At 61.5% G+C, this 135,868-nt stretch overlaps 6 protein-coding genes across 12 annotated transcripts; 2 read left to right on the top strand and 4 right to left on the bottom strand.

Moving 5' to 3' along the window:
- Window positions 1-23,621: 23,621 nt before the first annotated feature.
- Window positions 23,622-37,356, bottom strand: ZFYVE27 (zinc finger FYVE-type containing 27). 6 transcript variants are annotated; one of them, XM_073354641.2, is made up of 14 exons: window positions 37,264-37,356; window positions 35,788-36,035; window positions 35,616-35,686; window positions 35,023-35,209; window positions 33,288-33,383; window positions 31,451-31,563; window positions 30,473-30,615; window positions 30,232-30,303; window positions 29,843-29,863; window positions 29,492-29,639; window positions 28,762-28,808; window positions 28,459-28,587; window positions 27,648-27,729; window positions 23,622-25,505 (listed from the first exon to the last, which is right to left on the bottom strand). In XM_073354641.2, the coding sequence occupies exons 2-14, from the start codon at window positions 35,982-35,984 to the stop codon at window positions 25,441-25,443; spliced, it is 1,371 nt and encodes a 456-aa protein (XP_073210742.1). In that variant the 5' UTR covers window positions 35,985-36,035; window positions 37,264-37,356; the 3' UTR covers window positions 23,622-25,440. The 6 variants fall into 6 exon arrangements, with proteins under 6 accessions (XP_073210742.1, XP_078710029.1, XP_078710030.1 ...); XM_078853903.1 differs by having other exon boundaries at window positions 35,788-36,032; window positions 37,264-37,355; XM_078853904.1 differs by having other exon boundaries at window positions 35,788-35,985; window positions 37,264-37,355.
- A 20,336-nt stretch (window positions 37,357-57,692) lies between these two features.
- On the bottom strand, window positions 57,693-58,393 carry MARVELD1 (MARVEL domain containing 1). Its single transcript, XM_078853902.1, has one exon. The coding sequence runs from the start codon at window positions 58,297-58,299 to the stop codon at window positions 57,778-57,780; it is 522 nt and encodes a 173-aa protein (XP_078710028.1). The 5' UTR covers window positions 58,300-58,393; the 3' UTR covers window positions 57,693-57,777.
- Window positions 58,394-64,546: 6,153 nt separating this feature from the next.
- On the top strand, window positions 64,547-67,049 carry AVPI1 (arginine vasopressin induced 1). Its single transcript, XM_073354631.2, has 3 exons — window positions 64,547-64,696; window positions 65,462-65,781; window positions 66,306-67,049. The coding sequence occupies exons 1-3, from the start codon at window positions 64,562-64,564 to the stop codon at window positions 66,442-66,444; spliced, it is 594 nt and encodes a 197-aa protein (XP_073210732.2). The 5' UTR covers window positions 64,547-64,561; the 3' UTR covers window positions 66,445-67,049.
- Window positions 67,050-68,197: 1,148 nt separating this feature from the next.
- PI4K2A (phosphatidylinositol 4-kinase type 2 alpha) lies at window positions 68,198-85,105 on the bottom strand. Its single transcript, XM_078853901.1, has 9 exons — window positions 84,671-85,105; window positions 77,511-77,711; window positions 77,166-77,297; window positions 76,483-76,636; window positions 75,545-75,606; window positions 71,014-71,113; window positions 70,539-70,672; window positions 70,049-70,108; window positions 68,198-69,842 (listed from the first exon to the last, which is right to left on the bottom strand). Exons 1-9 carry the CDS (start codon window positions 85,088-85,090, stop codon window positions 69,681-69,683), a joined length of 1,425 nt encoding a protein of 474 aa, XP_078710027.1. The 5' UTR covers window positions 85,091-85,105; the 3' UTR covers window positions 68,198-69,680.
- A 3,057-nt stretch (window positions 85,106-88,162) lies between these two features.
- MORN4 (MORN repeat containing 4) lies at window positions 88,163-102,326 on the top strand. Its single transcript, XM_078853900.1, is given in 6 exon segments — window positions 88,163-88,188; window positions 88,190-88,292; window positions 97,676-97,772; window positions 99,203-99,317; window positions 100,370-100,479; window positions 100,707-102,326. Coding segments are annotated over 6 exon segments (600 nt in total). The 3' UTR covers window positions 100,856-102,326.
- Window positions 102,327-109,649: 7,323 nt separating this feature from the next.
- HOGA1 (4-hydroxy-2-oxoglutarate aldolase 1) lies at window positions 109,650-121,135 on the bottom strand. Of its 2 annotated transcripts, XM_073354619.2 has the most exons (7): window positions 120,826-121,134; window positions 116,794-116,922; window positions 115,797-115,924; window positions 114,129-114,263; window positions 113,059-113,155; window positions 112,444-112,577; window positions 109,650-110,825 (listed from the first exon to the last, which is right to left on the bottom strand). In XM_073354619.2, exons 1-7 carry the CDS (start codon window positions 121,052-121,054, stop codon window positions 110,676-110,678), a joined length of 1,002 nt encoding a protein of 333 aa, XP_073210720.1. In that variant the 5' UTR covers window positions 121,055-121,134; the 3' UTR covers window positions 109,650-110,675. The 2 variants fall into 2 exon arrangements, with proteins under 2 accessions (XP_073210720.1, XP_073210721.1); XM_073354620.2 differs by lacking the exon at window positions 114,129-114,263 and having other exon boundaries at window positions 120,826-121,135.
- Window positions 121,136-135,868: the final 14,733 nt, after the last annotated feature.

The following is a 135,868-nucleotide window of genomic DNA, read 5'->3' as shown; positions in this document are numbered from 1 at the left end:
CAGGCCCCGGCACAAGGTCCCCGCATGGCCTGGCTGGCGGGTGCTGGGGTCGGGACTCGGGGCTCGGGAGCAAAGTCCTAGCCACTGGATTGCCATTGTCTTCTCAGACGCTCCACCTGTGGGACCGAAGGGCCAGAGAGCTGGGCGGGCGCCGGTCACACCTGTGGCTCTGAGCTGCTGCAGAGAACCCCCCTTTCTACCCACTAGGGAGCCCTGCAGCATGTTGGGGAAACTGAGGCACGCACAGGCTTCATCCAAATATTACAAACAATTCCCACTTGGTCACAGCTGGTATCTGTGAGGGCTTCCACCACAGTGCCGGGGCCTGCTGCGTACCCAGGTCACTATGGCAGAGGTGCAGCACCCGCCTGCCTGTCCATCCGTCCCTCCAGGTACATGCATGGCCCCCTTCACTGGCATGTCTCCATGCCCCCCCCCCATGCCTGCCCCCAGCTCAGGTTGGTGCCGTCCACAGGCTGTGGTGTCCTTCGGCCAGTGTGCGGTGCCCACGTCTCGCACCGGGGCTGGCCTCGCAGGTCTGCGCTGGGTGCCTGGAGTTACCCCTGGGCATGACAGTGCAACAGCATCTCTCGCCTGGCGCCTCGGGGTGGGAGCTGTTTACAGCCGCTGCTGTTTGACCAGCGGCCCTGGGAGCCTGGCCTGTGCGGCTTGGCCCAGCCAGTAAAGGACCCAACCCCCTGCTGGCTCCCACACCACTAATGGCTAATAGGCCTTGTGTTCACAAGGGGCTCCACGGACTCGTGTTCCTGCCGTGGGCTGTGTGAGCTTCTTGCCCTGGGGACAGGCTGCTCGCAGAGAGGAGGCTCCCCCAGCATCCTGCCTGGCAGGGAGCAGTTCCAGAGCATCGCCCGGGGACAGGGCGGTACCAGCTTTCACTAGCCCAGCACAGACCTGGAGAAGAGCTCTGGGTACGCGTGAAAGCCTCTCACTCAGCACCAGGGGTTGGCCAATAACCGATATTCCTCACCCACCTGGTCTCGCTAACGTCGACAAAGCGCATCAGCACGTGCTATGCTGGCGTGGGCACCAGAGCCCATCACCCCTGGCACCTGTGGCTCCTGGTGCCAGCGGATACAGCGGCTGCCGTGGAAGCCCAGTGCCTATGGCTGCAGCAGGCTCCTGGCACCCATAGCTGTGACTCATGGCCTGGCACTACGCCAGTCTGTGAATGGATGAGCTGGGAGAACCCTGCCCTTGGCTCCAACCCCAGAGGGACCCTGGGAGAGAAGGCACCAGCTCCTCATGGTTCTTGCACTGCTGTTGTTCAGCGGCTGGGCCCCCTGGGCAGGGAACCTGGACCCTGGGTCAGCGTCACCTGCTCCATATCTCGCCCTTTACCAGCCTGGTCTGCCACAGGAACCGCGCCCAGCACTGCAAGGGCGCCGGGTCCCCGTTAGGCACCTAATTATGCACCCAGGGTTTGAGACATGCCCAGCCCAGTGGGTGAACAGTGCAAAGCTGCCCCCAGCTGTGGGCGCTGACTAGCCTGGCCCCAGAACTCACCCTGGTGTTGCAGACAAACGGGGCTTAGTGCCAGTGACAAGCGTCCCCTGCGGGCTGCGAGCTGCACTGGGGCCTGCGGACACGCGGGAGCCGACAGCAGTGCTCAGGTCTGCAGGAGGCCTCTCGCTGCGGCACCCAGTGATTTATACAATGGGCTTGCCAGCCTGGCGGTCACTGCGGGGTCACAGCTGCCGGCTGCCCAAGGTCTTCGCTGTGCTGCAGGCCTGAGGCTCCTCCACGTGCCAGGGACTGTCACAGAGCTGAGCAAAAACAGGGCAGGGCCTGGACCATGTCTCCTCCCGGCCACACCGGCCAGGGCCATCACCAGCCATGGAGCTGTGCTCACACCATTCACAACGGCGTGCCGCATCGCTGCCTTCATAGAATCATAGAATATCAGGGTTGGAAGGGACCCCAGAAGGTCATCTAGTCCAACCCCCTGCTCGAAGCAGGACCAATCCCCAGTTAAATCATCCCAGCCAGGGCTTTGTCAAGCCTGACCTTAAAAACCTCTAAGGAAGGAGATTCTACCACCTCCCTAGGTAACGCATTCCAGTGTTTCACCACCCTCTTAGTGAAAAAGTTTTTCCTAATATCCAATCTAAACCTCCCCCACTGCAACTTGAGACCATTACTCCTCGTTCTGTCATCTGCTACCATTGAGAACAGTCTAGAGCCATCCTCTTTGGAACCCCCTTTCAAGTAGTTGAAAGCAGCGATCAAATCCCCCCTCATTCTTCTCTTCTGCAGGCTAAACAATCTCAGCTCCCTCAAAAAGAAAAGGAGTACTTGTGGCACCTTAGAGACTAACCAATTTATTTGAGCATGAGCTTTCGTGAGCTACAGCTCACTTCATTGTAGCTCACGAAAGCTTATGCTCAAATAAATTGGTTAGTCTCTAAGGTGCCACAAGTCCTCCTTTTCTTTTTGCGAATACAGACTAACACGGCTGCTACTCTGAAACCTGTCAGCTCCCTCAGCCTCTCCTCATAAGTCATGTGCTCCAGACCCCTAATCATTTTTGTTGCCCTTCGCTGGACTCTCTCCAATTTATCCACATCCTTCTTGAAGTGTGGGGCCCAAAACTGGACACAGTACTCCAGATGAGGCCTCACCAATGTCGAATAGAGGGGAACGATCACGTCCCTCGATCTGCTCGCTATGCCCCTACTTATACATCCCAAAATGCCATTGGCCTTCTTGGCAACAAGGGCACACTGCTGACTCATATCCAGCTTCTCGTCCACGGTCACCCCTAGGTCCTTTTCTGCAGAACAGCTGCCTAGCCATTTAGTCCCTAGTCTGTAGCGGTGCATGGGATTCTTCCGTCCTAAGTGCAGGACTCTGCACTTATCCTTATTGAACCTCATCAGATTTCTTTTGGCCCAATCCTCCAATTTGTCTAGGTCCTTCTGTATCCTATCCCTCCCCTCCAGCGTATCTACCACTCCTCCCAGTTTAGTATCATCCGCAAATTTGCTGAGAGTGCAATCCACACCATCCTCCAGATCATTTATGAAGATATTGAACAAAACCGGCCCCAGGACCGACCCTTGGGGCACTCCAGGTGATACCGGCTGCCAACTAGACATGGAGCCATTGATCACTACCCGTTGAGCCCGACAATCTAGCCAACTTTCTACCCACCTTATGGTGCATTCATCCAGCCCAACCTTCCTTAACTTGCTGACAAGAATACTGTGGGAGACCGTGTCAAAAGCTTTGCTAAAGTCAAGAAACAATACATCCACTGCTTTCCCTTCATCCACAGAACCAGTAATCTCATCATAAAAGGCGATTAGATTAGTCAGGCCCTTGGTGAATCCATGCTGGCTGTTCCTGATCACTTTCCTCTCATGCAAGTGCTTCAGGATTGATTCTTTGAGGACCTGCTCCATGATTTTTCCAGGGACTGAGGTGAGGCTGACTGGCCTGTAGTTCCCAGGATCTTCCTTCTTCTCTTTTTTAAAGATTGGCACTACATTAGCCTTTTTCCAGTCATCCGGGACTTCCCCGGTCCGCCACGAGTTTTCAAAGATAATGGCCAATGGCTCTGCAATCACAGCCGCCAATTCCTTCAGCACTCTCGGATGCAACTCGTCCGGCCCCATGGACTTGTGCACGTCCAGCTTTTCTAAATAGTCCCTAACCGCCTCTATCTCCACAGAGGGCTGGCCATCTCTTCCGCATTTTGTGATGCCCAGCGCAGCAGTCTGGGAGCTGACCTTGTTAGTGAAAACAGAGGCAAAAAAAGCATTGAGTACATTAGCTTTTTCCACATCCTCTGTCACTAGGTTGCCTCCCTCATTCAGTAAGGGGCCCACACATTCCTTGGCTTTCTTCTTGTTGCCAACATACCTGAAGAAACCCTTCTTGTTACTCTTAACATCTCTGGCTAGCTGCAGCTCCAGGTGCGATTTGGCCCTCCTGATAACATTCCTACATGCCCGAGCAATATTTTTATACTCTTCCCTGGTCATATGTCCAACCTTACACTTCTTGTAAGCTTCTTTTTTATGTTTAAGATCCGCTAGGATTTCACCATTAAGCCAAGCTGGTCGCCTGCCATATTTACTATTCTTTCGACTCATCGGGATGGTTTGTCCCTGTAACCTCAACAGGGATTCCTTGAAATACAGCCAGCTCTCCTTGTTCCTTCAGCCTTGTTCCCCCCCACCCCCACCAGCGCTGCAAAGCCAGGACCCCTGTGTATAGCCTGGACCCCGCAGCTCCCTCAGGGGTCTCTGGGGTGAGGAGGCAGAAGCCCTGCTCTTTCCTTGGTCGCAGAGCAGACCCATCCCACCCGCTCCAGCCTGCTCTCTGCTCCCCCATGGAGGGCGTGCTCTGCCCTGGGCTGGCACAGAGCTGCGTGTCGTGGGGCTGGTGCTGCAAATCCAACCGTTTCATGGCTTCCACGGCCTGGGTCTGATCAATCCAAAGCAGCTCAGTGCGGTCAATGGGGTAATGCTGGGTAGCCCCGCTCAGGATTCCTGCTACGAGCGAGTGACACCAGTTGGGACCCTCAGAACAACCAAGGGCCCAGAGACCGCTCAGCTGAGCTCCCCACAGACAGAGCACGCCGGGGCGACCAGCACCTATGGAGCATCCCCCCGCCCCCCATGCCTCCACCAGCATCTGCCGGGGGGAACTGCCCCAGCTTGGCAACAGGGTCTGGCAACCCCCAAGGCTGGAGCATTCAGACGGGCCTGGACAGGCCCAAGCCTGGCGTGTGACTAGAACCCAGCAAGCAGAGGAGTGTAAGGCCTGGCAGGGCAGCATGGGTGGCCCCCAAAGGCCCTGTGAGTGGGGGAAACAACCCCCTAGGAGGCATTAGCCCCTCCCACCCAAAGACACTGAGATAACATCGGGGAGGGGCAGCTGCTGGGAGGGAGAGGGGCTCACAGGGCCCCCCAGCACAGAGCTCTCCAACCTACCTCCCCCACCCCCCTCGCACCCAGCCCTACAGTGTCAAAGCACCTGACAGGGCTCCCCTCAGGTCACCCAGGGAGCCAAGCAGAGCCCCCAGCCCACCGGCCTCCCACAAGGCCACACAAGCTGCCCTGGGGTGGGGTGAAGGATTTCAGTGAACACCCCCATGGTGCTGGCACCTCTCCCACTCCAGCCTGCCCCAGGCCGTGCCTTTGCCATGCTGTGCCCCCCTCCACAGGCATGGTGCTGCGGGCGGTTTGTGCGGGGGGCAGGGGCAGGGATCTGGTTCCTCTCCGTGTCTAGCTGCTGCAGCCAGGCTTCGGCCACCCCGCACTCTCTGTGCACGGTGCTGCCACCCGCCCGGAGCCAGGGCCGGACCCAACTCCCTGTGCCCAGATGGGCGCCCCTGGTAGCACTGGGCCCTGAGTCCCAGAGCCCGGCCCCTGCCCTGCAGCCCAGAGTGGGGCTTGCAGGGGGGGACAAGCCCCCAGACCCCCACACTCATCCCCCAGCAGCCCGGTGGACTGACAGACCCAGTGCCCCCCGGGGTCGGGGCCCCACGACCCCAGCTCCTGCCTCTCCTCCTGTCATCCCCCACGTCAGCAGTAGGCCACCTCCCCATGTGTTGCCATAGCGATGCTGCCTTTGACTGTATGAATAAAGCCCCCCCCCATGGGAGCCAGGAGATCAGCTGCCTCCAGCCCCCCCGGGGCTCGGCCCCCCAGGGGCAGGGAAGGTGGCTCGTGACTAGGCTGGGAAAGCACCAGTCTGGGTCTGCGGACGCTGCCTGTCTGTGCCCAGCCAGCGCTGCCCAGGGTGGCCTAGTCTGCCCCTCGGCCCTGCTGGCCTCCCACAGGGCCCTGAAGGGTTTGGGGACCAGGGGAGGGGGCCGGGTCTGTGGCCAGGTTCAGCCCTGGCACAAAGACCCCACCCCGCCCCCACTGCTTGAGCTTAGCACCACCCCAAACCGGCAGGGGAACGTCACCCCAACCCGCAGGGCTGGGCGCGTGGGCTGCCCCCTGCCTAAGGGCGCCCTGCCTGCCTGGCAGCACCAACGCCAGCTGCAGCACCCCAGAACCAGGCGTGTGCCCTGTGGGCACGGCCGAGCCCGCAGCCAGCACAGCACATGAATGGGCAGGGGCTGAGGCAGGGTAGCCCAGCGTCCCCCAGCCAGAGCCAGCACAGACCCCTCAAACAGCCGCACAGCCGCTGGGCGCCCCCTCAGTCACACCAGGCTGGGCGGGCGCCAGGGAGAGGAGCATCGGCCCGGGGCCCCAGGGAGTGGGCGCGACATTTGTGTGTGGCAGGAGGATTTCCTCTCTCCCACCTGCAGCCACTTCCTACGCGAGGCCCCATCTCAGGCTGGCTCTGGGCGAGCGGCCCCCTCCGCCACGCACCCAGACTCCGGGGCCGCGGCACGGCGAGTGGCTGGTGCCTGGGTAGGAATGCCGGGGGGCAAGGAAACCTGCTCCTCTGGCACGGGGCAAGAGCCCCCGCCTGAGCAGTGTGAAGCAAACTGGGCACTGAGCCTCTGCCAAGGCAATCTCGGTGCGGCCCCCTGGGTCTGCCCCACACCAGCGCCCAGCGCCCCCAGAGAACTCCTGGGTCTGCCCCACCCAGGGCCAGAGGCCCCGTAGAGCCCCCACGGCCTGCCCCACACTGTGCCAGGTGGGCGGCATGCTGCACTGGGGGGCAGGCAGGGGCATGCTCACTGACCCCCCCGACCTTGCCCCCCGAAGCTCTGCCGTAAACGTCACTGATGCTCTGAAACGGCAGCCCCTGCCCAGGCTGGCATGTTGCTTTGCTGCAGCTCCTTGGCACGGGCAGCGAGGTGCCACCACGCTGGGGGCTTGGCCCTTCGGCTCCAGCCGCAGCAGCTGAGAGCTGCTATTTTTACCGGCCTGGAAGTGGAGGCAGCTCGTTTCCCAGCGCGGCTGCAGGAGCTGTAATTACTCTCCCAGCTGGGTCCCTTCCCTCCGCACGGTGAGCTGGGGCCAGACCTGCCTGGCCTAGAGATGCCCCTGCCCCCCTGTGAGCCACTGTCCGGCCCATCAGCCCATGTACAGCCCACGTTGCTTCGCACGTCCCCCCTGTCGTCTTTTCTCAAGACTAAGCAGGTTTTAGCCTTTTCTCACAGAGCAGCATTTCTAAACCTTTGAGCAGTTCTGTTGCTCACCTCTGGGGTCTCCCCCATTTGTCCACATCTTTCCTAATGTGTGGGGCCCAGAATCGGACACAGTATCCAGCTGAGGCCTCACCAGTGCTGAGTAGAGCAGGACAATTACCGCCCGTGTCTTACATATGACGCGCTTGTGAACACACCGCAGGATGGTATTAGACTTTTTTGCAACTGTGTCACATTGTGACTCATATTCAATTTGTGAGTTACTCTGACCCCAGCTCCTTGGCAGCTGTGTGAGACCTCGCCAGCTGCTCTCCAGTGTGTACTTGAGCATTTGATTTTTCCTTCCTAAGTGAAGCACTTTGCACTTGTCTTTATGGAATTTCATCTTGTTGATTCGAGGTCAATTCTCCAATTTGTCAAGGTCACTTTGAATTCTGATCCTGTCCTCCAAAGTGCCTACGACCCCTCCCAGCTTGGTGTCATCTGCAAATTTTATAAGCATTCTCTCCAATCCATTTTCCAAATCCCTGACAAAAATATTGCATAGGATCAGACCCAGGACTGACCCCCGCTGGACCCCGTCAGGTATATCTCCTAGCCCCCAGTGTGACAGTGAACCATTGATCACGGTCTTTGAACCAGGTGTACTTTATAGTCATTTCATTCAGACCCGATTTCCTAGTTTGCTTATGTGAATGTCAGGTGGGACTGCGTCAAAAGCCCCACTAAAATCAAGGTGTATCACGTCTACCACTTTCCCCTTTCCCCGTTCCAGTAGGACAGTGACACTGGCAATGAAGGAAATCAGGTTGGTTTGGCATGACCCTGAATACACTGAAATATTCGTTAGTCTGTTCTTCCCCTTTTTTGGCTTGTGTTCCTTCCCCGGGTTCTTAATATTAACTGTGTTGAGTCACCATTAACGTCTTAAATGAAGACAGAGGCTAGAGAGGCATTAAACACATGTTCTTTCTTGATGTTATTAACTTTCCTTTCCCACTAAATAGAGGGCCTAGACTTTCCTTTGTCTTTCTCTCACTTCCAATGTATTTAAATAACCTCTCTCTCCCTTGCCAGGGCCACAGGGGGAGGGGCTGAGAGCAGCGAGTGGGGGCGTGGCCTCGGTGGGAAGAGGCGGGGGCAGGGGGCTAGCCTCCCCGAGGGGAAGCTTTGCCTGCCACAGCTGCTGCCCCTGTTCAGAGCAGTTCCAGAGCACCAGGACTGACTCCATGATCTTCACTAATGATCTGGAGGATGGTGTGGATTGCACCCTCAGCAAGTCTGCAGATGACACTAAGCTGGGGGGAGAGGTAGATACGCTGGAGGGTAGGGATAGGGTCCAGAGTGACCTAGACAAATTGGAGCATTGGTCTAAAAGAAATCTGATGAGGTTCAACAAGGACAAGTGCAGAGTCCTGCACTTAGGACGGAAGAATCCCATGCACCGCTACAGGCTAGGGACCGAATGGCTCTAGCAGGACCTAGGGGTTACAGTGGATGAGAAGCTGGATATGAGTCAACAGTGTGCCCTTGTTGCCAAGAAGGCCAATGGCATTTTGGGATGTATATGCAGGGGCATTGCCAGCAGATCGAGGGACGTGATCGTTCCCCTCTCTTCGACATTGGTGAGGCCTCATCTGGAGTACTGTGTCCAGTTTTGGGCCCCACACTACAAGAAGGATGTGAAAAAATTGGAAAGAGTCCAGCGGAGGGCAACAAAAATGATTAGGGGACTGGAACACATGACTTATGAGGAGAGGCTGAGGGAACTGGGATTGTTTAGTCTGCAGAAGAGAAGAATGAGGGGGGATTTGATAGCTGCTTTCAACTACCTGAAAGGGAGTTCCAAAGAGGATGGATCTAGACTGTTCTCAGTGGTAGCAGATGACAGAACGAGGAGTAATGGTCTCAAGTTGCAGTGGGGGAGGTTTAGGTTGGATATTAGGAAAGCTTTTTCACTAGGAGGGTGGTGAAACACTGGAATGCGTTGCCTAGGGAGGTGGTGGAATCTCCTTCCTTAGAAGTTTTTAAGGTCAGGCTTGACAAAGCCCTGGCTGGGATGATTTAGTTGGGGATTGGTCCTGCTTTGAGCAGGGGGTTGAACTAGATGACCTCCTGAGGTCCCTTCCAGCCCTGATATTCTATGATTCTATGCTTGGCAGCTCTTCACATGGGCCGGTCTGATAGTTGCTGATGGTTGGCCCTACTGGATCAACAGCTTCTAGTTTCCCTGGCACGGCTTCCCTGTGCTTGGGCAATTCTGTTTCCAGTGGCCTTTGCCTCCACATCATCTGCACAAGTCAGCTGGGCTGGGATCCACGCGGGAGCAGCCCCGCATCCGACCCATGGGACGCTGGAGAATAGCTGGCACATGGGCCTCCTCCGATTTTTCAGCAATTCATTAGCAATCGTTCCTTGCAAAGCTGCCTTGGATAGGAAGGAGTCACCCTGGGGCTGGCAACAGGGGTGCTGGAACAAGGGGACAAGGGGCCACGGCCCTCCCACTTTTCACCACGGGGCCTGGCTCCCAGCCCCTCCTCTTGCCCCTGAAGCCCAGCCCAGGTGAGAGCAGCCCAGGGAGCCCAGGGAGATATGCAGAGTCGCGGACCCTCCACCTGCCTGGGGTGAGGAGACCCGAGAGCAGCCCCTGGCCCATGTCCCTACCCCCAGGGTCCCGCAACAGGCAGCTGTGGAGACCTGCAGACCTTCCACCTGCCCTGGGCGGGGCCCAAGGGGGCGGGGACAGGGCCAGGAGGTGGCAGGGCCTCATGCCCCCCCCCACACACACACACACTTTTAGGAAGACTCCGTCACCCCTGGCTGGGAATTAACAGCTGATCCCTTTAAGGAAACTCCAATTTCTGCTCCCACATTTGTGACTCTGTCTTGTCGGAGCCACAGCTTTCCTCAGCCCGTCAGGCTCCTTCTCCAGCAGGTGAGGGACTCCCCATCAAACAATTTACAAACTGGCTCTTCACACAGGCCTCTCTCAGGGCTTGTGTCACAGACCCACAGGAGCGGAGCTGGGCCCCAGCTTTGGAACAGTCTCTGGAGGACCCCTTCAGGGGGCCAGACCCCCAGGGATCTCACTCTTCCTCCAGGGTGGCCACGCGACCCACCCCTTCCTGAGACTGAACCTTCAGAGAACCACAGACATGTGGGGCTGGAAGGGACCTCGCTAGGTCAGCTACTCCAGCCCCCCCCGAGGCAGGACTCAGTATTACCTAGACCAGCCCTGGCAGGTGTGTGTCCATCCTGCTCTTAAACACCTCCAATGACAGGGACGCCACAACCCCCTGGGCAACTTATCCCAGGGCTTAACCACCCTGACAGGAAGTTTTTCCTAGTGTCCAACCTAAACCGCCCTGGCTGCAATTTGAGCCCGTTGCGGCTTGTCCTGGCCTCAGGAGAACAACGTGGCACCCTCCTCTTTGTAACAACCATTTACAGACTAGAAAACTGCTTGGCACCATGAGCCCGGCTGCCCCAGGGACTTGCCCAGTCTGCAGGGAGTGAGGCCCCTCTCCCAGCGTGTGCAGCGACCCAGCAGCGCTTTCAAAGCAGGCGGGTTATTAGTCCCCGGGACATGACAGCAGCACGGGAATCCTTTGGTAGCTAGGTGAAGCCCAGTCCATTCTGGGCAGCCCAGATCAGGCTCTGTGCGTCTCCGGCTGATCCTTAGGCAGTTCCCAGGTGAGAGCCCAGGCTCCTTCTCCCCCTCCTCTACCCCCGACCCGACCTCACCGTCCTTTGTTCCCTGGGGTCTCCGCTCAGCTCCCTCCTTGCTGAGAGGTGGAGAAATCCTCCTCCCTCCCAGTGTTGGCTGCTAGTGTGCTGAAGTGAGGGTTCTCTTGGTTGGTTTTGTTAATGGTTTGCATGCCAAGGGGGTGGGACTCAGTGTCCCTGGGTGTTACTGGTTTAACGAGGGGATGGGAGAGGGGGTTTGTTGGGACACAGGACCGGCGAGGAACTTGGGACCCTTGCCAATGGCCTGGAGAATGAAGACCCCAGCGACTGGCGACCTGGGGACCCAGAGGCCCAGCTCAGGAGTCACCTCCGGGTCTGGCCAGAGGGAGGACAATAGGCTGCGGAGAGAGGACCCCGTGACCTGACCAGCCGGTTCCAGCCAGAGGGGACAAAGGACAGAAGAGGGGAGAGGGGGCCCAGGCAACCCTCTTTACCTGGAGAAAAGACAATGGATAGAGGCAGGATTTGGGGCCGGTGATAGCAGATGACCAGCTGGGAAGCTGGGGGGCTCGGGACTGGAGAGGGGGAGCAGGCAGAGCCCCCCTGGATGCAGGGGAGACTGGGATGTGCTGTGCTGAGGGGGGCCAGGCCTGAGGCTCTGAGAGTTTCCTGGGCTGTGTTCGGACTCTCAATAAACCCTCCTGTTTTATGCTAGCTGAGAGTCGCTCCGGTCTAGAGAACAGGGGGCATTATTCCCTCTGGGGGTGGAGGCCCCGGGGGTCCCGAGCGAGGGGACTCCCTGAGGGGGCCCACGCCGAAAGACAGGCAGGCTAAGGCTCAGAGAGGTGCGGCTCCAGGAGGCGGAGGGGCTTAACCCCGAGAGAGAGTGGACCCCTGAGAAGGGCTGTCTCACTGAAGGGGGTTCCTGTGAGCCCTTGACAGCTAGGCATCAGTGTCCTGGCAATTGGGGCTTTCCATTGTCTTCCTGGATTTTCCAGCCATCTGGGTTGGCCTTGGCCAGTCCCCTGTAACAATCCATTCCAGCCACTCAGACAGCTGAGAACCTGCTTTGGCATCACCAGCCACAGCCCTGCTAGGCGCTGGGCTGCTGTCTCAGCCCTTCGCTCCTTACCCGCACCTGCCATGTGCTCACAGCCGCCCCGCACGCAGGGTGCTGCTCAGCCAAAGGCTGCTGCAGGACTTCGGGGAACTCTGCAAGTACCAGCTCCCAGCGTCCACGGGCAGGAGCCAGGCGCCCGTCACCAACTCCCACCCCTCGGCACAGCCGCACGCCAGACAGCAGTGCAGAGCCCCGGAGGAGCAGGGCTGCCCAGCTTGAGAGCGAGGCACGACTCCCGTGCCCGTTGCCCAGCTGGACTGGCCCTGGCCCAATGGGCTGCAGGAAGGCATTTACCTGCAGTTATGGCTTTTGACCATCAGAGGCCGCTGTGGCACCTGCTGAGCTGGCAGTCCTGAACCCCGCCGTCCCCCCAGCCGGAGGAAAAGCCCCCCCAGCAGGGCAAGCAGCCCTGGGCTCCCTCCACCCCCACCAGAACCAGTGGTCCAGCCATGGGACACAACCTGAGCCCTTTCACCAAGGGCCAGGGAGCCCCAGCAGGCCCCAGCGTTGCCTGGCTGGGCAGCACCCCCCGCCTCCCACAGGCCAAGTGTGGGGCTTGGGAGCAGGCCCACCAGTGCCCCCCAGGGGTACCCAGCGCCGCCCCACCAGCCTCTGTGGGCTCATACATTGCACCTAAGATCATGGCAGGTCGGGTGTGTTTGAGTCCCCTGGCACCAAGGCCTGGGCAGGGGGGCTCCTGGGGCCCACTGTGGCTAGGCAGGGTGGGTTAGTGCACTGGGCTGGGACCCAGGAGTGCGGGTCCAGTTCCCTTCCCTGGCAGGAGGCCCCAAACCCAGACGTGCCACGCCCAGGGTTTGGCAATGAGCACAGTGCACGGAGGGAGCAGCTCCGGGGAGCCCTCTGCAGAGGAGCCTGTTCCAGAGCCACGTAGGGCTCGCCCTGCCCACCCAGCACATCGCCCCATCCCCCGACACAGCTTCACGGGCCGCGTCCCCCCACCCCAATACAGCCAGGGCACGACCCACCAGACACGGGCAGAGCCAGAGCGTGCAATCCCCTGCCAGCTCCAACACGGCCCACACGAGAGTAAGTCCCCCCACCCCAACACAGCCAGGGCACGACCCACCAGACACGGGCAGGGCCAGAGCACGTCCCCCCCGACATGGCCAGAAAGCATGTCCCCACACACACAGCCAGGGCCAGAGCATGTCCCCTGCCCCAACACGGACAGGGCCAATGCATGTGTCCCCCCCGACATGGCCGGGGCCAGAGTATGCAAACCCCCCGCTCCAGCACGGCCTGCACGGTCCCCCAGAACGCGGAGCCAGGCGGGGGGCTGGGCAGTGCCAGGTGCTTGGGACGTGCCTGAGGGGGAGGGGAGCCGGCAGTACCTGGTGAGGGTCCTGGGGCACCAGCAGCAGAAGTGGCAGCCCCCATCGCCAGTCCCACCGCTCTGGGGCAGGCCCCTCTCCTGCCTCCATGGGCTGGCCAGCCCCACGCAGCCGAATGACAGGCACAGGTGCCAGCTGGGCTGCAGGCCAGGAGCGACTTCCCCTGCACTCCTGTCCCAGGACGGGGGGCTGCCAGGGATCCCCCGCCGGTTTCCTTGCCCTCCTGTCCCTTCCAACCCACCTGCCCCCTGGGCCAGGGACAGCAGCGCCCCTCCCACACCCCAAGGGGCCCATATACAGGGGGTGAGACAGAGAGGGCTGGAGTGTGGGGGGAGGGGCTGGAGGGGGCAGGGTGTGCAGGGGAAGGGGGGCTGCAGGGGATAAAATTAAAGCGGGGAAGAGAGAAAACTGCACAGGCCAGACTCGGGGGATGGGCTGAAGTTGGTGCATAGAGCTGGGAGCCAGGACTCCTGGGTTCTCTCTCCGGGTATGACTCTGCCTTACCAGAGGCCCCTTCCCACTGGGGGAGAGCACCTGCTTGCCCACGGGTGCTGGGTTATTAGCGGAGGCAGGGGGGCTCAGCCTGTGGGAAACGCCACTCCAGGAGCACAGGGGCCTGGGCCCAGCCCCGGGAGCCCCAGAGAGCTGCAGGGCAGCAGCAGTGCTGGGGGGCAGGGGGCCTGGAGCTGGGCATTCCCCTCAGGGCAGTGAAGGGGCAGGCCCTTCCCTACCCCAGGCCAGGGTCCCCTGGGGGCCCCGAGTGCAGGGCTGTGTGGGGTCTGGGGGCAGCTAAGGGAGCCAGGGGCCAGCCCTGCCCCCCAGCCGCCAGCCCTCCCTGCCAGGTGGTGACTCAGTGGCTCTAATGGAGGCGTGCTGACAGACGGGGGTCACAGGCCAGCTGGCAGGTAGCCCTCTGCTCACAGGGCCTTTCATCTCCTGTCCCGGGCTCAGGGCAGGGAGGGGCTCATGGGGGTAGTGCATTGGCCTGCTCCCAGCTCCCTGGGGAGGGGGACTCGGCCTGGGCCCAGCCCTGGGAAAGGGACCCCTTGGCCCTGCAGGGGGGTGGAATCCCCAGTCCCAGAGCTCCCTGCACAACCCCCCCTCCCACCCCACACACACCCCAGTCAAGGCACACAGGTCTCAGGGCCCCGTCATGGGACCCAGGCTCTGGCGTCCACTGACAGCCAGTCCCTCAGGGAGGAGGGACAAAGCTCCCCGCCTGCCCCCCAAGGTTAACCTGCTCCTGGGGGGAACCCCAGCCCGGTGCCTCGGCCCCAGAGCTCAGCCCTTGAGTGCAACGTCTGGCCCTGTCGGATCCAGGCTGCTGAGAGCTGTGACAATCTGCCCCAGCTGGGCTCTGCCCCATGGGGCATCCGTCTGGGGGGAGGCCTAGAGCCAGGCGCTGGAGTCTCCCTTCCCCAGGTGCCCACCTACGGCCCGTGTGGGAGCGCCGCAGAGGGGGCGTGCGGGCGGAGGCTGGCTGGAAGCTGGCGGCCCGGAGGCAGCAGCCTGGCTGACGCAGCCCCAGTAACTCATTGGTGTCTGCTCCAGAAGAGCTCTGGGGGCCAGGCGGACAGCCCCGGCTGAGCACAGCGCCTCCTAGGGAGGAGAGAGACGCTGCCGGGGGAGCTCTGCGGAGACTCCCTCACACACGTGCAAACCCTCCCAGCTACAGCCCGGCCCACGGAGGAAACCGGGGCAGGAGCAACCAGTGGCCCAGATGACCAGGCACCGGTCAAGTGGGGCACACATTCAGCACAGGGGACCCGCCCCGCCTCATTACGGTGCCAGGATCCCAGCTGGGGGCTGGCCCTGCAGCCCCTCAGACGGCAAATGAGGACAGGGGGCCCCGTGCAGCCATCTCAGCTCAGGGGAGTGGGCTCAGCCGCTGCAGCGCTGGGAGCGTCGGACACAGAGCCGGTGCTGCCGCAGACGTCTTGGAAGCCGGTGAATTTGCCAGGTGATACAGCGGGCACGGTCGCCCTGGCCAAAGGCAGCATGCACCAAAGGTTGGTCAGGCTCCCCGTGCCCGACGCCCTGAGTCACTGACGCCAGGCACAGAGGTCCCACAACCAAGCGGCAGCCAGTGCTTTGCCCCGGGCAAGGGGTGACGCACGCGCACAGGGCAGGCCAGGCCCAGAACAGAGCAATACCCGTGCTAGCTGAGGAGCCCTCCCTCCTTGCTGAGTGGTTAGTGGGACAAAGCCTGTGCCCATGGGAAGGGACTGCTCAGCGAGGAAAGCAGGATCAGGCCCAGACAAGCAGGTAGGCAACAGACAAAGAGATTGGAAAACAGGATGGGAGCCCTGAGGGGCATAGAGGCAGGAGTAAGGAAAGCAGTAAGTAAGTCCAGGCATGGGGATTTCAGATCCCTGGGGCAATACTTGGAACCCTGAAATCTTGAGTTGATGAAGGTGTCATTCTGGGAGATAAGCCAGTGATTTAAGGAAAGAGAGTGAGAAGTTAACTCTGCAAATTCTGGAGGGAATTAAACAGTTGAACATTGTGAAAATGTTAAAAAGGCAAGATGTTATAGAAAGAGAATTCTTGGCTTCTTTGCAGCCATTCTGAAGGAAAAATGGCCCTTTTCCAAAGGAATGCCTGTAAATAATCCAGGCAAAGAGACAATCGGATTGCAATCATTTGACTATGGACAATTTAGTCAAATTTGGTAAAAGAACAGAAGGGGTTTCTGTTGGAACATAACTGCCCCAAATGTATAAAGGGAATGTAATCTATGTACAGCTATGTATCCATAGAGCAGTGTAAGGGATGTTAAGGAAAAAAGAATATGTGTATGTGTCTGTACATAGATATGTATGGATCTATCTGTGTGTACAGTATAACTATATTGTGAAAATACACGAGGTTCTAAGGACCTACACCAACACACCTGGTTTGTAAAACTCTTGTTTTGTAGGTTTAAGATAAATTGGTTTTGGTTTCAATAATGCCACTAAAAATCCATTTGAGTCTTTAATTCAAAGTTGCGGAACTGACAGACCTTTCTGCCAAATACGGGTTATCGTTGTTGCTTTGGACTTTGGCCTTTAACCCTTAAGAGGAACCCCAATGCTTTACAAAGTTTAATTTGTTCTTAAATAAAGACCAAAGTCATGGCTGCAGCAGGGCAGTCAAAACCAGGCTTTTTGAAGAGAAGAAAGATTCTTCGGGAAGAGATTCTGGATCTTTTTTGTTTGTTTGTAAAATAACAGGAAATTAAAAAAAAAAGACAGCACCCCACTGAAGCAACAACAGGGGTGAGGTGCACAAAACGATAAGAAGCAGTGTCAGAAACACTGAGCCTTAGGTGGCCCGGAGTAATCAGACTGTGACTTTAATAAAGTTACTTGAAAACTCTGAACACAAAGAAACAGGGACACCTGAGGTAAAAACTGATCTGGCTAATAGCATGTTATAGAAGCTACACTATGGAAGGAATGTGCATTTTTCCCAGGACATGTGCAGTGTATCTTGGAGAAGGGGTAAAAGAAATGCAAACAAAACTTGCTACTTAATTAAAATCCTATTAGGGCTCCAAAAGGGAGCCACCATAGGTTGTGTTTTCCTTTTCAGATCTCTGTGTGTTTTGGAAGCAGAAGCTGAAAGTGAAAAGAAATCAAAACTCTGGTGGAAGTTGATTGTGTCCCTTCTAAGACAAAAAGAAAAGGAGGACTTGTGGCACCTTAGAGACTAACCAATTTATTTGAGCATAAGCTTTCGTGAGCTACAGCTGAGCTCTGCTGATGGCTTTGGATCCCAAAGCAAGACAGGAAGCCTCTGTGCTGATGCAAATTGCCTAACTGGTAGAGGAAGGAAAGAACTGCCCATAAATGGCAGCACAAAGGAGCCACAGAGAAAGGACATACCTGGTCAGCAAACAAACTACAGTAACTCCTCACTTAACGTCCTCCCGCCTAACGTTGATTCAAAGTTACGTCGCTGCTCAATTAGGGAACATGCTCGTTTAAAGTTGTGCAATGCTCCTGTCACGGCGTCCCCAGGCGATGCTCTGGAACTGCTCCCTACGAAGCCAGGCAGGACTCTGGGGAAGTCTCCTTTCTGGGAGCAGCCTGTCTGCAGGACACACAGCTCACACAGCTTCCACCATCCTGGGTCTGACCTTGGAGCATTCAGCATCCTCTGCCCCTCCGTGCGCTTCCCACGGCCAGTCCGCTCAGGCGGGGTCCTGGGGAAGCCAGAGGGTCCTGTCCCCCAACTCCGCAGTCAGACGGGACTCTCAGCCAGCCAGTAAAACAGAGGTTTATTAGATGGCAGGAACATGGTCTAACACAGAGCTTGTAGCTGCAGAGAACAGGACCCCTCAGCCAGGTCCATCTTGGGGGCAGGGAGGTGTGACAAAGTGGGAATGTTCTTTATGCTTTCTCTGAATACTGTGTGGGTGCCTCAGTGAATTTGTGCGGGGGGTGGAGGGTGAGAAAACCTGGATTTGTGCTGGAAATGGCCCACCTGTTGATCACTTTAGATAAGCTATTACCAGCAGGACAGTGGGGTGGGAGGAGGTATTGTTTCATGATTTCTGTGTGTATATAAAGTCTGCTGCAGTTTCCACGGTAAACATCTGATGAAGTGAGCTGTAGCTCACGAAAGCTCATGCTCAAATAAATTGGTTAGTCTCTAAGGTGCCACAAGTCCTCCTTTTCTTTTTGCGAATACAGACTAACACGGCTGTTCCTCTGAAATCAGTTTCCCCTAGGCATTTCTTAAGTATCTAGGTGGTGGGATAAGGGGGTGTGATTGTTGCAGAGCCCGAGAGGGTCAGTGTGATGATGTCTGCACAGAGAATGGCCGACACCCTGTCTCCTGGCCACTGATGGCCTGGGTCCCTCCCCTGCAAAGGTGCCTGACTGAAGGGGTTGGAGAACAAAGAGATCAGGTGGCCTCCGGACCGGGAAAGACACAAAGGCCGGAGGAGGGGCTGGAGAGTTTCAGTTTGGAGCTGGCTGGGGAAATGGAGGGAGGCCCAGATGCGGCTCTGGCCTCCCTGCCCCCCAAGGTTGGTTAAAGTACAGCTAAAACAGGCCCCACAGAGAGGCAGCTCCCCCAGAGTCCTGACTGGCTTCATAGGGAGCAATTCCAGAGCATCGCCCGGGGACTCTGTGACAGGAGGCCAGAGCCCCATCTGGGCCTCCCTCCATTTCCGCAGCCACCAGGTAACGTGGGGGGGAAAGGCCACCCCGCCGCCAGGTAACAGGGAGGACACACTGCCTTGCCACCAGGTAACGGGGGAGACAGGTCACCCCACCACCAGGTAACGGGGGGGGGACAGGTCACCCCACCACCAGGTAACGGGGGGGGGACAGGTCACCCCGCCGCCAGGTAACAGGGGGGACACACTGCCCTGCCGCCAGGTAACGGGGGAGACAGGTCACCCCACCACCAGGTAACGGGGGGGGACAGGTCACCCCACCGCCAGGTAACGGGGGGGACAGGTCACCCCGCCGCCAGGTAACAGGGGGGACACACTGTCCTGCCGCCAGGTAACGGGGGGGACAGGTCACCCCGCCGCCAGGTAAAGGGGTGGGACAGCGGGAAGGGCTGGGTCGCGGAGCATCTGTCCGCAGTGCCAACGTCACCCGCTCGGCCCTGATACCCACGGCTCCGAGCCCCGTCGGTGGGCTGAATGCCCGGCAGACCCTGCCCGGGGCCAAGCAGGGCTGCTGCAGAGCCCCTGGTGCCCCCCATGCGGGGCTGCGCTGGGGAGACAGGCGGATGGGAAGGGGGCAGCAGTGACCCTGCCATGGTCCCTGGGGCAGAGGGGTTGAACCGGCTCAGCCTGGGGCTTTGGCTCCGTTCCCGCAGCCGCACGGGCTCCCCGGGGCAGATACGTCAGCCCAGCCCCTCTGCCCACCTTGGCAGCAGCATCCCCTCCTGCTGCCAGCCTGACTCCCCATGCTCTGCCCTGGGGGGTCGCTGACAGCTGGGCACACGGTGGGATCACAGTCACATGGGGGGGCCTGTGCCAGGCCTCTCACCTCCCCATCCCCACAGCGTCCAGGGTCTGCCCGCAGTGCGAGATGGAGCACAAGGCGGAGGGCATGATGGAGCAGATGTGACTAGTGACTTCAGTGAGTGGGGTGGGGAGAAGGGGGCTCCCGGGGTGTCCCCCCCTCGGATCGGCCTGGGTAGGCCTTGTCCCAGGGGAGGGAAGGCTGGATAAGGGGAGCTGGGCAGTGGGTGGGGGGAGCGGGTAGGGGGAGGCTGAGCAGTGGGGCTGGGAAGGGACTGGGGGGGCTGGGCAGTGGGGAGTGGGGGGGCAGGAGGGGGCTGGGCCGGGGGGGATGGATCGGGGGGGCAGGGGGAGTGGGGTCCAGGGGGCTGGGCAGTGGGGAGTGGGTCCAGGGGGGCACAAGGGGGCTGGATCAGGAGGCCCGGGGGGGCTGGATCGGGGGGCAGGGGGGAGTGGGGCCGGGTGGGGCTGGGCAGTGGGGAGCGGAGCCAGGGGAGCCGGATCGGGGGGCCGGGGGGAGCAGGCCGGAGGGGCTGTAGGCGCCCCGGGCAGTCCGGGGGCAGCTCCGAGCCGGCCCCGCTCCCCCTGCAGTGCTGAAGACGCAGCTCCGGGAGCTGCGGGCGGAGGGCGGCGAGCGCCGAAGAAGAAGCTGCTGAAGCGGGGCCCCCTGCAGCTCCCCGGCGCCCGGCGCTGCACATGCGGAACGCGGCCGCCTGCCCCTGCCCGCAGCTGGCCGACCCGCGCCGCCCCTTCCTGGTGCTGAGCGGGCGGCTGCTGGGGGCCCTGTACTGCTGGGAGCGGGGAAACCGGGAGATGCGCTTCGCCCTCAAGTTCATGTTCTCCTACCCCTGCCCGCCGCGCTACGCCCCGCTCCCCAGGGCCGAGCAGCGCTAGGGGCCTGGGAACCCCCCCTGCCTGCCGGGCACCCCGGGGACTCCGCCCCATCTGCCTGCAGGCCACCCTCTGCCCGCCGGGCACCCCCGGGACTTCCCCTGCCAGGCACCCCTGGGAATCCTCCCCCCGCTAGGCCCCACTGGGAACCCCCCCCTGCCTGCCGGGCACCCCCAGGGACTCCGCCCCATCTGCCTGCAGGCCACCCTCTGCCCGCCGGGCACCCCCGGGACTTCCCCTGCCAGGCACCCCTGGGAACCCTCCCCCCGCTAGGCCCCACTGGGAACCCCCCCTGCCTGCCGGGCACCCCCAGGGACTCCGCCCCATCTGCCTGCAGGCCACCCTCTGCCCGCCGGGCACCCCCGGGACTTCCCCTGCCAGGCGCCCCTGGGAACCCTCCCCCCGCTAGGCCCCACTGGGAACCCCCCCTGCCTGCCGGGCACCCCGGGGACTCCGCCCCATCTGCCTGCAGGCCACCCTCTGCCCGCCAGGCACCCCCGGGACTTCCCCTGCCAGGGACCCCTGGGAATCCTCCCCCCGCTAGGCCCCACTGGGAACCCCTCCTGCCTGCCGGGCACCCCCGGGGACTCCGCCCCATCTGCCTGCAGGCCACCCTCTGCCCGCCGGGCACCCCCGGGACTTCCCCTGCCAGGCACCCCTGGGAACCCTCCCCCTGCTAGGCCCCACTGGGAACCCCCCCTGCCTGCCGGGCACCCCGGGGACTCCGCCCCATCTGCCTGCAGGCCACCCTCTGCCCGCCGGGCACCCACGGGACTTCCCCTGCCAGGGACCCCTGGGAATCCTCCCCCCGCTAGGCCCCACTGGGAACCCCTCCTGCCTGCCGGGCACCCCCGGGAACACCCCCCCCCCCCCACTAGGTCCCCCTGGGAACCCCTCCTGCCTGCCAGGCATCCCCGGGACCCTCCCCCCCGCCTGCCGGGCACCCCGCAGACACCCCACCCACCTGCCAGAGACCCCCCCAGGGCTCCCCTCTGCTGGGCACCCCTGGGACCCCCACAACTCCCGCCTCCCTGCTGGACACCTGCCCCCTGTGCTACCCCCTGGTCTATGGGGCCAAGCTGCACTGAGGGGCACTCCATGTTTTTGTCAGGCCCAGCGGGTGGCAAACCCCGGGCAGTCGGGCCCCCCCATCCCAGCCTGCGAGTTCTGGTGTGTCGGGCAGGTTAACCCGGGTGCCAGGTCCCTCCTGTCCCTCCTGCACAGTGGGGTGGCCCCGGGGGAGGGGGGAATTCAGGCTCCGGCCCCTCCACTTGCTCCTGTCTGCCCCCTCCTGCTCAGCAGATGATTGGCAGCCAGCCCCAGGGCCACCAGGACAGCAGCCCTGGACAGCCCCATGGGTGCTGAGCACCCCTTAGTTCTTCTTCATGGGTGCTTGAGCCCCTGAGCACCCACAGAGTTGGCCCCATCCCCCAGCAAGGCCCCAGCAGGGGACCCCATGGCTACAGGAGGGCACAAGGCCTGGCCAGCAAAGGCTCGGCTCCCTGCTCTGCAGCCGTCTGCCCTGCAGGCACCACAATGCCCCGTGCCCAATGGCCCTGCCCCTCCAAGCCGGAGAGACGCGGCAGGCCCCGAGCACCGGGGACACGGGCAGAGGGTGCTGCCAAGGCAGCTCCCACACTGGGCACCTGGCTGCTGGCAGGGTGGGGGCAGATCTCTGTGCTCCGTGTCACGGTCCTGGCCGAGGGGCACCCAAGGATCCTGCCAACACCCAGCATCACACAGCAACTGTGGCCTGGCCCTAGCACAGCCCGGCTGCCCCCGCACGCAGTGCCAAAGCTGCCCGGCCCGTGCACAGCCAGGCCTGGCATCCCAGGTGGGCACTGCAGGGGGAAGGGGCAGATGCCACACGCCAGGCCAGGAAACACCGGCTGAGTCCAGGGACACGACCACCTGGGGGGCTGTGGCAGGAGCTGGGGGCTGACCCACGCAGCCACCCCCAGCCCTGTCTCCCTCACACGTTGGCTCCAATGAACAGGCAGGTGGGGGCCACAGGCCAGACCTAGAACTCTGCTCCCGCTTGGCGCTGTGGCCACCTGCCCCCGGAAACGCTGGCCCCATCAGCATCCACTGGCCCATGCCAAGGCTTGTGCAGGTCCCCATGGCACAGACACCCCCACTGGGGACCAGGCCAAGGCCCCGCAGCCCGAGCTGCCCCCTTTGCCCCACCCCTGCATCGGCCGCTCTGGCCAGGACTCCAGCAACACCTTCTCCGGGCACCCTGCAGGAGCATCAATGCAGCCAGGTGCCCCCTCCCCAGCTCCAGGGGTTACGCCCTGCACAGAGCTGGGCACTTTGCTGTACACGAGGCGCCCCGGGGAGGGAGCACGGCTCCAGCAGGTCACAGGAAGCAGCAAGGCGGGGGCTGGCAGGCTGAGAGGGACGTTGGCTGGGCTGGAGATTGACCTGTGCTGGGGCTACAGCCAAGCCTGTGAACTAGGGCCTGGGGCACACCAGGCTTGGGGGTAGCAGGGCACAGAACAAGGCTAATGAATGCACCAGTTTGGGAGGGAACAGTCTGGGAATTTTTCATGTTTTGTAGGAATATTGTGTGCCTCAGTTTCCCCTACGTGCTGCATGGGTAACTAGGTGTGGGGGGAAGGTTGGTTGCTCTTTGCAGAGAGCCAGGTGTGACTGACCCTGGGCTGTCTGGGCCCCATGTCCACGGACAGTCCCAGAAGACAATGGCCACCGAATTGCCCAGACATTTGGCACCTAGCAAGAAACACCCATGTACCCCCCACACCGGAAGCCAGCTGGGTGTGACCAGCTGGAGAAGAAAGGGCGGGGGCAGGTGGGGTTAAGCGGGGGCTGCTGGAGGCAGAGGGAGGAGCTCTTCTGGGCTGGGACTACAGAGGGGCCGCGAGCTCTGGGCCCTGGGCCGGACCCAGCTGGGCCAGGCTGTAACTTCCTGCTCTCGGTGCTAACGGAGGCCGGGCTACGCCTGTTCCAGCCCCTCCTAGCCCCTGCGGTCACCCGCTGCCTGAGTCCCTGCCGTGCAAGGAACCTGGGGGTGCCTGGCTCCCCTTGGGGCGTCTCCCTGCTAGACCCGGGGGGCTGCAGGCAGAGACCTCAGGATTCAGCCCTCACCCCCAGCTCCAAGCTGGCAGAAGTGGGAGGGGAGGCTCCTCTCCTGCAGAGCTTGCAAAGCCCCCTCCCCACCACAGCACCCTAGGAGCCGGCCCTTGCCCTCCGGCCAGAGACATGGGTGCTAGGGGAAGACCCCCCCCCCAGCCGGCACCAGCACCGCTCAGCTCTGCACAAGCCCCCTCGCCTGGCAAGGAGACGGCAGCCCAGCCCCCCATGACTAATAACCAGGGCTCCGAGCAAGCCCCTGGGCCCAGAAAACACAGATTTGGGGTTTGCAGAGAATCTGGACTTTTCACCTTTTGTGAGAGAATAAAAACATTCTGCAGCACCCCCGTATCCGAGCCTGCCGGATCCGGCCGAGGGTGCCCACCTGGGGCCAGGGCAACACGCACAGCGAGTCAGCGAAACGGCAGAGAAATGCAGAGTCACGTTTATTGGGGGGGTTATCATGGAAAACTAGGCTCCCTGGTCCTAACAGCACAGTCCTCCTCAGAGCTCCCCCGCCTTCACCCAGGGACAGGGGGCTGGAGGCACAGAGCAGGGACCTGCCCAGGGGGCCGAGGCCACTGGGACAGGTGGTTTCTCACTGGTGCCAACTCAGCCAGGGAGAGTCACATCATTTACCAACCGGTGCAAGAGAAGCAGAGGGGAAGCTGCTGTTGTGTAAACAGAGGAGCCACGTTCACACCACACCCTCCCCAGGACTCATATCGGGTACCGGGCCCAGGCCATGGGGCCAGAAAGTTAATAAACCCAAACTGGAGAGTCAGACACTGGGCCTAAGTGGTGGAGAAAGAGGGGGAAGGGCTAGACTATCCCACCCTCCCTTGTGAGTCCTTAAGGACAGGGGGAGGGGGAATAGGCAGAACAGAAGCCGAAGGGAGCTTCACGCTGACAGCCCCCCATCCCCAGTCTCCTGGGACCCGGCCGTGGTCACCCTGCTCCTGAGCAGCCCAGGGCAGAGAGGGGGACACCCTGGCACAGCAGCAGCAACCACCCCAGCTAGCCCCTCTGCCCCCCCCCCCAGGTCTCCTCTCGCTCCAGCTACGCCTGGCACCCCAAGGAAGGGCCCCTGGGCTGCCAGCCTGGCCAGGCATGAAGCGCTCTCCTTGCTCCCGTTCCTTTGGTGCCGGTTCAGGGCGTTTGCCATGGGACAAAGCAGGTGGAGGTCTCCACGCAGCAGCCCCACCTTTTAACCCTGCTTCACGTGACCTGCACGTGGCAGATGCTGCCCTAGGGCCAGGCTGGAGCCTGCTGCCAGCGGCTCACGGGGCAGCAGGGAGCCCCCCCCCCACCCCAGCAGAACAGGTGCCGGCTACCCCAGCAGGGCGTGTGCAGCCCAGGGGGCCTGCAGGGGCCCCACGATCCCTCACAGGGGGACACAGGAGCCAGCTCCAGCTACACACACAGTAATGCCCACATATGCAGGGGTCAGCGCAGAACGGGCAGTGGGCCTCGCCCTGCCTGCGAGACCCTTGCTCTGCCCTGGCCCTGTATTGCTTCCAGCCCTCACTCACAGCAACCCCCTTGCTGAGAGAGGAGCCCCCCAGGGCCATGGGGGGGTGAAGCCTTTGCCCGGATTCCGTGGGGCAGGGCGGCAGCAGAGCAGGGGGGTGCTGTGGGCCCAGGTGACAGGAGCAGAACCAGAGCAGGGGGGTGCTGTGGCCCCAGGTGATGGGAGCGGAACCAGCAGCCCAGCATGCAGAGTGCGAGCCAAGAGCCACCCCACGCCAGGCCCTCTACTCCCCCTGCCCTCCCCCCATGGCCCATTCCAGCCACCCACTGTACTCCGCCCAGCCCAGCCCAGCACAGCCTGGCTCCTGCCTGCTTCCATCTGCCTGCAGGCGGGGAGGAAGCCCAGCCCAGTGGGGCGAGGAGGGTCTGCTCCGACCCCAGGGGCAGGCTGTGGGGGACTTAGCTAGCAGAGGGCACTGTGCATATGGTTACCCCTCTGGCTTGGCAGGTCAGGGTGACTGTCAGGGGTTTGCAAAGGCCCCTGAGGCACTGCCCCAGAGCAGAGAGGAGGGGTGGCTGGCCTCAGTCCCCTGCCCCAGTCAGGACCCCACAGCAAAGCTCCAGGGAACAGAGCAGTGGGGCCCATGCAGCCACCCAGTGCCATGGGCTGGGCAGTGCCAGGGCAGGCGGGGGGGACTCAGCAACGCAGGGTCCTGGTGCTCTCCTGCCCAGAGCAGCAGGGACAGGCAGCCGGAGACGCCCCTGCTGGGGGCTCCGCTCACTTGACGAGAACCTGGTTACACAACGAGCAAACGAACACTGTCTCCCTCTGGGCATCTGGGGCTGGAAGGAAAGGAGCTGTCAGAGATCCACTCCATTGCCCCCCCCAGAAACCCAACCCCCATCACCCTTCTCAAAGACCCCCATCACCATCCAACAACCCCCAACACCAACCCCCATTCCCCATCACTGCACCCCCCACATCCCATCACTTCCATCCCCCCCAGAGACCCTCCCCATCATTCCCAGCTAGCAGAGACCTGTCCCCTCCCCAGCTTGCCCGGGATCGGCTGCACCATGGCCCCCAGTAGAGCCCCTCCCACACCAGAGAGCAAAGGGAGAGGAGCCAGCAATCGCCGCTGCCCGGTGTCCGGTTTTGTCAAAAAGAGACCGTGGCAGCTGACCAGGCTGGTAGGAGTCTGGTCGGGGCGCAGCGGGGTTCAGGGAGGCTCCCTGCCAGCCCTGGCTCCGCACGGCTCCCAGAAGCCGCCGGGATGTCTGGCCCCTAGGCGTAGGGGCAGCCACCATGGCTCCACATACGCCCCCAGCCCCGAGCACCAGCTCCGCAGCTCCCATTGGTCGGGAACCGTGGCCAATGGGAACTGCGGGGACAGTGCCTGCGGGGACAGGCAGCATGTACTGCGCCTAGGGGCTGCAGGGACCTGGCGGCTGCTTTCAGGAGCGGCACGGAGCCAGGGAGCTTCCCTTCCGCCGCCTGGGAGCTGCACCCCGCACCCCTGCCCCAGGTTGGAACCCCCTCCAGCACGCCAAACCCCTCCGCCCCAGCCGAAGCCTGCAGCCCCTCCAGCACCCCAACCCCCTGCCCCCTCCTGCACCCCAAACCTCTCATCCCCCAGCTCCACCCCAGAGCCTGCAGCCCCAGCTGGAGCCCTCACCCTTCCTGCACCCCAACCCCGAGCCAGCCCAGTGAAAGCAAGTGGGAGTGGGGGAGAGCAAGCGATGGAGGGAGGGGGCTGGAGGGGGGGCGCCACAAAGGGGCAGGGCAGGGGTGGGGCAAGGGAGCTGGTTTTCTGCAGTTAGAAAGTTGGTATCCCTACTTGAGTGCCGATGCACTGCTGCCACCCCACTGCCTGGGTGAGGCCAGGGCTGGAGTCGCCAGGAGCCCCCCCCACAGTGCCCTGCCCCCCTCCCCACAGCGCCCCCTGCTGGAGTCGCCGGGAGCCCCCCCCAGCCAGTGCCCTGCCCCCCTCCCCACAGCGCCCCCTGCTGGAGTCGCCAGGAGGCCCCCCCAGCCAGTGCCCTGCCCCCCTCCCCACAGCGCCCCCTGCTGGAGTCGCCGGGAGGCCCCCCTCCCCACAGCGCCCCCTGCTGGAGTCGCCGGGAGGCCCCCCTCCCCACAGCGCCCCACCCCCCTCCCCACAGCGCCCCCTGCTGGAGTCACCGGGAGCCCCCCCAGCCAGTGCCCTGCCCCCCTCCCCACAGCGCCCCCTGCTGGGACAGGCTAGGGCTGGAGTCACTGGGAGGCCCCCCCCAGCCAGTGCCCTGCCCCCCTCCCCACAGCGCCCCCTGCTGGGACAGGCCAGGGCTGGAGTCGCCGGGAGGCCCCCCCAGCCAGTGCCCTGCCCCCCTCCCCACAGCGCCCCCTGCTGGAGTCACCGGGAGCCCCCCCCAGCCAGTGCCCTGCCCCCCTCCCCACAGCGCCCCCTGCTGGGACAGGCCAGGGCTGGAGTCGCCGGGAGGCCCCCCCAGCCAATGCCCTGCCCCCCTCCCCACAGCGCCCCCTGCTGGAGTCACCGGGAGCCCCCCCCAGCCAGTGCCCTGCCCCCCTCCCCACAGCGCCCCCTGCTGGGACAGGCCAGGGCTGGAGTCGCCGGGAGGCCCCCCAGCCAGTGCCCTGCCCCCCTCCCCACAGCGCCCCCTGCTGGAGTCACCGGGAGCCCCCCCCAGCCAGTGCCCTGCCCCCCTCCCCACAGCGCCCCCTGCTGGGACAGGCCAGGGTTGGAGTCGCTGGGAGGCCCCCCCCAGCCAGTGCCCTGCCCCCCTCCCCACAGCGCCCCCTGCTGGGACAGGCCAGGGCTGGAGTCACCGGGAGCCCCCCCAGCCAGTGCCCTGCCCCCCTCCCCACAGCGCCCCCTGCTGGAGTCGCTGGGAGCCCCCCCCAGCCAGTGCCCTGCCCCCCTCCCCACAGCGCCCCCTGCTGGGACAGGCCAGGGCTGGAGAGGCCCCCCACCTGCACCCGCTCACCTGTGGCTCCCATGGAGGATTTGGGGACTTTGTAGGAGCAGCAGCGGGAGCAGAAGCTGTTGCCGCAGTTACTGCAGCTCCGCTGGGGAGAGAGACGCCGGTCAGTGTGCAGCCCCCCCCCGGGGAAAGGCAGGCGATTGCCTGTCGGGGGCAGGGCAGGGGTTGCTGGAGGCCGTCCCGGGGGGCTGTGACCCAAGGACCTGCTGAGGGCACCCGGGCTACGGAGATCACCTGGCTCTGGCACCCACCTCGAGTGCCAAGGAAGGTCCCGCAGGGCCGAGCTGCCTGCAGGCTAACCGCTGTCCCTCGGGCAGAGACGCGGCAGGAGGGGGGACGCGCCCCTCTGGCTGGGCACGGCCCTATGGTCTGGCACAGCGGGCGCGGTCAGGGCACAGTGCGGGTCAGGCTGCAGGGGAGACCGGGGGGAGGTCGTCCCAGCGTGGTGACGTCAACACTACAAAGGGGCTGAGCCGGTGCTGCAGCATAGACACGCAGTCCAGCACGGAGCGTAGCCCACCTCCCCAGGCGGCAGCCCGACGCTGGCTACACCAGGGCCTAGGTCGGCAGGGGGGTGAATTTCACTCCCCAGACCATGCCCTGGGGCCAGCTAATTCACCAGCAAAGACCTGACCTAAGACCAGTCCCTGTTCGCTGTCTGGGGTGCAGCGGAAACCGGGTGCGTGAGGACAAGCAATCGGAGAGGGGCTCTCACCCAGCTGGGGCCAAGTGCGGGCTCTGGTGCCAGGGTCCTCACGTCCCATGGCTGGACTCCCCCCGACCCGAAACATGGCTTATTCTCACACTGTCTCACCCCAGACTCTGTGGGGTCCGGCAAGCAGCAGCCTGGGCCAAGTGCCAGGCAGGGAACGGCGGCTGGGCCCTGTGGCGGGACACTTGGGGGATGGCGGGTGCCTGTCGCTGACTGTCCGGAGAGCAAGGCCTGCAAGCAGCGCTGTGTGGCAGGTTCAAGGAGCCGACCCACGCACCAACAGCCCAGGGCACGGGGTGGCCAGGAGGCCCCACTACTGCCCAGCTGAGCCAGCCAGGCCAGGGCCCAGAGAGACCCAAGCGGAGCTGGCAAGATGGGAGCGGGTGGGAAGCAGGCAGGACTCACCCTCTTCTTGAGCACGGAGAAGGTGGCTGCACAGCGGGTGCAGCTCCCTAGAGGAGACAGAGCAAAGAGTCAGGCTGGGCACTGCCTGGGGCTGAACTGCCTGCAGCAGGGGGGACGTGGGAACTCAGCCTGGCGCCAGGCCCTGCGCCCCAGGGGCCAAGGCGATGCCCTGGCCCAAGGCAGCCTCAATGCAGAGACCAGCTTCTCTGCTGTCTGCACAGCCTCCCCCGGAGCCGCCTGGCACGCCTGGGAATGCCCTGGCTCTGGAAGCGGCAGCCGCCCGCACCCTAAGCTCCCATGGCCACGTGCCCGTTGCTGCCGCCCGGGAGAGTGGGGACCCAGCTCGGAGCCCCAGGTCCAGCCCAGCAGGAGCCCTGGCTCAGGGGATCTCCTGGGGGCTCCAGCCTGGCTGCAGAGGCCAGAGCTCCAGCTGGCAGGGCCCTGCAGGGGGCACCAAGCATCCCCCCGGCAGCATTACCCCTGGGGGAGCCCCCCACTGCCCACAGCGTGGCTCAGGGCCGGGCAGACCTGGCACCCGGACAGCACAGCCCAGCCAGTGCCCATCCCCAGCTCCCCGGGGCAGCAACCGCCCGGGCACCCCCAGGCCAGCCCCTGACAGACAGACACAGGCGGGGGGGGGCTGCCTCGCCAAGCTGGCGTTCGCCGCCCCTCCTGCCAGGCTGGCGCTCAGCTGCGCCCCTGCCCCGCCGGCGTTCGCCGCCCCCCCTACCGAAGTTATTGCTGGGGCATCGCTTGCGGAGCCGCTCGGTCAGCCGCGACACCTTGCTGCGGATCACCTCGTTCTTGCTCATGACGCTGCTGCCGTCCGGGAGGCCGAGGTCGAACACGGCGGAGCACTGGGAGACCTCGTCGTCCTCCTGCCGGAGAGCCCAACTCAGCCGGGGGCCGCTCCCTGGGGACCCAGCTGGGCGCAGAGCTCGCCCTGACCGAGCCTCCCGCGGGCCACAGGGCAGGAGCTGCTGCTCAGCCTGGTTCCGCTCCAGGGACCCGAGGGCCGCGCTCTGCCTGGGGCAGGTGCCACCCCCGTCCCCGGCGAGCGCCAGCCCTGCCTGGTACTCACCATGGCCAGCGCCTGGGTCTCCTTCTCCCGCCGCGTGGAGAGAAGAGAGGAGAGGCAGTAGCAACAGAACACACAGAGGCAGGCCCCCCCCGCCCCTGCCCGGGACAGCCATAGACCCCCAGCTTCTCCCCGAGGCAGAGACGGCAGCACTAGGCTCTGCCTGCCTGGCACATGGGCAGCACGTGCCAGGGTGTGGGGAAGGGCCGGGGGCAGGACCCCCCCCCCCACATCCAGCCCCTCTCATTCTAAGGGGGAAAGTGAGAATCCCTGTCCAGCTCTCGCTCACCGGTGCCCTCCAGTGGCCGCCCGAGGGGGTACACAGCTCAACGCAATGCCCACCTGCACCCTGGTGTGTGGGGAGCCCCCCACCCGCCCCGCTGGGTACGCACCTCAATAGCATCTTTAAACTCCTCGTCAGGCTCTGCCTCCTCTGCTTCCTCCACGCTGCCGGGCGTGAGGTCCTGCCAGGATACAGGCCCAGTCACTACGGCCCTGCCCACCCGGGCAGGGAGCGGCGCGGGCAGCTCAGGGAAGCCAGGGCCGTGGGCAGGGCCGCGGGCAGCACAGGGACCAGGCTCCGGATGGGGGCCGGGAAGCACGAGCCAACAGCCCCCAGCCCAGCCGGCTCACCTCGGTGCTCGTGGGCGTGGGGGTCCGATCCACCAGGGGACTGCCCCCCTCTGCTCCCGCGTCAGGCTCCACTGGCTCCAGGGTGCTGGCGAGGGGCTTGGGGCCGAGGCGTCGCTCCATTGCAGCCTTGAGCTCCAGCAGCACTGGGGAGAGAGCGAGCGTCGGGGCGGGACACACCTGGAGCATGCCAGCCTCCCCCAGGCGGGGCCCAGAGCTCCCACCCCCAGGCAGGGTCCAGCCCAGCCATGATCCAGGCCCTAGCAGCAGCTTCCATGGTGCCGAGGGGCAGCCGCAGCCCCGGCATGGAGCTGGGGCCGCTGCCCCTCCTGCCCCACAGTGCACAAGGGCTGGCTGGGACAGCAGGGCCCCCCCCAGACCTGCCGTTCCACGTGAGGCAGCCCTCCCCCGGCAGAGTCCCGGCTAGCACTCACTCCTGCCACCAGCTCCCCGACTTGGGGAGGGGACCCGGGGAGATGCTCGGTCTCTCTGGGCCACGGATCTGGTCGGTACCGGGGCAGCCCAGGGGCCGATCCTGCGGTGAGGGGCCAAGCAAGTCCCTAGCTCGGCAGAGGGAACAGGATGGCATCTCGGGCGCTAGTGGTCTGAGCCCAGGGCCAGCAGCTGCCTTCACACCGGCCTCGTTGGGTGCCAGGCTGCGGCGTCACCCCCTGAAGGGCCAAGCAGCAGCTACTGCCACAGCCAGGATCCTTGGACCAAAGGGGCAGCGGGAACCTGGCACAGAGGGCACAGGGGACCCCAAAGAAGAGGGGCAGCAGGGAGGCTGGCAGCAGGGAGGCTGGCAGCAGGGATGACCCTGGCAGCTGTAGCTATGGGGAGAGTCAGACCCAGGGGGAACCTGCCTGGGCCCAGCCAGGAGGGGGGTGCTTGTGGGTCTCCAGTTGGCACTTGTCCCCTGGCAGCCAGTCAGACCCACTGCTGCCCCCAGAGCCCATGGGCGCCCTCGGAGGGGGCTCTCACCTCGGTAGAACTCGGCGTTCCCCAGGAAGAGGGTGCTGTTGAGCAGGGCGAGGACCCAGCAGAAGGGCAGCAAGTACAGGACACAGAGGGAGCCCAGCAGCGCCCCATAGAACCTGGGAAAGGAGGGTACAGGGCCCAGAATAGCAGGAGCGCCTTGGCCACACGCCTAGCATACGCACCCCGTGCCACGCGTACGCAGCCCCCAGCACCTCTCCCACCATGTGTATGTACCTCCCCCATGTCCCCAGGCCATGTCCCCGCAGTGTATGCCCCCACCCTCGTACAGGCTGTCACAACCATCCCCCTACAGCTGCATAGAATCATCGAAGATCAGGGTTGGAAGGGACCTCTGGAGGTCATCTAGTCCAACCCCCTGCTCAAAGCAGGACCAATCCCCCACTAAATCATCCCAGCCAGGGATTTGTCAAGCCTGACCTTAAAAACCTCTAAGGAAGGAGATTCCACCCCCTCCCTAGGTAACGCATTCCAGTGCTTCACCACCCTCCTAGTGAAAGTTTTTCCTAATATCCAACCTAAACCTCCCCCACTGCAACTTGAGACCATTACTCCTTGTTCTGTCATCTGCTACCACTGAGAACAGTCTAGAGCCATCCTCTTTGGAACCCCCTTTCAGGTAGTTGAAAGCAGCTATCAAATCCCCCCTCATTCTTCTCTTCTGAGGACTAAACATCCCCAGTTCCCTCAGCCTCTCCTCACAAGTCATGTGTTCCAGTCCCCTGATCATTTTTGTTGCCCTCCGCTGGACTCTTTCCAATTTTTCCACATCCTTCTTGTAGTGTGGGGCCCAAAACTGGACACAGTACTCCAGATGAGGCCTCACCAATGTCGAATAGAGGGGAACGATCACGTCCCTCGATCTGCTGGCAATGCCCCTACTTATACATCCCAAAATGCCATTGGCCTTCTTGGCAACAAGGGCACACTGTTGACTCATATCCAGCTTCTCGTCCACTGTAACCCCTAGGTCCTTTTCTGCAGAACAGCTGCCTAGCCATTTAGTCCCTAGTCTGTAGCGGTGCATGGGATTCTTCCGTCCTAAGTGCAGGACTCTGCACTTGTCCTTGTTGAACCTCATCAGATTTCTTTTGGCCCAATCCTCCAATTTGTCTAGGGCCCTCTGTATCCTATCCCTACCCTCCAGCATATCTACCACTCCTCCCAGTGTCATCTGCAAACTTGCTGAGGGTGCAATCCACACCATCCTCCAGATCATTTATGAAGATATTGAACAAAACTGGCCCCAGGACCGACCCCTTGGGGCACTCCACTTGATACCGGCTGCCAACTAAACATGGAGCCATTGATCGCTACCCGTTGAGCCCGACAATCTAGCCAGCTTTCATCCACCTTATAGTGCATTCATCCAGCCCATACTTCTTTAACTTGCTGGCAAGAATATTGTGGGAGACCGTGCCAAAAGCTTTGCTCAAGTCAAGGAACAACACGTCCACCGCTTTCCCCTCATCCACAGAGGGAGTTATCTCGTCATAGAAGGCAATTAGATTAGTCAGGCATGACTTGCCCTTGGTGAATCCACGCTGACTGTTCCTGATCACTTTCCTCTCCTTTAAGTGCTTCAGAATTGATTCCTTGAGGACCTGCTCCATGACTCTTCCATGCCCAAAGTCCACCCCCACCCCCGAAACACAGGGGAGCCAACCTGGACACCTCCCTTCCTCCCAGACACACTGGGCACCAGGTGCCTGGCTCACTGGCTGGGTTTGCAACCTCTCCAGGGGGTCCCCAGCCAGGCCCTGCAACAGAAAGGACCAGAGGAGAAAGCCCCTGGGGGCGGGGGGGGGCGGGGCAGACTCACTGGGACGATAGGGCAGGGGTCTCCCAATGCAGCACACGGTACGCCCCCTCGCAGGCATAGCACAGCCAGCTCAGGAAGCCCTCCAGGTGGATCAGGCTGGGGAAGAAACGGGAGCGTCAGGGGGTGCCCACCCCGGGCATGTACCCAGCCACCCAGACCACGGATCCACCCCACCCCGCGCAGGACACGCGTCCCATCCTCCCCAGCGGGGCCTACAGCCAGGAACTGAACCCAGTCCCTGCCAGTCGCTGAGCTGGGCAGCCCCTCGCCTGCGCCAGGCCCAGCAGCACAGGGGCACTGGGGCTGCCCCACTGCTCAGAGCCAGAGGCTGCTGAGCAGGGCCTAGCCACCCCAGGGCCTGTCTGGCGGGGACCCTGCCCCGTGGCGGGCAGTTACGAAACGGAGTCATCGAATATCAGGGACCTCGGGAGGTTCTAGTCCAACCCCCTGCTCAAAGCAGGACCAATCCCCAACTAAATCATCCCAGCCAGGACTTGGTCAAGCCAGGCCTTAAAAACCTCTAAGGAAGGAGATTCTACCACCTCCCTAGGTGTGAGGAAGTGGGGGAGATTCCTGGTTTCCTTGCTTCCTAGGGGTTCCCCCGCCCCTTGGTTTTCCTATGGTTTGCATGCAGAGGGAGTGGGAATCAGTTTCTCTGGGGGTTACCGGTTTAACAAGATGACGGGAGAGGGAGCTTGTTGTTCCAGAGGACCAGCCAGGGAACTGGGGACCCCGGCCGATGGCCTGGTGACCCGGGGGCCCCGCTCAGTGGCAGCTGGTTCTGGCCAGCAGGAGAACAAGGGCTGTGAAGAGAGAACCCCCGGGACCTGAGGGCAGACGAGAGGAGAGGGGTCCAGGCGACCCTGTTTACCTGAAGAGAAGACAATGGACAGAGGGGGGCTTGGGGCCGGTGCTATCAGATGCCCAGCAGGGAAGCAGGGGGGCTCTGGGCTGGAGGGAGGGAGCAGGCAGAGCCCCCCTGCGTGCAGGGGGACTTGGATGTCCTGTGCTGAGGGAGGCCAGGCCTGAGGTCCTGAGTTTCCTGGACTGTGTTCAACACTCAATAAACCTCCTGTTTTACGCTGGCTGAGAGTCGCTGCAGTGTAGAGAACAGGGGGAATCGTCCCCTTTGGGAGGCGGAGGCCCTGGGGGGTCCAGAGTGAGAGGACTCCCCGAGGGGGCCCACGGCAGAGACAGGGGTGCTAAAGCTCAGAGAGGTGTGGATCCAGGAGGTGGAGGGGCTTAACCCCGAGAAAGAGTGGCCCCCCTAGAAGGGCTGTCTCACTGAAAGGGCACCCTGCCACGGACCACACGGGGCCAAGAGTGGGCACGATCGGTGAGTCCGTGACACTAGGTAACCCATTCCAGTGCTTCACCACCCTCCTCGTGAAATAGGGTTTCCTAATACCCAACGTAGACCTCCCACACTGCAACTTGAGACCATTGCCCCTCATTCAGTCATTTGCCACCACTGAGAACAGTCTAGATCCATCCTCTTTGGAAGGGGGGTTCAGGTAGTTGAAGGCTGCTATCAAATCCCCCCTCACTCTTCTCTTCTGCAGACTAAATAACTCCAGTTGTCTCAGCCTCTCCCTGCCTCCACTCCACAGGCCTGAGCCCTGGCGGGGAGGGGTGGGGGTGTCAGGTGTCTCACCCCCAAGCTGGAGTCCCTGAGAGCCCTGCCCGGCCACACCCCGCCCCGCCCCACCCCACCCCGTAGGGCCCCAGAACTTACAATCTCTTCACCTCAGTGACGGCTTCATGCCGCGCCAGCCGCACCTGCTGCAGGTCCTCGCGCCGCACGCTGTGGTACCTCTGGCGCACCAGCTCCGGTGCCGGCCGGCGGGCCCGGCAGGCCTCCTGCAGGTAGCCCAGCAGGGCGGGCACCAGGACCAGCAGTGCGCACAGCGAGAACCAGGCAGCTGGAAGAGCCAGGCCACATCAGGCCCCCAGGCCGGAGCAGAACCAGCCCCAGCCCCAGCTGTGCCCCAGGGCATGAGCCGGTTCCAGCCCCATGCTTGCAGCCCCTCCCATCAGCCATGCTCACCTGCCCAGCCCCCCACCCACCCCGCCCCCCGCCGCCCCTTCCTCCCCCGCCCCACCCGCCTGCTCCCCATCCCCCACCCGCCTGCCACAACATCCCCTGCCCCACCAGCCTGCTCCCCATCCCCAGCCCCCGCCACCCCATCCTCCCCCCCACCAGCCTGCTCCCCATCCCCCACCCACCTGCCACGACATCCCCAGCCCCCGCCACCCCGTTCTCCCCCCAACCAGCCTGCTCCCCATGCCCACCCCCCCGTTCCCCCCCCCCCCCCGGCGACCCCTTACCTTCAGTCAGGGTGAGCAGCAAGAAGTTGAGGCCCAGGCAGGTGAGCAGCGAGCACAGAGGCATCTGCCACCTGCAGGGCAGAGCCCAGGTTAGCGGCTGCCAACCGTGCTGGAGCCAGAGGGAGCCCCCCCCACCCGCAGGCGATGCTGAGAGCCCGGGCACAGCACCTACCTTAGTAGGAAGTGGATCCCCTCCCAGGCGTCCCCCAGGGGCTCCAGGTACATCTCCAGCCGCTTGGAGGACAGGACCAGGCTGAAGAGGTCGAAGGCCGGGGACTTGGGGGGGGCAGGCGACTCCATCTGGGCATCGGGCTGGGCAGGGCCCCCCTCCAGTCCCTGCCCCGCAGCCTCACGCTCCGTCACCTGCATGCTGCACACAGGAGTCAGACCCTGCCCGCCGGCCCCGGGCCGCGCTGCCTGCTGGGGGGGTGCGGGGGGAGGAGACACTCAGGGGCTGCGGGACATGGGAGGTTCTTGGACAGGGCCCCCACTGGCCCCCCATGGGGGGAGCACCCTCCAGAGCAGGCCATGGCCCAGGGCAGCACGGCCAGGCCCTGCTCAGCCAGCCGGGCAGAGCCAGCCCAGGGACGCACGAGGCAGCCCCACCCGGCTGAGGGGCAGAGGGGCCCGGGCACCGCCTTGGCGGCTCGCAGCCCCTTCCCGCCGCCAGCGCAGGAGACAGGCCCAGGCAGCCGCAGCCCAGCAGCCAATTGCCTCCCCCGCCAGGGCGAAGGCCCCGTCCCCTCGCTGGCCTGGCACGTCCCGCCCCCAGGGCGGCCTGGGGCCCGAGCGCTCCGCTCCGCAGGCGGGAGACAAGACCGGGTGCCGGTGCCCGCCGCGTCTTGGGGGCCGGGGGTCCCACATCTCGTCAGCCCCAGACTCGGCAGGAGGGATGAACCCCGCAGCCACCAGCGTGCCAGAGCTCTGCCGGTGCCCCCCCCTCCCGGCCCCGCCCCGCCACCCCCTGCCGGCCCCGCCCCGCCGGTGCCCCCCCCTCCCGCCCCGCCGCCCCCTGCCAACCCCGCCCCGCCGGTGCCCCCCCCTCCCGCCCCGCCGCCCCCTGCCAACCCCGCCCCGCCGGTGCCCCCCCCTCCCGCCCCGCCGCCCCCTGCCAACCCCGCCCCGCCGGTGCCCCCCCCTCCCGCCCCGCCGCCCCCTGCCAACCCCGCCCCGCCGGTGCCCCCCCCTCCCGCCCCGCCGCCCCCTGCCAACCCCGCCCCGCCGGTGCCCCCCCCTCCCGCCCCGCCGCCCCCTGCCAACCCCGCCCCGCCGCCCCCCCCCCTCCCGCCCCGCCGGTGCCCCCCCCTCCCGCCCCGCCGCCCCCTGCCAACCCCGCCCCGCCGCCCCCCCCCCTCCCGCCCCGCCGCCCCCTGCCAACCCTGCCGCCCCCCCCCCTCCCGCCCCGCCGCCCCCTGCCAACCCCGCCCCGCCGGCGCCCCCCCCCCGGCCCCGCCCCGCCGGCGCCCCCCCGCCGGCGCCCCCCCCTCCCGCCCCGCCGCCCCCTGCGCCCCCCCCTCCCGCCCCGCCGCCCCCTGCCAGCCCCGCCGGTGCCCCCCCCCCCGGCCCTCCACCCCCTGCCAGCCCCGCCCCGCCGGCGCCCCCCCCTCCCGCCAGCACCCCCCAGACTCGGGGGGGGGGGGTCTCTCACCTGGCCGGAGCCCCCGGCCGGGCCCCGCCCTGGGACCGCAGTGTCTGCTTCCGGGGCTGGCGGCGCTGCTTCCTCAGCACGTGACCCCCGGACCCGCCCATTGCCCCCAACGGCCAATCGGGAGCGCGGGGGCGGGTCTTGCCAGGAGGCCCCGCCCCCGCTCCCCGGCCAGACCCCGCCCCCAGAGCCCAGACCGACCCGCCCCCTCCCAGGCCCTGGCCCCGCCCCCCACCGCCGAGAGCGTGGGGTGGGACCCCTGGCGGGGCGGGGCGGCCGGTGCAGGGGAAGCGGGTGGCGACGCCCGCCGGGCTCTGCGGGGGAGCGGGCGGGCTCGGGCGGCTCCCGGCGTGGGCAGCAGCGCGGGGGCGCGAACCCCGGGCCGCCGGGGGGGGTCCTTGGGCCGGCCCCGGGCGCCAGTGGGGAGGGGGCCTCAGGCCCGGCTGGGCTGGCCCCCCACGGGCGGGGAGGCGTCCCTGCCCCCCGTGAATGCCCCCAGTGCCGGGCGCAGGGGAGCCCCCCGGCAGCGCTCCAGGGCCTCGGGGCGCGGGCGGAGGAGGGTCTGGGGAGGAGGGAGTCAGGGGAATGTTTTGGGAAAGGAGGCGCCTGTGCAGAAGGGGCGGGCTCCACCTGGACCACGCCAGCCCCAGCTCGCTGGCAACCAAAGGGTCCTAGAGCAGGTTTTAGGCGAGGGCCTGGGGGAAGCTGAGGGGCAGAGAGGAGCAGGGGGTGGGGACAGAGGCGTCCCCTCGGGGAGATCCATTCACGGGGCTCTCGAGGTCTTAGTGAGGAGGAGAGGCTGGAGAGGTAGAAAGAGCCCTCTTCAATTACATCGCCTGCAGGCAGACAACTGAGCGCTTGTTGTGGCGGGGTGGACATTTCCTGTATTCCTTTGTATGAAAACTGGGTGTGCCTCAGTTTCCCCTAGTTGCTGCATGGATAAGTAGGTGGTGGGAAAAGGCCGTTTAGTCTCGGGCTGCTGGGCAGGCTACAACAGAGGTGGGAATGTCGCCTGGCTGTCTCTGGTTTGGGGGCCCAGGTCTATGGGGGGGCCCATGAAGACAATGGCAAATCCAATCACTGGGACATTTGGTACCTAGCAGCTACGGGCCATCAAGGTCCCGCCCTTGCAGGAAGCCAGCCAGGTGTGACCAGCTGGACAAAGGGCTGAGGAGGGGCCAGCTGGGACAGGCCCGGGAATTTGAACAGAGGGACAGAGCAGGAGGCAAGGGTGGACACCGCTTGGCTGGGGTAACCAGAATGGGCCAAGCATGCTGTAACTTTCTGAGTTCTGTGTGAAGCAAGGACTTTCTAGCTGTGTTCCAGACATCCACTGATAGTTTTAAAAGTATAATACAAGAGGCCACCAAAGAGTTGGAAGAGCAACGAGCAAAAGGCTCAAAAAATGTTAAGTACTTCAGAAGCCTGGCAAACAGCCACTGGAGAATCACGATGCTAAAGGAGCACTCAAGGACCACAAGGCCATTGCGGAGAAACTAAATGAATTCTTTGCATCGGTCTTCACGGCTGAGGGTGCGAGGGAGATTCCCACACCTGAGCCAGTCTTTTTAGGTGACAATCTGAGGAACTGTCCCAGGCTGAGGGGTCATTAGAGGAGGGTTTGGAACAAACTGATAAACAGCAATACGTCCCCAGGACCAGATGGGATTCACCCAAGGGTCCTGAAGGAACTCAGATGTGAAACTGCAGAACTGCTCACTGTGGTGTGTAACCGATCACTTCAATCGGCCTCTGGACCAGGTGACTGGCGGAGAGCTAATGGGACACCCATTTTTCAAAAAGGCTCCAGAGGTGACCCCAGCAATGACAGGCTGGTGAGCCTGACTTCAGTATCTGGCGAACAGGTTGAAACTAGGGCTCTCCAGGGATTAAAAAAATTAATTGCGCTTAATCGCACTGTTAAACAATAATAGAATACCATTGATTGAAATATTTTGGATGTTTTCTACATTCTCAAATATGTTGATTTCAATTACAACACAGAATACAGTGTACAGTGCTCACTTTCTATTTATTTTTAATACAAATATTTGCACTGTAAAAAACAATAGAAATAGTGTATTTCATAGAATCATAGAATATCAGGGTTGGAAGGGACCCCAGAAGGTCATCTAGTCCAACCCCCTGCTCAAAGCAGGACCATTTCAATTCACCTCATACAAGCACTGTAGGGCAATCTCTGTATCATGAAAGTTGAACTTACAAATGTCAAATTATGTACAAAAAAAAACTGCATTCAAAAATAAAACAATGTAAAACTTTAGAGCCTACAAGTCCACTCAGTCCTACTTCAGCCAATCGCTCAGTCAAACAAGTTTGGTTACAATTTACAGGAGATAATGCTGCCCGCTTCTTGTTTACAATGTCACCTGAAAGTGAGAACAGGCGTTCGCATAGCACTGTTGTAGCCGGCGTCACAAGATATTTACGTGCCAGATATGCTAAAGATTCATATGTCCCTTCATGCTTCAACCACCGTTCCAGGGGACATGTGTCCATGCTGATGACAGGTTCTGCTCAATAATGATCCAAAGCAGAGCTGACCGACGCATGTTGATTTTCATCATCTGAGTCAGATGCCACCAGCAGAAGGGTGATTTTCTTTTTTGGTGGTTTGGGTTCTGTAGTTTCCGCATCGGAGTGTTGCTCTTTTGAGACTTCTGAAAGCATGCGCCACACCTCGTCCCTCTCAGATTTTGGAAGACACTTCAGATTCTTAAACCTTGGGTCAAGTGCTGTAGCTATCTTTAGAAATCTGACATTGGTACCTTCTTTGTGTTTTGTCAAGTCTGCAGTGAAAGCGTTCTTAAAACGAACATGTGCTGGGTCATCACCCAAGACGGCTATAACATGAGATATCTGGCAGAATGTGGGTCAAACAGAGCAGGGGACGAACAATTCTCCCCCAAGGAGTTCAGTCTCAAATTTAATTAATGAACATCATCAGCATGGAAGCATGTCCTCTGGAATGGTGGCCGACATGTAAAGAGGCATTTGAATGTTTAGCATATCTGGCATGTGAATATCTTATGATGCCAGCTACAAACGTGCCATGCAAATGCCTGTTCTCACTTTCAGGTGACATAGTAAATAAGAAGCAGGCAGCATTATCTCCTGCGAATGTAAACCAACTTGTTTGTCTGAGCGATTGGCTGAACCAGAAGTAGGACTGAGTGGACTTGTAGGCGCTAAAGTTTTACATTGTTTTGTTTTTCAGTGCAGTTATGTAACAAAAAAAAATCTACATTTGTAAGTTACACTTTCATGATAAAGAGATCACACGACAGTATTTGTATGAGGTGAATTGAAAAATACTATTTCTTTTATCATTTTTACAGTGCAAATATTTGTGATAGAAAATAGTATAAAGTGAGCACTGTACAGTTTGTAGTCTGTGGTGTAATTGAAATCAATATATTTGAAAATGTAGAAAAACATCCAAAAATATAAATTTCAATTTGTATTCTATTGTTTAACAGTGTGATTAATTGTGATTAATTTTTTTAATTGCAGTTAATCTTTTTGAGTTAATCGTGTGAGTTTACTGCGATTAATCGACAGCCCGAGTTGAAACTATAGTAAAGAACAGAATTGTCAGACACATAGATGAACACCATATGTTGGGGAAGAGTCAGGATGGTTTTTGTAAAGGGAAATCATGCCTCAACAATCTACTGGAATTCTCTGAGGGGGTCAACAAGCATGTGGACCAGGGGGAACCAGTGGATACAGTGTACTTAGATTTTCAGAAAGCCTTTGACAAGGTCCCTCACCAAAGGCTCTTAAGCACCTGGCCAAAGCATTTCACAGCCACCATGAACACCCACCCCCACCCCCTGCCCCAGCGAGTACAGATTCCTCAGAAATGCTCCAAGCTTGGCTCCCACTAGCCACACTGCAGGAGGGAAGCCGTTCAAGCAGGCCCCAGTGCTGGGTAAGTTTCCAGCCCAATCTTAATGCTGCCCTCTCCCAGCCTGCCACTGGGCAGGCAGCTGCCAAGCTGAGGGGGAAGCCCAGTGGCCAGGGGATGCTCCAACCTGCACCCAGCTCCCTCAGTGCACATGGGCATTCAGACAGCTAGTGCAGGGTCATCACCCAGGGGCCCTGGAGGCACCCACAGGACATGGTGGGCCGTGGGGGGGGCAGCACCTGGGCACCCTCCTGCCACTGGGCACAGAGAGATCTGAGTGACAGGCAGCTGGCTCTGCAGTGAGAGGGCAGGGGACAGTCCAGGCCAAACAGGTCAGTCCCTGCCTGGGACGTCTCAGTGGTGCGTGGATATTCAGGCCCCTGTGAGGGGAGCCCAGCCCAAGGCCTGGCACCTCCAGACGTTGCGCCTCCAGACGAGGCAGAGCTGCCTGAGCAGAAGGCCCTGTCTCTTGCCTGGCCACAAGCTGGGAGCAGGATTCTGGCCCCACAGGCACAAGGGATCACAGGGTGAGACTGCACCTGTCCTGCACCCAGCACAGGATTTGGGCCAGCGGTGGGTGCTGGGTACATCCCCCCAGGGGCCGTTCAGCCTTCTAGCACCTAGGGCAGAGAGAGGGTCTCTCACCCTGCGGTTAGGGAGGAGTCTTGAGCAGGTCCCACAGAGGTCCTATCCCACCCACCCCCCGCCCTTCCCACTGCCCCTGCTGAGCAATTCCTGCCTTTCCCCACTTGGTATTTTGCTCTGGTCCCTTTCATTCCAGTCTGCATCTCCCACCTGCCGCCACTCTGGGCTTTTCTGCAATCCCAGCCCTAGGTGGGCAGTGAGGACTGGTGGGTAGAGTGGGAGAGCAGGGAGTCAGGACTCCTGGGTTCCAGCCCCACATGTGGGAAGGTATGGAGCCTAGTGATTAGAGCAGGGAGGCTGGGAGCCAGGACTCCTGGGTTCTGTCCTCCAGTGACCTCCTCAACTGGAGGACAGTGACTGTGGCCCACCTCCTGGGGTGGGGTGTTACAGAGAACCCCCATCATGGGTGCCCCCTTGGCAGCACAGGCCAACCCTCCTCAGCTTCCCCTTCACAGTCTCTCCCTAGGCCTCTCCGCTCCCCCACCGCCAGTTCATGCTGCTGCTGCTTCTGCAGCTCTTTCTCAGGCTCTCGCTGTCTCTCACAGTTTTTTTGCTCTCTCGGACTCAGCTCCAATCCCGTCCATCTCCGATCCCCCGATGGGGAACTCAATCGTGAAGACCCCCGTCTGGTCGGGGACAGGAGTCTTGGGGATGCCTGGCTCCCACTCCAGCTGCTCCCAGATCCTGCTATAGCCCCACTGGGGTCAGGAATCTGTTCCTTAGAGTGGTCATCCTCCTCCAGCTGCACGATTAACTCTGCTTTGGTGAACTTTCCAATGCTCAACCCTCTCTTCCTGCACAGGGTTACAATGTCCTTCTGAGGGAGACGATGACAGGCTGTGACGAAGCAGGACTGTTCTTAATGTTTCCTCTGAATCGTGTGGGGGTGCCTCAGTTTCTCCTATGCAGTTCCTAAGTATCTAGGGGGTGGGATAAGGGTGTATGATCATTGCAGAGCCCTAGAGGGCAGGTGTGGGCAGGGGTCTGGACACAGACAATGGCCGACACCCTGTTTCCTGGCCACTGATGGCCTGGGCCCTCCCCCCCCCCCCAAGGTGAGAGCTGAAGGGTTGGAGAACAAAGGAATCAGGTGACCTCCTGGCCCAGGAAAGGGACAAAGCCCAGAGGAGGAGGGGCTGGAGGGAGTTTCAGTTTGGGGCTGGCTGGGACATGGAGTGAAGGGCAGACTTGGTTGTCTGGCTCACGGACCCCCAGCATGGACCCAGCTGAGGGGTCCTGTTCTCTGCACCTGCAAGCTCTGTGTTAGATCATGTCCCTGTTGTCTAATAAACCTTCTGTTTTACTGGCTGGCTGAGAGTCACGTCTGACTGCGAAGTTGGGGGGTAGGACCCTCTGGCTTCCCCAGGACCCTGCCTGGGCGGACTCGCTGTGGGAAGCACACGGAGGGGCAGAGGATGCTGAATGCTCCGAGGTCAAACCCAGGAAGGTGGAAGCTGGGTGAGCTGTGTGTCCTGCAGACAGGCTGCTCACAGAAAGGAGACTTCCCCAGAGTCCTGCCTGGCTTCGTAGGGAGCAGTTCCAGAGCATCGCCCGGGGACTCCATGACACAGGCCATCACTCCACTCTTCCCAAGTTGTTTTGGATGCACAGGCCTGTGTGATCTCACCTCCCCACGGTTTCCAGGGAGAACCCCTAGTGTGCCAGCCCTTCTCAAGGTCACCACCTCTTTGCCAGGGTCGAGCAGCAGATTCCTCCGCCCCTTGGACTGCTCGCTGCAATCCCCAAGGGGACCCTGTTACTGCACAGTCCTCGCTGGTCACACACTCCCAGGGGTTAACCACCCCCTGAAACCGCTCATCTCTGAGCCTTCAGCAGGCCTGGTCCTCATCAATCCTCCTTCGTTTTACTGCTCCCCCATCACTCACTGCAGGAAGCGCCACCCGCGTGGTGCAGTACATCCCACCGCTGCCACCAGTTGTCACGGAGTCCCTGGGCGATGCTCTGGAACGGCTCCCCATGAAGCCAGTCAGGACTCTGGGGCAGTTGCCTTTCTGCGAGCAGACTGTCTTCAGGACACACAGCTGACACAGCTTCCCCTGTCCTGGGTCTGACCTTGGAGTATTCAGCATCCTCTGCCCCTCCGTGCACTTCCCACAGCCAGTCCACTCAGGCAGGGTCTTGGGGAAGCCAGAGGGTCCTGCCCCCCAACTCTGCAGTCAGACGTGACTCTCAGCCAGCCAGAAAAACAGAGGTTTATTAGAGGACACAAACATGGTCTGACACAGAGCTTGCAGGTGCAGAGAACAGGACCCCTCAGCCCGGTCCATTTTGGGGGCCAGTGAGCCAGACAACCACATCTGCACTTAACTCCTTGTCCCCAGCCTGCCCCAAACTGAAACTCTCTCCAGCCCCACCTCCTCTGGGCTTTGTCCCTTTCCTGGGCCAGGAGGTCACCTGATTCCTTTGTTCTCCTACCCTTTAGCTCTCACCTTGCAGGGGGGAAGGGCCCAGGCCATGAGTGGCCAGGAAACAGGGTGTCGGCCATTCTCTGTGTCCAGACCCCTGCACACACCTGCCCTCTAGAGCTCTGCAGTGATCATACACCCTTATCCCACCCCCTAGAGACTTAAGAACTGTCTAGGGGAAACTGAGGCACCCCCACACTATTCAGAGGAAACAATAAGAACAGTCCCGCCTCGTCACACCCCCTCGTGCCTGGCTCCCTCCCCCAGCCCTGCCCGCCCCTCCTGGAGCACAAGCGTGTGCCCAAGCTCCCAGCAGCTTGCACCTGCCCCCTGCCCCACCGCCCCCGGCACACAGAGAGCCCATTCAGCAGCCGCCAGGGCAGGAAGTGCTGGGCCTGTGGAATGCGGCCACTTGGCTCCCTCCTGCCCCGGCTGCCTCACTGCAGCCTTGTTCTCACTGCCTGGCAGAGAAAACATCAGAGGGGCGTGCTCAGCCCCCTTTCCCCTCCCCCTCCCTGCTGGGGCCCCAGCAGCCTGGCCAGCCCCAGGCGGGAACCATCCCTGCAGCTGGGGCCCCATGCAGACAGCAGGGCTGCTGGGCTGAGTCGGGCCGTGGGGAAAGCCCTGGAGATGCTCAGGGCGCTGCTGGGACTGGGAGAGATGGGCTGTCCTGGCATGCGGGGCTGGGAACGGGGCCTGGCCAGGGCTTGGCCTGCCTTTGGCATTGCTGCAGCCATGCCGCTGGCCCGGGAGCCCTCGGTAACGCCGCAACTCCGCCACTGTCACGGAGTCCCCGGGCGATGCTCTGGAACGGCTCCCCATGAAGCCAGGCAGGACTCTGGGGCAGTCGCCTTCCTGTGAGCAGCCTGTCTGCAGGACACACAGCTCACACAGCTTCCACCTTCCTGAGTCTCAGAGTAGCAGCCGTGTTAGTCTGTATTCGCAAAAAGAAAAGGAGGACTTGTGGCACCTTAGAGACTAACCCATTTATTTGAGCATGAGCTTTTGTGAGCTACAGCTCACTTCATCGGATGTGTCAGGATTCATCCTGGGTCTGACCTCGGAGCATTCAGCATCCTCTGCCCCTCCGTGCACTTCCCACAGCGAGTCCACCCAGGCGGGGGCCGGGGAGGGCCAGGGGGTCCTGCCCCCCAACTTCGCAGTCAGACGGGACTCTCAGCCAGCCAGTAAAACAGAGGTTTATTAGACGACAGGAACATGGTCTAACACAGAGCTTGTAGGTGCAGAGAACAGGACCCCTCAGCTGGGTCCATGCTGGGGGGCAGGGAGCCAGACAACCCCGTCTGCCCTTCACTCCATTCTCCAGCCAGCCCCAAACTGAAAATCCCTCCAGCCCCTCCTCCTCTGGGCTTTGTCCCTTTCCTGGGCCAGGAGTTCACCTGATTCCTTTGGTCTCCAACCCTTTAGCTCTCACCTTGCAGGGGGGAAGGGCCCAGGCCATCAGTGGCCAGGAAACAGGGTGTCGGCCATTGTCTGTGTCCAGACCCCTACACACACCTGCCCTCTAGGACAGTGGGGTGGGAGGAGGTATTGTTTCATGATTTCTGTGTGTATATAAAGTCTGCTGCAGTTTCCACGGTAAACATCTGATGAAGTGAGCTGTAGCTCACGAAAGCTCATGCTCAAATAAATTGGTTAGTCTCTAAGGTGCCACAAGTACTCCTTTTCTTTTTGCGAATACAGACTAACACGGCTGTTCCTCTGAAACCTTACCCCACTGTGACGATGTGACTCAGCAGGGAGGGGGGAGGGTTGACCTGGGAATGTGCCCTGGGGAGGGGAGACCTGAGAGCCTGTCACCTGAGCCAGGAGGGAGGGGGAGGTAACACCTCTGCCCAGGAATGTGGACGGAGGCTGCAGCAGGGAACCTGCTGGGTGAGTTTAGTTTCAGTTTGGGGCTGGGTGGAGGAACACAGGGAACCCCAGGGCTGGGGTCTAAGCTCCCTGCTCCCCCAGAAGGACGTGATTGAGGGGTCCTGGTTGTACCCACAAGCTCTGTTTTTGGACTGTGTTCCTGTTGTCCAATAAACCTTCTGTTTTACTGGCTGGCTGAGAGTCTCAGTGGATCCCAGGAAGAGGGGTGCAGGGCCTGGACTCCCCCACACTCCGTGACAACTGGTGGCAGCGGTGGGATCTACTGCACCCCGTGAACGGCGCTTCCTGCAGTAAGTGACTGGGGAGCAGTAAAACGAAGGGGAATTGACGGGGACCAGGCGTGCTGAAGATTCAGAGAGAGACGGTTTCGGGGGGCGGTAAACCCCTGGGAATGTGTGACCAGAGAGAAAGACTTTTGCAGTAACAGGGTCCCCCGGGGGATTGCAGCGAGCGGTCCCAGGGGCGGAGGAATCTGCAGCTCGACCCTGGCAAAGAGGTGGTGACCTCGAGAAGGACTGGCACACGAGGGGCTTTTCCTGGAAACCGTGGGAAGCTGCCCAGGCCTGCGAGTGGCCAGCAGGGAGATGTACGCTAAACGCCTGAAGAGCGACCTGGTGGAGCTGTGCAGGCAGAGGGGGCTGCACATCGGGAGGTCCACCAAGGAACAGCTGATTGCCCAGCTGGAGGAGAGGGATCGCTTGGATGACCAGATCCCTGTCCCTGAGGGAAGCCGCCCGGCAGACGCAGCGTGGGCCCTGGGGCCTGACCGGGCTGGGAGGGGTCAGACTGCTGCTGAGGACATCCCGAGACCCTTCCTACCTATGTCCGGGGGAGGGGTTGGGGGAAGCCCGGCGAATACCGAGGGCACCCTGACCCCGGCACCCAGCAGGGGATCCTCCCGGCGGAGCTCCCCATCCCTGGAGCGGAGGCGGCTGGAATGGGAGAGGGAGATGAAAATGAGGGAGCTGGAGGATCATGAAAAACAACGTCAACATGAGCAGGAGGAGAAGGAGAAACAACGTCAACATGAGCGTCAGGAGAAGGAGAAACAAAGGCAGCATGAACTGGAGCTGGCCAGGCTGAGGAGCAGTGGGGCCCCGGCTGCGGCTGCGGTGAGTGCGGGGGGACCCAGGACGGCAAGGAACTTTGATAAGTGCTTCCTGGCCCAGCGGAAGGAGGGGGAGGACATAGATAGCTTCCTGACGGCCTTTGAGAATGCCTGCGAGTTGCACAAGGTTGACCCTGCAGACAGGCTCCAGTTTCTCACCCCCTTACTAGACCCCAAAGCCGTGGAGGTGTACAGCCGGATGACAGGGCCGGAGGCAGGGGACTATGGACTGTTCAAACAGGCCCTGCTCCGTGAGTTTGGGCTGACCCCCGAGATGTACCGGAGAAGGTTCCGGAGTCAGCGTAAAACGCCTGAGGTCACCTACCTACAACTGGCCAACCGGATGCAGGGATATGCCCGCAAGTGGACAGCTGGGGCCCGAGCTAAAGAGGACCTGCTGGACCTAATCGTACTGGAGCAACTGTATGAACAGTGCCCGTCCGACCTGAGGCTGTGGCTGGTGGACAAAAAGCTCGAGAACCCCCAGCACGCAGGGCAGCTGGCCGACGAGTTTGTGAACAGTCGGTCAGCGGGTAGCCGGGAGGAGTCCCAAAAGAACAGGCCCCCCCCGATGCAGAGAGTCACCAGGGGGCCTCCCAGCGGGGAAATAGGGAGAACCCCTTCCCACGGGGAACGCCTGGCGTCGGGCCCCTCCGACCCGCTCGAGGGGACCAACGTGACCTGAGCTGCTATCACTGTGGCCAGAGAGGCCACGTACGGTCCCAGTGCCCCGGGCTCAGGGACAAACTGAGCAGACCCAACCTACCCAGGGTTAACTGGGTAGGGACCCAGCTGGACGAGGGGCAGATGACCCAGGAAAGGGGGCCTACCAGTTTACCACCTGCCCCGGAGGGAAGAGTACCCCAGGCCAGCTCCACCAGAGGGCTGGAGGCTCTGGACTCAGGGTGCTCAGTTTACAGGGTGGGCGCGGGGCTGTCCCTCCGGAGAGAGTGCCTTGTTCCCCTGGAGGTGGATGGGAGGAAGGTCAATGGATACTGGGATACGGGCGCGGAGGTGACGCTGGCCCGGCCCGAGGTGGTGGCCCCAGATCGGGTGGTGCCCAACACCTATCTGACCCTGACAGGGGTGGGCGGGACCCCATTTAAGGTGCCCGTGGCAAGGGTACACCTGAAATGGGGGGCCAAGGAGGGCCCCAAGGATGTGGGGGTACACCACCATTTGCCCACTGAAGTTTTGATGGGGGGAGACCTAGAGGACTGGCCAAGCAAGCCCCAGGCCGCCCTGGTTGTGACGCGTAGCCAGAGCCGGCGAGGGACACTGCTCCCTGACCTCGGGGAGGGTATCACACCGGAGGCGCAGGACCCTACCCTGGTGGGGAGGGAGGGCCGAGGGGCACAGCTCAGAGAGGCGGAGGCCTCGGACCTGGCCAGCGAGAGGGAACCGGGCCCCATCCCTTCCCCAGCCGCTGAGTTCCAGGCCGAGTTGAGGAAAGATCCCTCCTTGCGGAAGCTCAGGGACCTGGCCGACCTCAGTGTGGGACGGACCATGAGGAGAGGCTGCCAGGAGAGGTTCCTGTGGGAGAAGGGGTTCCTGTACCGAGAATGGGCTCCCACAAGGGAAGTAGAGTCCTGTGGGATCAGGAGGCAGCTGGTGGTCCCCCAGAAGTATCGCCGCAGGCTCCTGTACCTGGCCCATGACATCCCCCTCGCAGGGCACCAGGGAATCCGGCGCACCCGGCAGAGGTTGCTACAGAACTTTTACTGGCCCGGGGTCTTTACCACGGTCCGGCAGTATTGCCGATCCTGTGACCCCTGTCAGAGGGTGGGGAAGGCCCGGGACAAGGGGAAAGCAGCTTTGAGACCTTTGCCCATCATAGAGGAGCCTTTCCAGAAGGTGGCCATGGACATCGTGGGGCCTCTCAGCAAGACGACCCGGTCGGGGAAGAAATACATTCTGGTGGTGGTAGATTTTGCCACCCGCTACCCCGAGGCAGTGCCCTTAGCTTCCATTGAAGCAGACACCGTGGCCGATGCGCTCCTGACCATTTTCAGCCGAGTGGGGTTCCCCAAGGAAGTCTTGACAGACCAAGGCTCCAACTTCATGTCGGCCCTGCTCCGGTGCTTGTGGGAGAAATGTGGGGTCCGGCACGACTGGGCCTCAGCTTATCACCCCCAGTCCAACGGGCTGGTGGAGAGGTTTAACGGGACGCTAAAGATGATGCTGAAAACCTTTATGAACCAGCACCCACAGGATTGGGACAAGTACTTACCTCACCTGCTGTTCGCGTACAGGGAGGTGCCCCAGGAGTCGACCGGATTTTCGCCTTTCGAACTGTTATATGGCAGGAGGGTGAGGGGCCCCCTGGACCTGATGAGAGACGAGTGGGAGGGGAAGGCCACTCCCGATGGAGAGTCAGTGGTGGAGTATGTCCTGATCTTCCGAGAGAGACTGGCTGAACTCATGGGCCTGGCCAGGGAGAATCTGGCCAGAGCCCAGAGGAAGCAGAAGGTCTGGTATGACCGCACGGCACGGGCCCGTGCCTACGCCACCGGGGATCAGGTGATGGTTCTCATCCCAGTGAGAAAGAACAAACTACAGGCCGCCTGGGAGGGCCCTTTCAAGGTCGTCAAGCAGCTCAATGAGGTAAACTATGTGGTGGAGCTGTCAAACCGGGCGCACCACCGCCGGGTGTACCATGTGAATATGATGAAGCCATATTATGCCAGGGGGAATGTGGTGTTGGCCGTGTGTGGACAGTGGGAGGAGCAGGGAGATGACCCTTTAGTAGATCTATTCCCTGGGACCAGAGCTGGTTCCCCACTGGAAACAATTCCCCTCTCAGATCAGCTAACCCCTGCCCAGCAAGCTGAGGTCAGGGAGGTGCTGCATCCGTACCGACAGCTGTTTTCCAACCAGCCTGGACGCACTAATCTGACTGTCCACCGGGTGCAGACAGGGTCGCACCCGCCGATAAGATGCTCCCCCTTCCGAGTCACAGGGAAAACTGCTCAGGACCTGGAAAGAGAGGTCCGGGACATGCTGGCTTTGGGGGTGATCCAGCCATCTGCCAGCCCTTGGGCCTCGCCGGTGGTGCTGGTCCCCAAAAAGGACGGGTCGGTCCGGTTCTGTGTGGACTATCGGAAGCTCAATGCCATCACTGTATCTGATGCCTACCCCATGCCCAGGCCTGACGAGCTCCTAGACAAGCTGGGAGGAGCTCGGTACCTCACCACCATGGACCTTACAAAGGGCTACTGGCAAGTGCCGCTGGATGCAGATGCCCGACTGAAATCGGCCTTTATCACCCCTCTGGGGCTCTATGAGTTCCTGACCCTGCCTTTCGGCCTCAAGGGAGCACCGGCCACCTTCCAGCGCCTGGTGGACCAGCTCCTGAGGGGGATGGAGAGTTTTGCCGTGGCGTATATTGATGACATCTGTGTCTTTAGCCAGACCTGGGAGGACCACGTGTCCCAGGTTAGACAAGTGCTGGACCGACTCCAGGGGGCTGGGCTGACTGTAAAAGCGGAGAAGTGCAAGGTGGGGATGGCGGAAGTATCTTACCTGGGCCATCGGGTGGGGAGCGGCCTCCTAAAGCCGGAACCAGCCAAGGTGGAGGTGATCAGAGACTGGCCCGCTCCCCACACCAAAAAGCAGGTCCAAGCCTTTATTGGGATGGCAGGATACTACCGAAGATTTGTGCCCCACTTTAGCACCATCGCCACCCCCATCACGGAGCTATGCAAGAAGGGGAAGCCAGACAAGGTGGTCTGGACCGAACAGTGCCAGGTGGCTTTCCGGGCGCTGAAGAAGGCTCTGGTCAGTGGCCCAGTTCTGGCAAACCCAGACTTTGACAAGCCCTTTGTGGTGTTCACCGACGCCTCAGACACGGGACTGGGGGCGGTGTTAATGCAGGAGGATGAAAAGGGGGAGAGACACCCCATCGTGTACCTGAGCAAGAAGTTGCTACCCCGGGAGCAACACTACGCGGCCATCGAGAAGGAGTGCCTGGCCATGGTGTGGGCCCTCAAGAAACTAGAACCCTATCTCTTCGGGCGGCACTTCACCGTCTACACCGACCACTCTCCCCTGACCTGGCTGCACCAGATGAAAGGAGCCAACGCCAAACTCCTGAGATGGAGCCTGCTCCTGCAGGATTACGACATGGACGTGGTCCACGTGAAGGGAAGTGCCAACCTGATAGCGGATGCGCTGTCCCGGAGAGGGGGCCCCGAACTTCCCCAGGTCACTGGTCAGCGTGACCCCGCTCAGTTCAGTCTCAAAGGGGGGAGAGATGTGATGATGTGACGCAGCAGGGAGGGGGGAGTGTTGACCTGGGAATGTGCCCTGGGGATGGGAGACCTGAGAGCCTGTCACCTGAGCCAGGAGGGGGAGGGGGAGGTAACACCTCTGCCCAGGAATGTGGACGGAGGCTGCAGCAGGGAACCTGCTGAGTGGGTTTAGTTTCAGTTTGGGGCTGGGTGGAGGAACACAGGGAACCCCAGGGCTGGGGTCTAAGCTCCCTGCTCCCCCAGAAGGACGTGATTGAGGGGTCCTGGTTGTACCCACAAGCTCTGTTTTTGGACTGTGTTCCTGTTGTCCAATAAATCTTCTGTTTTACTGGCTGGCTGAGAGTCTCAGTGGATCCCAGGAAGAGGGGTGCAGGGCCTGGACTCCCCCACACTCCGTGACACCCACCCCCTAGATACTTAAGAACTTCATAGGGGAAACTGAGGCACCCCCACACTATTCAGAGGAAACATTAAGAACAGTCCCACTTCGTCACAGCCACGCTCCTGCCAGGATGTCCTGCAGGCTTTCTACACCTGCCCCCCTGGGTCAGCCTTCCCCATGAGCAAGGAGCTGCAGGCCCGGGTTAAGGGGGCAGAAGGCCCCCAAGCCACACAGAGACATGGGGCCGGGGAGGGGGGGGCGGTTGTCCGGCTGCTCCCCCACTCTGATCCTGCTGGTGGGGCAGGGAGCCCTTGCCTCCCATGTGTTCTGCTGCCGGGGGCGAGCAGGCCAGTGCGAGGAACAGGGCCCCGGGGCCCATCTGCTGCGCGGGTGCCTAAAGCCAGGCCTGTGCTGACAAGTCACGCCAGCTCTCGGGAGCCCAGCCTGTGGCCCCAAGAAACAAACGCAGGCTACAGGGGCCCCTGGTCCCCAGCCCAGCTGGTGCACTGACACAGGGCAGCTTCAAGGGCAGGTGGGGGTTGGCTGGGGAAGCCGAGGTGAGGCTGTCAGCCCCCTGGGATGCAGGTCCCAGCTTGGTCTCTGCTGTGAGGAATCAGAGATCAGACTGCAGGGGTCTGCCCCTTTGCTAGCCCCAGCCCCACCATCAGAGTCCAGCAGCTGTGCTGGGTCCTGGGGGTCTTGGGGATCCCCAGCGATGGTCTGAGCCCTGCTCCAGGCCAGACCCCCAATCCCAGGCCATGCTGTGGCAGTCAGGGTCAGCAGGACCCCCTTGCTAGGCAGGGTATGTGCAGACCCGGGGCGGAGCAGAGGGGCCAGGGGTCCCTATGGGGCTGGAGGGGGAGCAGGTCTGAGACCTCTCTGATGAGGGGTTGGAATGTGGTGAGCCTGAGGCTCCTGGGAAACCCCTGCCTGGAGCCACCCCCTGTGTGACTCTTCCCCACCCAGGGCTGCAGTCCCAGTCCCGCTCCCTTGCCCCGCGGCCGGCCCGGGACATGAAGCCCCAACACAGACAGCCCCAGCTCGTACCAGCAACCCTTTATTTAAAAAGGTGAATCCACAGCAAACAACAGAGATCTGGGTACAGCTGGGCCCACGAGTCAGACAGAGCAAGGGGGCTGCATGGGCAGGGGCCTGGGAACAGGGGCCAGGGACAGAGCCCCTCCCTGCCAACCCAGCGGGCCTCCTGCTTCTAGGCAGTGCCGTCCCTGGGCAGGGGCATCGGGGTGAGAGGGGGACCCAGCTTCCTCCGCAGCAGCAGCTTCCAGCCTAGAGGTGCTGGAGGTCTCATTCAGCACGGCCAGGGGCACCTGGCTGGCTCTGCCACAGGGCTCTGTCTCCAGCTACCCAGCGCGGCCAGCTCCCGCCCCAGCTGTGCAGAGCAGGCCCTGCGGCCACATGCAGAGCAGTCTGGCTGCAGGCAGCAGGGAGGGTGGGAAAGATCCGCAGGCCCTGGGGAGGCCAGTGGTGCCCACGGCACGCCCTGTGCTGACGGGCGGGATCTCCCCAAGGCGGGGATGGGGCACAGCTGGGAGTCGGGGGCAGCATGCAGGGCGTGCCCGGGGAAAGGGAGACAGTGGTTGGTGGAGGCATGCAGTTCTCCAGTGCGCTGGGGCTTGGCTGTTCACGAGCATCATGGCACGGCCTGAGAACAAGGCAGGCGGGCACCAGGCAGCCCTGGGCCCGTCCACGACACACGGGGAGCCAGCCTGGCTGTACGGGGCAGGGACACGCTGCCCAGTCCATGTCCTCTCCCAGAGCAGCATGGGGCTGCTGGTCTCTCCATGAGAGGAGGCTGCAGCTCCCCAGTCCTTCTTGGGGTCCTCGCCTGCTCCCTCCAGCCCAAAGCAGCCTCCGGAGGTCCCAGCAGCGAGCTCAGCACCAGGCCCTGCGCACGGGAGCCACGGGGCAGGCTCCTCAGCAAACTGCAAGGGAAACAGAGTCAGTAGCAGAGCAGCCAGGCCCTGGCCTCAGCCCCAAACACCAACCTCTGCCCCCCAGCTCCAGCTCTGCCCCCTGCCCCTGCTGCCTGTGTGTCGGGACACCGATAGGTTGTGGCTCCAGCCACTGAGACAAATGATGGGGTGTGGGGAGCCCAGGAACGACAGCCAGAAGTCACATGCACTCCTTGTGCTACCTGCGGGCTCTCCCTGGGGTGGGGGTCATGGCCCTCAAACCCAAACAGGCAGCAAAGGGTTAACTCTGCAGCCAGGCATCAGAAGGGCCCCCTCATCCTGCCCATTGTTCTCGGTTGTCTCACCCCCAACCAGGTGTAGAGTCACCTGGCCAGAACCCCTACGCCCAGCTCAGAAAGGCCTTGCTGACACATGCAACTCACAGGAGAAGGGTGTGCACAAGGCAGGGGGCTATCCCCTGGGGTCTGCACTCATCTGGACTCTCTGGAGCACCACTCGGAGACCCAGGGCGCTGCAGCCCAAGGACCCTGTCTCAGAGCCATGCAGCTCGCCCGTGGGAAAAGCAGAGCCTCGGGCCGGGCATGTTAACGGGGGCAGAGCCAACAAGACTGTGCACTGCCTGGGGGCATCGAAGCCCCCTGTAATTCCATGAGCCCAGGGCAGGCAGCCCCTTCCCACCCCCCGGCCACCCCAGCCTGCACCCTGCGGCTCAGAGCACACAGGGAGAGTTTGAGCTGAGCCCTGGATACAGTCTGCAGGGGAGCCCTGCCCTGGATGCTGCCCAGACCCCAGGCAGCACAGGCCTGTTCCCAGGTGTGGGGGGCACTGGGGACCTCCAGCCTTCGGGCTCTCTCCCACAGCGTCCCCCGCCAGGCCCAGCAGGTCTGTGCCACGACCCTGAAACTACAGAGCTCTCACCTCCAGGCTCGACTCCCTCCCTCGGGTCCTGCCACTGCTTCTCCGGTGTCCAGGGCCGTGGGGGGGGGGGGGGAGCCTGCAGCCGCTGGCCTTTCCCAGGGGGCCTGGGGCTGGGCTCAAAGCAATCTCCAATTTCCCAGCACAATTCCATCCAAAGTGTAGCTTCCTCTGGGCCTGGCTGGCAGCCCCGTTCCAGCCCTTGCAGCCAGTCCATCCCCGGGGCCTCGTGGCTGGAGGAGGGGTCAGGAGAGGAGCCAGAGCTGGGGGTTTCCGAGGGTGTGCTGGAGCCGGTCAAGTTCCCCGAGCTGTCAGTTCTCGGTGGGGGGCCACAGGCCAGGCTGATCCACCCTCTGGCTCCCCTTGCCTTCGCAGAGAGCTCTGGAGGTCGCTGGGGTGAAAGGCACTTCACCGGGTTGCAGCCAAGCGAGGTCACCAGGCCCGGGAAAACCAGGGGCCTGAGAGATGGGTACAGACGTGGGGGAAGGGGGCAGCGCTCCTGGAACAAGGCACAGCCCCCAGCTGCTGCGTCTCCAGAGTCGCTCTCTGCCTCCTTCGCGGCGCTGGGCTCCCGCAGCCAGTCCAGCTCACAGCGCCCAGGGCACGTCATGCCCGCCCCGCTCCAGGGGCAAGAGCAGCGCCGTATCGATGGCACCAGGGTGGAAGTCTGTAAAAAATCTAAGGCACTTGCTGCCCCTTTGCCCAGGGGCTCCTCTGCGCTGCCCAGGGGCCGGGGGCACAGCCCTGAGTCACCGCCCATGGAATCAGCCCGCAGAGCAGGGCGGCCAGCACTTCCCTTGCACCCCAAGCAGTCCAGGCCTGGCTTGCCCAGCCGGAGGGGCCCTCCGCGGGGATCTTCCGAAGGTGGAGCCGTCTCCTCTCAGCGGGGTCTCTGCTTGGTTACGAAACCTGCCTGTCTTTCCCTTGAATTTCCTTATTGGGCTAAATTCCACCAATTTCAAATCCGTCCCACCCTGCAACGTCAGCTGGGCACAGTGTCTTTCACTTCCCACCCTCTCCAGCTGCACCGGGGTTAAAGAACGGCTGCATGCCACCCCAGAGGTAGCTGCACGTCCCTGGCAGGTGGGGAGACCCCTGTGCACAGTTTGTGTGCATGGCCTCTGCAAAGAAAAGGGCACTAGGGAGAGACACACCCCCGAGCAGGAGGCTGAGCTGAAGGGGGCTCTCAGGCTGCCCTGACATACCCGGGCCTGGAACATCTTGCATGGCCCAGCCCCTGCTCCTTCCGCCCGCATCCATGAGTCAGGGCTGGGCACGAGCAGCAGCAGTGAACAAGGGCTTTGCCCTGCTGGGGCCTCACACTGTGGGAATGTGTGGCCGGGGAAAGGGTGGTGGCTCTGGGCTGGCACTCGACTCCCCTTCCTGCCACATGCCACCCGCCCAGCCTAGGCGGCATAGTTCAGTCCCTGAGCGGATGGGGCAGGAGCAGGGGCTGCATGTGGGGGCAGGGGAGAGTGAGGGCTCAGCCCCTGGGAGGGGGGGAGGTCTCAGAGCACAGCAGGGGGTCCCACTAGGGAGCTTTGGGGGGTCTCTGGGCAGTCGGTTCCCATAGATCAGGGCTTCTCCCTGGGCGTTTCCAGCCTGCGGAGGGGCTGATCTTGGGAAGCTCATCCTGGCTGGGCAGTGGATGCTAGGAGGGGCTCCTGGGGTGCCTGAACTCCCCTCCCTCCCCGACAGCCATGGGGGCCTGCTCCCTCCTGTCCCAGCCCCATAGCCCAGGCTCCCCGTGCCCAGCCACCCCCTGCAGAGCGAGTGAGCGGAGACCCAGAGCCAGCACCCACCTGTGAGAGCCGGAAGGGGGGAGCCAGAGGGCCAGCAGCCCCCACCTTTGGGCAATCGGGGCTGGGGTTCTTTGGCTGAGACTAGCCTGTGTCCGTCCGTCCTCTGGGGCGGGGGGTCCCTGTGTCTGGGGGCTGCGGGTCCCTGCCTGGCTAGGGGAGCCGTCAGGCCGGTAGTGGTCGGTCAGTCTGTCTGTCCCGGGGGCGATCCGTCCCTGGTGGAGGCCGAGGGGCTCTGCCCGTCGGTCTGTCCCGGGGGCGATCCGTCCCTGGTGGAGGCCGAGGGGCTCTGCCCGTCGGTCTGTCCCGGGGGCGATCCGTCCCTGGTGGAGGCCGAGGGGCTCTGCCCGTCGGTCTGTCCCGGGGGCGATCCGTCCCTGGTGGAGGCCGAGGGGCTCTGCCCGTCGGTCTGTCCCGGGGGCGATCCGTCCCTGGTGGAGGCCGAGGGGCTCTGCCCGTCGGTCTGTCCCGGGGGCGATCCGTCCCTGGTGGAGGCCGAGGGGCTCTGTCTGTCGGTCTGTCCCGGGGGCGACCCGTCCCTGCTGGAGGCCCAGGGGCTCTGTCCGTCGCTCGGTCCCGGGGGCGACCGGTCCCTGGTGGAGGCCGAGGGGCTCTGTCCGTCGCTCGGTCCCGGGGGCGACCCGTCGCTGCTGGAGGCCGAGGGGCTCGGTCCGTCGGTCGGTCCCGGGGGCGACCCGTCCCTGCTGGAGGCCCAGGGGCTCTGTCCGTTGCTCGGTCCCGGGGGCGACCCGTCCCTGCTGGAGGCCCAGGGCCTCTGTCCGTCGGTCGGTCCCGGGGGTGATGGAGGCCCTGGGGCTCTGTCCGTCGGTCTGTCCCGGGGGCGACCCGTCCCTGCTGGAGGCCCAGGGGCTCGGTCCGTCGGTCGGTCCCGGGGGCGATGGAGGCCGAGGGGCTCTGTCCGTCGGTCGGTCCCGGGGGCGACCCGTCCCTGCTGGAGGCCCAGGGGCTCTGTCCGTCGGTCGGTCCCGGGGGTGATGGAGGCCCTGGGGCTCTGTCCGTCGGTCTGTCCCGGGGGCGACCCGTCCCTGCTGGAGGCCCAGGGGCTCGGTCCGTCGGTCGGTCCCGGGGGCGATGGAGGCCGAGGGGCTCTGTCCGTCGGTCTGTCCCGGGGGCGACCCGTCCCTGGTGGGGCTGAGAGGCTCTGTCCGTCGGTCGGTCCCGGGGGCGACCCGCCCCTGCTGGAGGCCCAGGGGCTCGGCCCGGCGGGCGCTCAGACGATGTCGCGGTGGCCCCGGCGGCGGCGCGCCAGGCAGTAGAGGCCGGAGAGCAGGTGCAGGGCGGCGGCCAGCGCGGCGCAGGCGGCGGCGGCCAGGTAGGCGCGGTAGAGGCAGGGCTGGCTGTAGCCCGGCAGGCTGCAGTAGCTGTGACGCGCCGCCTTGTGGCCCATGACGCCCGCGGCCGCCGCGTAGAGCCCGGCGCCCAGCGCCAGGTCGTGCGCCGCGTTGGCGAGCAGCCAGCGGGCGCCCAGCAGCGGCACCAGCGCCCAGCGCCCCAGCAGGCTGAGGCCGGAGAGCGCCAGCGCCAGCAGCCAGGCCAGCACGGCGGCGAAGAGCGCGAAGTGCGCCGCGCCCTCGTACTTGTGCGCCGCCACCGTCGCCCAGCAGGCGGCGCCCAGGAGCAGCTGCCCCAGGCGCAGCGGGGCCAGCGGGCTGCGCAGGAAGGGCCGGTGCAGGCTCAGCGGCCCGCGGGCGGGCGGCGCGGGCGGCGGGGCGGGCGGCGCGGGCGGGGGCATGGCGCAGCGCTGGGGCCTCGGGCCGCTCCCCGTCCGCCCGTCCGTCCGTCCGTCCCTCCCGGCAGCCACTTCCTCTGCGCTCGGCTGCCAAACATCTGGCGCCTAACGGTCCTGCCTGCGCCGGGCGCCCTGCCCGGCCCCGCCCCGCCTCGGCCCAGCCCGGGACGTGCCAGAGGCTCCCTGCAAGGGGCGGGCTCCGCCGCGGAGCCGGCCCCCGGCCTGGCCTCTCCCGGCCTGGGGGCCCCGGGGCGCTCTCGGCGGGGGGCGCAGGGAGAGGCCAGGCCCGCACGACCCGCTGCTGCTGGGGGCGGCAAGAGCCCGGGGGGCTGCCGCTTCCAGCGAGAGCGCCGAGCGGCTCCCCGTGTCTCCCCCGGCGGCTGTGGCCACGGAGCCGGGCGTCCCCAGCCCCATCGGGCGTCCCCAGCCCCGTTACGACGCCGGGCGTCCCCAGCCCCATCGGGCGTCCCCAGCCCTGTCACAACTCCGGGCGTCCCCAGCCCCATTCGGCATCTCCAGCCCCATCGGGCGTCCCCAGCCCCGTTACAACGCGGGGTGTCCGCAGCCCCATCGGGCATCCCCAGCCCTGTCACAACGCCGGGCGTCCCCAGCCCTGCCTGGCGTCCCCAGCCCCTTTACAACACCGGGCGTCCCCAGCCCTGCTGGGTGTCCCCAGCCCTGTCACAACGCTGGGCGTCCCCAGCCCCATCGGGCGTCCCCAGCCCCATCGGGCGTCCCCAGCCCTGTCACAACTCCGGGCGTCCCCAGCCCCATTCGGCATCTCCAGCCCCATCGGGCGTCCCCAGCCCTGTCACAACGCCGGGCGTCCCCAGCCCCATCGGGCGTCCCCAGCCCCGTTACGACGCGGGGCGTCCCCAGCCCCATCGGGCGTCCCCAGCCCTGTCACAACGCCGGGCGTCCCCAGCCCTGTCACAACTCCGGGCGTCCCCAGCCCCATTCGGCATCTCCAGCCCCATCGGGCGTCCCCAGCCCCATCGGGCGTCCCCAGCCCTGTCACAACGCTGGGCGTCCCCAGCCCTGCCTGGCGTCCCCAGCCCCATCGGGCGTCCCCAGCCCTGTCACAACGCCAGGCGTCCCCAGCCCTGCCTGGCGTCCCCAGCCCCGTTACAACGCCGGGAGTTCCCAGCCCTGCTGAGCGTCCCCAGCCCCGGTTACGACACCGGGCGTCCCCAGCCCTGCTAGGCATCCCCAGCCCCATTACAATGCCAGGCATCTCCAGCCCCACCGGGCGTCCCCAGCCCTGTCACAACGCCGGGCATCCCCAGCCCCATTCGGCATCTCCAGCCCCATCGGGCGTCCCCAGCCCTGTCACAACGCCGGGCATCCCCAGCCCCATTCGGCATCTCCAGACCCACCGGGCGTCCCCAGCCCTGTCACAACGCCGGGCGTCCCCAGCCCCATTCGGCATCTCCAGACCCACCGGGCGTCCCCAGCCCTGTCACGATGCCGGGCGTCCCCAGCCCCATTCGGCATCTCCAGCCCCACCGGGCGTCCCCAGCCCTGTCACGACGCCGGGCATCCCCAGCCCCATTCGGCATCTCCAGCCCCACCGGGCGTCCCCAGCCCTGTCACGATGCCGGGCGTCCCCAGCCCTGCTCAGCATCTCCAGCCCCACCGGGCGTCCCCAGCCCTGTCGCAATGCGGGGCATCCTCGGCCCCATCAAGCATTCCTAGCCTCACCCCTGTGCCAGGCGTCGCCAGCCCCGTCACAACGCCAGTCATCCCCAGCCCCACTGGGTGTCCCCAGCCCCACCATCACGTCGGGTGTCCTCAGCCCCAGCCCTGCGCCAGGCGTCCCTAGCCCCACCACTGCATCAGAGCAGACTTGTGGTCCCTTCGTTCAGTGCCTTGTCTCTGAGTGCCCAAAGCCTGATTCTTCCAAGAAAGGCATAAATCCCTGCCCCCCGTGCCCAGCTCTGGCCAGCAGTGTTGCAGCCCTGTGGGTCTCAGGACATGGGAGGGACAGGGTGGGTGACATCATATCTTTTATTGCACTGATTTCTATGGGTGAGAGACGGGCTTTCCACCGACATGGGGCTCTTCCTCGGGAAGCATGCGTGTCTCTCTCACCAGCAGAAGTTGGTCAAGTGAAAGATATGCCCTCCCCCCTTGTCTCTCTACTGTGCCTCACTGTCCAGCTACCTCACAGGAGAGGTGTGAAGCAAGGACAGGCCTTCCTGACCCCAGCTGCTGATTTCCTTTGCCCTGAAGCATGAGGATGTAGAACTCATCCATCACTCCCATGTACTCACAAACATCTCACCCCTTCGCTGCAGCAGTGAGCCCAGCCCTATGCCCAGCCACAAGCCAGCACGGTGAAGGACCGGGTCCTCTTTCCTTTGATAAGTAAAGCCCAGCCCACCACAGTCTGGTCAGCGCTTCCTGCTAGTTTCTGAGAGGCTCTCGTTAATGAGTGCAGGCTCTAGGCTGCCTGGTCTGTTTGTCTTTTACCTGTAACCTGTCTGTAAATCCTTTGACTTGCCTTTGTCTGAATCCTTAACTCGAGCTCTGCTAAATAAACTTCCATGTGGTTTTATGAGAGATCCGTGAGCGTGCTGTGGAGAGGGTGGGACTGAGGAGAAGCCAGTGAACTGTGGCATGCTGCTTCCATGCTGCAGGGGCTGGGTGCTCTGGTGTAACAACCTGGGGCGCGGGAACTGCTGGCCTGCAGAGGGAAGGAGCCTAGTGGGGACCACGTGTTGCCTGCAGCTGGTAGTGTTGGCAGAGTTTCCCACGGTGGGCACTGCCAGGGATCCACAGGGCCGGGTCTGTTCTCCAGCCTGTAACTAGTCCCTTGGGGGGCCAAACCCTAAAGGTTCACATTGGCCCATGTGGGCAGGCCCCTGGCCTCCAAGACTCCATGCACCAGCCCTCCTAGCTCCTGGGCTGGGAGGCATCTTCCCTCTGCAGACAGACCCTGAGGGGCAGGTCTAGGCCTTGACAGGATTCGTCTGCTCTGTGACAGGCAGTGCTGAGCTGGAGGGGATGGGATGTCAGAGCCAGCCCTCCCCCATCCTCCAGCCACAGGGTTATCGACAGGTCAGTCCCCTCCCAGCCCCACAACATGTGTGTGGAACATGAGCCATCTACACTCCCCGCCCCCTCTCCCCAACTGACCAGCACTGAGGAAATCCCCTGTACTGCAGGATCCTTGCTGCTGGATGGATGAAGTGAGCTGTAGCTCACGAAAGCTTATGCTCTAATAAATTGGCTAGTCTCTAAGGTGCCACAAGTCCTCCTTTTCTTTTTGCGAATACAGACTAACACGGCTGTTACTCTGAAACCTGTCCTTCCTGAGCATCCTCCCACCATGTGCCCCGGAGGGCGCACCCTGCTTTCTTCTGGCTCACTCATTCATGACAGAAACACTGCGCCAGGAAAGGGAGAGGATTGCACCCAGCCATTCATCGAAGCATTTCGTCTGTTACTCAGGGAGGCCGATAAACCCATTTCCTCCCGTGCTGCATTCATCTGTGACACTTCAACAACATTGCTTGGTTTTCATATTGCAAATGAGCCAGCCCCTCTGTGTACTGCCCCGGCTCAGGGCCTCTCCCCAGGCTCCATACAGCCTCGGGTGATGCTGGCAAAATGTGTCATCTCCCCCTGGGCCACGGGTGGATAGCAGCCTACTACAGGTGGCAGCAAACGAGGTTACTCCTTGAGTTCAAGGGGCAGGGGTTGTGCTACAGATCTGAAAGTCCCAGGTTCGAAAGCTGCAGGTTACTGTTAGAATCTCCTTCATCCTTCTGCAAAGTCTGTAGGGAAGATCCCCCAGTGCAGGGCTCCAGCAGCTCCTGTTCATGCCGTCAGGCAGTGTGGCGTGTCTGAACCAGGCTGCAGCAGGGCTGGGGCACGGGAGGTAGGGGGCCTTTCTGTCTGGGCAGGCTTGAGTGCACTGGCGGCTGCTCAGTCGCCCAGGCGAGGGGCAGCGTGACCCCTGGGAAGAACCTGGGATACCGTGAGCTGCAGGCGCAGGAAGCCTCCAAAGTCCCCAGCAGCCGCACGGACCCACAGAGGGCAGTGGCTGAGCCTGGGCGGGGCAGGGAGCTGGAAGGATACAGCCTTCGTCTGCAGCCCATTAAAAAGCCACCGAGCTGCAGCCATTAGCTGAGAAGCGGGAAGTCCCATCCTCACAGTCCATCTACATGACAGTAAAACAATGTCAGATCCGGCTGGGGAGAAGGAGACCCCGTCCCAGTGGCCCCCACGACCACCAGATAGAGACACGGCTCTTAAGGTGGTTAAAGAAAATGTAGTTTGATGGCGTCAGTCTGGCAAGAAACCACTTCTCAATAGTCGTGCTTGTGAACTGCTCCTTTCTGTATTGTTTTGTCATTATGGTTCCGGTTCTTTGATTGTTGCCGTCTGTTACATAATTAATTTTGCTACGTGTAAATTAAGATGGTGGGAGAGGATTGGTTAAAAATTTTTGTTACACTATGTTAGGATTGGTTAGTAAAATTTTAGTGTAATGATTGGTTAGGGCACAGCTAAAAAGGACTCAAATTTCACGATATAAACTGGGGTCCAAAAGGAAGTTCTTTGGGAACCAACTCCAGGACACACCCCCAAGATCAGAGCTGCCAGACCTCAACACCCTGCCAATGACACCGGGCAGAAACTGGAGTCCCCCGGATGGACCTGATCCTGACTGGCCATCCAGAAAAGTTCCCCTGTCTTATTGGGAGTGGTGAGCCCTGTGTGTGGCGTGTGCAGTCTGATTTGGTGACTGTTCATAAATAGAGGTGGTGTAGGATATTACAGTGTAAGGCTCTTTCACTGGTCAAAGGCCCTGCACACCTGCAGAAGTAGGATACTCCCGGAGCCCTACACATTGGGAAAGGGTGTGGGTACTTACATTGACCAGGTTAGTGACACCCTGAGCCCGAGGGACTGGGTACGGGCGGGTGCTTTTCGCCTGGATCTCTACTGACTGGGAAAAGGCGGGGTGCCCTAATGTGTGCAGGGAACAGAGCTTCTCACTGCAAAGCATTTCACAGCCTGGGATGTGCAACCGGCTGCAGGATCCCGGGGCTCGGGCTGGGCAGGGCCCTGAGCGGGATCCGGGGCAGGACCGGCCGGCTGCAGGCTCCTGGGCGGGGGGTCCCGGGCGGGATGGGGGGGCATGTCACAGAGTGCGGGGGAGTCCAGGCCCTGCCCCCCTCTTCCTGGGATCCACTGAGACTCTCAGCCAGCCAGTAAAACAGAAGGTTTATTGGACAATAGGAACACAGTCCAAAACAGAGCTTGTGGGTACACCCAGGACCCCTCAGTCACGTCCTTCTGGGGGAGCAGCGAGCTTAGACCCCAGCCCTGGGGTTCCCTGTGTTCCTCTCCCCAGCCCCAAACTGACACTAAACCCCCCCAGCAGGCCCCCTCCTGCAGCCTCTGTTCACATTCCTGGGCAGAGGTGTTACCTCCCCCGCCCCCTCCTGGCTCAGGTGACAGGCTCTCAGGTCTCCCCTCCCCAGGGCACATTCCCAGGTCAACCCTCCCCCCTCCCTGCTGCGTCACATCCTCACAGGGCGGCTGCAGGCTCCCGGGCGGGGGGGCCGAGCGGGATGGGGGGGGCGGCTGCAGACTCCTGGGCGGGGGGTCCCGGGCGGGATGGGGGGGCGGCTGCAGGCTCCGGGGGGGGTCCCGGGCGGGATGGGGGGGCGGCTGCAGGCTCCCGGGCGGGGGGGCCCGAGCGGGATGTGGGGGGGCGGCTGCAGGCTCCGGGGGGGGCCCGGGCGGGATGGGGGGGCGGCTGCAGGCTCCCGGGCGGGGGGGCCCGAGCGGGATGGGGGGGGCGGCTGCAGGCTCCGGGGGGGTCCCGGGCGGGATGGGGGGTCGGCTGCAGGCTCTCGGGCGGGGGGTCCCGGGCGCGATGGGGGGGCGGCTGCAGGCTCCTGGGCGGGGGGCCCGGGCGGGATGGGGGGGCGGCTGCAGGCTCCCGGGCGGGATGGGGGGCGGCTGCAGGCTCCGGGGGGGTCCCGGGCGGGATGGGGGGGCGGCTGCAGGCTCCGGGGGGGTCCCGGGCGGGATGGGGGGGCGGCTGCAGGCTCCGGGGGGGGCGCTCCCCGCTTCCCCCCGCCAGTAGCGCCAACCCCCCCCGCCAGCAGCTGGTCACCGCTTGCCTATTGACGTCACTGAGTGCCACGTGTTTCCCCGAGAGGCGCCAGGCGCCGCCCCTCCCCCTGTGCGGGGCCTGATTGGGCGGCCGGTGTCTCCGCGTTCGGCTCGGGGAGGCGGGACGCGGATGGCCGCGGCCGCTGATTGGCTGGCAGGCGGGGGGCGGGGCTGCGGTCCTCGCTCGGGGCGGGGGGTTCGGGCCGGACCCCAGAGCCGGGCCCGGCCGCGGAGCCGCCGCCGCCGCCGCCAGTCGCGTGCGCAGGTAGCCGGGCGGGGGCGCTCGGGGCGGGTCCGGTCCGCTCCGCTCCGGTCCGGTCTGTCCGGTCGGGCCCGTCCGGTCGGGCCCGGCCGGGGCCCCCCGCCGCCAGCCCCCCCGCGCCGGGGCCGGTCGCGGGCAGGCCCGGGGCTGGCTCCCTCCGCGGGCGCCGAGGCGCGTCTACACTGGCGTTGAACCCCGCCGGGGCCGGGCTCGGGGCCCGTCACTGCCTCTCGCCCTTGGGGCTGGAGCGCCGGGACCCAGCCGGGGCGTAACCACAGTTACCCAGCCCCGGGGCCAGCTGGCGCGGGCCAGCCCTGGGCTTGTCGCTGCCGTGTAGACGCACCCGGAGAGCCCAGGGCCGCCCGTCGTTGGAGCGCGACCCCCCCTGCTCGCGGCCCGCCGGAGAAGGCAGCGGCCCCCCCTCTTTCCTGGGCCTGCCCGAGGGCTATGGGGCTGTTGTGTCCTGGGGATGGTGGCTCGGGTCCAGCCCTGCTCAGCCAGCTCAGGAAATGGGGCCCCTCTGGGCCCCAAAGGCAGCGCAGCCGGGCAGGGAAATATCTGGCTCGTCTCTTTCCCAGCTGGCCTTGGGCCCCTGGCTGGTGACACACTGGCTGGGACACTGGACAGATGTTATGGGTGCAGGCTGCAAAATCCCCTAGGCTCCCCCCTCCCCCGCCCGTCCCAGCAGGGGAGCCCCGGGGGATGCAGGAGGCAGTGGGACACCCAAACCCTTCTCGCAGCCTCATCCTGTTCCCTTCCTTCCCACAGCTTCTCCTCTGGCCCCACGGGGGCAGACCCATGGGCACCCCGGCCTCTGTGGCATGTGACCCCCTGCAGCGCCAGGCTCCTGAGGCCCGTGCCCGGAAAAGAGCTTCTGCCAACATCTTCCAGGGCGTGGGGCTGCTGCAGCTGAGGCAGCTGTTCCGGAGCAGCGGGGACGCACGGGCCGAGGAACGCGCCCAGCTGGTCTTGGGCTATGCGGGCGACCGGCGCACGGCCCAAGCCCTGCGCCAGCTCAGGGGCAGGCAGAGGAGGGGGCGGCTGCCACCCCAGCTGAGCCCAGCAGCTCAGGACAGCAGCCACCCAAGGTACAGGCTGGGCCCAGGGCCCTGAGCATGCGGACCGGCCAGCACAGCCTCCTGTGGGGAGATTGCACTGTGGGGTGGGGCTCTGGGGAGAAATGGGGCAGTGGCAGGTCACCCCACAAGCCCTGGTGGGGACATGTCTGGCCTGTGTGATTCAGGGGCTGGCCCAGGGTAGACTGAACGAGCTACCCCTAAACACAAAAGAGCATCCCAGTGCCAGGGCCCTTCCTTGGACCTGCCGCCTCCCCCTCTAGCTCCCCCAGCACTGTGGGTGACAGACTCCAAACCTGTCCCTGGCTCCCATCTGGCCTGGCCCAGGAGGGGAGCCCCCCCGCAGCAAGGCCATGGGGAGGGTATGGCTGGAAGGGGCAGCCTCGGCTAGGGAGCTCCTTTGCCCTGAGGGAGGCTGGGCTAGCTGCCTCTGCCGCAATTCCAGCTCCACCCTCGCGCCTGGGGCAGGGATGCCCCATGTGTTCCTGGCCAGGCATCCTCTGCCCCTCACACTGACTCCATTTGTTCCCCTACAGGCTCGAGGACAGCAGCTCCCCTGGCGCAGACCCTGGCAGCACCCCGAGGCTGGAGGGGCCCAGCAGGACAGGTCCAAGGACCAGGCGGAGGAAGAGGGGGCCAGGGCCCACAGGGTACCTGCACCAGCTCCAGCAGTGAGGGGGGCAGCTGGTGCTGGGAGCTCCCAGCTGCCTGGCCAGGCTCAGCCCCACACGCTGGCAGAGACACAGGGCGGGGGTTCTGTCCCCCTTGGCTAGAGCTGGGCCAAGCAGCTGCAGATTCCCCTCCCTCCCCCACAGTAGGTGAAGGGAGAGGGGAGCAGAGTGAGGGGTCCCTGCGGGGAAGTGAGCCACCCATCACTGTGGGGACCAGCCAGCCTAGGGCAGCTGCAGCCTGGGCTGCAAATGGGCCTTGCAGCCACCCCTCATCCAACACAAACTTGCCCTGAAGGCCCTTTGCTGAGGGGCCAGGGCCTCTGGGACCCAAGTGGTGCTGAGCCTTGTGCTGGCAGCTAGATGAGCCCCAATGGGGAGGGGAGTGACCCACAAGCAGGCAGCCCTTCCCCCACCTCCAGGCCTGGCTGGGGGGGTACACGTGGGGCAAATGCAGTCAGCACCAGAGCTGGCTTTCTAGGGTGCCCCTCTGCCTGGGGTCCAAGTCCCATGGGTGAGCCCCACCCAACTGTGGGCAGCCCAAGGAAAACACCTGATGCTTGTTGAATACAGCAGGAGAGAATGTGTAATAAAAGCCAGAGCAGTAACCCAGCCGTGAGACCTGTACATGCCTCCCAGTCTGCTACTGTCTGCACTGCCAGGATTTACTGCAGGCCTGGCCAGCTCCGAGAGGGGAGGACCAGGGAGACACACCTATGTGGGGTGAGGCTCTCACTACAGCATGACACAGCCAGGGCACCTCCGTACAGCAGCCCAGCTGGGTGCTCAGCCTGGCAGGTGGGGTGTAAATGCCAGCCTGTTGTTTTGTCTGTTCAGATCCCTGGGCACCATCCCACTCAGCCCATTGCACTGTGAGACTCCCCAGGCCCTGGCTGTGCTCCTGCAGGACGAGGGCTGTGGAAAGGCCAGGGGAAGTGCTAGAAAGCCCCAGTTCAGATGCACCCGGCTGAAGGACACGAACTACAGTGGGGTAGGGGGGGTGCTTTTCTCCCTCTGTGGGGTCAGTCTGCCTGGCAGCCAATTCAACAGGGGGCTCATAGCCCCGCTGCCTCTTGTGGGGAGGGAGCCAGCACGATTCTCCTAACATGGCACATGCTCCTCAGCTGGAAGTAGAGGACACTGCTCAGGCCCTTCCCTGACCCCTTCCCGCCAGATCCCACCCCCCTCCAGCCCACTAATGCAGGGGGAGGGGTCACTTTACACAGGCCCTGACAGACAGGGCTCTAGCTTCAGGCAGCAAGCAGCATGCCCACAGCTGCCAGCCCCCAGGGGGCACCCCTAGATGCCCAGCTCTGCAGGGCATTCCTCACAGCTGACAGCAGCTTTGCCCTGTGCCCATGGCAGGCAGGTCAGCTACAGCAGCACAGGTGCTGGAAGCATTGGGGCCTCAGGGAGACGGGCCTGTTCTACTGACCGCAGCCAGCTCAGCAGGGCACAGCCCCCAGCTGCTGCCCCTTGCTCCAGCCTGGCTGCAGCAGCTCCCCCTACTCCTGCAGCTGGGTTCAGGCCCAGGAGAGTAGCTCCCTGGGGCACTAGAGCAAGGACAGCACCCCCAGCCCAGACTTATCAGTGACAGGTCGTGGTAGGCCACAGGCCCTGCCTGATAAGTGCCACATCACAGCCCCCAGGGGCAGACAGGAGCAAGTGGCACCCACAGGCAGAGGGGCACTCACCCCCCAGCTGCAGCAGGTGTCACCTCTCCCCACCCCCAGAGCCCCACAGGGAAAGGCAGGTCTGACTCAGCTGGTGCATGGGTTTAAATACATTACATACATTTCAACAGTGCATGAGAACGATACATTACAGGTCAGGTTGCAGCAGCAGCAGCCGCCAAAAAGATGGAATCTTGCCTCCGGCTTGCTAGCAGTGGCCACAGCCCACGAAGCCCCTGGCCAGCTCCAGCGCACAGGGGCCCAGGTACTGCAGCCCAGGCCTGCCCCAGAGCCTGACTCCCCCCACCCACTTCCGTTCATGGAGGGGAATGTGCCCAACCCCCCTGCCCCAATGGGGCAGCACAGCCTGAGCCCCAGTGCTATTGCTAGGCCACCCCAGGGGGCTTGGGGCAGGACCAGGAGGAGGAGCTTGGCCCAGGCCCAGCCTGGGAACCAGCTGTATGATGCCCAGAACTGCCCCTGGGCAGTGCCCATGAGGCAAGCCGCCTGGCTGCAGGACCAGCAACAGGGTGGGGAAGAGGGAGCCGTACAGATGTATGGAGCCAGAACCCTTCCAGCAGCCATAGCTCACCTAGCAGGCACCAGCCCCCCCATGCCAGGCTGAACTCCCCCCTGGCTGGGAAGGGCTGGCATGGCTCCCTTGAGAAGTGAAGCCAGGCTGCCCCAACATGCAGCCAGGGCCTGCAGAGCAGAGGGCGAGTGCCCCTGGACAGAGGGCCTGCCCAGCAGCCTGAGGGCAGGAGCAGAGGGGAACATGGGCCCCTCATATAGGAGAGAGGGTGGAATAATGGCAGGCCAGCTAAACCAGGATAGATCACCCTGTGCCCAGTGGGGAAGGGGGACAAGCAGCTCCCATACCAGGGCCCTCAGCTTTCCTATGAAGTGGGGCCAGGTCCCAGCATGCATCACTACTGTGCCAAGGTGCTCAGCGCTCCCTGGGATCCACAGTCTCCAGCCCCTGCTCTCCCCTCTGCAGGAAGGGCAACTACAAACACTCAATAGCGCAGCTGTCTGGGGCACCCCCAGGCCTGCTGCCCCCTGCCAGCTCAGCCCTGGGCACGTGCTGGGTCTCCTGTGCCAGCCCCTCAACTCATGCACATGCCTCCTCTCCAGGGACACCAGCTCCAAACAGCCAGTGGGGAGGGGGGGCAGCCCAGCAGGGCCACTTCCAGCTGACACTGGCTGCCTTTATTCCCCTGCAGTCAGCGAGCAGCCTGGGTTCCTGAGGGGTGGGCGGATCCCAGCCCCAGCAGGGAGCAGATGGGCTCAGAACCACATGCAGGAGGCAGGCCCCGGCTCCACTCACTCAGCAGCTGCATTGAGGACTCCTGCTGAGCGGGCAGTTTGCAGCTGGAGCTGGGCTCTGCCAGGCTGCGTCCAAGCCCCGCAGCACGGGGAATCCATGGCTCTGCCCGGGCAGAGTTCAGCTGGAAGTTCCCCCAGATGCACCTGCCCTCTCCTGGAGTGTAGAGTCCTGGCTGCAGGTCCGCAGCAGCAGACAGGAGCAGGCCAGCACTGCTCCAGCCAGCCCAGGGGGCCCAGCAGCCAGCTACCACCAGGAGAAGAAGGGCTTGCGGCTCTGGAAGCTCTGTGTGTAGGATTCGCTGGCGCTGCGCTGGTGGGAGCGTGCCGTCTCCACGATCACCGGTGGCATCTGCACCAGGTGTAGGGGGCTCTTCCCGTCCTTCAGGGCCTGTGTCAGGTTCAGGATCTAGGCAACAGAGCAGAAGGGATGCTGAGTCCAGGACTCCTGCCCTAGGCACCGCAGACCAGGGAACTGCCGGGGCCACTGTCCCCCCTGAGGGGCACTAGGCCAGTGTCCCACACTGCAGCGCCCAGCATGCCCCTGCCATGCCTGCCCACAGGGCAAGAGGGAGCCGTTGCCCCGCCCCACCAAGAGGGGCCTTCCCAGCATACCTGGCCCCTCAGGACAGCAATCTGCTTGTGGAACTGCCCCCGGTCAAAGCCAGGGTCCTTCTGCAAGAGAAACGGCAGTGAGGGACAGGCAGCGAGACACCCCTCACCCCCCAAGGCAGTGAGACCCCAGGCCCTGGCAACAACACCCCTGCCTCCCTCACCCAGGCAGCGAGACACCCCCGCCAAGGCAGCGACACGCCCCACCCCCCGGCAGTGACACACCCGTCTCCCTCACCAAGGCAGTGAGACCCTGGACGCAGACCCCTGCTGCGAGACCCCCGGGCCCTAGGCAGCAAGGCCCCTGCCCTGACAGCAGCTGCTGCCTGGGATTTCTGCTCCCCCAAGAAGGTGCTAGCAGGATGCAGCAAAACCCACCCCACGCAGGCTGAGCCCCCCACCCCCTGGCTCTGAAAGGGTCTCATTGCACCACCCAGGCCAGCCCCTCCCATCTACATGACAGACCTCCCTCCCTCCCAGGCCCCCACCTGACCTTGAAGAGTTCGTACAAATCCTCCTCCAGGTCTTTGACGAAGTTGGGGTCGGAAACCTTTGGGAGGATCAGGTCTTTGATCTCCTGTGAGAAGGGGACTTTGGCCTGGGGCAGCCATGCCCAGTAGAAGGGGTCTGGGGGGGGGAAGAGCCGGAGCCGAGGTCAGAGTCATGTGCTCAGCCCTGGCCTGTGAAGGATGGCATGGGGGTCACAGCCTGGTGCCCTGGGGACAGCTCCACCCGCTGGGGGGCTGGCATGAGCCCTCTTGCCATGGCTCCCACCCCTTGAACCATCTCCCAGCCCCCAGGGGGAACTGAGGCCACCCTGCTGCTTCTGGGAGCATGGTGCCCGGCTGGCTCCAGGGAGCTGGTGCGGGGCTGCAGGCCTAGCCCGGGGGATTGCCAGCATAAGACAAGTTGTCAAAGCACCAGGCTGGCCCCAGGTTCGCGAGCAGGAGCGCAGCAGAGGGACCTACATGCTCTCCAGGAGTCGGGGTGCTTCAGGGGGAAGGCCAAGCCGTTGTCTATGGCAGCCAGTTTGATGATGGGCTCCTTCACCACCACCCACTCAGAGTCCTACAGGGGAAACAAATCGATCAGGAGTCACCAGGGGCAGGGAAGCCAGAGCCCAGCACTCACCCCTGGCACCACCATGCAGCCTGGTCCCTGCCCCGGGCACTTCCTCTGTTCTGAACCACCTGCTGCCTGGCTCCTCCGCTCTCATCCCAGACTCCCCTCACTGCCAACATACTGCCCTGGGCACAGGAGCCGGTGCACTGCACTGAGGGGGTCAGGGCTGGCACTGAACTCAAATCACATGGGGACCGACTCCTTACACACCTGTCTCTAACATGTAGGAAAAAGCCACATAATTGGGGGGACTGTGATTTGAGTGACATGCGCCGGAGGTCTCCTGCTGACAGCTTTAAGACATCCTTGGAATTTCTAACCATTATTAATGACAGTTTCCAAACTCAAAGTGCTGCAGCCAACTTGGGGGAATTCTCTAGCAGACGTTGTCCTACAGATAAGGAGGAGCTGACCACATAACTAGAAGTTAATGGGACCTTAGGTACAAGTGATCGTGACTGATCACACTTATAACATGGAAGCAGAAAGAAGCCCAGGCCAGTGGTATAAATACTTGGGGCTTTAACAAGGCCAGTTTCACAAAGCTTAAAAACAATGATGAGCCAAATCAGCTGGGAGGGAGAGTTTAATGAGACCAATGTGAATGATCATTGGGGATCATTTAAGAACACTTCACTGGATGGCCCAAGCGCCACAATTGAGGAAGAGGGTTCCGCTGATTAAACAAAACTGAACTGGTTTAGGGGGAAGTGACAGCAGCTATAACAAATAATGAGATAGTACACACAAATGGGAGACGGGGGAGTTGATAGTAATGAGTATAAATCAGACGTTAGGAATCTTCCCGGGACGGAGTCCCCCAGCCTGTAAGTGTGACCTGCAGTCTTTGTCCCTAGGTGTGTACATTGACATTTAGCCGCGTGAAAATGCACATTGTTTACTCGTGCTTGTTTGCCAAGCGATGCAGATCACGCTGTATCTGTGACCTGTCCTCTTTGCTATTTACCACCCCCCCCAGATTTTGGGTCATCTGCAAACTTTATCAGGGATGATTTTATGTTTTCTTCCTGGTCATTGATAAAACTTACATTGTGTAGGGCCAAGAACTGATCCCTGCAGGACCTCACTGGAAACAGATCTACTCAATGATAATTCCCCAGTTACAGTGACATTTTGAGACCTATCAGTTACCTAGCGTTTAGTCCATTTCATGTGTGCCAGGTTAATTTTATATTGTTCATTTTTTTTTTTTTAATTCAAAATGTCATGCAGTCCCAAGTCAAATGCCTTACAGAAGTCTAAGTATGTTTCATAAGCACTATTACCTTAAGAACATAAGAATGGCCAGACTGGGTCAGACCAAAGGTCCATCCAGCCCAGTATCCTGTCTCCTGACAGTGGCCAATGCCAGGTGCCCCAGAGGGAGTGAAGCTAACAGGTAATGATCTAGTGATCTCTCTCCTGCCATCCATCTCCACCCTCTGACAAACAGAAGCTAGGGACACCATTCCTTACCCATCCTGGCTAATAGCCATTAATGGACTTAGCCTCCATGAATTTATCCAGTTCTCTTTTAAACCCTATTATAGTCCTAGCCTTCACAACCTCCTCAGGCAAGGAGTTCCATAGGTTGACTGTGCGCTGAGTGAAGAACAGCTTCCTTTGATTTGTTTTAAACCTGCTGCCCATTAATTTCATTTGGTGGCCCCTAGTTCTTATATGATAGGAACAAGTAAATAACTTTTCCTAATTCACTTTCTCCACACCACTCATGAGTCTATACACCTTTATCATATCCCCCCTTAGTCTCCTCTTTTCCAAGATGAAAAGTCCTAGCCTCTTTCATCTCTCCTCATATGGGACCCTAATCATTTTAGTTGCCCTTTTCTGAACCTTTTCTAATGCCAGCATATCTTTTTTGAGATGAGGGGACCACACCTGTACGCAGTATTCATGATGTGAGCGTATCATGGATTTATTTAAGGGCAATAAGATATTCTTCATCTTATTCTCTATCCCTTTTTTAATGATTCCCTAACATCCTGTTTGCTTTTTTGACTGCCGCTGCACACTGTGTGGACATCTTCAGAGAACTATCCACGATGACTCCAAGATCTTTCTCCTGATTAGTTGTAGCTAAATTAGCCCCCCCTCATATTGTATGTATAATTGGGATTATTTTTTTCCAATGTACATTACTTTACATTTATCCACATTAAATTTCATTTGCCATTTTGTTGCCCAATCCCTTAGTTTTGTGAGATCTTTTTGAAGTTCTTCACAGTCTGCTTTGGTATTAACTATTTTGAGCAGTTTAGTATCATCTGCAAACTTTGCCACCTCGCTGTTTACACCTTTCTCCAGATCATTTATCAATAAGTTGAATAGGATTGGTCCTAGGACTGACCCTTGGGGAACACCACTAGTTACCCCCTCCTTTCTGAAAATTTACCATTTATTCCTACCCTTTGTTCCCTGTCTTTTAACCAGTTCTCAATCCATGAAAGGATCTTCCCTCTTATCCCATGACAACTTAATTTACGTAAGAGCCTTTGGTGAGGGACCTTGTCAAAGGCTTTCTGGAAATCTAAGTACACTATGTCCACTTTATCAACTTAACTTATAATCTCCATCAAAGAATATATCCAATTTGACAGGATCTAATTTCCATAATCTGAACTCATTTGCTTTAATTACATTATGCTCCTTTAGTTCTTTAGTAACTGAGTCCTGCATTAGCAACTCCATTATCTTGCCCAGGATAGCTGTCAGGCCTATAATTACCCAGGTCATCTTGTTTACCCTTTTTAAAAATTGGCATAACAGTAGCTTTCTTCCAGTCTTCTGGAACTTTCCCAGTGCTCCATAACCTATTGAAAATCAACATTAATGGTCCAGCGAGTTCCTCAGGCAGCTCTTTTTAAACTCTTGAATGCAAGTTACCTGGACTTGCTGATTTAAAAATGTCTAACTTTACTAATGTCTAACACTCTCCAGAGGTACAAGGTGAATTGAAATAGTATTGTCTCCATACAATGAGATATAATTTTTTTTTTGCCCCCAGAATATTAATGTTTACTGAACATTTCTGCCTTTTCTGCATTATCACTAATAATTCTACCACCATTTCCATCTGTCAATGGACCAATACCATTGTCAGGCTCCTCCTTATTGTCCCTCACTCTGCTGGCCATGGATTTCTCTGCGTCTCCCTGGACTTCCCTTATCACATTTTCTACAATTCCCAACTTCTAATGAATATTTATTTCTACCAAATTTCCCCTTTCTTCCATTCATTCTATTTTTAATTTTTTTTTTTTTTATATTTTTTAAACATACCAGGGTGACGCTGTGGCTAAAAGAACAAATGCGATCCTGGGATGCATAAACAGGGGACTTGAGAAGGAGCAGAGAGGTGATTTTACCTCTGGATTTGGCACTGGTGTCCAGTTCTGGTGCACACAAAGTCAAGAAGGATGTGGGTAAATTGGAGAGGGGTCAGAGAAGAGTCACGGGAATGATTAAAGGATTAGAAAACCTGCCTGATAGTGACAGACTCAAGGAGCTCGATCTATTTAGCTTAACAAGGAGAAGGCTAAGGGGTGACTCGATCTGTCTGTCAGCACCTACAAGGGGGACAGATATTTAACCACAAGCTCTGCAGTCCAGCCAAAGAAGGTCTCACTCAATCCAGTGGCTGGACGTTGAAGCTACACAGATAGAGGCTGGAAATGAGGTGTACATTAACCACTGGAACGACTTCCCAGGCTCGGGGTGGATTCTCCATCACCAGCCATTGTTAAATCCAGACGGGATGTTTTTGAAGCTCTGCCCTAGGAATTATTGCAGGGCAGGTCTCTGCCCTGTGTTATACAGGAGGTCAGATGAGATGCCCACAATGGTCCCTTCTAGCTCCCAACGCCCCTCCTGCTTAGAGAGTGCCAAGAATTGGCCAATACCACCTGCAGCTGGCTGGGGCTCAGACCACACAGCCTTTGGGGCTTCACAGCAGGGCTGGGAGCCCTCACGTCGCTGAGAGACTGAATGAGCCACAGCTCGACTGCCACATAGCACTACTGTTGTGGGGACGGCGAGTCTACCTAGCAACACCATCACAAGCACATGTCTCCAGCCTGCCACATGGTACCTAAACAGAGCCCAGCTCCCCATCTGCATCCCTATGCCAACACCTGCACAGAACGGGCCCTGGCTCCTCCCTCGACAAGAGCCTCGGTCCATGTAAATCACACTGCCATCAGCCAGAAGGGGAGGCTTGCGAGAACCATCCATGGGGCTGGGCAACTCCCCACCACTGGAGAGAAGACCCAGAACCTCAGCACATTCAGAACTCGCCTCTGTTGCCTGACAGTCCAGTGACTTTCCCCACGCTCCCTGCCCAGCCCCCTCCCCACTCACCCGCACACTTGTGCTGTCCAGCGGGCAGTCATACTTGATCAGCCAGTTGTCATTGCCTCGATCTGCAGGGAGCAGAACCAGTGGACGTCACTACAGGACCTGCCCTGTTTGGGGAGGAGCAGCACCAAAGCTCCCTGCTCGGGCATGCGAGGCACGGAGTGGGGGGTCACAGTCTCCAGCAGCACCAGGGCAACCCTGGGCCACGTAACCCTCTGGGTGTGCACGGCACACGGGAGGGGACACAGACTCCTCCAGGGATTTTGGGGGGAGGGGACGGGGGAGGGGGAAGATAGAACCACACACATGAGGGCCCCAGGGGGAGCTCAGTGGCTGGCAAAGGGAATTCTACCTGGGAAACGGCTCCAGGCCCCAAGCCAGCCAGGGCTGCCCCCAAATACGTCACCCCCAGAGACCGAACAGTTTGGGAGCATTCACAGGCACAGCCCAGGAGCGGCATCTTCCCCTCCAGCCCTGCCTTGGCAGCTGGACCAAGCTCAGGCCCCAAGGCCAGGAGACCCACCCCACTCCCAGACCGAGCAGGGCCAGACTCTGCCTGGCACGGTGCTGAGGAGGGGAGCGTTCCCCCAAGCCAGTCACGAACCCCCCTGCCCAGGCCAGTGCCAAGCAGGGATAGAACCGCAGCTCCAGCTCCTTGGCATTCCAGCTGCAGACAGGGTTTTAACCGCAGGGCCCCGGCCAGGCCAGCCTGAGCTATGACCTTCTGCCTCCCCTGGCTACACCATTCGTGTCAGGGAAGTGGTGCTGTTAGCTGCCGTGATCCACCCCAGTCACAGCTGCCCTGTGGCAGGGGGTGCAGCGACTCCGCACCCTCCCCCCGTCCTGGGGCAGCAATATGCTGCTCTCCCCCTCCCCAGCTCCCTCCAGGCAGCAAGGCCCAATGCCGGGGCTCCTGGGCATGGGTGCGGCACCAGCCCCACCTGTGTTCCTGATGATGTAGTCCAGGACCACCAGCCTCTCGAACTGCAGCAGCAGCTGCCGGTTGGTGTTCTCGGGGAGCGGCTCCGCCTCGAAGCGCCGCAGCCAGTAATCCGCGTCCTTGTAGCCTTCCACGAAGAGCTGGAAGGAGCCCACCTGCAGCAGAGAGGCCAGGTGTGACGGAGCAGGGAGGATTGACCTGGGGATGTGGCAGGGGAGTTTTACTGGGACTGTCTGAATTGGGGATGGGATAGCAGGGGGTGGCTTCACTACCGGGACAATACCTGAGCCTGTCACCTGAGCCAGAAGGAGGGTTGGGGCGAGGTGACACCTTTTGCCTGGGAAGCTGGACAAAGGCTAGAGGAGGAGCCGGAGGCTGGGTGAGTCGGCAGGAAGGGGTTTTGAGTTGGGAGTGGACTGGGGAAATGGAGGGAACCCCAAGGCTGGGGTCTACGCTCCCTGCCCCCCAAAAGGACCTGTCTGAGAGGTCCTAGTTGTACCAACAAGCTCTGTTTGGGACTGTGCTCCTGTCCTCCAATAAGCCTTCCATTTTACTGGCTGGCTGAGAGTCACAGGGAATCACAGGAAGTGGGGGTGTAGGGCCCTGATTCCCGCACACTGCGTGACACCAGGTGAGGGGGCTGCGGACACAGGGCAGCCCCAGGGGGTCTCTGACAGCCCCTACCTTTGGCGGCAGGCCGATGCGGTTGAATCGTTGCCCAACTTTTGGCACCTTCTCCAGGGCCAGCTTTTTCCCTCTGGACTTCACCCGGTCAATGGCACTGTAGTTGAAAGTCTCGCTGGCCAGATACACCACCTGGGGGGGGACAGCGGTCAGCGCGGAGCACAGGCAGAGCTGCTGGACCCTAGGTGGGACGTGGCCTTCCTGCAGCGTGGGCTGGGACTCTGCCTGTTCCTAGGCCAGCAGCCTACGCCCAGGAGCGCAGGACCCGCGAGGGCACCAGCAGAGCTGCGGGGGCGTGGAAAAGCAGCCCACCCAATGATGGGCTCTGCCCCCCCCCCCATTCACCTTTGTGCGGGGAACAATGTTGAGCTCCAGTTTCTGGTCCACCAGGCTGGCGCCGGCCTCGGACAGGTAGCCCTGGTTGAGGACCAGGCAGTCTCTCCCGAAGCAGCAAGGGCAGCAGAGCTGCTGCAGCCATTTGGTCCACTTGGGGTTCAGCTGCCCATAGGGCTCCTCATTCTTGGGCTTGAAGACGCCGATGATTTTCTGGAGACAGAGGGAGGCAGCTGGGTCTCTGCAGGGGAGGGATGTGGGACAGCAGGGACGAACCTCCCACCAGTCGGACCTCTGAGCCCCCACCGGCTCCTGACAAACCCCACCAGGGAGAGAAGGGAGGACTCTGCAGCAGCAGGGAACAGACTGCATGCCTCTCAGCAGGGATCACCTACCTCGCTCGTCCCTGCGCGCACACACCGCCCCCCCCGCGGGGCCCCTGGCTCGGGCTGGGCTTGGCCACCAGGGAGTTTGAGCCTCTTCCCAGCTGACCCACAGCTCAGCCGGCGGGCCAGGCCCCTCACAGCCTGGGCAGCAGCTCAGGGAGGTGAGGGCTGCCCAGCCCCCACACCGGGACCAGCGGTAGGGCCTGCCAGAACCCGCCTGCTGCTCGGTAAGGAGCTGGAATGTTTGGGGCGTGGCTGGAAACCTTCGGGGGGGGGGACCCCACCCTGTAGCACCAGGAATCCCCACTCCAAAGGGGGCTTCCAAAGTGCCATGAGTTGACTGGTTCCCTCCCCGCCCCCGCCTGCTCCTGCAGGCCAGCACCCTGGGCCGCCCTGGGGGCCGCCGGGCCGTGGAGAGCAGCAAGAGCAATGGCAGCACCACCCAGGCCCCCTCACCCCCTGCCCCAGGCCACTCCTGTCACCCCGGGACCCAGAAGCCCAGGGAGGGTCAGCCTGTCCCCAGAGCCAAGGGACCAGTGGGCACAGGACAGGACATGGCTCCACCCGGGACTCGTTCACCACCCAGAGGCCTTGGTGCTGCTCTGCCAGTGACGCCAGCACACTGCCCCTAGAGGCTGTAGGCCTGGAGCCGGAGACCCCCTGAGAGCGGAGGGGCCGGACCTGCCACAAAGCCCTGCTCACCCCACGGCAGGCTCCAGGCAGTAGGGAAGACGCTCGCAGGCAGGGGCTGGACCCACGCCAGGGATGAGGCAGTGGATACAAGAAGGTCCCCATGGCACTGTAGCAGGAGCCTTGCCCAGGCCCCACCACCACGGAGATGCAAGGGCTCTGGGGGGAGCGGACAGGACACACACTCGTGGGCTGGGGGACCCATCTCCACCTTGACCTATTGCAAGTGAACCCCAGCTAGAGCATCCCGGGCTCTAACCCCCCTGGCACATGGGCATCGCAAGCCTGCTGCTGGGATGGGGGTTCTGCATTGGATGAGACAGGACATCTCACCATCCCCATGACAAACCCCGGTCCATGGAGGGTACGCACGAAGATCACTCCCCACATGTGCACCACTGGGGTCCAGCCACAGGACCCAAAAGGACTCGAAGCCGGGCAGGACTCAGCCAGCCCTGGTCAGGGCAGCCCCGTTCTCCAGCCAGAGCCTGGGAGCGGTGCTAGAGGCATGACCTGCTCATGACCTGGATCCAGACACGTGCCCCCCAGCCCCCGGCAGGGGACCCTGGGAAGAGGCAGCTGCCTCCTGACTTCAGGGACACCAGCCCATGAGTCACTGAGCCCTTGGCTCAGCACCTAAGGTGAGAGGAGCCACGTGGGTCTGCATCCAAGGGAACCGGCTGACCCGCGAGTCCCCGCCCCCAGCAGATGCCCACACCACACCCAGTGCAGCCGAGTGACACATGCTGGCCTGGCAGCTGAGCCCCTGGGCACCTGCCGAGGGGCAGGGTGAGGCAGGGACCAGGCGGAACAGTCTCTGCAGCAGAGCCCAGAGCTGGAGCCATCTGCAAAGGCCCCTCTAGTCCAGGGCACTGAGGCCACGGGCCAGGGCACAGCCCCGCGGAGAGCTGGCCCAGCCCCATGCTGCCCAGGCTGGAGTGATGTGAATGTGGCCCAGCCCATACCAGTCAGACTGGCAGAGGACAGCCAGGCCTGGAGAGCAACTCACATGGGCACATGATCCTCGTCCCCAGGCTGGGGCCTGCTCCAACCTGCCAAAGCCTGGAGCACCCTTCCCTGGCACAGGCCCGCTGCCATGTGGAGACAGGCTTGGCTCCTGCCTGCCACCCACTGACTGGCTCGGCCATGGCAGGTGTAAACTATGGGGCCCCATCCCAGCAGCCCCTGGAACCCAGCGCAGGGCAGAGCCCCACGCACTGGGAATGCAGCCCCAACAGCACCAGGGCAGAGGAGGACCCAGAGCACTACAGCAGACAGAGAGGGGATGGAGTCAGAGCATCGGGAAAGGGAGGGACTCTCAGGGGCAGTGTCTGGGATTGACGCACCCCACGGAAAGGGACGGCTGCCCGGTTTGAGCTGGGGAGCTCGGGGAGAGGAGCCAGGGCTGGGTATCGAGGGCAGCAGGCGTCGGGATCCCAGCAGTGCGTGGCAGGGGGCACTGGCAGCGACAGAGGGAGCTCAGGGACCAGGGCTCAGCACCCCCAGTGCCTGCCCTCCCTGCAGGGAGCAAGTGGGGCCTGGCACTAGCTGCTCGGGCGAGATTCAAGGGCTCTCAGTTCGAGGCAGCTCCAGCTGGGGAGAGAGGGGCTCCCCTTACCACGCCAGCCAGCGACCCCTGCCCCAGTGTGCCCAGCCAGGGGCTGAGCCCCTGAACCAGGCACCCATGAGCTGCATGGTCAGCACCCCCCAGCTGTCAGTTGTACCCCCTCAGCCCCAGGGGCTCTCTCCAGGCCCCACAGCTGTGCACAGGACCACTGGCCAGGGGAGGGGTTCAGGGGCTCACCACAAGCAGCCAGGCGTGGGGCGGAGGGACAGCCAGCTGGGAGCAGCCGGCTGCAGCCTCTCCCAGTTCTGGCCCCATGTGATTCAGCAGGGCACGACCACCCCGCCCTCCTCGGGACCAGGCCAGAGCCAAGCAGTCTCAGCAGTTCAGTCACAGGTCCCCTTTCAGTGGGTGGCATTTCTCGGGCTGGGACCACAAGCAGGAAGTGGTGCACAGCCGCGATGGCTCGCTCCCCCAGCCAGCGCGGGGCCCCTGCCCTTCACCCCACACGGCATGCCCACAGCCTCCCTGCTGCCTGTCCTGCCACTGCAGAGAGGCCATCCCCAGAGAGAGCGGAGAAGAGGCTCCGTGGCAGGGCAAAGTCCTTGGCAGTGCAGCGTGCCGGGGGAAGAGCCCTGCTCTGAGGGAGGGGAAGAGAGACTGGAGTGGGCACCAAGGGGTCTGTTCGCCGCACACATGGTGCTCAGTGCTGCACGCACAGAGCAGCCGGCCCCAATGGCAGGGGCACACGACTGGCAGGGAGGCCCAGGGATCTGAACGAGGGGCCCAGGAGGAGAGACAGGCGACAGAGGAAGGGCAGCAACACAGCATGAGACAGAGCGCCCCACACAGAACACTGCAGCTCCATTCCCTTAACAGTGGCACTTCAGACCCTGCACCTGGGGGCAAGCCCCTCACCCCACTGTCCACAGCCTCATGCCACCACAAGGCCCGAGAACGGAGCCCTTGGGAACCGGTGGTAGCACAGGCTGGGGGCCCAGGACCCTGGAGCGCTGTGTGGCCTGCCCAGATTCTGGCGCAAGTTCCCAGAGATCCCCATCACTGGGAGGGGATGGCCAGGCAGACAGAGCGTCAGGTGTAAAAGTCGGACTCCCTGGCACCACAGGGTCGAATCCCATCAGGTCCAGTTCAGCCCTTCATGCTCTGAAGTGCCAGAGGACACCCAGGCTGGGCAGAGCAGGGGGGCACTTTCCCTCTGTAGTAAGGTTTTCCCTGGTATCCTCAAACTTCCCATCCATTCATCCACCACACAGGACAGTGGGCTGTGACCCTCCACCCCAGAGGTGGCCGCATTTCAGTGCTACTCTGGTCAGTTTTGCTCCTGGCTCTGTCACTGATTCACTGCGTGACCCTGTAAGAGTCCCTTCCCTTCTACGCCTGCAGAACGGCATAACACTGATCTACCTGCTTCATTCCTTGTTTGTCGAGTGCTTTGGAATCCCAGAAAAGCAGAGAGGACTGGAGGACAGGGTTGGGAGAAGGTATTGGGCCAATGGGGGCCAGAAAAGCAGCCACACACACCGAGCCCCACAGTGCCAGGCCCTCAGCTGCACTCATTCCTTACGGTGCTTGACAAGTGCTCTTTGCTGCCCAGCGGTGATAGCTACTCAGGGGCTCTGGGCCTCTGCCATCTCCTGGCTGGAGGACCCTCCCTGCCCTTCTGCACTGCGTCCCACCTGAAAGCCCCCCAGACACACAGGGTTATGGGCAGCTCCTGCGAGGAGGTGGGCAGGCACCCAAGCCAGGAATAACCCCCCATCTACTGAACCCCAGTGCCACACCCTCAGACAACGCTTCCACCCACACACACTCTCTGCATTGCTGGGAACGGCGCAGAGCCAGGGTGAAAAGGAAGTTGCTCATTGGTTCTATTGCCTCACCTCTGGCTGGGGCAGAGCCGCCTACGCCCCAGGACCCAGCCAGTGGAAGACCTGGTAGCCAGAATCCCAGCTGGCCCCCGACAGGGGCAGGGAAGTTGGTGTTATGAAAACCCCAGCCAAGCCAAGCCTTGCTCCAGGAGCAGCAATAGACAAGGGAGCCCCAGGAACCAGCAGCGAGACTAATCCGGTTAGCAGCCAGAGTCACAAGGCAGCCACCCAGCCCCACGTCCAGCCCTGATCAGCGCCCTGGAGAATGCTGCAGCGCAGCCAACCGGACCCACCGGGAGTGGAGATATGGCGAGGACTTCACGCTGGCTTGGTCCATCCCCCTCCTGCAGGGAACATGTCTTGCTCTGCTCCCACAGCACCATACCACGGAGTCTGCACCAGCGACCCCACAGGGCCGGGGCACAGAGAGAGGGGCTCTGTGACAGCCATGGGCTCAGGAAGGGTTCAGTGGGGAGGGTTAGTTAGGAGGCAGGCCCAAGCCTATAGGGGTGTGAGGGAACGAGGCAATGAGACAGGAGCACAGACAGACCTGGGCTGAGAGCGTCTATCTCCCTTACGGCGCCCCTCCCGGAGATTGTAGCGCCGGATCCCTGGCTGGGACAATGGCCACGGCAAGGCATGTAACCCCAGCACGCAGAGTCAGACTCCGTGGCAGAGTCCTGACAACTGGCATGTCCTCTGGGCCTGTCTGCGTGGGACGGCTGCACTGTTCATTCAAACCCAGCTTCTGATCTCTGTAACAACCAGTGCAAACCTGCGGGGACACTTGGGTTTAGCTGAAACCTGCTCCCCAGTCAAAACCAGAAGAGGTCCCCAGACCGATCAGCAGCACCCAGAGCTGGCACCCCTGTCAGTCGAAAGCCGCACTTCGGTTAAACTGATGCAGCTGCCCAGGGCGACACAGACTTTCCTAGGCCCTGGCCACCACTCCAGCCCAGAAAGCCCCGTCCTAAGCCCACGCTATTCAGTCACTGAACGCTGCAGGAGATGGGACGAGGCTGAGCACTCTGGGCAGCCAAGCCCTGCAGCAGGGAGACCTACACAGTCTCACACACTCAAAAGGGGTCTTGGCCTGCCACCGCCGGGCCTGGGGGTCTAATCAGAGCCGTCCAGCCACTGGCCCGGTTCACTCAGAGGCAGCCGGGTCCATTAGCAACAAGCAGGCCCATCTCCGGGCAGTCCCAGCAAGTGGGGTAGGCGGAGGTTTGACACAGACAAGGACAGGATCCTCCAGTGTGTACAGCACCGGGAGCCCAATCCATGCTTCACTCTGCAGTCAACAACAAGTGGCGCAGGACATAAACCCAGGCCGGGGGTCAGCCTCCCCAGGGGGTGTGCAGCTAGGAGCGGGGACACAACCCGGCAGCCTGGGCCGGTACCTGACCCACACCCTACGGCGGGCCAGGCTCTTGCATCGCACCCCGGACACACTCCGCAGTCCCCGGGGAAGCGCGGTCAGGGCACAGCCCCCCGACAGGTCACTTCTCTTCCCGACACCCCCTCCTCGCCCAGAGAGACGGAGCCGGGCCCCCCGCCCTGGGGCGGGGGAGGGAGAGTCCCTACAGGGCACAGGGGCTGCTGAGCGGCCAGGCCCCCCCGGGCGCAGCGAGGGGAGGGCGCCGGCGGGACGGGGAAGCCGGAGAGGCCCAAGCTCCGCTGCGCGGCTGCCAGGAAGGGCCCGGGGGGCGCGGGGGGCAGGCCGGCGGGAGGAAGCGGCGGAGCGAGGCCAGGACCAGGCCGGCGGGAGGGGTCAGGGCGCCGCGGGGGTGCGGCGGGCGGGGGGGAGAGCAGGGGGGGCAGGCCAGGAGGGCGCGGGGGGGAGGGGGACAGGGGAGCCAGACCAGGAGGGGGGCCGGGACCAGGTCGGTGGGGGAGGGCAGGGCACCGGGCGGAGGGGAGAGCAGGGGGGGCAGGCCGGGAGGGCGCCGGCGGGACGGGGAAGCCGGAGAGGCCCAAACTCCGCTACGCGGCTGCCAGGAAGGGCCCGGGGGGCGCGGGGGCCAGGCCGGCGGGAGGAAGCGGCGGAGCGAGGCCAGGCCGAGGGGGGCCGGCGGGAGGGGTCAGGGCGCCGGGGAGGTGCGGCGGGCGGGGGGGGGAGAGCAGGGGGGGCAGGCCGGGAGGGCGCGGAGGTGGACGGGGGGGCGCCAGACCGGGAGGGGGGAGAGGGGCGGGCGGGGGCAAGCTGGGGGGAGGGCGCAGCGGGAGGAGGGCGGGGTCAGGGCGCCGGGGGGGGGGGACGGGGGAGGGGGGGTCGGGGCGCCGGGGGGGATCGGGGGCGCGGGCGGGGTCGGGGGCGCCGGCGGGGGGGGGGGGTCGGGGGCGCCGGGGGGGCCGGCGGGGGGGATCAGGCCGGCGGGGGGGGGAGGGGGCGCCGGGCCGGCGGGGGGGGGGGGCGCCGGGCGGGGTCGGGGCGCCGGGGGGGCCGGCGGGGGGGGGGGGCGCCGGGCCGGCGGGGGGGCCGGCGGGGGGGGGGGGGCGGGGGGGGGCGGGGCGGCGGGGGGGGGGAGGGGGCGCCGGGCCGCCGGGGGGGGGGGTCGGGGCGCCGGGGGGGGGGGAGGGGGCGCCGGGCCGGCGGGGGGGCGGGTCGCGGGTCCCGGGTCCCCCCCCCCCCCCGGCTCTCACCCCCTGCGGGTCCTTGACGAAGTAGCTGCCGCTGGAGCCCTGGTAGATGCGCTCCGGGAAGACGCCGCGCTCGCTGGCCGCCTCCGCCAGCCGCACCACCTCGGCGAAGGCGGGGTCCTCGGGGAAGTCGTTCCGCTCGCGCTGGGCCTGCGCCGCCGCCGCCTGCGCCGCCGCCTGCGCCGCCCCGGGGCCCCGGCCGCCCGCCGCGCCCCGCTCCAGCAGCGGCTGCCGCTCGCGGTCGCGGGCGCGCGGGGAGCCGGGCGGGGAGGGCGCGGCGGCGGCGGCGGCGCCGGGGGGGGGCCCGGGCGGCGGCGGGGGGGGCAGCAGCGCGCGCACCGCGCCGCCCGGCCCCGCGGGCAGCCCGTAGGCGGCGGCGGCCGGGGCCCGCTGCGGGGACACCAGCGGGCTGCTCTCGTCCATGGCCGGCCGGCTGTGGCGGGGCGCCGCGCGTCACCTGACCCGCCCGCCGCGGCCAATCGCCGGCCGCCCCGCCCCGCGGGCCGCGCCCCCGCCCCTCGCGCGCCGGGCCCCGCCTCCTGCCCTGGCCACGCCCCCGGACCCAGTCCCGGTGCTCTCCGCGCCGGCGCCGGCGCCGGCGCCGACTCCTCCCCCTCGCTGTGCTGGCCACGCCCCTTCCCCGAACCCCGCCCGCTGCCCGCTCTGGCCACGCCCCCGGAATCAGTCCCGGTGCTCTCCGCGCCGGCGCCGGCGCCGACTCCTCCCCCTCGCTGTGCTGGCCACGCCCCTTCCCTGAACCCCGCCCACTGCCCGCTCTGGCCACGCCCCCGGACCCAGTCCCGGTGCTCTCCGCGCCGGCGCCGACTCCTCCCCCTCTCTGTGCTGGCCACGCCCCTTCCCTGAACCCCGCCCACTGCCCGCTCTGGCCACGCCCCCGGAATCAGTGACGCTACTCTCCGCGCCGGCGCCGACTCCTCCCCCTCTCTGTGCTGGCCACGCCCCTTCCCTGAACCCCGCCCACTGCCCGCTCTGGCCACGCCCCCGGAAGCAGTCACGGTGCTCTCCGCGCCGGCGCCGACTCCTCCAGCTCCTGGCTGTATGGCCACGCCCCTTCCCCGAACCCCGCCCCCTGCCTACTCTGGACACACCCCTCCAACCAGTCACAGTGCTAACCACGCCTACTCCACCTCTTCAGTGCGCTGGTCACGCCCCTTCCCTAAACTCCTCCCACTGACTACAATTCCCACGTCCCTTTCTAGGCCCCCAGGCACCAACGTCCTCGCCCTAAACCTCTGGAAGGTGCCACCAGCACTCCGGTTCTTTCGGCCAAGCCTGCGCTTCCCCCAAATCCCCACTTCACTGCACTGACCAGTCTCGTCCTTGAACTCTGGCCACGCCCCCTCCCTAAGCTCCTCCTACTCATTGCATCCAAACTCGATTTAGACTCATTGACTGCAAGGAGCCTCGCCGAAGGCGTCCTGCGGGTGGGTTGAATAGCTGGAGAGAGGCGAGGACTATCTATCCATGGGCAGGGACTCCGGTTCCCCGAGTCAATGTCACTGCCTCCCTCCACTCCTGGGACTTCTCCTTCTGTCCTACTGCACCTGTTAATGTGTTTTCAAACAGGGAGCACCAGGCCGCCCTCATGCAGATGCTCCCCACTTGTGACCTCTTCTGGGCTACAGACTGCAGGCTCTAATCACACCGAATCCCACAACCCCCACCCCGTGGTCTCTCTGGGGGAAAGGCTGCTACCAGCCTAAAGAGTGTGCAGTCCTGTGAGGCTATGCATGCTGGTTCTTTAACTTTGTAGCAGGGAGGCAGACCGGGAGGAGGCTGGGGAAGGTTCTGGACAGGAGCTCTGTGGGAGTGACAGAGTGGCTTTAGGGCGAGTACTGTTTCCCTCATTCTAATAAAGTTCCTTGTTCAGTGTTAGAAGAAAGAGACTCTTTCTGAGATTCTTTACCATGGTCACATGAGTGCAGGCCTTAGCCTTTCCCGCCCTTCCGCCCCCATACAAGGAAACCCAGGCACTTGTGCATGCCATGGGATTTTCAGCCCAGGAAGTCTGGCTGATGGTTTTGGAGCGGGTGACTTGGCTAATGGGAGCAGTGCCCGCGCATAAACAGCTGGCCAGTATGTGTAGCTGTGCCAATTCATGCCAGTGTTCCCAGAGGGTGCCTAATGCCACAGCTGCCTTAGCCACAACTGCTCATCCAGACACAAGCAGGAAGGCATTTTGGAAATGGCCATGGGCAGCTGCCCAGAGGGAACCGCACTGACCGATCATACGATGCCCTAGTGTCTCTCTGGGCTCAGAGGCAGCCGCCCTTCCAAGGATGCTAACCTGTGCATCTGGTCTGAAAAGCTATGTGGGGCCTGGCACTCTGGGGTGATGGGGCTGTGGCTGGGGACCGGGCAGGAAGCTGGACCAAGGGGATGGGGCCGTGGCTGGGGACCAGGCTCTGGAGGGACAGGGCCATAGCTGGGGACCGGGCAGAAGGCTGGGCCCAGGGAACAGGGCTAGGGTTGCCAAGCATCCGGTTTTCCACTGGAATGCTCGGTCGAAAAGGGACCCTGGCAGCTCCAGTCAGCCCAGTGGGGGTGGCACCTGTGGGTGCAAGGACAGCACTTGGAGGCTCCCTGGCCACCCATGCACCTAGGGCCGAAGGGACCTGATGGCCGCTTTCTGGGAACCGCAGTATGCGCCCCCAGGACCCTGTATCCTGAAACCCTCCCACACCCCAACTCCCTGCCCCAGGCCTGAGCCCATATCCAAACTCCCTCCCAGAGCCTGCGCCCTGCCCCCCAACCCCCTGCCCCAGCCCTGAGCCCCACCCTGCACCCCAACCCCCAGCCCTGAGCCCCACCCTACACCCCAACCCCCAGCCCTGAGCCCATATCCAAACTCCCTCCCAGAGCCTGCACCCTGTACCCCAAACCCCTGCCCCAGGCCTGAGCCCCACCCTGCCCCCCAACCCCAGCCCTGAACCCCACCCTGCCCCCCAACCCCCTGCCCCAGCCCTGAGCCCCACCCTGCCCCCCAACCCCCTGCCCCAGCTCTGAGCCCATATCCAAACTCCCTCCCAGAGCCTGCGCCCTGTACCCCAACCCCCTGCCCCAGCCCTGAGCCCCACCCTGCCCCCCAACCCCGTGAAAGGGGGTGAGCGCAGGGATGGGACGTTGGTTTTGTGCAATGAGAAAGGCGGCAGCCCTACAGGGGCGGTGGCTGGGGAGCCGGGAGCCAGCGGAGGCCGGGGCCGCCCGCGTGCCCGGGGGAGGAAAGGCAGTTTGCCAAGGCAGAGATTCCCTCGCCCCGCACAAACATGGCCGCCCTAGGCGTTCGGCGGCGCGCCCCGCACAAACATGGCGAGATCGGGGCGGGGGAGTCTCTGCCGCTCACAGCGATGACGATTCTCGGGTAGAATCTTTGCCCCTCATAAAGATGGCGACTGATGACAGCGCCGGCGCTTCTGGCCAATGAGAAGCCGTGTTGCTACGGGTTGTCATGGTAACAGCCAATGACACGTGGAGATGGAGTCTAGTGTTGCTGCCCAAGAGGCCGGGTGGGCGGGAAGCCGGGCTGCCAGCGGCGCTGACGGCCGTCGATGGGGACCGGGGCCCCCAGTGGGGAGCGGCGCCGGTGGTGAAACGCGGAGTCCAGGTGAGGGGCCCCCCTGTGCTGCCGGGCCGGGGTGGGGGGAGGGGGGGTACAGGAGTGTGACGTGGGGGTGCGGGAGGGGTGCAGGGGGTGGGGTGGAGGCGGAGTAGGGGGAGTGGGGTACAGGAGTGTGACGTGGGGGTGCAGGAGTGGGGGGTGCAGGGGGTGGGGTGGAGGCGGAGTAGGGGGAGTGGGGTACAGGAGTGTGACGGGGGTACAGGAGTGGGGTGGGGGGAGAGGGGTACAGGAGTGTGACGTGGGGGTGCGGGAGGGGTGCAGGGGGTGGGGTGGAGGCGGAGTAGGGGGAGTGGGGTACAGGAGTGTGACGGGGGGTACAGGAGTGGGGTGGGGGGTACAGGAGTGTGACGTGGGGGTGCGGGAGGGGTGCAGGGGGTGGGGTGGAGGCGGAGTAGGGGGAGTGGGGTACAGGAGTGTGACGTGGGGGTTCAGGGAGTGGGGGTACAGGAGTAGGGGTGCAGGGAGTGGGGTACAGGAGTGTGGTGTGATGTGCAGGGGGTTGGGTGGGGAAGAAGGGTGCAGGAGTGTGGGGTTGGGGGTGCAGGTGGAGGAGGGGTTGGGGTGCAGGAGTGGGGGGTGCAGGGGGTGGGGTGGAGGCGGAGTAGGGGGAGTGGGGTACAGGAGTGTGACGTGGGGTACAGGAGTGGGGTGGGGGGAGAGGGGTACAGGAGTGTGATGTGGGAGTTCAGGGAGTGGGGGTACAGGAGTGGGGGGTGCAGGTGGTGAGGTGGAGTAGGGTACAGGAGTGTGACGTGGGGGTTCAGGGGGTGGGGTGGAGGCGGAGTAGGGGGAGTGGGGTACAGGAGTGTGACGGTGGGTACAGGAGTGGGGTGGGGGGTACAGGAGTGTGATGTGGGGGTGCGGGAGGGGTGCAGGGGGTGGGGTGGAGGCGGAGTAGGGGGAGTGGGGTACAGGAGTGTGACGTGGGGGTTCAGGGAGTGGGGGTACAGGAGTAGGGGTGCAGGGAGTGGGGTACAGGAGTGTGGTGTGATGTGCAGGGGGTTGGGTGGGGAAGAAGGGTGCAGGAGTGTGGGGTTGGGGGTGCAGGTGGAGGAGGGGTTGGGGTGCAGGAGTGGGGGGTGCAGGGGGTGGGGTGGAGGCGGAGTAGGGGGAGTGGGGTACAGGAGTGTGACGTGGGGTACAGGAGTGGGGTGGGGGGAGAGGGGTACAGGAGTGTGACGTGGGAGTTCAGGGAGTGGGGGTACAGGAGTGGGGTGGGGGGAGAGGGGTACAGGAGTGTGATGTGGGAGTTCAGGGAGTGGGGGTACAGGAGTGGGGGGTGCAGGTGGTGAGGTGGAGTAGGGTACAGGAGTGTGACGTGGGGGTTCAGGGGGTGGGGTGGAGGCGGAGTAGGGGGAGTGGGGTACAGGAGTGTGACGTGGGGGTACAGGAGTGGGGGGTGCAGGTGGTGAGGTGGAGTAGGGTACAGGAGTGTGACGGTGGGTACAGGAGTGGGGTGGGGGGAGGGGGGTACAGGAGTGTGATGTGGGGGTGCGGGAGGGGTGCAGGGGGTGGGGTGGAGGCGGAGTAGGGGGAGTGGGGTACAGGAGTGTGACGTGGGGGTTCAGGGAGTGGGGGTACAGGAGTAGGGGTGCAGGGAGTGGGGTACAGGAGTGTGGTGTGATGTGCAGGGGGTTGGGTGGGGAAGAAGGGTGCAGGAGTGTGGGGTTGGGGGTGCAGGTGGGGGAGGGGTTGGGGTGCAGGAGTGGGGGGTGCAGGGGGTCATTTGTGTGGGTCACCTGAGTGACACTTTTCTGGAAGCTCAGGGGGGTGCATGAATTCAGCCTCCTTGGATGGCAGGTGAGGTCATTCCGCCCTGGGCTGTCCTAGCAAGGGGCGCCTCTGGGTCAGTTCACAGGGATATCTACTGCTGCCCGGCTGGGGTGGGGGCGGAGCTTGGAGTGTCTCTGAGGCCGGTTGTAGTGGGGAGGGGGCAGATTGCTGCTAGAAGCGCTGTTGCACCCATTAGGCCAGGGGCTCTCAAGCTTTTTCTTTCCGAGGCCCCCTCAACGGCTATAAGAATCCCACGGCCCATCCGTGCCACGACTGGGTTTCTGCATATACAAGCCAAGGCCAGCGTCAGGGGGCAGCAAGCCGGGCAGTTGTCCGGGGCCCCACCACAAACCTGTGAAGCTAAGTTGCTCAGGCTTTGGCTTGAGCCCTAGGCGGTGGGGTTTGGGCTTTCTGCTCTGAGTCCCAGCAAGTCTAATGCTGGCCCTGCTTGGTGGACCACCTGAAACCTGCTTGTAGCCCTGCGGTGGGCCCTGGACTTCTGGTTGAGAACCATTGCATTAGACAATGACTAGCATGCACACACAGTGTAGATTACATGCCAGATGCACTCACAGCTTGGTGGAATTGTTACTAGAGATACACGCCTCTTTTTGTGGGAGGCAGGACAATCCATGGTCCCCAAGCAGCTCCATTTCTCTCTCCTCCAGCTTTGGATCATGAATTCCAGTGTGGTGTCTGGATTCTGTGTATCTCCCCATGAAGCCATCCAAACTAGTGCTTCTCTGTGTCCCATCCCAACCCCTCCCAGGCCTCTCCTCCAGGCTGATGGGGGGCCTGTGAGCCTGAGAAGAGCACTGGCTGTTAATGACCTCAGCAGAGAGCACTCAGTCCAATTACCAGCTTGGCACTGACTAAGGACCATCTATCTTCTAGACAAGAAGCCCCTGCAGTCTAGCTTTGGTCCTTCCCAACAATACATCCTGCTGGCTGGGGAGCTCCCTGGCTCTCAGCTTCCATGGAGGTAAGCGAGTGAGCATCCTCTCTCTCGGAGGGAGCAGCCCACCCCTGGCCCAGAGCATGATGCTGATACATTCCCCCTTTAAAAAGCCCTTTCTCTTAGCTTGCATTGTAAGGCCTGCAGCTTGAACTGTCGAGCTGGTCCCTAAGAGGGGCAGCATGTGTGCGGGGAAGCATGGCTCAAGGGAGCTGCACACCAGGCTAGCGCTGTGCTGCGGGTGCATCTCTGGCTTCTCTTGGTGCCATTACAAGCTAATCATGGTTCTCTCAGGAACAGCTTTTTCCAAATGAGTGGCTGAGCCTCGATTTGAATGGAAATACTGATTAAACTCACAGCCTGTTTGGGTGTTGGCTTTTGGTTTTGCAAATTGAACTAGAAGGCTAGCGGCACGTATGGTATCATGGGGTTTGGAATTGTGGTTTGGTGAGTAAGTAAAGGGGAAAATGAGATGGAGTAGAGACTAAAGTGGGGGTAAGACATTCAAATCCCAATGTGCCTGTGAGTCAAACTGCGGCGCCTGCCCAAGCTGAGGGAACCAGGGGAAACAGGTTCTGATTTTTCACCACTGATGCTGCCCTCTGAATAGAGCCGTCAGTTTCCCTTCCTAGGTTTTGGACACTACAACAACATCTGGGGAACAGAGAAACCGGGGGGAGGGCTAAAGCCTTCTAAGTGGTTCTCACGGTAGCAGCATGCTCCTTGGGCTGAATATGGATTTGTGACACCTCTCCTGGCTACCTGTGTGACTGTTCTTAATATTTCCTCTGAATATTGTGGGGGTGCCTCAGTTTCCCCTAGGCAGTTCTTAAGTATCTAGGTGGTGGGGTAAGGGTGTATGATCACTGCAGAGCCCTAGAGGGCAGGTGTGTGCAGGAGTCTGGACACAGAGAATGGCCGACACCCTGTTTCCTGGCAACTGATGGCCTGAGCAGTTCCCCCCTGCAAGGTGAGATACTAAAGGGTTGGAGAACAAAGGAATCCGGTGACCTCCTGGCCCCGGAAAGGAACAAAGCCCAGAGGAGGAGGGGCTGGAGAGAGTTTCAGTTTGAGGCTGGCTGGGGACATGGAGTGAAGGGCAGACGTGATTGTCTGGCTCACTGCCCCCCAAAATGGACCTAGCTGACGGGTCCTGTTCTCTGCACCTACAAGCTCTGTGTTAGACCATGTTCCTGTCGTCTAATAAACCTCTGTTTTACTGGCTGGCTGAGAGTCACGTCTGACTGCGAAGTTGGTGGGGCAGGACCCTCTGGCTTCCCCAGGACCCCGCCTGTGTGGACTCGCTGTGGGAAGCGCACGGAGGGGCAGAGGATGCTGAATGCTCCGAGGTCAGACCCAGGAAGGTGGAAGCCGGGTGAGCTGTGTGTCCTGCAGACAGGCTGCTCCCAGAGAGGAGACTTCCCCAGAGTCCTGACTGGCTTCATAGGGAGCAGTTTCAGAGCATCGCCTGGGGACTCCGTGACAACCTGGCAGAGTCCTCTTCCCACCACTCCCTGTCCTCACTGAAATGAGCAGAGTAAAGTCATCTCTCTCCAGGGCAAAGTGCAGCTGGGACTTACAGACTCACTGACCTCTGAGCTGGAAAAGCCATGTTCGACCCTCTCTCCATTTGCTGGAGTCCAGCATGACCCCAGCAAATCTCTTCTCCTCTCTCAGTGATCTCCATGTGGGCATGGTTACTGTCCAAGGGCCTGACCCAAAGAATCCCCAAGAGGACATGGTTCTCCACTTGGCTCCTTTTGAATCTGCATTTCTAATTGCGCTGCCGGGAGAGAGCTGGGGTAGGAAGACGGGACTCTGGTGCTGGAAGCTCTCTCCCGTCCCCTCCCTGGTACTGCACTGAGGCCTTGGGAGGCCTGGTTCTCAGTCTTACTGGTTGGTCGAAGTCTGAGTAGAGAAGCCCTGGGATTCATTGGCAATGGGCTCCAGAGCTTGGCACGCTGGGCTCTCAGTCCAATGGCCCTTGTGAGAAATGAATCATTGGGTTATTGGAAACTCACGACCACAAGGGTCACTGATTAGCCCCCTTGTCCTCTCACCCCTACTGGGGTCCTGTAGGGCAGAGCAGAGGCCCACTGGGAAGTCGGGGGCACCACTACTGCTCATGCAGCACCCTCCAGAACTATCCTGGCACCTCTCGCCCCCTCCTCCCTCTGGCAGCCTGAGCTCCATGGCTGCAAGATTTCTCCCTCCCTCCTCTGGGAAGCAGGAGTGCTGCCGGCACAGCCCTGGCAGGGGGATTTGATAGTTACTGGGACGGAGCCACAACAGGTGTCAGTGCTGGGAGCCAGTGGGACATCCTACATCAGCAGCCGTGATTTCATTGCCAGGGCCAGAGAGTGTCCTCTGCCTGCCCTTCCCCACATCGGAGCACTTCATTAGATAGGGACGGGAGGTGGCCTTTGATACTCAGCAGGAGCCCTGTGCCTCCAGGGAGCAGCAAGCCGAAGCCAGAGCTCGCTCCGTCTGGGAGGACAGAGCAGGGATCCTTGCCCTTCGAGTGAGATGACTCTCCACTGTTTCATGGAGGTGCAGCCCTGTTGGGCTTTGACTCCACGCTGATGAAACAAAAGCCACAGGCAACAGCAACCTGAACCGAGCACACAAACTGGTCACTGCTAGCTGAGGAGCAGGGATCTTCTGCCCTGAGGTGGTCACCGGTGCGCAGCTCTCAGATTCCCGTCTCCTCTGTGGGCCTTCGGCATTTCCTGGAGTCCACTCTGGTCCCAGCACAGGGCACCTCCAGGGACAGGAGCCATAGTCTGTGCCCTTCTGACCAAGGCCTGGGTTGGGCAAGATGTCGGACTCCTCTTCCAGGGCAGTCTGTGCAAGATTCTCCAAGCAGCAATCTAGGATACACAGCCTCAGTGAGGCCCAGCCTCAACCTTATTGAGAGAGGATCAGTAACACCCAGGAGGTGGCTGGGTCCTGCTCCCTGAGCCATCTGGCAAGCTAGCAAATACAGGGGAGTGCTCTCCCTCAGCCTCCCACAACCCACGTCTACACTGGGGAAGCACAAAGGGTTAACTAACGTGACTTAGCCCCTGCTGTGGACATGTCAGGCCATCTGGCCAGGGTTAGCCCTGTGTCCATGTGAAGCACAGAGTTGAACTGGTGAATGCAATCCCTAATGCAAGGACTGAGAGGGCCCGCCAACCCTCCTCTCCCTGCAGTCTCCCAGTGCATGATCCCGGGCCTTGAGAAGATGTCTGATATCCCCGTGGCCATGGAGTTCCTAGTCAAATCCAGCTTTTCACAGAAGGCGTTTGCCCGGCTCTGCTGGTTTATTCTCCTCTCCCCAGGCTTATATTCAGCACCTGATACACCTGGCCTTTGGTGTACACCCAGGCAAACATCCTGCCTCTGTGCTTGCTGTGACTCTCCATTGGGGCGTGAAGAGTCTAGAGGTGTTATGGAGAACTGGTCAGCTGGTAGCTTGGCTGGCTGGAAATCCCCCCACCCCCCAGACCACAGTGGTTGGTTCTACATTGCTATTGACAGGATCTGTTAATACAGAAGTCAGTTTTTCCCTCAAAACCCAGCAGTGTCCCTGTACAGCTGCCATTTATGGGAGGGTTATGGGGCTGTTCTATGGACCAGCACCAGGTGGGGCACAGTTTCCTCTTATTTACCTTGGGACTTTGCAGGTCTGGAACCTGACATCTGGGGAAGAAAGAACCAAACCAAGCAGGTCTCCAGTTAATGTATTGGGGACAGGTCCTGCTTTGAGCAGGGGGCTAGACTAGGTGACCTCCTGGGGTCCCTTCCAACCCTGATATTCGATGATTCTATTTTATTTACTAAATTCAGCAAAAAGCATGGACAAGTCACATTGAGAACGTGGGTTAGTAGCAAGCAAATTAATGTAACTGTCACGGAGTCCCTGGGCGATGCTCTGGAACTGCTCCCCATGAAGCCAGTCAGGACTCTGGGGCAGTCGCCTTCCTGTGAGCAGACTGTCCCCAGGGCAAACAGCTCACACAGCTTCCACCTTCCTGGGCCTGACCTCGGAGCATTCAGCATCCCCTTCTAATCTGCTGCAGTTTCCACGGTAAACATCTGATGAAGTGAGCTGTAGCTCACGAAAGCTCATGCTCAAATAAATTGGTTAGTCTCTAAGGTGCCACAAGTACTCCTTTTCTTTTTGCGAATACAGACTAACACGGCTGTTCCTCTGAAACCTTCTAACACCGTGCGCTTCCCACAGCGAGTCCACACAGGCAGGGCTCCTGGGGAAGCCAGAGGGTCCTGCACCCCAACTTCGCAGTCAGACGTGACTGTCAGCCAGCCAGTAAATCAGAGGTTTATTAGACGACAGGAACATGGTCTAAAACAGAGCTTGTAGGTGCAGAGAACAGGACCCCTCAGCTGGGTCCATTTTGGGGGGCAGTGAGCCAGACAACCACGTCTGCCCTTCACTCCATGTCCCCAGCCAGCCTCAAACTGAAACTCTCTCCAGCCCCTCCTCCTCCTCTGGGCTTTGTCCCTTTCCCAGGCCAGGAGTTCACCTGATTCCTTTGTTCTCCAACCCTTTAGCTCTCACCTTGCAGGGGGGAAGGGCCAGGCCATCAGTTGCCAGGAAACAGGGTGTCGGCCATTCTCTGTGTCCAGACCCCTGCATACACCTGCCCTCTAGGGCTCTGCAATGGTCATACACCCTTATCCCACCACCTAGATACTTAAGAACTGTCTAGGGGAAACTGAGGCACCCCCACAATATTCAGAGGAACCATTAAGAACAGTCCCGCTTCGTCACAGTAACGATCCAGGTTATTTAATCCAACAGATCCCTCTGAGATCTGCGTGATACTGTGGGAAGGCAGCCGTCCTGCGTAGCCGTCAGCCCCAAGGAGCAGCATTATGAATCTCCATGCCAGTCAATAGCTTTGTTCCTGACAAATAGTGATTTAGGGAGGGCCAAAATCACCCCCCAGCCAAATCTGCAGGCAGTTCCGTGTTCTATTGGGACATTTCATTTACAATTCAAATGACAAATGTAGGTGAAAACCAGGTGAGTTCTCAGGATTAAACACAGAGCTCCTAACCCAGGAGATATGCATGTGATCTCCTAGGCAAGGAGGTTGTTTCCCCTAGGGCACTCAGGTGTTTGAGGAGCTGTTGAACAGGTGCCACTCTCCTCTAACTTCTCTGGGGCCCAGCCCCACTGCACACCTGTGTGCTTGCTACCAGCTATGTGCTGAAGCTTAAACCCTACATGCACAAATGCGGGGGTAGCGGCAACCCTCTGCTGGTAAGTTGGAAGAGAAGAGCAAACCCCAAAGGTTGATTCTTGCGCAGGATGGTTGTCATGACTCTCGGTTGGTTCAGCCACTGGAAGCTGGGATGGGGTAATACCCAGTGCTTTTATCACTGATTCAGAAGTTCTTGCTGGCTCCTAGAGATTACTTGCTGGCAGGTGTCAAAGACTCCTACCCTTCCCTGGCCAGGTGGGAGGGTGGGGGAAGCACAAGCCTCTCTGCCAGCATGGTGGAATCAGGTGGCCAGAGACTCCTGGACAGGAGCAGCCAGGACAGGCAACCAAAGGGTGGCCTGGCTGCCTTCTCCCCTTTGGAAGCCCCTCAGTAAATCAGAATGGGGCCCTCCTCACCCGAGATCACAGGATCACCAAAAGGGCTTGATTAGGTCTCCCTTATGCAAATGAGAGCCTGCCCACTGCAGATACTGTAGGCCCCAAATCCAGGAGTCTGTCCAGGCAGTTGGCAGGTCCCCAGGTATTTTGAGGCTCAGGCGACTGGCCATATCTCAGCTGGCGTACGACAGTTGACTCCAGAGTCATTCAAACTGTAAAGCTGGCTGTGAGCTGGCCCTGAAATGCTGGGCAGACCCGGTTCCCACGCTCGCTCAGCCATGCACAGAGAGCGACATGGCATACGCCTTCCCCCATCCCTTGGTGCTCAGCTTGGAGCAGAGTTGTTCGCTCTGCGGAATCCAGCGAGAGCTTAGTCTCTAACTCAGAGCAGGAAGTCTGTTCCTCCTCAGCTCCCAATCCAGAGGTGCCATCTTTACCTGCAGGGAGCTCCTTAGCCTTCCTGCCCACGCAGGCACCTTATCTGCTCAGGGGATGGAGGGATGTACGGTTACAGGGCTCGTTCCTCCCCCGGTCTAGGCAGCTGCCAGCCCATCTGGGGGCTGCAGCGTGGCGATGGAAGATGCAATGTCAGGTCAGCTGGAAGGGCTGCTGGCCCAAGGGGGTTGAGCCCCCGTCATCTCCTGACTAGCAATGTGCAGAGAGGGCATCCCCTGGCAGGTCAGTCCGGCTGGTGGGTCCTAGTGACAAGCCTCAGAGAGGCACTGGGGTTGGGAGGAGATCTGAGAGATCCAAAGGGAATGGGGAAGTGCTGGCCGGTGCTAGGCAGAGGCCAAGGAGCTTGCATTGGGCGTGGAACGCGGGGAGCTGTGGGGATGGGACATGCTTTGGGCAGAGGGAGAGCTTCATGCAGCCTGGCCTGGAGCAGGGCACTAGGGTCAGGGTGAGGCCTCAGAACAATGGCAAACAACATAACCTGGGCCCTGCACATCCAGCAGGCTCCCAGCCAGCCAGCAACGTGCGTCTCCCCCCCAGCACCTATTGGGTGTTCTCACCTCCCCTTCCTTGCAGGTGTCATCTCACCCTCCAGGACCTGGCAGCATGACCTTGACCAAGGGCTCCTTCACCTACTCCAGTGGGGAGGAGTACTGCGGGGAGTGGAAGGAAGGTGAGCAGGGGTGCAGTGCCATGGCCCAGCTGTGTTTCCCAGCTGGCCCGTTCCATTACCCTCCCCTGACTCCACCCAGATGGGCTGCAAACAGCCCCTGCCATCTGTGCTGGGCACAGCCTGCCAGCTTCCCCTGCAGGCGGGGCTGGGAGAGGCACCTGCTCCAGTCGGTCCCACAGGTTGTATGGTGCCCTCCTTCCCTGCCAGCTTCCAGCCTGCCAGCTTCCCCTGCAGGGCTGCTGGGAGAGGGGAGCCTGCCCCGCTCTACGTGACAAGGCTCTTGGTGCCAGGCCCTTAAAAATCAGTAACCCAAGTTCTCCCCAGACAGCGTCTGCCCCTGCCCTCCCCAGGCCCTTGTCTGCTCCCCAACTCCTGGGACAGGGCAGCCTGATCTCCTGCCTCCCCCCTTGGCCTTAGCCCATGAGACTGGGGAAGAGCAGTGTGTCCCTGTGGGACCACTGGCTGCCAGGGAGCCCTGTGCCTGTCAGTGTTGGGGCTGCCCTCTCTGGGGAGCCGGGTGTGCTGTGGGGAGAGCTGGGTCTGTCTATACAGCACGTGTCACTTTTGGCTGCCGAGCAGCACTGCCAGACACTGCCCCCAGGGTCCAAGCCCCTCTGGCAATTGCCATTCCTCTAAGGGATGAGAGCAGGCCGAGTGACCTCTCCCCCCACTGCCTCGGGCCTGGGGATTCCTGAGCTGCATGCGCCCTGCCCAGGCAGCCCTGCCATGGCACCGGGAAAGCTGGCAGCAGCCCTGGAGCAGCCTGTGTTTGGGGATGTCTGCCCCAGCACCCGGCAGCTTCCTACCAGTGTGGACCATAAATGTGCCCTGTCGGGATGCCCTTGTGGTCCCCTCCTCCTTCTCTCCCTTCACCCTCCTGTGTGTCCTGGTGAATGGCAGATGCCTGCCCCATGCGTGGATTGGCCCCAGGGGGGCAGGCAGGGAGGGCAGGAGAGGCTGCTGTAACAAAGTCCAAACCCTCCTGCCCCACTGGCCTGGGGAGCTGATTGCGTAGAGCCCAGCCGTGAATACAAGCTGCCTTCCCCTGAATCTCTCGGGCTCCCTTCTGCCTGTCCCTGGGCACCGGCAGAGCAGCCATGAGTGCTGGGGTTCCTGGCTCTGTCTGGCAATAGATACTGAGCACGGGCCCCAGGAAGAGATGGACCCCGCTGAGCCTGGCTGGGAACAACCCAAATCTCCTCAGCTGGGCCAGCTCTGGGAGCAAGCTTAGCCCTGGGTTTTCCCGTATCGTCCTGTGGAGCCCAAGTGAGGCTTCTATGACCCCCAGCACTGCCCTGCCCTGCCCACATCCCAGCAGTGCCCTGCCCATCCCTGCACCTGTCCCTCTGGTCCCCTTCTGGGGGGATGGGCCCTGTGGCCCCTTCCCCGGGCTGCGGGCGCTGGTGACACTGCCTGCTCTTGTTGCCTAGGCCGCAGGCACGGCGTTGGCCAGCTAACGTTTGCGGATGGCAGCACCTACCTGGGTCACTTTGAGAATGGGCTCTTCCATGGCTGCGGCGTGCTCACCTTCTCCGATGGCTCCAGGTTGGTACAGCGCCTTGCTGGGTCTGCCCTGGGCAGCTTGGGGCAACTGGCCTTTCTCTTCCGTGGGGACTGGGGATGGCTGAGGGGTGCTGGTGCTGAGTCATGTCTGTACCCTCTCACCCCACGGAGACCCTCTCCTCTCTGCTCCTGCTTACTCGCCTTCCCCCTTCAGCTCTGGAACCTGTGGGTGCTGCTCCTCCATTACCCTGTTGGGGGCCAGCCACACTCCCTGCCCACAGGGCTGCTGTGGACTGGCGCTGCCAGCTCCTGCGGGTCTCGGGTATAAGAGCGCCCCAGTGTCCCATGCCTGAGCAGCTGTGAGGCTGGGGCTGGCGGGGTGTGGCCAGGGTGCCTGATTCATAGATACTAAAGTCAGAAGGGACCATTATGATCATCTAGTCCGACCTCCTGCACAACGCAGGCCACAGAATCTCACCCACCCACTCCTGCGATAAACCCCTCACCTATGTCTGAGCTATTGAAGTCCTCAAATCGTGGTTTAAAGCCTTCAAGGTGCAGAGAATCCTCCAGCAAGTGACCCGTGCCCCATGCTGCAGAGGAAGGCAAAAAAACCCCAGGGCCTCTTCCAATCTGCCCTGGAGGAAAATTCCTTCCCGAGCCCAAATATGGCGATCAGCTGAACTCTGAACATATGGGCAAGATTCACCAGCCAGATATCCAGGAAAGAATTCTCTGTAGTAACTCAGATCCCACCCCACCTAACATCCATCACAGGCCATTGGGCCTATTTACCATGAATATATAAAGATCAATTAATTGCCAAAATCATGTTCTCCCATCATACCATCTCCTCCATAAACTTATCGAGCTTAATCTTATGGTGCGGGTGGGCTGGCGGGGCGCGGGCAGGCGGGGAGCCTCAGGCGGCGGGGCAGGCGGGGAGCCTCGCGGGGCGCGGGCAGGCAGGGAGTCTGGCACTGCGGGGTAGGTGGGGACCGTTATGCTGCAGGGCGGTGGGGGCGGGCGGAGAGCCAGATGCTGCGGGGGCACAGGAGGGGAGCCTGACGCTGCGGGGCTGTCTATCTGTGCAGGTACGAGGGGGAGTTCATGCAGGGGAAGTTCAATGGAGTCGGAGTTTTCACGCGCTACGACTCGATGACCTTCGAGGGCGAGTTCAAGAGCGGGCGTGTGGACGGCTTCGGTGAGTCCAGGCAGCCCCCGTGAGCAGCTGCAGCCCCTGCCAGCAAGAGCAGCGGGACGAACAGTCTGGGCAGAGCCAGGCAGGCAGCCCTGTTCTCCAGCATGGCCCCCATTGCCCCCCTGCTGCCCCACTCCTAGACCCTGCTCTCCCACCACCCTGCCCCTCCCTGCCCCTCCCTGGTGTGTGCAGCTCCCTTCCCCATGACTCCCTGCTCTTCCCTCCCCCAGGGCTCCTGACCTTCCCCGACGGCTCCCATGGGGTGCCCCGCAGCGAGGGCTTCTTTGAGAACAACAAGCTGCTGCGGCGGGAGAAGTGCCCGGCCGTGATCCAGAGAGCTCAAAGTGCCTCCAAGTCCGCACACAACCTCCCGGCGTGACCGTGGTGCCACGGGACTCCGCCGCCCACCCACGGCCCCTCCTGCCGCTGGCCGGCCTGGCTTCCAAGAGCCTGCGGGGCAGGAGCTGCGGTGCTCAGCTGGGGGCGGCGTTGGCACAGCTCGTCACAGGCCCCAGCATAGCTGGCCACCTCCCTCCTGCTGGCTGCAGAACTTCCTCTGAGTGCCCACCTCCCAGATCCTGGGGGCTCTGAGTGCTGCCCCCCACTGGGGGGAGACAGGAGACCCCCTTCCCTGGGGCTTTGCTCACTGCCTTGGGGCAAGCAGTACCGCAGGGCCCTCCATACAGACCGCTGGGCACAGCCCCCGTGGCCAGCCCTGCTGCTGGGCTGTGTGGGGCAGTGGAGGGGCAATCTGCCAGGGCCGTGGTGCCTGTGCTTAGCAGGGGATGTAGCTGGGAGCTGCTGCACCTGCTTTCTCAAAGCCAGACATGATGGGCTGGGGGTAGTGCCCAGTCTGTGCCGCTCAAGCTCAGCGGGAATAGTGCCCCTCCCCAGAAGGTTGCTGACCCAGGCCTGAATTCACTGGTGGGGTATGGTGGCTGTGGCAGGGAGCTGGTATCTCCCTGCACCTTTTTGTCCTGATGCTGAGGGCAGGGCAAGCCCCCCCCCACCTCTTCCCTTGCTCTGCGCATCCTGGCCCCATGGCCCGTGCCTCCCCCTCAGCTCTCCCAAGGGCGTATGGCCTGAGCAGGCCCAGGTCTCCTCCCAGCTGGCCTCTCTGTGTCCCGGGGGCTGTCTGGTCACTATTGCCTGTCAGTGCCTTGGCACAGGTTCAGGCCAGGGCTGTGATCAGAGGGCACTGTGTAGCCCCAGCCCTGAGCTATGCCCATGGTTCCAAGCATCTCAGCCTCCTCCCTCATTGCTGTGCTGACAGGCCGCACTGTGGGGCTGGTGCCAAGTGCTCCGGCAGGCACCCGGCGCTGTGGGTCTGCACTGCCTGGGGTGAGCTTTTCACGCTCCCGCTGTCCCTTGAACCGACTGGGGGCTTAGTCTCCATTCAGCCCTAGTGAGCACTGGGGCCTGCCGTGGTGGGACCGTGTCTGTGCCAGTGACTGGGGGGCTGCAGGTCAGGGCAAGGGGCAGAGGCAGAGCCCAGCAGGGCGAGGAAGAGCAGGGGCTGAGGGGCACCAGCAGTGTGAGGTGGGGGAGCCAGGGCTGGGCTCACGGGGCAGCGAGCAGGATGGGGGGCACCAGCAGAGCTGCACACAGGACTCCCCCCACGCGGCCTCCTTGTCTCCAGTGTCGGTTCTCTGCTGGGAGCAGTAGCTGTCACTCGTGATGCTGGTGCAGGAAGGGAGCCCGGGGCCAGGCCCGGCTGAGAGCCGTCTCCTCGCAGAGCGGGGTGCCTGTGAACTGCCCGCTCCGTGCTGCTACTGCCCTCGTGCCTTGCTGTGTCCTACACCGCGCCGCCCCCGCGGGGCCTCGGTGAATAAACCGCTTTGCCAAACCTGCCCTGCTGTGTCTGGTTCTGTGAGGTGGGCTGGGGCCAGGCCTGCCCATCCCTCCCTTCATCACCCAGCTGGGGGAGGCGACCCCCCAGGGGTTTTCCCCCCAGCCCTTCCCAGGTTTGAGCACAGGGAGGGGCCTGGGGAGGGGCCCCCATTCTCCCCCCCCCCCCACAGTCACTGCCCCCTGTGACGCAGCAGGGAGGGGGGAGGGTTGACCTGGGAATGTGCCCTGGGGAGGGGAGACCTGAGAGCCTGTCACCTGAGCCAGGAGGGGGAGGGGGAGGTAACACCTCTGCCCAGGAATGTGAACAGAGGCTGCAGGAGAGAGCCTGCTTTGTGGGTTTTTGGTTTCAGTTTAGGGCTGGGTGCTGGAACACAAGGAACCCCAGGGCTGGGGTCTAAGCTCCCTGCTCCCCCAGAAGGACTTGACTGAGGGGTCCTGGTTGTACCCACAAGCTCTGTTTTAGACTGTGTTCCTATTGTCCAATAAACCTTCCGTTTTACTGGCTGGCTGAGAGTCTCAGTGAATCCCAGGAAGAGGGGTGCAGGGCCCGGACTCCCCCACACTCCATGACAACTGGTGGCAGAGGTGGGATGTACTGCACCCCGTGAACGGCGCTTCCTGCAGTAAGTGATTGGGGAACAGTCAAACGAAGGGGGATTGACGGGGACCAGGCGTGCTGAAGATTCAGAGAGAGACGGTTTCAGGGGGCGGTTAACCCCTGGGAGTGTGTGACCAGAGAGAAGGACTTTTGCAGTAACAGGGTCCCCCAGGGGATTGCAGCGAGCGGTCCCAGGGGCGGAGGAGTCTGCAGCTCGACCTTGGCAAAGAGGTGGTGATCTCAAGAAGGACTGGCACACGAAGCGTTTTTCCTGGAAACCGTAGAAAGCTGCCCGGCCTGCGAGTGGCCAGCAGGGAGATGTACGCTAAGCGCCTTAAGAGCGACCTGGTGGAGATGGGCAGGCAGAAGGGGCTGTGCATTGGGAGGTCCACCAAGGAACAGCTGATTGTCCAGTTGGAGGAGAAGAATCTCTTGGATGACCTGATCCCTGTCCCTGAGGGAAGCCGCCCGGTGGATGCAGCGTGGACCCTTGGGCCTGACCGGGCTGGGAGGGGTCAGACTGCTGCCAAGGACATCCCAAGATCTTTCCTACCTATGCCTAGGGGAGGGGTTGGGGGAAGCCCAGCGAATACTGAGGGCACCCTGACCCCGGCAGCCAGCAGGGGATCCTCCCGGCGGAGCTCCCCATCCCTGGAGCGGAGGCGGCTGGAATGGGAGAGGGAGATGAAAATGAGGGAGCTGGAGGATCATGACAAGCAGTGTCAGCATGAGCAGGAGGAGAAGGAGAAACAGAGCCAGCATGAACTGGAGCTGGCCAGGCTGAGGAGCAGTGGGGCCCCGGCTGCAGTGAGTGCGGGGGGACCCAAGGCTGCAAGGAGCTTTGATAAGTGCTTCCTGGCCCAGCGGAAGGAGGGGGAGGACATAGATAGCTTCCTGACGGCCTTTGAGAATGCCTGCGAGATGCACAGGGTTGACCCTGCAGACGGGCTCCAGTTTCTCACCCCCTTACTAGACCCCAAAGCCGTGTAGGTGTACAGCCGGATGACAGGGCCGGAGGCAGGGGACTATGAACTGTTCAAACAGGCCCTGCTCCGTGAGTTTGGGCTGACCCCCGAGATGTACCGGAGAAGGTTCCGGAGTCAGCGTAAAACGCCTGAGGTCACCTACCTACAACTGGTCAACCGGATGCAGGGATATGCCCGCAAGTGGACAGCTGGGGCCCAAGCTAAAGAGGACCTGCTGGACCTAATCGTACTGGAGCAACTGTATGATCAGTGCCCGTCCGACCTGAGGCTGTGGCTGGTGGACAAAAAGCTAGAGAACCCCCAGCACGCAGGGCAGCTGGCCGACGAGTTTGTGAACAGTCAGTCGGGGGGTAGCAGGGAGGAGTCCCAAAAGAACAGGCCCCACCCCCCGATGCAGAGAGAGAGTCACCAGGGGGCCTCCCAGCGGGGATATAGGGAGAACCCCCTCCAAAGGGGAACGCCTGGCGTCGGGCCCCTCCTACCCGCTCGAGGGGACCAACGTGACCTGAGCTGCTATCACTGTGGCCAGAGAGGCCACGTATGGACCCAGTGCCCTGGGCTCAGGGACAAACTGAGCAGACTCAACCTACCCAGGGTTAACTGGGTAGGGACCCAGCTGGACGAGGGGCAGAGGGCCAAGGAAAGGGGGGCTGCCAGCTTACCACCTGCTCGGGAGGGAAGAGTACCCCAGGCCAGCTCTGCCAGAGGGCTGGAGGCTCTGGACTCAGGGTTCTTGGTTTATGGGATGGGCGCGGGGCTGTCCCTCCGGAGAGAGTGCCTTGTTCCCCTGGAGGTGGATGGGAGGAAGGTCAATGGATACTGGGATATGGGTGCGGAGGTGACGCTGGCCCGGCCTGAGGTGGTGGCCCCAGATCGGGTGGTGCCCAACACCTACCTGCCTCTGACAGGGGTGGGCGGGACCCCATTTAAGGTGCCCGTGGCAAGGGTACACCTGAAATGGGGGGCCAAGGAGGGCCCCAAGGATGTGGGGGTGCACCACCATTTGCCCACCGAGGTTTTGATGGGGGTGGGGGGACCTAGAGGGCTGGCCAAGCAAACCCCAGACCGCCCTGGTTGTGACCCGTAGCCAGAGCCAGCAAGAAGCACTGCGCCCTGATCTCGGGGAGGGTACCACACCGGAGGCGCAGGACCCTACCCTGGTGGGGAGGGAGCGCTGAGGGGCACGGCTCAGACCCGGCCAATGAGAGGGAGCCGGTCCCCATCCCTTCCCCAGCCGTTGAGTTCCAGGCCGAGTTGAGGAAAGATCCCTCCTTGCGGAAGCTCAGGGACCTGGCCGACCTCAGTGTGGGACGGACCGTGAGGAGAGGCTGCCAGGAGAGGTTCCTGTGGGAGAAGGGGTTCCTGTACCGCGAATGGGCTCCCACAAGGGAAGTAGAGTCCTGTGGGATCAGGAGGCAGCTGGTGGTCCCCCCAGAAGTATCGCTGCAAGCTACTGTCCCTGGCCCATGACATCCCCCTCGCAGGGCACCAGGGAATCCGGCGCACCCGGCAGAGGTTGCTACAGAACTTTACTGGCCCGGGGTCTTTACCACGGTCCGGCAGTATTGCCGATCCTGTGACCCCTGTCAGAGGGTGGGGAAGGCTCGGGACAAGGGGAAAGCACCTTTGAAACCTTTGCCCATCACAGAGGAGCCTTTCCAGAAGGTGGCCAAGGACATAGTGGGACCTCTTAGCAAGACGACCCATTCGGGGAAGAAATACATTCTGGGGGTGGTAGATTTTGCCACCCGCTACCCCAAGGCAATGCCTTTAGCTTCCATTGAAGCAGACACCATGGCCGATGCGCTCCTGACCATTTTCAGCCAAGTGGGGTTCCCCAAGGAAGTCTTGACAGACCAAGGGTCCAACTTCATGTCGGCCCCGCTCCGGAGTTTGTGGGAGAAATGTGGGGTCCAGCACAACTGGGCCTCAGCTTATCACCCCCAATCCAACAGGCTGGTGGAGAGGTTCAACGGGATGCTAAAGATGATGCTGAAAACCTTTATGCACCAGCACCCGCAGGATTGGGACAAGTACTTACCTCACCTGCTGTTCGCGTACACGGAGGTGCCCCAGGAGTCTACAGGATTTTCGCCTTTCAAATTGTTATATGGAAGGAGGGTGAGGGGCCCCCTGGACCTGATGAGAGACGAGTGGGAGGGGAAGGCCACTCCCGATGGAGAGTCAGTGGTGGAGTATGTCCTGATCTTCCGAGAGAGACTGGCTGAACTCATGGGCCTGGCCAGGGAGAATCTGGCCAGAGCCCAGAAGAAGCAGAAGGTCTGGTATGACCGCACGGCGTGGGCCCGTGCCTACGCCACCGGGGATCCGGTGATGGTTCTCATCCCTGTGAGAAAGAACAAACTACAGGCCGCCTGGGAGGGCCCTTTCAAGGTCGTCAAGCAGCTCAATGAGGTAAACTATGTGGTGGAGCTGTCGAACCGGGCGCACCACCGCCGGGTGTACCATGTGAATATGATGAAGCCATATTATGCCAGGGGGAATGTGGTGTTGGCCGTGTGTGGACAGTGGGAGGAGCAGGGAGATGACCCTTTAGTAGATCTATTCCCTGGGACCAGAGCTGGTTCCCCACTGGAAACAATTCCCCTCTCAGATCAGCTAACCCCTGCCCAGCAAGCTGAGGTCAGGGGGGTGCTGCATCCATACCGACAGCTGTTTTCCAACCAGCCTGGACGCACTAATCTGACTGTCCACCGGGTGCAGACAGGGTCGCACCCGCCAATAAGATGCTCCCCCTTCCGAGTCACAGGGAAAACTGCTCAGGACCTGGAAAGAGAGGTCCGGGACATGCTGGCTTTGGGGGTGATCCAGCCATCAGCCAGCCCTTGGGCCTCGCCGGTGGTGCTGGTCCCCAAAAAGGACGGGTTGGTCCGGTTCTGTGTGGACTATGGGAAGCTCAATGCCATCACTGTATCTGATGCCTACCCCATGCCCAGGCCTGATGAGCTCCTCAACAACCTGGGAGGAGCTCGGTACCTTACCACCATGGACCTTACAAAGGGCTACTGGCAAGTGCCGCTGGATGCAGATGCCCGGCTGAAATCGGCCTTTATCACCCCTCTGGGGCTCTATGAGTTCCTGACCCTGCCTTTCGGCCTCAAGGGAGCACCGGCCACCTTCCAGCACCTGGTGGACCAGCTACTGAGGGGGATGGAGAGTTTTGCCGTGGCGTATATTGATGACATCTGTGTCTTTAGCCAGACCTGGGAGGACCATGTGTCCCAGGTTAGACAAGCGCTGGACCGACTCCAGGGGGCTGGGCTGGGCTGACCATAAAAGCGGAGAAGTGCAAGGTGGGGATGGCTGAAGTATCTTACCTGGGCCAGCGGGTGTGGAGCGGCCGCCTAAAGCCGGAACCAGCCAAGGTGGAGGCGATCAGAGACTGGCCCGCTCCTCACACCAAAAAGCAGGTCCAAGCCTTTATTGGGATGGCAGGATACTACCGAAGATTTGTGCCCCACTTTAGCGCCATAGCCACCCCCATCACTGAGCTATGCAAGAAGGGGAAGCCAGACAAGGTGGTCTGGACCGAGCAGTGCCAGGAGGCTTTCCGGTCCAGACCTGGCAAACCCAGACTTTGACAAGCCCTTTGTGGTGTTCACCGACGCCTCAGACACGGGACTGGGGGCGGTGTTAATGCAGGAGGATGAAAAGGGGGAGAGACACCCCATCGTGTACCTGAGCAAGAAGTTGCTACCCCGGGAGCAACACTACGCGGCCATCAAGAAGGAGTGCCTGGCCATGGTGTGGGCCCTCAAGAAACTAGAGCCCTATCTCTTCGGGTGACACTTCACCGTCTACACCGACCACTTTCCCCTGACCTGGCTGCACCAGATGAAAGGAGCCAACGCCAAACTCCTGAGATGGAGCCTGCTCCTGCAGGATTACGACATGGACGTGGTCTACGTGAAGGGAAGTGCCAACCTGATAGCGGATGTGCTGTCCCGGAGAGGGGGCCCCGAACTTCCCCAGATCACTAGTCATAGTGACCCCGCTCAGAGATGTGATGCAGCAGGGAGTGGGGAGTGTTGACCTGGGAATGTGGCAGGGGAGTTTCCCTGGGGATGGGAGACCTGAGAGCCTGTTACCTGAGCCAGGACGGGGAGGGGGAGGTAACACCTCTGCTGGGAAACTGGACAAAGGCTGCAGGAGGGAGCCTGCTGGGGGGGAGGTTTGGTTTCAGTTTCGGGCTGGGTGGTAGAAAACAGGGAACCCCAGGGCTGGGGTCCAAGCTCCCTGCCCCCCAGAAGGACTTAACTGAGGGGTCCTGGTGGTACCCACAAGCTCTGTTTTGGACTGTGTTCCTATTGTCCAATAAACCTTCCGCTTTACTGGCTGGCTGAGAGTCACGGTGAATCCCAGGAAGAGGGGTGCAGGCCCCTGACTCCTCCACAGTCTGTGACACCCCCCACTAGCACATGCCCAAATCCATCTGCAGCCCCCCAAAGCCCTGGAACAAAGGCACGTGGGGCCCAGGAGCAGTGACTCTGCAGGCGGGGGCGCGGTCCCACCGAGGACCCGTTCAGAGACTTGGCACAAGCTTCTCGTGTCCTTGTCCAGCTCTGCCTGCTGGCACTGGGCTCTGGGTGCCCCACGTTGCTGGCCAGCCACTCATTGCTGCAGTGGGGAGGGGCACTGGTCAGGGGGCAGGGCCTTGGCTTTCCCAGGGTGGTGCTACACCCCAGCTCCAGTGGGGAAAGGGCAGCATGCCCAGGTGCCAGGGGCAGGGCACGGATACGCTGGCAGAGCCCTCTCTGTGCGCCCACGCTGGCTGGCCCTGCCCCTCCCTGGGAGCTGGTTCGTGCCTGCCCTGTGTCACGGAGTCCCCGGGCGATGCTCTGGAACTGCTCCCCATGAAGCCAGGCAGGACTCTGGGGTAGTCGCCTTTCTGTGAGCAGCCTGTCTTCAGGACACAGCTCACCCAGCTTCCACCTTCCTGGGTCTGACCTCGGAGCATTCAGCATCCTCTGCCCCTCCGTGTGCTTCCCCCCAGCGAGTCCGCTCAGGCGGGGCTCCTGGGGAAGCCAGAGGGTCTTGCCCCCCAACTTCGCAGTCAGACGTGACTCTTAGCCAGCCAGTAAAACAGAAGGTTTATTAGACGACAGGGACATGGTCTAAAACAGAGCTTGCAGGTGCAGAGAACGGGACCCCTCAGCTGGGTCCATTTTGGGGGGCCGTGAGCCAGACAACCCCGTCTGTACTTCACTCCATGTCCCAGCCAGCCCCAAACTGAAACTCCCTCTAGCCCCTCCTCCTCTGGGCTTTGTTCCTTTCCTGGGCCAGGAGGGCACCTGATTCCTTTGTTCTCCAACCCTTCAGCTCTCACCTTGCAGGGGGGGAAGGGCCCAGGCCATCAGTTGCCAGGAAACAGGGTGTCGGCCATTCTCTGTGTCCAGACCCCTGCACACACCTGCCCTCTAGGGCTCTGCAATGATCATACACCCTTACCCCACCACCTAGATACTTAAGAACTGCATAGGGGAAACTGAGGCACCCCCACACTATTCGGAGGAAACATTAAGAACAGGCCCACTTCGTCACACCCTGCGGGCGGCCCACCTGCAGTCGTCCCCAAGCCCCCATGTTCCTGTTGGGAGCCCCTACAGCACCCCTGCTGGGAGAGGATAATGCCCGACTGCCCCCCACCAGCTGCCGAGGCGCCCCCAGGCCACAGGGGCCGTTCCACTTTCTGTGAGGGAGGAGGGCGGAGGCAGGCGCAGTGCGGACGCCAGGGCTTTATTGACAGCTCAGGGTGCACCAGGGACCCTGCCCCTCCCCACTCCCACCTTACAGCAGTTAAAACGCGCCAGGGGCTGCCCGGCTCCAGCACTGCCAAGGTCACAGCCGCCCTCAGGGCTCTCCCTGGTCGGCAGGGTCCTGGCTGGGTCCTGTGCAGCCCCCACTCTGCTCTTCTGAGCCGGCACAGCTCAGCCGGGGCCAGCAGCTGGCGGGATCCCGCCAGAGGCCAGGGCTAGCGATGCCCCTTGCCATGGGGCAGCAGCCTCTTCCTAGACTCTGAGCCCCGGAGAGCTGAGATCTGCGGGGCACTGGGGCTGGGCGAGGGAAGTTGGGGAGAGGGATGGAGCAGGCATCCCCCCCTGCTGCTGCGAGGGGCTGGCTGGCCCCACAGCACGCTGGAGATGGTTCGCCCAAGAGCGACGGCATCGGGCAGTGCGGGGGTTAGGGGCTGGGGCAATGCCTCTGGCACCATGTTAGCTAGTGAAAGCCGAGCTGGGCTGCCCCCTGCGCCAGGTCCATCCCGCCACCCCACCGGGAACCATGGCCTGCAATGGACGTTTCCCTTCCCGGCTGACCCCACGGCCCTGCGGGGCCCTGTTCCCCGGGCCTGTCCCAGAGCAGGGGCTGAGCCAGACGCCCTGGTGGCCAGGGGTGAATGTGGCCCTGAGAGCAGAGCAGCCTGGGGTGTGGGAGGGGGCCGAGCTGGCAGGAAGCCCAGCCAGGCCTCTCCGGGTGGGGGGCTTGAGGGACCTGGGTATCCACCATGTCGCTGAGGCCTGGGGGTCGGCTCTTCCCCATGGCAGGGGGCTTGTGGGGGGAAGGACTGCGCCCCCTTGGCCAGCTCTAGGTGTCAGGCAGCGAGGTTTGGGGCTGGGCGGGGGCTGCACTCCTGCCCTGGGGAGGAGGCTGGGTGCCATGCGGGGCTTGGGGACTCCTGGGGAAGCAGAGAGAGGGAAGGTGCCAGTGAGGGGGGAGGAGTGAGGACCCCCGTTCCCCTCCCCCCCTCACAGCCAGCCATTGATGCTAAAGTCTCTGTGCAGCTCCTCCAGCTGGGCCTCGCTCAGCGGGCGCAGGGGGGCGCGGCAGGGCCCGCCGTGGTACCCGAACCACTCCATGGCCTGCTTGAGCGCCGGGATCCCAAACTTGCGGGTGACCTGCAGGTGCCAGAGACATGGTGAGAGGCTGGCCTGTCCCCCCGCCCCGCCTCTGGGCGCTACACCCTCAGCTGTCCCCCCTCCATGCCCTGCCCCTCTCTGCCCCCTGCCTGCAGCCCGGCCAGGTCCCGGGGCACTGGGGAGGCCTAGGGCAAAAGCGTCTCAGCTGGGGCTGGGTTGGGCTCCAGGGAGCAGGGCGCCTGCCCTGGTGACTCCTGACTCCAGCCCAGCTGGCCTGGGCCAGCACGTGTCTGTCAGGGAGGCCAAGCAGGACGCTGCTTGTCTGCTGGAGGCAGTGGGATGCCCGGGGAGCACGTGGCTGATGCCCTGCACAGTGTGGCCGCCTGTTCGGGGGAGAGGCCTAGGCTGGTGCAGCAGGGGGTCAGGCCCGAGGGGCATTGGCAGAGCTGGGAGGGGAGCACCATATCACAGCAGTCACCTGCCTTCTGCCTAGCTCCAGTCTGCCCTGAGAGCCCCCGGCCAGGCTGCCCCTTGGCCCCAGAGCCCCGGGCCTGGCAGCTCCCTGAGGCCGGAGCTTTCAGCAGCTCCAACAGCAGCAGGCAGTGCCTAGGGAAGAGCCCAGGGACCGGTCTCACCGGGAGCCCCCAGGGCAGGGCCCCCGGGCCCAGCAGGAGCCCCTCCCAGGAGTGAGGGCAGCTGCTCCAGTCTCCTGGGCTATTCGGCTTCATACACAAGATACTGGCCTGGCCCTCCCCCAGCATAGGGACCGGGCAGCGGAGCTGAAGGCGTGGGGGACGGATCCTGGGCTGGGAAGCCCGAGTGGGGGGTGTAGCTGGGCAGGACACCAGGGTTCCCAGGGACAGAGGGGAGTTCAGGAGCCCGGGGGGGCTGGGGGAGCAGGGCCGCCCTGGAGCCAGAGCACACACTGTTCCAGGCACTTCCCACCAGGGAAGGGGAGGCACTGGGCATCCTGCCCGTTCTTGGCCTCCAGCCCAGCCTGGCAGGCTGCCCTCTGCCTTGGGGCTGGGGGCATCTCCCCACCTCCCCTGCCACTCCCAGGCACCCAGACCCTGCCATGCAGCGGGATTGCTGGAAATGGGGAGCAGAGGGCTCATGAATGTGTAAGTGTAATAGGGCCAGGTGGGCAACAAAGTTCTGCTGGTGCCCCTCACTCCCGACCCGCAGCCCCCTGCTAGCCCAGCCCTGCCCCCCCCAGCTCTGCCGGTGCCCCTCACTCCCGACCCGCAGCCCCCTGCTAGCCCAGCCCTGCCCCCCACCAGCTCTGCCGGTGCCCCTCACTCCCGACCCGCAGCCCCCTGCTAGCCCAGCCCTGCCCCCCCCCAGCTCTGCCGGTGCCCCTCACTCCCGACCTGCAGCCCCCTGCTAGCCCAGCCCTGCCCCCCCCAGCTCTGCCGGTGCCCCTCACTCCCGACCTGCAGCCCCCTACTAGCCCAGCCCTGCCCCCCCCCCAGCTCTGCCGGTGCCCCTCACTCCTGACCTGCTGCCTACACAACACTCCAAGGAAAACCTGAGTCCTGCTCTCTTGCGCCCCTGGGAGCTGCTCTGCCCTGAGGCCCTGGAGGCCAGGGGGGGTCTGCTCTGCGCTGGGCTGTGCCGAAAAGTGCCCCGTATCCCCCAGCCCGGGAACGTCTCTTACCGCTGCGTTGGGCTCAATGAGCCGGAGCTGCAAGGCCCGGGCCTCCTGCCAGCGTCCCTCCTGGCACAGGCGCTCCAGCTGGCAGAGCGGGGCTCCCAGCACGTTGGCGAGGACACACACACCCCCGCAGGCACCTGGAGGGCAGAGAGCAGAGTACCCAGGGCCTGGCCACCATCTGGGACCCCAACCTCTCCCCCAGCACCCCATGCCCTCTGTACCCCCACATCCTGCCCCCTGCCCCCCATCTGCCCTCCTGGACCCCCATATTCTGCCCCCATCCTCCCCCAGCACCCCACCCCTTCTGTACCCCCCCATCCTGCCCCCCATCCTCCCTCCACCACCCCCACATCCTGCACCCTACCCCCGATGATCCCCCCAGCACCCCACCCCCTCCACACCCCCACAACCTGCACCCTATCATACCCCCTGCACCCCAACCCCTTCCCTGGTACCCCAACCCAATTTACCCAACCTGCCCCAATACCTGCACATCCTGCCCCCCCAACCCCCCCTCCCCCGGCTGGCTGTAGCCAACACTGCCCATACCCCTGAAGCCCCAATACATCCCCCTGCGGGGTCCCGGGTAAACCATGGCAGCGGAGAGGCTGCCCGTACCTATGGCGTAGCCAGCCAGCAGGAAGCCAGCCGACCCCACCAGCACCTGGAACTCCTCCGTCCGGGTCTTGTGGACAATCAGCCCCAGCCGGGTAATCTGGGGAGACACAGTGCGTCCTGCCGGGAGCCAGGAACGCCCCAAGTGCCCACAGCCCCCAAGCACCGTGGAGCTGTGGGCACCGTGAGCTGGGCAGGCTCCAGAAGGCCAGATGGTCTGTCAGGGCACACACTAGGCCACCAAGCAAACCAGCCTAGCGCCGCTACCCCACTGGGTAGGCCCTACACAAACAACCCACCCGTGGCACCCCTCGCACTAAGAAACAGGCTCCACCCCAGAGCAGCCCTGTGGCTGGGGCCCAGGCAGCTCCTGGGAGATTCCACAGGGACTGGGGGGGAAGGGGCAGAGAGAGAGTGTGTGTTTGGGGAGGGGGGGGCGCCTGGGTTCTTATCTTGGCAGTGGGGAGAGTTCCTTCCCCACACTGTGTCGTGCCTCAGTTTCCCCGCCTGTCTGCTGGGGGCGCTGGCCCTGAGACCTGCTGGGTGCGGGGGTCAGTCAGTGTCTGTAACACACTTTGGCTGCAGGAAGCGGTGATGGCATTGCTAAGGGGAGGAAAGTGGGATGGGGCAGGGCGATGGGGGCTGGGCCCTGCCAGTGCAGAGGCCCCAGCATGAGGGGCCCTCAGCCAGGTCCGAAGGCCTCACCCAACAGCCACTCGGGCTGTGCTGATGCCCGGCTGGCAGAGCCACTGTCCTGGCCCCAGACCCACAGGATGCTCCGAGCTGCCCCCAGCACAGCCGCCCCAGACTCACCCCCTACCCGAGTGCAGCGAGCCCCCAACACCAGGCAGGAGGCTCAGCAGGGCCCGCTCAGCCCCTCCCCAGTCTCCCAGAATTGGGTCAGCCAGGCGAGCCCCTGGCCCAGCGCTGGGGTAAAGGGCCCCTGGTTTCACCCTCTCCCTGGGTGGGAGGCCCTGACTGAAGCTGGAGCCCACAGGGCTGAGCCAGGCACGGTGGGGTGAGGGCTCCCCAGGGTGGCTAGGCTCAGACATGGCCCCTGCTCCCCCACTCACATCCCCCCCGCTGTCCTTGAGGCCCACAACGTTGGGATGTTGTGACAGGGTGAGCACGGCCTCCAGGGGCAGCTCCAGGCCAGTGTTGGATGGGACGCTGTACAGCACCACGGGGATCGGCGACGCGTCTGCCACCTGTGGACACCGAGAGGGGCACTGGGCATGGGCCCGTAGGACAGGGGAACAGCCCCTACCCCTCACAGCCTGCGGCCAGCCAAGAGCCCCTGCTAGGCAAGGCACCCTCCCGGCACCCAGCGCACCAGCGTAGGGCCTACATAAACAATGGGCAATTTGGTTCACGTAGGGCCTACATAAACGACAACCATTTTGGCTTGTGTGGGGCCTACATAAGCAATGGGGCTGAATTTCACTCTCCCGTCCCCTCCCCCAATCTCAGCCCCTGTCGCCAAAACCAGGGGGTGACGGAGCTGACGGTGTCGCATGTAGCCTGTCACGTCACACTCCCTCAGCTTCCCCCCACCCCCAGAGCCACTGGGCTCTTTGCTCCCCTCCACCCTGGAAAGAGGCATCCGGTCACTGAGGGGCAGGGTTGACAGGTGTCCGGTTTTCGGCTGGAACGCCCAGTCGAAAAGAGACCCTGGCGGCTCCGATCGGCACCGCCAACCGGGTCATTAAAAGTCCGGCCGGCGGTGCAGTGGGGCTAAGGCAGCTCCCTGCTTGCCCTGGCTCCACACGGCTCCCAGAAGCAGCGGCACGTCCCCTCTCCGGCTCCTACGCATAGGGACAGCCAGGGGGCTCTGCACTCTGACCCCGCTGCAAGTGCTGACTCCAAGAACTGCGGCCAATGGGAGCTGCAGGGGAAGCGCCTGCGGACCCGGCAGCACGCAGAGCCACCTGGCCGTGTCTCCACATAGGAGCCAGAGCAGGGACATGCCGCTGCTTCCGGGAGCTGCTTTGAGGTACGTGCCACCCGGAGCCTGCACCCCTGAGCCTCCCCCCACCCCCCAACTCCCTGCCCCAGCCCTGATCCTGCTCCTGCCCTCCAAATCCCTCAGTCCCAGCCCAGAGCAGCCTCCTGCACCCCAAACCGCTCATCCCCAGCCAGAGCCCTCACACTCCCTGCACCCCAACTTCCTGCCCCAGCCCAGAGCCCCCTCGTGAACCCCTCATTTCTGGCCCCACCCCGGAACCCGCACGCCCAGCCAAGAGCCCAAATCCCCTCCCACACCCCAACCCTGAACTCCTCTGAACTCCTCAGCTCCACCCCCAGCCCGGAGCCCCCTCCTGCACCTCAAACCCCTCATCCCTGGGGCCACCCCAGAGCCCGCACCCCCAGCCGGAGCCCTAACCCCCTCCCGCATCCCAACCCCCTGCCCCAGCCCGGAGCCCTCTCCCATACTCTGAACTCCTCGGCTCCACCCCAGCCTGGTCAGTGGAGCTCCCAGGGTCCTTTTTTGAGCCTAGCCCCAACCCCCTGATAGGCCCCTCCCTCTGCAGAGGCCCTCCCCCAAGCCCCTCCCCTGTAGGGCCCCTCCCCTTCTTCCCCCAAGTCTCCTCCTAGAGCCCCACTTCCTGTAGGCCCCTCCCCCTGCAGAGCCCCTCCCCCTTTGTTCAAAGGCCCCTCCCCCAGCACTGCAGGGCCCCCACTCCCCCGTCCAGCTGTCACTGAGACAGAGCCAGCCCCCCCGGCTGCGGTCCGTCCCCTACCTGGCTGTAGTGGTGGATCAGGGCCGCGCTGGTCATTGCGCCCCGGTAGTAGCAGGGTGTGACCACCAGGGCGGCGTCAGCGCCCGCCTCGGCCATGCCCACGGTCATCGCAACGGTGCCCTGCGTGGCTGGGGGGAGGGCGAGCGGGAGGTCATGTCACGGCCCTCGCCAGAGCATCGCGCGGGGCCATGGGGCCTGCGACAGGGCCCCAGCCGGGGGCAGGTGCAGGGCCCAGGCACTGGGGGGCGGGGGGACGGAGGGGTCCGGGCCCAGGCACTGGGGGGCGGGGGGGACGGAGGGGTCCGGGCCCAGGCACTGGGGGGCGGGGGGGACGGAGGGGTCCGGGCCCAGGCACTGGGGGGCGGGGGGCACGGAGGGGTCCGGGCCCAGGCACTGGGGGGCGGGGGGGACGGAGGGGTCCGGGCCCAGGCACTGGGGAGTGGGGGGGACGGAGGGGTCCGGGCCCTGGCACTGGGGAGTGGGGGGGACGGAGGGGTCCGGGCCCAGGCACTGGGGAGTGGGGGGGACGGAGGGGTCCGGGCCCAGGCACTGGGGGGGCGGGGGGGACGGAGGGGTCCGGGCCCAGGCACTGGGGGGGCGGGGGGACGGAGGGGTCCGGGCCCTGGCACTGGGGAGTGGGGGGGACGGAGGGGTCCGGGCCCTGGCACTGGGGAGTGGGGGGGACGGAAGGGTCCGGGCCCAGGCACTGGGGAGTGGGGGGGACGGAGGGGTCCGGGCCCAGGCACTGGGAGCGGGATGGATGGGGGGGCGGAACCCGGGCCGGGGGGGGGAGGCGGATGGATGGGGGGCAGAACCCAGGCTGGGGGGGGATGCATGGGGGGGAGATGGGGAGCGAAGCCTGCAGGCTGCAGGGGCCGGTGGTGCAGCACTAAGGGGCCCTGGCCCGGGGGTGGGAGGGGAGTCAGGAGCCTGGCCCTGTGGCCATGGCACCCGCCCAGGCACGTCCACGGTGACCCCCCCCATCCCTGCCTCTCACATTCGCAGCCCGACCCGGCCAGCAGAAGCTTGTCCTTGGGCACGGCTTGGCGCACGCGGCTCACCACGGCCAGCCGCTCCTGGGGCGTCAGGTAGGGGCACTCCCCGCTGGAGCCCTGCACCACAAAGCCTGCAAGACAGAGCACAAGGCCGCTGGGCTGCCCCAGAGCTCCCGGCACCAGGGGTGGGCCTTGACCAGCCCCCCACACAGAGGGGCAGGCGGGACCCAGGCCCGGGGGGGGCAGTGCTGGGCCAGCAGGGCTGGATGGGGGTGAAGTGCCCAGATCCCGTTAGGGGGCTGCATGAGGGATCGTGCCCAGCTCCAGGGTGGCAGGGGCATGGCAGGGTGCCCAGCCCTGGGGTGGGGGGCACATAGGGGTGGTGCCCAGCTCCAGGGGCACCCACCCTTGCAGCCCAGCTGAGGACTGGTACAGTCCTTCCACCCAGTGCCCTCGCTGGAGCCTTTCGATGCGGGTCCCGCCCAGGCCCCCCCAGGGACACGCGGGGACCCCTCCTGGGCAGACCCAGTGGGCATTTCTGCAGCGAAACCCTCAGCCGGCCCAGGGCTGCCCACACAACTGCCATGACACCCCTCGGGCAGAGCCGTGTGACAGCCCTGGGCTGGGGCAAGTGACCCCGGGCACCACTGTTCCACAGACCCCCAGAGCTGCAGGCCAGTCTGGTGACACCCCCACCCAGCCAGGAGCCCCATTGCTGCCTCGCGGCCGCAGACCCCCTCAGCTGCCAGCCCGTCCACAACCCTGCCCCTGCCCTGCCCTGCTCCAGCCCTGCCCCTGGATCCTGACCCCCACCTCTCGGGGTGACTCCAACCCACCTGCAGCCTGCGGCCAGACTCTGCCTACGGCCCTGACCTGGCCTGGCCACAGGCTGACCCACGGTTTGTTCCCAGAGCCCCGTTTCAGCGCTGCCCTCGGCCGGGTCCAGACCATACGTCTGGCTTCGCCTGCCGCTCCAACCACCAGGCCTGACTGCCTAGCACCCAGACAGGTGGATCCTCCCGGGGGAGACTCGACAGAGCCCCTCACTTTGGGGCACCACATGGGCACCGTAGCCCTAAGAGCTGCAGCCAAACTCAGGCCCTGCCCTGGAGCCCCACCGAGGCAAGGAGGCCAAGCAGGGGTCCCAGCAGAGGCAGGGACCATGCACACCCACCCACCCACCCACAGAGCCGGGAGGTGCCAGAGCGCACGGCCTCCTCGGGCCCCAAGGGCGCGAACCCCATCACTTGCTCACCCCCCTCCGCACCCCTCACAAATCACCCCACAAGGGACGCTCACAAAGAGTTTATTGCCTGCTGGCGGGGGCACGCTGCGGTCTCCCCAGTCAGGGCTGCAGCTGCCCGGGAAGGGGCACCATGTTCCCAGAGCCCCGACGCAGGGGCACTCCTCACACCCGCTCTTCTGCCCGCGGCTGCATCCCCTCGCTTGCTCCTTGCCCTGCTGTGCTGGTAGCAGTGGGTCCGAGGGGCAGGGGGCAGGGCCCTGGCTCGCTGCCCCTGCTGTGGGGGTGGGCGCTGGAAGCACAGAGCCTGGGGACCGGAGCCCCGGCCCGGGGCTCAGTCCCTGGCCAGCCTGGAGTGGACCGTGTGGGCGGGCGCTGCCGAGGCACTCGCTCCCCCCGTGCTGACGGGCGTGTTCGGGCTAGGCCTGGCCGCCTCCACCTGGCGGCTGATCTGGCAGGAGGTGGCCCGCAGCAGCAGGGCCTCGGCCAGGCGCCCCCTCGGGGCACCGCTCTCCCTGCTGCGCTCGGCGCCCTGGTCCCCCTCCTCCAGGGGCTGCCCGGCCCCCCAGCGCCCGGTGGGCCTCTCCTCTGCCCCTGCTGTCTCGCTCTCCTCGGGGAAGCAGCTGTAGTGTGACCTGATCCAGTGCGGAGCCTGCTCCGGCGCCGGGCGGCCCCCCCCGGGGTCCCTCCTCCTCAGGAGCAGGGCGCCGACCCCCAGCAGCAGGGCAGCCCCCAGGGCCAGCGCCACCTTCCAGCAGCAGGAGGCCCTGGCCGACCCCATAGGCCTGCGCTCAGGGCAAGGCAAGAGCAGGGGGCCGGGGCTCATGGGACAGCGGGGCCATGCCGGGCAGAACAGCACCTGGGGAGCAGGCGTGGGTCCCAGCTGTTCAGCCTCCCTGCTCCCCCGGGCAGCGCCCGGGTCACCAGTCAGGGGGGCATTGTGAGGGAAGCACCTGGCCCTGCTGGGTCTCAGGGCCAGGGAGAGCCCGGGGCCAGGGGAGCAGGGCTCTGCGCTTGGGAGTCTCCGAGCAGGGTCCGGACAGTGGAAGCGGCTGAGTCTCGGGCCAGCTGAGTATGGGGCCGGGCACGGAGGCAGCGGTTCGGCCCCCGGACGAGCTGTGGGAGACCTGGCCCTGACCCACCAGCAGGTGTGTGCTGGGGGCCCGAACCAGGCAGCATGCCCCTTGTCCCGGGACGCTGCCACCCAGGCTCCGGGCTTGGCCTAGAACCTGGCCGGGGCCAGCAGCCTGCCCCACGTGCCCCGGTCTGACTGGGCACTGACTGGGGCCAATCCCAAAGAAAAACCCTCCACCCCCTAGTGCCCTCGGCCAGTTCTAGCCACCGTGGTCCGAGCGCCCTGCCTGCACCATGCCCAGCACCCGGGGGGCCCACGAACGCCAGCCACATGGTGGGGCAGGAGCCCTGAGAGGGGGCGCGCAGGGTCTCGCTGGGGGAGAGCGACCCTCTAGGAGTGGGGTTGAGGGTGCGCAAAGGGCCTCGTCCGGCCCGGGGAGCCAGCCCTGCGGGGTGGGCGCGGAGTCTGCCTGGGCGCATCAGGACTGAGCCCAGGACGGGGCGAGCGGGACAGCCAGCCAGGGCACAAAGCCCGGGGGCCGGAAAAATTACACCCAAAACCCCAGACTGGGGGGGAGTCTGCCTGCTTGTTCTGGGCCCGAGAATGCTCCTTACGGCTCTGGAGCACGTGCTCTTGCTAGGTTACCTGTGTGGCAGGGGCTGGTGGGGGAGATGGGGCGGGAGCTGTTTTGGGGGGTTAGGCGGGGCAGGGGTTGGTGGGGGGTGGGAGCTGTTTGGGGGCTAGGCAGGGTGGGAGCTGGAGGGGATGGGCGGGGAGCGGCTGGTGGGGGTTGGGCCCATTTTGACAGGGTAGGGGCCGTTGGTAAGTTGGTATGTAGGGGGCTGGGGGTGTCGGTGGGTGGGGGCCATTTGGGGGACTGAGAGGCCCGTTGAGCCAGATGCCGAGTCTCCCCACCACTGGGTCCATCCCCTGCCACGCAGCCAGGCAGCATCCACCCACCCCAGCTGCACAGACCCTGCAAGTGGGGCCACGATCCCTGGCCAGGAGCCTGCAGCGAGTTCCAGCCAAGCCCACCCCTCCTGCCCCTTCCTTGCCCTCCTGCTCAATGGGCTGGGGCACCACGCCCACCCCCACGCAGCCAGGCCCCAGGTGGGGCTGGGCCATCCTTGTGCCAAGGGGCCTGGCTCCCTCCAGGCCCAGGTGTGCCGCTGACCCGCTTGCCCCCAGGTAACAAGCCGGGGTGAGGCGGGAACGCGCCCGTCCGGAGGGGCTGGGGGTTCCCGTTCTGCTCGGCTGAGCCTGTTACCCCGCCCCATGGAGCTTCTGCCGGGCGGCTCAGGGGGCCCCACGCAACAGGAGCTGGGGGGCTCTGGCCTGCTCCCGGTGGCCAGGTGGCTGCCCCACAATCCGGGCTAACCGGCCCCACAGGAGCTGAACGGGACACAGAGCCAGAATCCCCCACAGCCCTAGAGGGCGGGACTGGAGTGCGGGGGGCAGGTTAGCAGGGTGGGGGGCGCACACACAGGGCAGGGACACACAGGGGCACAAGGGCAGGCTGGGGGTGTGTGTGTGTGGAATTAGGTAGGGTGGGAGCGTGGGGGGCAGGACGAGGGGGTGGGGGGAAGGAGGGGGGCATGTGGAATTGGGCAGGGTGGGGGAATGGCAGTGGGGCAGGGGCAGACCCTGTGCCCGCCAGGGATAACCAGACCCCACTGTGCAGAGCTGTGGGGTGCTGGGCCCCCCGGCCGGCCTCACCTCGGAAGGGGACCGTGGCGTAGCGGTGCAGGTTCTCCTCCAGCTGGCTGTGCTCCACCTCGCCCTGGGCTGTGAAGGGGGTGGTGAGCGGGGAGAAGATGCCCCGCAGGTCGAGCCGGGTCCCCGGCGTGGCGGGGGTGCTGAGCCCCCTGCCCCACCCGAGGGGGCGCCAGCGTAATGCTGCCAGCCCCAGCCTGAGTGGGGCGAGGAGCCGGCGGGACTGTGCCATCGCAGGGCCTGGGGGCACGCTCCGAGCTGCTGCCCCACTCCGAGCTGCTGCCCCACAGCTGCCTCAGCCCAGAGCTGTTAATGATTGATGGGGCTGGCTGGGGATTTGCTGCTCCTGGGGCGAGGTCCCTCCTGGCTGCCTCTCACTGGGGCCCTGCCAGGGGCACCGGGGGCCGTGGACCAGTGCCTGGCACGGGCCCAGGGCCTCACCTGCCGAGCCATGAGGGCCTAGCTGGCCGTGTGTCTGCGGGGGCACCCCCAGGTGTCTCTAGCCGGCCCCTGGGGCTCCCCACACAGCCCGTGGCCGCCCCCAGCACTGTACAGGCCACTATTGCCAAATCCTGGCCAGGCAGCCCCTCCGGCTCTTAAAGGGGCCCCAGCATGAGCAGCGGTGGGCGGCAGCTGCCCGTGGGAGGAAGGGACGCCCTGTGTCTGCAGGGCATGGCTGGTATTCAGCTGTCCTGGGGCACACCCTCTGCTCCCACTCCCCAGAGCTGCAGTCATTCTCACCAGGCAGGAGACTTCTGCCCTGGGGCAGCTGGGCCAGGCCCCACATGCTGCTGGGATCCCCTGAGATCTGTGGCGGCATGCACTAGTTTGTTACTGTAAGGTGGCTTGTGAACACCTGGTGGGTTTGTATTTCGAGAGGGGCATGTGAGCACCAGATCTGCATGGGCTCAGTTAGGGTAAGACCTCCCCTCCATGCTGGTGTTGGGGACCCTGGGGCATGGCCACTAGGTAACTCAAGGGGATGGAAGACCACGAGTGTCGATGAAGCCCCCTCGCACGAGGCCCCGGTGTCCTTCCCCCCCCGCCCGCCTGGAGGCACTCGCAGCAGCTCTGCGTACTAGGCCCAAGTGTCCTTGCCCCCCCGCCTAGAGGCACACACAGCAGTGATGCTGAGGATCTGCAACAATATGCTGCCGAGTCAGACTGCCTGAAACTAAGCAAGGCCACACAGGGCAGATATGGAAGAACAATGCTGAATAAAGCAGCTTTATGTATGGTTTAACAAATGATACAGAGAACCAGGGAACTAGCTGGGAACTGGATTGGCTGGCTATATGGATACTTGGGGCAGCTGTTGTACCAATAAAATAAAAACCAGCAGGATCTTATTAAAGGGAAAAAGGCAAAATACCACATTTATTGTGAATACAGAAAGAATCATAGTAAGCAGTTAGTTATAGCTATAACATTCCATTCAATCTCATATTTATTCACACATTCATTCATACACACACACACAGGTTCTGCAAGGTTGTTATCATAGTTACCAGCCTTAGAGTTGCTCATGCCAAGCCACTGGCCAGGTGGCCTGGACATGAGGAGGGAGCAGGGCCTTGTCAGATGCTCATCTGTTGCTCCTGGAAGTTGGTTTGCAGAATCAGACCCCAAAGTTCTCACTTTTTAGAGTCTATTTTTATAGGAATTTCTTCCTATGCCAGTCTATGGGAATTGCTTCATCATGCTGTTGCTGAATCAATCAGCAGATAGCACATTCCTGACGGCTCCAAGATGTTATCTTGTTCTTTGGTTCTCCCATTCTTGAGGCTGTTGGGTGGATTCCAGTCTGCCCTCCGGGGCGGGGGGGGGTCCTCTGGTTATTTCCACTTGACGCCTTCTTCAGCCGATGGACACTGGATTCTTAGGCTGGCACCTCCCTGATCATTCAGTTATTATCCACACCAAGCATCCATCCACATACATCCTCTATCTCTATTTTAATCACAATGGTTAATACAACAAAAGGGCGGGGAGTCTCTGGGTGCTGTTTCTGTTGTTACAGAGTATTGCTTTGAGTCTCTCTCTCTGTGAATTGCTTTGAGAACAGACTCTGTCTTAGGATGTACTAACACAATTAGCAGCTTGCAAGTTTCACACATAGAGGGAGAGAAACAGCACCAAAAACCAAGAGACCTCTTCATTAGTAATACCCTGGAATTTAAACTCTGGGGAATCAAACTCATTTGTGATTTTAATACAGAACTTCTTTAATATGATCCAACACAGCTTGCTATTGGATAAGTATGCTGGGAAAAAGGATGTATAAAAGCCTGTGTAACTTCCTGCTCTGTTGTGCAGGATTTGAGATTCAAATCTCCCTGTACCTATTTGAAGCTTCAAATAAACTTTTCTGCTTCTCCATCACGTTGTGATTATTGGGTGCAGCACACCGGGTAACGAACCAACTCAAGCTGTTGTTCAGCCTCTCGGCACTGGATGCCGGCAACAGCTTTTGGCGTCCCTGGGTGGGCGACGAGGCTGCAATTTAGCCTTGCCCGGACCCCTCCTGGAGGTCGAGGATTGCGGCGAGAACCGACGCCCAGCGCGCACCGGTGAGTTCATCGGGGGCCTCGGAGGAGACGCGATTTGATCGACCCCAGAGGGCACAACGGTGCAACGCACTCATATAGTGGAGAAGCTGTTGTGGACGGCGGTGAAGAACCGGTCCCTTAGACGTGGGGGAGGAGCAGCTGCAGGCCACGGTGAAGAACCGGTCCCTTGGATAAGGTAGGAACCTTTTAAAATCCGGATTATATGCTCTGTTGGAACCTGGGGACGCCCAGAGTTACCCTGTAGGTATGGGACAGGGACAGAGCTCAGAGGTTAGGGCACGGTGTATGCCCCTAGAGTGCATTCTAGCAAACTGGAAGGTATTTGGTGCGGATCCGATGACTAAGAGCCAATTAAAACGATTCTGTACAGTTGACTGGCCTCAATATCAACTAGAGGACCAGGAGTGGTGGCCACCAGGAGGGTCAATTAATTACAACACGATCCTCCAATTAGTTTTGTTTTGTCAGTGAATGGGTAAATGGAATGAACATATGTATGCGCATTTGTTTCTGACTTTATGTACTTGACCAGATATTTTACAGCACTGTAATCTGACTCCGACTGGTTCGGTAGTAGCTAATGTTAGTCCCCAGACTCCCACCCGCACTGTAATGGCAGAGCCGGTGTCCCCTTCGGCCCCCACACCCCCACCGTATAAGGGTAGGATGCCTCGGGTTACAGAGATTGCCCCCTCGGTGGGACTCTATCCTTTGCTTACCGAGACGGTTGTGGCTTGCCCAGGGGCAGACGGACGTCAGGCTACCACTATGCAAGTTTACATCCATGTGCCATTCAATCCAATAGACCTAGCAGCTTTTAAAACACAGGCTGGGGAATTCTCAACGAACGCAAGCAGGTTTATTTCAGTCTTTGAGGGGTGCCTCAGTAGTCACAAGCCGATTGAGACGACTGTAATATCCTCCTGAGAACCCTGTTGTCTGAGGTGGAGAGGGATCAGGTTACAGCTAAGGCAAGGGGAACGTCAGCGTTCAAGCGAAAAAAAAGAAAGGAATCTATCTGTCAAGTTCCTCTCCAAATAATTGTAAGCGGCTCAGGGCATTTCTGGGTATGGCAGGCTTTTGCAGAATATGGATCCCAGAGTTCGGACTGTGAGCTAAACCCCTGTACGACTGTGTAAAAGGAGCAGATCATGACCCTTTCTATTGGACCCCAGAGGCTGACAGGGCATTTAAAATCCTGAAAAGAAATTGATGGAAGCCCCGGCTCTGGGCCTGCCGGATCTCTCTAAGCCGTTTCAGTTGTATGTACATGAACGAAGGGGGGTGGTCCTAGGAGTGCTTACACAGCTGTTAGGAGCATGGAAACGTCCCGTGGCTTATTTTTCTAAGCAATTGGATCAGGCTGCAAAGGGTTGGCCGGCATGTTTACGGGTGGTCGCAGCTACTGCCCTAGTGCTTGAGGAAGCCGAGAAGCTAACATTGGGAAGGGTTATGCAAATCTATACTCCCCATATGGTCCGAGCCTTATTGGCTGCAAAGGGAGGGCTTTGGCTCACCCAGGCTCGGATTGCTCGGTACCAGGCTAAGCTGTTAGAGAACTCTGAAGTCACCTTACAGCCTTGCCCCTCCCTTAACCCAGCCACCCTCTTGCCAGAAACAGAGGAACAGAAACATGACTGTATAGCGATCATAGATGCCCAGTACTCCAGCCGTCCGGATTTAAAGGATGTACCCCTCCCAAATGCAGATTATGAGTGGTACACTGATGGTAGCAGTACTGTAATAGATGGGCAAAGGAGGGCGGGTTATGCTGTTGTGACCCTCCATGACACTGTGGAAGCTGAAGGTTTGCCTGCTGGGACCTCTGCCCAGCTTGCCGAACTAATAGCCCTGACCCGTGCACTTGAACTGTCAAAAGGAAAGCGGGTCAACATTTTTACTGATTCAAAGTATGCTTTTGGGGTGCTGCATGCTCATGCTGGCCTATGGAAGCAAAGGGGAATGCTGACAGCCCAAGGCTCCCCAGTCAAGTACGGGCCCCAAATCCTCCGGCTCCTAGAAGCCGTACAACTCCCCTCGGAAGTGGCGGAGGTACACTGTAAAGCCCATCAAAGGGAAGATCAAGATGTGGCCAGAGGTAACGCCCGGGCAGATAGAGAGGCTAAGCATGCTGCCACCCTGCCATCCCCTCAGACTGAGAACGCCCATATGCATGCCCTTATCCCATCAGTAGGGGAGCTTCCAACCCCTCAGTACTCTGGGGAGGAGAGACAGCTAACCGACAAACTCGGTCTCCGGGAAAAGGAGGGATGGCTCCATTCCCCAGAAGGGAAGGTCCTCTTACCAAAGGGCCTAATCCGGCTGGTGCTGCAAAAACTACATCAAACCACTCATGCTGGCAGGGAAGCACTTATCCAGCTAATGGGAAAATACTTTATCACTTCCAGACTCCGACCCCTGGCTGCCCAGGTACAAGCGGACTGCTTAGTCTGCCAAAAGAATAACCCCCGACCGGGACATCCTGTGCCACCAGCGGCCCTAGAACCCACTCCGGGCCCCGGACAAGTGTGGCAAATAGACTTCACTGAGTTTCCCCGGACCCCAGGGTTCAAATATCTCCTTGTCATAGTGGATCGGTTCAGCGGATGGCCAGAAGCCTTCCCATGCCGTAACTGCACTGCCAGGACAGTGGCCCTCAAGTTTGTTAAAAAAATAATTCCTCGCTTTGGACTCCCCCTGTGGATGGAATCTGACAATGGGACACACTTCACGTCAAAAATCATCCAAAGCATCTCACATGCCTTACAGGTCCCCTGGAAACTCCATACGCCCTGGAGACCGCAAGCCAATGGGGTAGTGGAGCGGACCAATCAGACCCTTAAACGGCATCTCTCAAAAGTGTGCCAAGAAGCCTCACTGCGATGGCCTGATGCTTTGCCCCTCGTCCTACTCCGTATCCGCGTTCTCCCAAAGGGTAGATTAGGGCGTAGTCCCTTTGAAATTATGTTTGGAAGGGCATGGCCTATGAATGGCACCCCGGTTCTGTCAGGGGAATGGGAGTTGGGTAATGGTTTTTTGTCACAGTATATGTGTTCCCTTGTTCTCTGCTGGTCTCTTGTCTCTTCACAGGTATACCAAGGATTCCCAGCCTCTCCCCTTGGACTCTCCCGTTCACTCCTTACAGCCCGGTGACTCTGTGCTTGTTCGCACCTGGAAAGACGAGCCTCTCCAGGAAAAGTGGAAAGGACCCTATACCGTCCTGCTGATCTCCCATACAGCGGCAAAGATCGAGGGACACAAGAACTGGATCCATCACTCTCGTCTGAAGGCAGTACCCGCCCCCTCGTCAGCAGAACAGTGGACTGTCCAACCTGCTGACTCCTCATCTAGTGACGATCTCGGGCTAAAGCTACTGTTTAAAAGACACAAATAGCGGGCACCTTAATGCTAAAATGGGCCCACCCAGGTACTGGAGACCCTGGGTTGGGAAGACTCTGGTAATAATTAATTGGGTAACATTGTTATTCTCTGTATTGGTATTTCCAAACTGTGCATATCGGGAGCATAACTCCTTTGTTTTGCTTGCGCACCATGTTGCTACTTTAACAAACCAGACTGATTGCTGGGTATGTGCTCCGACTCCACTGTCCCCCAAAACGGGAATGCCCCTTGACATGCTGCCCCTGACCCTAGCAGAATTAGCCGCCACCAAAGAGCAGGAAAGAACGGACTCACCGCTCTGGAACAAGACCTCTTTACAGCAAGCCACCTATCAGGACCAGGAGTATTCAGTTGCAGTACTCACTGAGGGAGTGTTATGTTTTACCCAAAACCAATCTGATCACTTTGGGCATCCTGTGGAAAAGAGCTCCTGTGTTATTACACAGTGGGCTGATGGGTATTAAATAAAGACCAAGAGGGGAGGCCAGCAGTGTGGGTGTAATGGTTCCTCCCCTTTTAGGGAAACACTTACAAATAATCTTACCACAAAAAAGGGGCTTGGAAATGTAACTTGCCGTTCAGTTAATATCTCCAATGTAGCAAGCCAATGGTGGATTTGTAGTGGTCCCTATGGCGAGTGTAATTTGAATGGCACAATTAGAAATGCCCCCACTTGTACCCAATCAGGAGGATGGGATGCCCCCCTAGGGGCATATGAACTGTTTGGAAAAGCAGCCTTAAATATCCCAGGAATCCCCTTAAGAAACAGTCCTTACTGGGCCCTACAGGGTCACTATTTTGTATGTGGCCGAAAGGCTTACAAGATGCTGCCAGCCAACTGGACAGGTAGCTGTTATATAGCTCATGGAGTTCCTCATCTTTCCATAACTGCCACACTGCCCAAAGGAAAGATTAGAAATGCCCGAGACACCTCTGTTGAGTCATGAGAAAAGACCCTGCGGCGACTGACTAAGGCATTGGAGGGCAATATGAAGAATCCCCTCACAACCGAGAAGCTGGTAGGGTGCTCTGTACTGGGAATAGCGCCACTGTTTACCGGGCCAGCCATGGCAGGCCTAGGCCGCTATACTGTAAGGCTGCAGATGGTACTTGAGAAAGTGGCCTTAGAGTTAGAGGACTCGGTTAGTGATTTAGGGTCAGCAGTAAAAACATTAAATGAAGAGGTACAGCAGCTCAGGACGTTTTCCCTCCAAAACAGGCTGGCTTTGGACTATCTCTTGGCATCCCAAGGAGGGGTTTGTGCCCCCGTCGGGCCCCGATGGTGTGTATATGTAAATGATAGCAGTTATGAGATCTATGACAAGGTGGTACAGGCTGAGGCCCATGCCCGAGGCGGAGCACAGGTTGCCTATACTGCCCCAGAGAACAATTGGTTGCAAACCTTGTTTTCAGGCTGGGGTTTGTCGTCTTGGCTTGGTGGTTTATTTAGCCTGCTATTGAAAATTCTCTTTCCTGTATTGCTTGTATTACTGGTATTGTGCTGTGCAGTCTCATGTGTCAGGGCCCTTTTGCAAAAGTTAATAAGTCCTTCTCTTCAGGCTATCACAAAGTGCTTATGCAAAGTCATATTGTAAAAAATAAGTAGCCCAAGTGAGAAAACTCAGAGCCAAGGCTGTTGAGTGTTCTCAAAGGGGGGAGTTGTTGGGGACACTGGGGCATGGCCACTAGGTAACTCGAGGGGATGGAAGACCACGAGTGTCGATAAAGCCCCCTCGCACTAGGCCCAGGTGTCCTTGGCCCCCCCACCGCCTGGAGGCACTCGCAGCAGTTATGCTAAGTTATGCACAGAAGTTATGCTAACAATATGTTGCCGAGTCAGACTGCCTGAAACTAAGCAAGGCCAAACAGGGCAGATATGGAAGAACAATGCTGAATAAAGCAGCTTTATGTATAGTTTAACAAATGATACAGAGAATCAGGGAACTAGCTGGGAACTGGATTGGCTGGCTATATGGATACTTGGGGCAGCTTGCTATTGGATAAGTATGCTGGGAAAAAGGATGTATAAAAGCCTGTGTAACTTCCTGCTCTGTTGTGCAGGATTTGAGATTTTATTCTCCCTGTACCTTTTTGCAGCTGCAAATAAACTTTTCTGCTTCTCCACCCCGTTGTGATTATTGGGTGTAGCACAGCGGGTAACGAACCAACTCAACCCACTGCGTGCCGGCAACACTGGTGTATTATTGGCTCTCTATCAGGAGTGCGGAGGCCAGGGGGCTGCCCTGTTATGGTAGGGGGCTAGCTGGTGATCACACGGTCAGTGCGAGTGTCAGGGTTGGACATGGCCCAGGGGCGTATCAGGGCTGGGTGTGACTCCGGGGGCTGGTGTGTTGTTATAGGTTCTCCTGGAAATGCTGGGCATACAGGATCATTTCAGTGGCATTTTGGAATAACCAGTGTGACAAAGTAGGAGGTTTATTACTTAATGTTTTGTGTGAATACTGTGTGCCTCAGTTTCCCCCTGATGAAGTGAGCTGCAGCTCACAAAAGCTTATGCTCAAATAAATTGGTTAGTCTCTAAGGTGCCACAAGTCCTCCTGTTCTTTTTACAGTTTCCCCTGTGCATTACACAAATACCTAGGGGGTGGGACAAGGGGCTGTGATTTTTGCTGAGACCCCAGTGGGCAGGTGTGGCTGCCCCTTACTGCCTCCACATAGATAATGGCCGAAGTACTCCATGATCTGACAACTGATGGTCAGGCCTGTGCAAGCTGGAGCAGGGAGGGGGTGGAGACCAGGTGGCCCTTTTGCCTGGGAAAGAGACAAAGGACAGAGGGGGGCAACAGGAGTGTCTGAGGTTGGGCGGCTGGAAGTGAGTCAGCCTCCTGGTTTGGGTCTCCGGGGGGAGGGCCCAGGGCTCTGGATCCCCCCGCAACAATGGACTTTTCTGAATGTCCCCGATTTCTGCACTCACAAGCTCTGTTCTACGCTGGGGGCCCGACGACTAATAACCCGTCTGTGTCACACGCTGGCTGAGAGTCACGGCTGGCTGCGGAGTGGGGGGCAGGGCCCTTTGGGGGCGGGTGAGGCTTCCCCAGGGGTCCCATCCAGGAGCACTCGCTGCCGGGAGCTCCCAGGGTGAACGGGGCCGAATGCTCCGAGGTCAGGCCCAGGAAGCACCGACGCCCAGGAGGCTTCTTGCCCTGGTGACCGTGTGCCCTGAGGGGAGCCACACTGCCCGAGAGCCCTGCCCGACTTCATTCAGAGTGGTGCCCGCACCCCCAGCCTGTGACTCCGTGACAACCAGCATTGACGAGTTCAGCCAAAATAATCCCAGGAGCAGCCTGGAGGAGGCCCGTTGGCGCATGCTGGCTGAGGATGGTATCACTCGACGCAGCGAGGAGAAAGATCGCCCAGAAAAGAGGTGCTGGAGAGTCGGAGTCAGCGTACGCACAGCGATCACAAAGCAGGGCGTCATTTCAATCCTGCGACCCGTTCACTGCCTGCCTTGCATGGGGAGAGAGAAGTGGTGTAGAATGTGGCTGGAAGATACCAGAAAGGCCCACGGGGTGAGATCGGATCTTTTATTGGACCAACTTCTGTTGGTGAGAGAGACGAGCTTTCAGCTACACAGAGCTCTTCCCAGCTGAGCTCACCATACCCATACTCATGCAAGTGCTTCAGGATTGATTCTTTGAGGACCTGCTCCATGATTTTTCCAGGGACTGAGGTGAGGCTGACTAGCCTGTAGTTCCCAGGATCCTGGGACAGTGATCAGGAACAGCCAGCATGGATTCACCAAGGGAAGGTCATGCCTGACTAATCTAATCGCCTTTTATGATGAGATTACTGGTTCTGTGGATGAAGGGAAAGCAGTGGATGTATTGTTTCTTGACTTTAGCAAAGCTTTTGACACGGTCTCCCACAGTATTCTTGTCAGCAAGTTAAGGAAGTATGGGCTGGATGAATGCACTATAAGGTGGGTAGAAAGCTGGCTAGATTGTCGGGCTCAACGGGTAGTGATCAATGGCTCCATATCTAGTTGGCAGCCGGTATCGAGTGGAGTGCCCCAGGGGTCGGTCCTGGGGCCGGTTTTGTTCAATATCTTCATAAATGATCTGGAGGATGGTGTGGATTGCACTCTCAGCAAATTTGCGGATGATACTAAACTGGGAGGAGTGGTAGATACGCTGGAGGGGAGGGATAGGATACAGAAGGACCTAGACATATTGGAGGATTGGGCCAAAAGAAATCTGATGAGGTTCAATAAGGATAAGTGCAGGGTCCTGCACTTAGGACGGAAGAACCCAATGCACAGCTACAGACTAGGGACCGAATGGCTAGGCAGCAGTTCTGCGGAAAAGGACCTAGGGGTTACAGTGGACGAGAAGCTGGATATGAGTCAGCAGCGTGCCCTTGTTGCCAAGAAGGCCAATGGCATTTTGGGATGTATAAGTAGGGGCATAGCGAGCAGATCGAGGGACGTGATCGTCCCCCTCTATTCGACATTGGTGAGGCCTCATCTGGAGTACTGTGTCCAGTTTTGGGCCCCACACTTCAAGAAGGATGTGGATAAATTGGAGAGAGTCCAGCGAAGGGCAACAAAAATGATTAGGGGACTGGAACACATGAGTTATGAGGAGAGGCTGAGGGAGCTGGGATTGTTTAGCCTGCAGAAGAGAAGAATGAGGGGGGATTTGATAGCTGCTTTCAACTACCTGAAAGGGGGTTCCAAAGAGGATGGCTCTAGACTGTTCTCAATGGTAGCAGATGACAGAACGAGGAGTAATGGTCTCAAGTTGCAGTGGGGGAGGTTTAGATTGGATATTAGGAAAAACTTTTTCACTAAGAGGGTGGTGAAACACTGGAATGCGTTACCTAGGGAGGTGGTAGAATCTCCTCCCTTAGAGGTTTTTAAGGTCAGGCTTGAAAAAGCCCTGGCTGGGATGATTTAACTGGGAATTGGTCCTGCTTTGAGCAGGGGGTTGGACTAGATGACCTTCTGGGGTCCCTTCCAACCCTGATATTCTATGATTCTATGATTCTATGATCCTCCTTCTTCCCTTTTTTAAAGATTGGCACTACATTAGCCTTTTTCCGGTCATCTGGGACTTCCCCGGTTCGCCACGAGTTTTCAAAGATAATGGCCAATGGCTCTGCAATCACAGCCGCCAATTCCTTCAGCACTCTCGGATGCAACTCGTCCGGCCCCATGGACTTGTGCACGTCCAGCTTTTCTAAATAGTCCCTAACCACCTCTATCTCCACAGAGGGCTGGCCTGGGCAAGGTCAAGTGGCCTGTTAACACCTCTGCTGTCATAGACAGAAAGGGGGGTTAGTGGGCTTCAGATTAAGTCGTAATTCAGAAAAGAGAAAAGGAGTACTTTTGGCACCTTAGAGACTAACCAATTTCATAGAATCATAGAACATCAGGGTTGGAAGGGACCTCAGGAGGTCATCTAGTCCAACCCCCTGCTCAAAGCAGGATCAACCCCAACTAAATCATCCCAGCCAGGGCTTTGTCAAGCCGGGCCTTAAAAACTTCTAAGGAAGGAGATTCCACCACCTCCCTAGGCAACGCATTCCAGTGTTTCACCACCCTCCTAGTGAAAAAGTTTTTCCTAATCTCCAGACTAAACCTCCCCCACTGCAACGTGAGACCATTACTCCTTGTTCTGTCATCTGCTACCATTGAGAACAGTCTAGAGCCATCCTCTTTGGAACCCCCTTTCAGGTAGTTGAAAGCAGCTATCAAATTCCCCCTCATTCTTCTCTTCCGCAAACTAAACAATCCCAGTTCCCCCAGCCTCTCCTCATAAGTCATGTGTTCCAGTCCCCTAATCATTTTTGTTGCCCTCCGCTGGACGCTTTCCAATTTTTCCACATCCTTCCCCAAAACTGGACACAATACTCCAGATGAGGCTTCACCAGTGTCGAATAGAGGGGAATGATCACATCCCTCGATCTGCTGGCAATGCCCCTACATATACATCCCAAAATGCCATTGGCCTTCTTGGCAACAAGGGCACACTGCTGACTCATATCCAGCTTCTCGTCCACTGTAACCCCTAAGTCCTTTTCTGCAGAACTGCTGCCGAGCCATTTGGCCCCTAGTCTGTAGCGGTGCATGGGATTCTTCCATCCTAAGTGCAGGACCCTGCACTTATCCTTATTGAACCTCATCAGATTTCTTTTGGCCCAATCCTCCAATTTGTCTAGGTCCTTCTGTATCCTATCCCTCCCCTCCAGCGTATCTACCTCTCCTCCCAGTTTAGTGTCATCTGCAAACTTGCTGAGGGTGCAATCCACACCATTCTCCAGATCAATTTATTTGTCTCTAAGGTGCCACAAGTCCTCCTTTTCTTTTTGCAAATACAGACTAACATGGCTGCTATTCTGAAACCTGTCATAAATCAGAGAATCACAGAGACATGTCGAGCTGGAAGGGACCTTGCTAGGTTGGCTACTCCAGCCCCCTGCACCGAGGTAGGACTCAGTATTACCTAGACCAGCCCTGGCTTTAGGAGCAGCTGATCCACAGGACAGCCTAGGGTGCTGGGCTTGGAGGGGTGCCGGGCTTGGAGGGGCACTGGGCTGGGGGGGTGCTGGGCTTGGGGGGCTGTTTTTGTTGTTAGCGACAAAAGGGGAAATGGAATGTTTGAAGTCAAATGTTTCACGTGTTGATGTTAGCACATTTCAAGTTATTCTTAAAATGTAAATGTTTCTATAAGCTTAGAGGAAAATAATTTTTTTTTATTTTCTTATATATGGCATGACAGATTTACAGTTTTACTGACATAAGCGGTAGTGTAGACGTGGCCTACATCTCCCTTGCTCGATTTAAGCCCGTTGCTTCTTGTCCCATCCTCAGTGGCTAAGGAGAACAATTTAGTACCCTCCTCTTTATAACAATCTTTTATGCACTTGAAAATTGTTACCAGGGCCCCCCTCAGTCTTTGCTTCTCCAGACTAAACAAACCCAATTTTGTCAATTTCTCCTGGTAGGCCGTGTGTTCTAGACCTTTCACATTTGTGTTGCTCACCTCTGGACTCTCTAATTTGTCCACATCTTTCCTGACGTGGTGCCCAGAACTGCACACAAGACTCCGGCTGAGAGCTATCAGTGCGGAGTAGAGCGGAAGAATTACTTCTCGTGTCTTGCTTACGACACTCCTGCTGATACAGCCCACAGTGATGGTGGGTTTTTTTGCACTGAAAATCGTGGACTGAATAGAGAACTGGATTTATGGCTTATTACCTGTAAACCCACCCCCTCTTTTTGTCCTATAATTACAGATGTGTTAACAGGCCACTTCACCTTGAATGGTGTGACTATAAGTGTAATATAATAGCTCACTGAAAGGTGACATAGGGCCAGAAAGGGTTAATGAACTCCCAGACTGACAGGTTTCAGAGTAGCAGCCGTGTTTGTCTGTATTCGCAAAAAGAAAAGGAGGACTTGTGGCACCTTAGAGACTAACCAATTTATCTGAGCATGAGCTTTCATGAGCTACAGCTCACTTCATCGGACTGACCTGACCCAGGGCTGAACTTTAAAGGCTGGTTAGGAAGAGATGGAAATGGAGAGAGCTGTGAAATGCAGCCGGCATGGTGAGAGAGAGAAGGGGAGCTGTGTGCTCAGGGCTTGTGATGTCAGCAAACGAGGCTTGGCTATGGCTATGGCTTTGATTCAAAGACCAAAAAAGGAGGATTAACATTTAGGAAGACACTTGAGTGATAGTATTGTTGTCTATGTGCCTCTTTGAAGGTTGTGGTAACCTGTGTCTGAACGGTTAATGGATAAATGACCCTGTGCTAATTGCCAGGGTGTTTGGGAGAAGGAAAGTGAAGCCGATTGTCTTCTCAGGCCAAGAGGCTGCAGGAAATGTTTAAAAACCTTGGGACACGATCCTTCTTCATCTCAGATCTGCTAGGGACCGAATGGCTCGGCTGCAGTTCTGCAGAAAAGGACCTAGGGGTTACAGTGGATGAGAAGCTGGATAGGAGTCAACAGTGTGCCCTTGTTGCCAAGAAGGCCCATGGCATTTTGGGATGTGTAAGTAGGGGCATTGGCAGCAGATCGAAGGACGTGATCGTTCCCCTCTATTCGACATTGGTGAGGCCTCATCTGCAATACTGTGTCCAGTTTTGGGGCCTGCACTACAAGAAGGATGTGGAAAAATTGGAAAGAGTCCAGCGAAGGGCAACAAAAATGATTAGGGGACTGGAACACATGACTTATGAGGAGAGGCTGAGGGAACTGGGATTGTTTAGTCTGCGGAAGAGAAGAATGAGGGGGGATTTGATAGCTGCTTTTAACTACCTGAAAGGGGGTTCCAAAGAGGATGGCTCTAGACTGTTCTCAGTGGTAGCAGATGACAGAACGAGGAGTAATGGTCTCAAGTTGCAGTGGGGGAGGTTTAGATTGGATATTAGGAAACACTATTTCACTGGGAGGGTGGTGAAGCACTGGAATGGGTTACCTAGGGAGGTGGTGGAATCTCCTTCCTTAGAGGTTTTTAAGGCCCGGCTTGACAAAGCCCTGGCTGGGATGATTTAGTTGGGGATTGGTCCTGCTTTGAGCAGGGGGTTGGACTAGATGACCTCCTGGGGTCCCTTCCAACCCTGATCTTCGATGATTCTATGAAGGGGACACCCCAAGCCATGAGGATTGAGATCCCCAGTCATTGACTGGAGTCACCCTGAATATGGACATTGAACTGTAACCTGTGGAGTATTTCTAAAAGGACTTTTGGCAACTACACACTCGTCTCTGCTATGTGTCTGGACTTCTAGAAATTGAATTCAAGTCTGTCTGTATATTGATCTTTCAACCAACTCTCTCTCCTTTCTTTTTAAATAAATTTTAGTTTAGTTAATAAGAATTGGCTATAAATGTGTATTTTGGGTAAGATCTAAATTATCATTGGACCTGGGTGTGTGGCTGATCCTTTGGGATTGGAGAATCTTTTCTTTTATATGATGAGATAAGATTTTCAGTAACCATCTGTGACAAAGTGGGACTGTTCTTAACATTTCCTCTGAATGCTGTAGGGGTGCCTCAGTTTCCCCTAGGCATTTCTTAAGTCTCTAGGGGGTGGGATAAGGGGCTG

Source organism: Lepidochelys kempii, chromosome 7 (assembly GCF_965140285.1).
Source record: "Lepidochelys kempii isolate rLepKem1 chromosome 7, rLepKem1.hap1, whole genome shotgun sequence".
Classification (NCBI taxonomy): Eukaryota; Metazoa; Chordata; order Testudines; family Cheloniidae; genus Lepidochelys; species Lepidochelys kempii.
The sequence above is the reverse complement of the archived record's forward strand: the minus strand, read 5'-3'. Positions and strand labels throughout refer to the sequence as shown.

Bases quoted from the DNA above. Each gene is read 5' to 3' on its own strand.
- ZFYVE27 (XM_073354641.2), bottom strand. From the start codon at position 35,984: ATGCAGGTGACGGAGCGTGAGGCTGCGGGGCAGGGACTGGAGGGGGGC. The intron at 30,304-30,472 runs GTGAGCCGGCTG...GTATCCTGGCAG, and splicing joins CCACGCCCACGAGCACCGAG to GACCTCACGCCCGGCAGCGT. The intron at 29,864-30,231 runs GTGCGTACCCAG...CGGCGGGAGAAG, and splicing joins AGTTTAAAGATGCTATTGAG to GAGACCCAGGCGCTGGCCAT.
- PI4K2A (XM_078853901.1), bottom strand. From the start codon at position 85,090: ATGGACGAGAGCAGCCCGCTGGTGTCCCCGCAGCGGGCCCCGGCCGCC. The intron at 71,114-75,544 runs GTGAGTGGGGAG...TTTCCCCTGTAG, and splicing joins TGGACAGCACAAGTGTGCGG to GACTCTGAGTGGGTGGTGGT. The intron at 70,109-70,538 runs GTCAGGTGGGGG...TTTCTCTTGCAG, and splicing joins ATTTGTACGAACTCTTCAAG to AAGGACCCTGGCTTTGACCG.
- AVPI1 (XM_073354631.2), top strand. From the start codon at position 64,562: ATGGCCGCGGCCGCTGATTGGCTGGCAGGCGGGGGGCGGGGCTGCGGT. The intron at 64,697-65,461 runs GTAGCCGGGCGG...TCCTTCCCACAG, and splicing joins GCCGCCAGTCGCGTGCGCAG to CTTCTCCTCTGGCCCCACGG. The intron at 65,782-66,305 runs GTACAGGCTGGG...GTTCCCCTACAG, and splicing joins CAGGACAGCAGCCACCCAAG to GCTCGAGGACAGCAGCTCCC.
- MARVELD1 (XM_078853902.1), bottom strand. From the start codon at position 58,299: ATGCCCCCGCCCGCGCCGCCCGCCCCGCCGCCCGCGCCGCCCGCCCGC.
- HOGA1 (XM_073354619.2), bottom strand. From the start codon at position 121,054: ATGGCACAGTCCCGCCGGCTCCTCGCCCCACTCAGGCTGGGGCTGGCA. The intron at 116,923-120,825 runs GTGAGGCCGGCC...TCTGTCTTGCAG, and splicing joins CGCCACGGTCCCCTTCCGAG to GCTTTGTGGTGCAGGGCTCC. The intron at 115,925-116,793 runs GTGAGAGGCAGG...CCCTCCCCCCAG, and splicing joins GGCCGGGTCGGGCTGCGAAT to CCACGCAGGGCACCGTTGCG.